The sequence below is a fragment of the Budorcas taxicolor genome, chromosome 14 (genome assembly GCF_023091745.1).
Source record: "Budorcas taxicolor isolate Tak-1 chromosome 14, Takin1.1, whole genome shotgun sequence".
NCBI lineage: Eukaryota > Metazoa > Chordata > Mammalia > Artiodactyla > Bovidae > Budorcas > Budorcas taxicolor.
The window spans coordinates 5,566,286-5,710,464 of NC_068923.1; positions in this window are offsets into that span (position 1 = coordinate 5,566,286).

Consider the following 144,179-nt stretch of genomic DNA (forward strand, 5'->3'; position numbering starts at 1 on the left):
CAAGGCCAAATTTGCCTGTTACTCCCGGTGTTTCTTGACTTCCTACTTTTGCATTCCAGTCCCCTATAATGAAAAGGACATCTTTGGGGGGTGTTAGTTCTATAAGTTCTTAAAGGTCTTCATAGACCCATTCAGCTTCCTCTTCTTCAGTGTTACTGGTCTGGGCATAGGTTTGGGTTACCGTGATATTGAATGATTTGCCTTGGAAAGGAACAGAGCTCATTCTGTCATTTTTGAGATTGCATCCAAACACTGCATTTCAGACTTTTGTAGATGATGATGGCTACTCCATTTCGTCGACAGGATTCCTGCCCACAGTAGTAGATATCATGGTCATCTGAGTTAAATTCACCCATTCCAGTCCATTTTAGTTCGCTGATCCTAGAATGTTGATGTTCACTCTTGCCATCTCTTGTTTGACCACTTCCAATTTGCCTTTATTCATGGACCTGACATTCCAGGTTTCTATGCAATATTGCTCTTTACAGCATCGGACCTTGCTTCTATCACCAGTCACATCCACAACTGTGTAGGTGCCCAATATGCTTCTGGAGATCAGTGGAGAAATAACTCCAGAAAGAACATTCAAGACTTACCCCCATTTGGCCAACATGAATCTTGACAAAACTAGAGGGGAGTATTTTCTGAATGTGCAAACTTATTCTGTTGCATAGTATTTATAAAATCACTTAACATATGAGTAACTATAAATTGCATACTGTTAACAGTTACTATTTGTGTGATTGTGCCTAATTAAGAAAGGTTGTGACTCATGTTCATTCTTCAGTGTTTTGATGTAACTCCATCCCTTTTTCTACCGAAGGAAGCCTAGCTGAATATGAGTGAAGTTTGGTATTATGTGGTATTCCATGTATCTACTGCTGAGAAAGAAACCAGTCCAAATTTTGTAGCTTCAAACAACAATATTGATTTTGCTCACAAATCTGCAATGTCAGCATAGCTGTTGGGATGGGTCCACTTTGTGTCACTAGGGGTGTTTCAGCGCAGGGCTGAAGGGTCTGCAACCAAGCTCATGGATGGAACACTGATGGCAAGTTGTTGCTCACAACTGGTCAGAAGAGTAGATTGAGCAAGGAGGGGAAAGCCTCACTTCCTTCCATGTGGGTTTCTTCACGTGTCGCTTGGGTTTCTCACAGGGGATAACTGATTTCCAAGAGTAAACATCGCAAGAAAAGAAGGTGAGGGCACAGGGCACTTTTATGACCTTACCTCAGAAGTGACATGAGTCCCTTCTCCATTGTTTGAGGCATTCTCAGAAGCCTACTAGGATCCAAGGGGAGGGAGCAGAAATGTGGCCTCTTGATAGGAAGTAGCAAGATTCTAGAAGAAGATGTGGTATAGGAGGTATTGATACAGTTTTCTTTGGCATGTATACCCTGTCACAATGTGTCTATTTTGAACGATTGGATTTCAACCCGCTAGTATTTTAACCACACTTTTGCTGGTTTATAATCCAGTGTTCTACATTTAATTTTATATTGGCCTTAAATTATTTTCTGCTGGTCTCAGCTGTATGTGGCTTATTCCCCAAAACCAGTTTAAAAAGCAAGGACCACATCTATAGTTTTTAACTGTTCACTAGGCTTACTGGGATGATGGACACCTAGGCAATTCAAAAATACTCATTGGAAGGTGAGCAGAGTTTTGTGCCATAAATTTTGTCTAAATTAAGAACTAGTGCTTTAAGCAAAACCTGAGGAAGTGGTTAAAAAAAAAAGACTCTCCTACAGCCTCTTCCTCACCTCACTCACATCACATACTTGTCTCTTATACTCAGGAGTATAAAATGTTGCAGAATTCAGGAAGCAATTATGATGGAGCAATGGTGGGGATCAAGCCCAGTGTGACTACAAACCCTGAACCATTTGATAAATCCAGAAAGTTAGGCAGAGGAAAGCAGTTATGAAAGTCAGATGGTTTCTATCTCTGTCCTAAGAATCACTTTTTAAAAAATTTAAAGAAATGCCATACATTATTCTGCTCCCATCTTGGAACTCCTATATTCTAAATCTCTCTGTCATCTGTGTGTATGTTTAATACCTTGGAATGATTGTATACCTTTGAGGAAAATTACTTTTTAAACTTTATTATTTATTTCATCTGAGCAGGGTCTTTGTTGCAGAGCTCGGGCTTTTTGTTGTATAGGCTTTGCTAGTTGCAGTGAGCTCAGTAGTTGCAGTGTGTGGGCTTAGATGTGGCATGCGGGATCTTAGTACCCTGACCAAGGAACAGATCTGGGCCCCCTGAATTGGGAGCAGAGTCTTACCCACTGGACCATGAGGGAAGCGCCCAAAATTACGTTTAAAATTGGGATTAAAAATTCATAAGCCTTTGGTTAAAAAAAAAAAAAAAATTGGTTCAAGATGATGGACTATAAGGACATGTGCTCATTTTTTCCTGTGAGAGCACCAAAATCACAACTAGCTGTTGAACAACCATTGACAGGAGGATGCTGGAACACATCAAAAATTATGACCAATCTAGACAGCATATTCAAAAGCAGAGACATTACGTTGCCGACTAAGGTCCGTCTAGTCAAGGCTATGGTTTTTCCTGTGGTCATGTATGGATGTGAGAGTTGGACTGTGAAGAAGGCTGAGCGCCAAAGAATTGATGCTTTTGAAGTGTGGTGTTGGAGAAGACTCTTGAGAGTCCCTTGGACTGCAAGGAGATCCAACCAGTCCATTCTGAAGGAGATCAACACTGGAATTTCTTTGGAAGGAATGATGCTAAAGCTGAAACTCCAGTACTTTGGCCACCTCATGCGAAGAGTTGACTCACTGGAAAAAACTTTGATGCTGGGAGGGATTGGGGGCAGGAGAAGAAGGGGACGACAGAGGATGAGATGGCTGGATGGCATCACTGACTCGATGGACGCGAGTCTGAGTGAACTCCGGGAGATGGTGATGGACAGGGAGGCCTGGCGTGCTGCGATTCATGGGGTCGCAAAGAGTCGGACACGACAGAGTGACTGAACTGAACTGATATCCAAAGACAAAGGAGGAGCCACAATGAGATGGCAAGAGGGGACAATCATGGTAAAATCAAATCCCATCCCCACCTGGTGGGTGACCCACAAACTGGAGAACAGTAATACCAAGAAATTCTCCCACTGTTGTGAAGGTGCCGATCCCCATGTCACACCTGACCCCCAGCCTGGGGAGCTCGCCAAGGGACTGGGAATCCTCAAGCAATATGACTTTGAAGGCCAGTGGGATTTGACTGCAGGACTTCCACGGGACTGGGGGAAACAGAGACGGCACCATTGTATCATTATTGGTCAACAGAAATAGTAGTTTTATATCACTAAACTACCATTTAATTTAAAAAAAGTGTAATCACCTTTAAAATCTAGACGTACATTAGAATTACCTTGGAGTTGTTTGAAAAATGCAGATGTCCAGGTATTATTTTTTTCTCCAAAGCTTCAGATGTGATTCTAATAAGCTGCCATGTTTTAAAAAAAACTAGACTGGATGATGATCTTTTACTTCTATCCAGTTTGTTTCACTATTTCTGTTATATTCAGTTCTCTCATTTCATTTAGCTTACATTTTCCAATTTTTCTGTCTCTTTTTGTTGTGGTTCTTCCTCAAGTCTTTATCAAATATAGTAAAAACTCTTTTGTATATAGTATATAAAAAATATATTTTAGAGGACTTGTGAATTTTTGCCTAGCTAAAAAATTATAATATCTTTATTCCATGTGTTGGACTAAGTATGAATAGAATGTTATATCTCTAATTTATATTCATTCAAAACTTTGATATATTTCCACTTATTCTGGCATCTACTATTACTGCCAAAATTCTAGAAAGCTGATTACTTTAGTCATTTTTTTAATTGAACAAGACTTGAAACTTCTAATCCAATTCTGAGAATATAAAGAATAGATGGACAGGGAGGCCTGGCATGCTGCAATTCATGGGGTCACAAAGAGTCGGACACCACTGAGCAACTGAACCGAACTGAACTGCTGTTTAAAAAAAAAAAAAAGGAAAGAAAAGAAAAAGAAAAAAAAAAAACAGGATATTAACATGTGAGACAGTGTTATTAACTAAACTAGAGATTTTTTCAAATTTCACAAAATTTGATGCTAGTGTCATTATTTTCATACCTTATTCAAGATTCCACATAGTATTTGGGTTTATTGAGCAGCTTCAGGTGCATGCAATAAATTCTGATAACTTTTCTTTTCATTTTTATTCTGTTACAAATATGTTCTAATTTTCCTTGTTAAGGTCTTCAATACATTTTTCATTTAAAATTGGACATTTACTTTCCAAGTACATGGGGTTTGTTAAGTATCTTTGATGTTAATTTCTCACTTTGATATTAATTTCTCATTTAAATGCTTTCTCCTTGGCAATCACACTCTATATATTTTCAGCCTTTTAATTTTGTTGAGATTTTCAATGGCTAAGTCAAAGATCTCTCTTGGTAAAGATCACTTGCACTTGAAAATAGGTGGGTTATTCTCAAAAATCTCTTCATACTGATTTCTGACATAATTGCACAGTGATAAGAGAACAGACTCTATGATTTCAATACGTTTAGATCATGACATTTTTGCACCTTGTTTTATGTCCGTGGATGTATTCCAGTGTCTTCTGGCTCATAGCCTGTGGAAACAAATAGAATTTGTATCCTGCAGTTGTGTAAAATTGTATAAATGTTAATTATTTTGAGGCTTCCCTGATAGCTCAGTTGGTAAAGAATCTGCCTGCAATGCAGGAGACCAGGGTTCGACCCCTGTGTTGGGAAGATCCTCTGGGGAAGGAAATGGCAACCCACTCCAGTATTCTTGCCTGGAAAATCTCATGGACAGAGGAGCCTGGTGGGCTACAGTCCATGAGGTCACAGCGACAGACAGGACTTACTGACTAAACCTCCAAAACTCAGCTGGTAAAGAATTTGCTTGCAATGCAGGATACCCCGGTTTGAGTCCCGGGTCAGGAAGATCCACTGGAGAAGCAATAGGCTACCTACTCCAGTATTCTTGGGCTTACCCAGTGGCTCTGCTGATAAAGAATCTGTCTGCAATGCTGGAGGCTTGGGTTTGATCCTTGGGTTGGGAAGATCCCCTGGAGAAGGGAAAGGCTACCCACTCCAGTATTCAGGTCTGGAGAACTCCATGGACTGTATAGTCCATGGGGTCGCAAACAGTCAGACACAACTAAGTGAGTTTCACTTTCACACTTAATTATTTTGAATCAAATCATAGTGTTTTTCAGATCTACTATATTCTTCTACATTTTTGCCTATTCATTCTATTAATGTTTGAGAATTTGATGTTGGAACTCCAACTAAAAATCTTAATTTATCTACTTAAAAAATAGTTGTAATACATAAGTGAAACTATATGTAAATTTGTTCCGTATTTTCCAAATCTCCTGTAAATATGTTATCATACTTTCACAATTTAAAAAATAAAAAGGAGGAAAAAAACAAAAAAGCCTAGCGATGAAAGTGAAAGAGGAGAGTGAAAAAGCTAGCTTAACACTCAACATTCTGAAAACTAAGATCATGGCATCCAGTCCCATCACTTCAAGGCAAATAGATGGGGAAACAGTAGAAAGAGTGGCTAAATTTATTTTGGGGGCCTCCAAAATCACTGCAGATGGTGAGTGCAGCCATGAAATTAAAAGACGCTTACTCCTTGGAAGAAAAGTTATGACCAACCTAGATAGCATATTCAAAAGCAGAGACATTACTTTGTCAGCAAAGGCCTATCTAGTCAAGGCTATGGTTTTTCCAGTGCTCATGGATGGATGTGAGATTTGGACTGTGAAGAAAGATGAGCGCCGAAGAACTGATGCTTTTGAAATGTGTTGGAGAAGACTCTTGAGAGTCCCTTGGACTGCAAGGAGATCCAACCAGCCCATTGTAAAGGAGATCAGTCCTGGATGTTCATTGGAAGGACTGATATTGAAGCTGAAACTCCAATAGTTTGGCCATCTGATGCAAAGAGCTGACTCATTTGAAAAGACCCTGATGCTGACAAAGATTGAAGGCAAGAGGAGAAGGGGACGACAGAGGATGAGATGGTTGGATGACATCACCAACTCAACGGACATGGGTTTGGGTAGACTCTGGGTGTCAGTGATGGACAGGGAGGCCTGGTGTGCTGTGGTTCATGGAGTTGCAAAGAGTGAGACATAACTGAGCGACTGAACTGAAACTACTTGTACAAAGTATGTACAAATATCTTTGAGTTATTGCAGGCTTAGTTCCAGACCACCAGAATAAAACAAAAATTGCAGTAAAATTATCCACATAAATTTTGGGGGTATATAAAAGTTATCTTTACACTCTACTGTAGTCTATTAAGTATTTATGTCTATTAGCTTTATGTTTAAAAAGCAATGTAAATATCTTAAAAATATATTATTTTGCAAAAATACTAACCATTTTCTAAGATTTTAACATTATGTCTAGGAAACAATTTACATACCTTAATTAAAAAATATTTTATTGTGAAAGAACAGCATCCATCAACTAAGATTTCAGAGAGTAAGAATCTTTTTGTTGATGCAGGGTCTTGCTTTGATGTTGATGGTTGCTGATTGATCAATGTGGTGGTTGCTGAAATGTAGGGTTCAGTTCAGCTCAGTTCAATCGCTCAGTCGTGTCTGACTCTTTGCGACCCCATGAATTGCAGCACGCCAGGCATCCCTGTCCATCACCAACTCCCGGAGTTCACTCAAACTCTTGTCCATTGAGACGGTGATGCCATCCAGCCATCTCATTCTCTGTTGTCCCCTTCTCATCCTGCCCCGAATCCCTCCCAGCATCAGAGTCTTTTCCAATGAGTCAACTCTTTGTATGAGGTGACCAAAGTATTAGAGATTCAACTTTAGCATCAGTCCTTCCAAAGAACACCCAGGACTGATCTCCTTTAGGATGGACTGGTTGGATCTCCTTGCAGTCCAAGGGACTCCCAAGAGTCTTCTCCAACACCACAGTTCAATAGCATCAATTCTTCAGCAATCAGCTTTCATCACAGTCCAACTTTCACATTCATAAATGAGCACTGGAAAAACCATAGCCTTGACTAGACGGACCTTTGTTGGCAAAGTAATGTCTCTGCTTTTGAATATGCTATCTAGGTTCGTCATAACTTTCCTTCCAAGGAGCAAGCGTCTTTTAATCTCATGGCTTCAATCACCATCTGCAGTGATTTTGGAGCCTTCCAAAATAAAGTCTGACACTTTCCACTGTTTCTCCATCTATTCCCATGAAGTGATGGGACCAGATGCCATGATCTTAGTTTTCTGAATGTTGAGCTCTAAGCCAGCTTTTCACTCTCCTCTTTCACTTTCACGAAGAGGCTCTTTAGCTCTTCTTCACTTTCTGCCATAAGGGTGGTGTCGTCTGCATATCTAAGGTTACTGATATTTCTCCCGGGAATCTTGATTCCAGCTTGTGCTTCCTCCAGCCCAGGGTTTCTCCTGATGTACTCTGCATATAAGTTAAATAAGCAGGGTGACAATATACAGGCTTGACGTACTCCTTTTCCTATTTGCAACCAGTCTGTTGTTCCATATCCAGTTTTGTTGCTTCCTGACCTGCATATAGGTTTCTCAAGAGGCAGGTCAGGTGGTTTGGTATTCCCATCTTTTTCAGAATCTTTCACAGTTTATTTGATCCACACAGTCAAAGGCTTTGGCATAGTCAATAGAGCAGAAATAGATGTTTTTCTGGAACTCTTTTGCTTCTTTGATGATCCAGTGGTTGTTGGCAATCTGATATCTGGTTGCTCTGCCTTTTCTAAACCTTTTCTTGAACATCTGGAAGTTCACGGTTCACTTTACTAGCGTGTGAGATGAGTGCAATTGTGTGGTAGTTTGAGCATTCTTTGGCAGTGCCTTTCTTTGAGATTGGAATGAAAACTAACCTTTTCCAGTCCTGTGGCCACTGCTGAGTTTTCCAAATGTGCTGGCATATTGAGTGCAGCACTTTCACAGCATCATCTTCCAGGATTTGAATAGCTCAGCTGGAATTTCATCACCTCCACTAGCTTTGTTTGTAGCGATGCTTTCCAAGGCCCACTTGACTTCACATTCCAGGATGTCTGGCTCTAGGTGAGTGATCACAGCATCATGATTAGCTTGGTCGTGAAGCTCTCTTTTGTACAGTTCTTCTGTGTATCCTTGCCACCTCTTCTTACTATCTTCTGCTTCTGTTAGGTCCATACCATTTCTGTCCTTTATCGAGCCCATCTTTGCATGAAATGTTCCTGTGGTAACTCTAATTTTCTTGAAGTGATCTCTAGTCTTTCCCATTCTGTTGTTTTCTTCTATTTCTTTGCAATGATCGCTGAGGAAGGCTTTCTTATCTCTCCTTGCTATTCTTTGGAACTCTGCATTCATATGCTTGTATCTTTCCTTTTCTCCTTTGCTTTTCGCTTCTCTTCTTTTCACAGCTATTTGTAAGGCCTCCCCAGACAGAAATTTTGCTTTTTTGCATTTCTTTTCCTTGAGGATGGTCTTGATCCCTGTCTTCTGTACAATGTCATGAACCTCCATCCGTAGTTCATCAGGCACTGCATCTATCATATCTAGTCCCTTAAATCTATTTCTCACTTCCACTGTGTAATCATAAGGAATTTGATTTAGGTAATACCTAAATGGTCTAGTGGTTTTCCCTACTTTCTTCAATTTAGCCTGAATTTGGCAATAAGGAGTTCATGATCTGAGCCACAGTCAGCTCCTGGTCTTGTTTTTGCTGACCGTATAGAGCTTCTCCATCTTTGGCTGCAAAGAATATAATCAATCTGATTTTGGTGTTGACCATCTGGTGATGTCCACGTGTAGAGTCTTCTCTTATGATGTTGGAAGAGGGTGTTTGCTATGAGCAGTGCATTCTCTTGGCAAAACTCTGTTAGCCTTTGCCCTGCTTCATTCCATATTCCAAGGCCAAATTTGCCTGTTACCCCAGGTGTTTCTTGATTTCCTACTTTTGCATTCCAGTCCCCTATAATGAAAAGGACATCTTTTTGTGGTGTTAGTTCTAAAAGGTCATGTAGGTCTTCATAGAACGGTTCAACTTCAGCTTCTTCAGTGTTACTGGTTGGGGCATAGACTTGGGTTACTGTGATATTGAATGGCTTGCCTTGGAAATGAATAGAGGTCATTCTGTTGTTTTTGAGATTGCATCCAAGTACTGCATTTCAGACTCTTTTGTTGACCATGATGGCTACTCTATTTCTTCTAAGGGATTCCTGCCCACAGTAGTGCATGACAGAAGCACGCTGGCTGAGACAACTGCACAGAAGCATGGCCGAGAGGAGCTACCCCACGTCGGATGTACGGGGTGGCAGCCAAGAGTGCCAGGCTGCGATGGTGCAGGAGCAGCCAAGAGGAGTTACCCTACGCCCGAAGTCAGGAGCAGCGGCTGGGAGGAGCAAACCCATGCCTGAGGTCAGGGGTGGCAGCCAAGAGGAGCAACCCCATGTCTAAGGAGCGGTGGCTGCATGGGTGCAGGAGGGCTGAGAGGGCTACTCCATGTTCAAGTTCAGGAGGGGCAGCTGTGAGGAGATACCCCTCATCCAAGGTAAGGAGTAGTGGCTGTGCTTTGCTGGAGCAGCTGTGAAGAGATACCCCACATCCAAGGTAAGAGAAATCCAAGTAAGATGGTAGGTGTTGCGAGAGGCATCAGAGGGCAGACACACAAACCATAATCACTGAAAACTAGTCAATATAATCACACGGACCACAACCTTGTCTAACTCAATGAAGCTAAGCCATGCCTTGTGGGGCTACCCAAGTTGGGCGGGTCATGGTGGAGAGGTCTGACAGAATGCAGACCACTGGAGAAGGGAATGACAAACCAATTCAGTATTCTTGCCTTGAGAACCCTATGAACAATATGAAAAGGCAAAATGATAGGATACTGAAAGAGGAACTCCCCAGGTTGGTAGGTGCCCAATATGCTACTGGAGATCAGTAGAAAAATAACTCCAGAATAATGAAGGGATGGAGCCAAAGCAAAAACAATACCCAGTTGTGGATGTGACTGGTGATAGAAGCAAGGTCTGATGTTGTAAAGAGCAATATTGCATAGGAACCTGGAATGTTAGGTTCAAGCAAATCAGAAGTGGTCAAACAGGAGATGGCAAGAATGCACGTCAATATTCCAGGACTCAGCAAACTAAAATGGACTGGAATAAGTGAATTTAACTCAGATGACCATTATATCTAATACTGTGGGCAGTAATCCCTTAGAAATTTAGGGCAGCTGCAGCAATTTCTTAAGATAGGACAACAGTGAGGTTTGTCACATTGGTTGATTCTGTCTTTCATGGGCAATTTCTCTGTAGTAGGCAATACTGTTAGATAATATTTTACCTACAGTAGAACATCTTTCAAAATGGAGTCAATCGTTTCAAACCCTGCTAGTGTCTTATCAACTAAGTTTATATGGTAATCTGAATCCTTTGTCATCATTTCAATAATCTTCACAGCATCTCCACCAGGAGTAGATTCCCTCTCAAGGAACCACTTTCTTTTCTCATCCATAAGAAGCAACTCTTTATCCATTAAAGTTTTGTAATGAGATTGCAGCAATTCAATAGCATCTTCAGACTCCAACTCTAAGTTCTCTTGCTCTTTCCACCACATCTGCAGCTACTTCCTCCACTGAGGTCTTATATTCCTTCAAAGGTTGGAATCAATTTTTTCAAACTTTTGTTAATGTTGATAGTTTGACCATGAATCATAAATGTTCTTAATGGCATCTAGAATGGTGAATCCTTTCCAGAAGATTTTAAATTTATTTTTCCCAGATCCATCAGAGTAATCATTATATGTGACAGTTATAGCTTCATGAAATGCATTTCTTAACTCATAAGACTTGAAGTTCAAAATGACTCCTTAATCTGCTGCCAAGTGGATGGTGTGCTAGCTGGCATAAAAACAACATTTTCATTGTCCATCTCCATCAGAGCTCTTGGGTGAACAGGTGCACTATCAATAAGCAGGAATATTTTAAAAGAAATCTTCTTTTCTGAGAAGTAGTAGACTTAAAATATTCAGTAAACCATATTGTAGATGGATGTGCCATCATCTGGGCTTTGTTGCTCCATTAATAGAGCATGGGCAGAGTGGACTTAGCATAATTCTTAAGGGCTGTAGAATTTTCATATGATAAATGAGCACTGGCTCCAAGTTAAAGTCACCAGTTACATTAGCACCTAACAGGACAGTCAGCCTGTCCTTTGAAGCTTTACAGCCAATCATCAACTCCTCCTTCATAGCTACAAAAGTCCTGGATGACACTTTCTTCTAGTGGAAAGCAGTTTCATCTACATTGAAAAGCTGTTGTCTGTGTAGTCAACTTTGTTAATTCTTTTAGCTACATGTTCTGGACGACTTGCTGAAGTCTCTACATTAGCACTTGCTAGTTAACCTTGCACTTTCTTTAAACTTCATTAGCCAATATCCTGTTGCCTTTTCATAATGTTCCTGGGGTTCTTAAGGCAAGAAAACTGAAGTGGTTTGTCATTCCCTTCGCCAGTGGACCACATTTTGTTAGAACTCTCTACCATGACCCATCCATCTTGGGTGGCCCTACACGGCATGGCTCATAGTTTCATTGAGTTAGACAGGCTGTGGTCCATGTGATCAATTTGATTAGTTCTCTGTGATTGTGGTTTTCATTCTGCCTGCCCTCTGATGGAGAAGGATAAGAGGCTTATGGAAGCTTCCTGATGGGAGAGACTGACTGAGGGGGAAACTGGGTCTTGTTCTAATGGGCGGGCCCATGCTCAGTAAAATTTAATCCAATTTTCTGTTGATGATTGGGGCTGTGTTCCCTCCCTGTTGTCTGACCTGCAACCAAACTATGGAGGAGGCAGTGAAGATAATGGGGACCTCCTTCAAAAGATCCCATGCATGCACTGCTGCACTTAGTGCCCCAACCCTGCAGCAGGCAACTGCCAATCTATGCCTCTGCTGGAGACTCCTGGACACTGACTGGCAAGTCTAAGTTAGCCTTTTGTGGGGTCACTGCTCCTTTCTCCTGGGTTCTGGTGCACACAAAATTTTGTTTGTGCTCTCCAAGAGCCTGTTTCCCCAGTCCTGTGAAAGTTCTATAATCAAATCCCACTGGCCTCCAAAGTCAAATTCTCTGGGGGTTCTCAGTCCCTTTACCAGATCTCCAAGTTGGGAAATTTGTTGTGGGTCCTAAAAGTTTCTTAACAGTGGGAGAATTTATTTGGTATAATTGTTCTGCAGTTTGTGGGTCATCTGCTCAGCGACTCTATGGTGGGGTAATGGCAACCTCCTCCAAGAGGGCTTACCCACACTCTGTGTGACCCAAGTACTACACCTAGAGCCTCTGTCCCTGTGGCAGGCCACTGCTGACGCATTTCTCTGCAAGAGACACTCAAACACTCAAAGGCAGGTCTGGCTTTGTCTCTGTAGGGTCTCTGGGTCCGGGTGAGCACAAAGTTTTGTTTGAGCTCTCCAAATATCTCTGGCAGGTATGGGATTTGATTATAAACAGGATTTTGCCCCTCCTACCATCTTTCTGGGGCTTCTCCTTTGCCATTGGACTTGGGGTATCTTTTTTTGTGTGTGGGATCCAACATTCTCCTGTCAGTGGTTGTTCAGCAGTGAGTTATAATTTTGGAGTTCTCACAGAGCAGATGAGTGCACATCCTTCTACTCCACTATCTTGATTCAAAAAATGAGTCCAAAATGTAGCACTAGCGTGCAATCTCAAAAATGACAGAATGATTTCTGTTCACTTCCAAGTCAAACATACAGTATCACAGTAATCCAAGTCTATACCCCAACCACTAATGCTGAAGAAGCTGAAGTTGAATGGTTCTGTGAAGACCTACAAGACTTTCTAGAACTAGTACCCCAAAAATATGCCCTTTTCATCATAGGGACCTTAAATGCAAAAGTAGGAAATCAAGAGTTACCTGGCGTAACAGGCAAATATGGGATTGGAATACAAAATGAAGCAGGGCAAAGATAACAGAGTTTTGCAAAGAGAACACACTGGTCATGGCAAACATCCTCTTCTAACAACACAAGAGATGACTCTACACATGGACATCACCAGATGATCAATACTGAAAGCAGATTGATTATATTTTTTGCAGCCAAAGATGGAGAAGCTCTATACAGTAAGCAAAAACAAGACTGGAAGCTGACTGTGGCTCAGATCATGAACTCCTTTATTGTAAAATTCAGACTTAACTGAAGAAAGTAGGGAAAACCACTAGACCACTCAGGAATGACCTAAATCAAATCCTCTATGAAAAAATAGTGAAATTGAAAAACAGATTCAAGGGATTAGATCTGATAGACAGAGTGCCTGAAGAACCATGAAGATTCATGACAGTGTACAGGGGGTAGTGATCATGGCCATCCCAAGGAAAAGAAATGCAAAAGGGCAAAATGGTTGTCTGAGGAGGTCTCACAAATAGCTGAGAAAAGAAGAGAAGGGAAAGGCAAAGGAGAAAAGGAAAGATCTATCCATTTGAATACAGAGCTCCAAACAATAGCAAGGAGAGATAAGAAAGCCTTCCTCAGTGATCAATGCAAAGAAATACAGGAAAACAACTAGATGGGAAAGAATAGAGATCTCTTCAAGAAAATCAGAGATACCAAGAGAACATTTCATGCAAAGATGGGCTCGATAAAGGACAGAAATGGCATGGACCTAACAGAAGCAGAAGATATTAAGAAGAGGTGGCAAGCATACACAGAAGAACTAATATATATATATATATATATATATATAAAAGATTTTCATGACCCAGATAACCACGATGGTGTGATCACTCACCTTGAGCCACACATCCTTGAATGTGGAGTCAAGTGGGCCTTACCAAACATCAGTAAGAACAAATCTAGTGGAGGTGATGGAATTCCAGTTGAGCTATTTTAAATCCTAAAAGATGATAATGTAAAAGTGCTGCACTCAATATGCCAGCAAATTTGGGAAACCCAGAAATGGCCACAAGCCTGGAAAAGATCAGTTTTCATTCCAATCCCAAATAATGGCAATGCCAAAAAATGTTCAAACTACCACACAGTTGCACTCATCTCACATGTGAGCAAAGTAATGCTCAAAATTCTCCAAGCCAGGCTTCAACAGTATGTGAACTGTGAACTTCCAGAAGTTCAAGATGGATTTAGAAAAGGCAGAGTAATCAGAGATCATATTGCCAACGTCTGTTGGATCATTGAAAAAGCAAGAGAGTTCCAGAAAAATATCTACTTTTGCTTTATTGACTATGCCAAAGCCTTTGACCTTGTGGGTCACAACAAACTGGAAAATTCTTCAAGAGATGGGAATACCAGACCACCTTATCTGCCTACTGAGAAATCCATATGCAGGTCAAAAAACAACAGGTAGAACCAGACATGGAATGACAGACTGGCTCCAAATAGGGAAAGGAGTACCTTAAGGCTGTATATTGTCATCTTATTTATATAAACTATATGCAGAATGCATCATATGAAATGCTGGGCTGGATGAAGCACAAGCTGGAATCAAGATTGCTGGGAGAAATATCAATAACCTCAGATATGCAGATGACATCACCCTTATGACAGAGAGTGAAGAAGTGAAGACCCTCTTGATGAAAGTGACAGAGGAGAATGAAAAAGTTGGCTTAAAGCTCAACATTCAGAAAACTAAGATCATGGCATCCAGTCCCATCACTTCATGGCAAATAGATGGGAAACAATGGAAATGGTGACAGACTTTATTTTCTTGGGCTCCAAAATCACTGTAGATGGTGATTGCAGCCATGAAATTAAAAGATGCTTACTCCTTGGAAGAAAAGTTATGACCAACCTAGATAGTATATTGAAAAGCAGAGACATTACTTTGCCGACAAAGGTCATCTAGTCCATCTAGACAAAGGTCTGTCATAGTCAAAGACTACTGGTTTTTCCAGTAGTCATGTATGGATGTGAGAGCTGGACTATAAAGAAAACTGAGCAGCTAAGGTTTGATGCTTTTGAAATGTGGTGTTGGAGAAGACTCTTGAGAGTCCCATGGACTGCGAAGAGATCAAATCAGTCAATCAGAAAGGAAATCAGTCTTGAATATTCATTGGAAGGACTGATGTTGAAGCTGAAACTCCAATACTTTGGCCACCTAATGAGAAGAACTGACTCCTTGGAAAAGAACCTGATGCTGGGAAAGATTGAATGCAGGAGGAGAAGCAGACTACAAAGGATAAGATGGTTGGTTGGCATCACCGACTCGATCAACATGAGTCTGAGCAAGCTCCGGGAGCTGGCGATGGACAGGGGAGCCTGGCGTGCTACAGTCCATGCGGTTGCAAAGAGTTGGACATTACTGAGCGACTGAACTGAACTGAACCAACATCTGCTAGCTCCATAATTTTCTTCCATCATTTCCTCACCTTTCTCAGCCTTTAGAGAAAGGGAGTCAGGGCCTGGCTCTGGATCAGGCTTTGGCTTATGGGACTACTTTAGCTGTTTTGGTCTTCTATCCAGACACTAAAATTTTCTCCATATCAGCAATATGGCTGTTTCCCTGTCTTATCATTCATGTGCTCATTGGGGTAGCACTTTTACCTTTTTTCCAGAACCTTTCCTCTACATTCATTCCTTGGTTATTTGGCACAAGAGGCCTAGCATTCTGTCTATCTTGGCTTTCGACCTGCCTTCTTCACTAAAATTAATCATTTCTGGCTTTGATTTAAAGTAAGAGATGTGTGCCTTTTACTTTCACTTGAAAACATGGAGGATAATATAGGGTTATTAATTGGCCTAATTTCAGTATTGCTGTCTCAATACTGAACAAGGGAACAGGGAGCCCCAAGGAGAAACAAGCTGCGTGGAAGGGTTAACTTGGGAGCAGGGCAGCCAGAACACAGGCAACATTTACTGATTAAATTTGCCATCTCACATGGGCACTGTTCATGGATCCACAAACAATTGCAGTAGTAACATCAAAGATCACTGATCACACATCACCATGATGAATATAATAAGAATAAGAAAGTTTGAGATATTGCCTACATTACCAGAAATGCAAAGTGAGCGAATGCTGCTGGAAAGATGGTGCCAATAGAATTGCTCCATGAAGATTTGCTGCAAACTTTCAATTTGTGAAAAGCACAATATCTGTAAAGCACCATAAAGTGAAGGGCAGTAAAATGAGATGTGTCTATAATTGTAGGTGAGGAAATTTTTTCCCTTCTTCCTTTTTAGATTATTTGGTTGGTCTAATGCTTTGGCCACTTCATGCGAAGAGTTGACTCATTGGAAAAGACCATGATGCTGGGAGGGATTGAGGGCAAGAGGAGAAGGGGACGACAGAGGATGAGATGGCTGGATGGCATCACGGACTCAGTGCACGTGAATTTGGGTGAACTCCGGGAGTTGGCGATGGACAAGGAGGCCTGGCATGCTGCAATTCATGGGGTCACAAAGAGTCAGACATGACTGAGTGACTGAACTGAACTGAACTGAATGATTGAATTGACATGAGACTCACTGGAAAAGACCCTGGAAAAGATTGAGAGCAGGAGGAGAAAGGGACAACAGAGGATGAGATGGTTGGATGGCATCATCGACTCAATGGACATGAATCTGAGCAAACTCCAGGAGATACTGGAGGACAGGAAAGCCTGGCATGCTGTGGTTCATGGGGTCACAAAGAGTCAGACATGCCTTAGTAATTAAATAAAAGTAACAAGACACATTAATGGGGGGGGGGGGGAGGGAGGAAATTTAGTTTTGTAAATGTGGGAACTCGAAAGATAGGAGACTCTCAGACAATTAACTGTGGTTTATATATCATCATGGGGCTTCCCCGGTGTCTCAGTGGTAAAGAATCCACCTGCCATGCAGGAATTACAGGAGACACAGGTTCAATCCCTGGATCAGGAAGATCCTCTGGAGGATGGCATGGCAACCCCCTCCAGTATTCTTACCTGGAAAATCCACTGACAGAGGATCTTGGAGGGCCACAATCTATAGGGTTGCAAAAACTCAGATACAACTAAAGCAACTTACCATACGCACACATACCATCATGAGCTACAGGCAAGGGGTAGGTGTCTGGGCCTTCAAAAGGGAGGAAGACAATTCACAGGAAGAGGAAGATAAAACGATCACTAAACAGATGTTTCCCATCAGGTGTTGTGGGAAGAGAGAAAATTAGCCAAGATGGCTTGATCAGGCTTTCATGCCTCACGTTTTGTAAATAAGGACTACGTAATAGCTGAGATCATTTATAGCACTGCGCCTGTGCATCACGAGGTATTCACGTGGACGCAGGCAAAATTACTTTTATAACAAAAGTAATTTTTATAGCAAAATTACTTTTGTTATATGTTGCTGCTGCTGCTGCTGCTAAGTCGCTTCAGTCGTGTCCGACTCTGTGCGACCCCCATTGACGGCAGCCCACCAGGTTCCACCGTCCCTGGGATTCTCCAGGCAAGAGTACTGGAGTGGGGTGCCATCGCCTTCTCCTTTGTTATATGAGCTCCACCCAAAAAAGCAGTGTCATTACTGCTGCCCCACGACTGTGTCCATTGGTCAGCCATGAGAGAAGATAGCGTGTCTGCTGCTATGACTGCTGCATCAGCCAGGAAAGAAGACTGTTAGGGCCACTGTGCCAGCCAGGAGAGAGGTTGTGCCATGTTAGTTTATGCCATGACTGTTGTCCTGAGAGAATAAACATGTCTGCAGTTCCTACGGCTCCTCGAGTCTTCTTCCAGCCTCTTAGCTCGCTCCTTGCCTTCCCTGGGTTCAGTGAACAGTGTGAACAGCAATGCAATCGGCATCATGAGCAGATCAGCAAGACAGATGTCTTCTTACGTAAAAAGTTATCTCTGCTAATAGCTCTGTTCCTGGTCTAGGCTCCCTGTGTAAACTTTTTTAGGCACTTAAAGAGGAGGCTAAAAAAAACCAGAAATCTTTTCCTGAGCAGCATATTTTAGGGTCACTTTTTCTGCTAATCTTCATAATACATCTCAATCTGAGCATTTTTTAATTCATAACTTCATGGTGGGCACATTTCTAAGATAGTGTTCACACCTTTGCTTAATCCCCTCTTTTGAGTATGGATGGAAACTAGTGACTTGGGCCCAGAAAAACAGAGCGTATTAAAGTGACGGGATGTCACTGCCATGATTTTATCACCAAAGACTCTGCTGGATATCATGGTGAGATGTTATCTCCTGCTAGAAAGTTCTCTCTTGCATTCTTGGATTTCTCACTTTGATGAAACAAGTTACTGCATTAAAGACTTCCGTATGCCAAGAAGCCAAATGTGGCCTCTTGCCAACAACCAGGAAGGAAGACTCTCAGTGCAAAACCCAGAAGGAATTAATTCCTTTTGTCAAACTCACAAATAAGCTTGGAAGTGGATTCTTCTCCAGGTGGGCAGCCTGGCCAACACCTTGATTAGAGCCTGTGAGAGACCCTAAAGTAGGGAAAGTAGCTAAGTTTCATCTAATTTTCTGAGCTGCAGGACCAGAGAGATAATGAATTTTGTCACTTGAAGCCACTAAATTTTGGAGTAATTAGTTACATAGCAATAGCTAACTAAAGTTAATGAATACACTGTGTTGACTACAGCAAATCTTAATCCTAACTTCTATAAGAAAATGAAATGCAACTTTCTTTTGGAAAATATAACTATCCCAAATCAAGTTACTGATATGCTACTATATATTTATTTTCTTTTTCATGACCGTTATTCTTTTCTTGAAATGGTTCCTTAATGAAAAGACTGGTATTGGAGTGAAAAGACAAAATTACTTAGTTTAAAAGCACTGGTTGCCAGTGTAAATTATTTCAAATTTCTTCAGGTGCGGAGTTTTTGGTAAACGTTTTCAGTAGCATTTTCTTTTCACTCTACACTTAATGATACAAATTTATGTTTGACCTCAATGATAATTCTGTCAGTGTCTGTATCATAAACAAGTGCTGGTTGACTAGAAAGCAATAAATGTAAGAACAAGAACAGAGGTGGTTTGGGGTTTAGTTCACTTGAACAAATGAGCCATCCTGTGGGCACCAATGCAATGTGTAGGATTGTAGAGTCCCCGTAGCAACAAGAATTTATATTTAGCATAAATTTCATTGCAAATCTCTTCGGAAATCCTCCTGCCAATCCCATGTTGGAGGAAAAGCAGTGAAATGAATTCATTTCCTTCATTAAGAAATAATTGTCCAGTGATGTTAAAATGATGATTGTATAAAATGCCAATTAGTCATTATTTCTCTCAAAACTTTGGTCTCACAAATCAAATTTGAGTTTGTCAGGCTTCCTTTGCTTCCTTTGGTGTGATGAAAGATAACTTGTAACATGACAAGTTGCTTATGGAGGAGTGGGAAGCCCTGAAAAGGAGTAAGTTACTTTTCCACCAACAGTAGACAGTAGTTTGCAGTGATCTTTGTTGTGTGTATATTTTTAATAAATATGGACCCTTTTATGGATTAGAAACATTCATCCTGTGCTATTTGTATCAGATTCATATTGTTTAACAGTTTTAGTCTATGAACTAGATGTTCCTGGGAGATACCTTTTATGAGTGTGTTATTAAGATAACCTCATGGGAAAAATTTAAAAAGAATATTGCTTTTCAATGATGACAGTTTGTTTAATGGGGCAATATTTTTCCTTACAGAATTTATTGCTTTCTGACTAAGGGTAAGGAGTGAACACAGGCAGAGCTGCAGCCTGACTGGTTATTTTCAGGTTGTAAGGGGTGGAAAATTGCTCCCCACATCACCTGTAACTGACAGTGGAAATAAAGCTGCTGCTTTGGAATGGCTTACGACTTTGTCTTTTGTTTTCACAGAAACAATTTGGACAGGAAAATATAAATCAATACAGAGAATCTGCGCTAAGTGTCTGGAATTTGATACAGAAAATTTATGTGAAGAGGGATATGCTTTTGCAATACCAATGAATAAGTAGGCTCTTTTCCTTCAACTCTTACGAGAAACATTAATATTCATCTTTATAGTTATACAATTTATGGGATTTACTAATAACTGCTCATTTCGGGATATTTGGAGAACATAAATATGAAACAAAAATGATGCACACACCCACTGCTTAGAGAGAACTACGTGTTATTTTCTGGCATAAATGTGTGTATGTGTGCCCAGTTTTGCCTCTTCCTGTCTAATTTTAAGTGAATAACCTAATCTCCCTGAGCTTTGGCTTCTCTACCTCTAAAATGATAACAACAGGATTTTCGTAAGATTGTCGTGAAGATTAAATTTATACACAAATAAAAGCTATTTTCTTATGTACATAGATTTTGATTCAAATTGATATTGTGTTCCACACATGATTTTTAAAGCATTAGAAATATGTTAGGAAAATCACTTCTAGTTCATGAAATAGCCTTTTATGATATGATTTAAAATGGCTAAATAGTATTTTGTCAAATGAATGGATCATAATTTATTTAACAAATACCTTTTTGTTAGAGATGTCATTTTGTCATTATAAATAATACCCACTCCTCTTTTTATTCCATATTTACCACAGATCTGACTCTTTCTTTAAAATAGAGGAAATGCTTTCTTAAAATTTATTTATTTTTAATTGAAGGATAACTGCTTTACAGTATTGTGTTGGTTTCTACCAAACATCAACATGAATCAGCCATAGAAGAGGGGAAATTATTTAATCCAATGGTATTTATGATTTTAAAGACTCTTTGTAAATATTGTCCAGTTACTCACCAACCTATACTCCCATTGGAGAAGGCAGTGGCAACCCACTTCAGTATTCTTGCCTAGAAAATCCCATGGGCGGAGGAGCCTGGTAGGCTGCAGTCCATGGGGTCGCAAAGAGTCAGACATGACTGAGCGACTTCACTTTCACTTTTCACTTTCATGCATTGGAGAAGGAAATGGCAACCTACTCCAGTGTTCTTGCCTGAAGAATCCTAGGGATGGCAGAGCCTGGTGGGCTGCCATCTATGGGGTCACACAGAGTCGGACACGACTGAAGCGACTTAGCAGCAGCAGCATACTCCCATAGGAAATCTTGGAGACTTCCTTTCCCCAAAACCCAAATGATACTTAAAAAAAAGAAAAAATCCCTCTTACTCTTCTAACTCCTTAAAAATCCAAACGAACACCAAAACCAAAATCTTGTAACAATTTTAAATGGATAAAAATGATATTTTAATTTCCATTTTTTTGTTACTAGGGAAGCTGATTTTTGTCTTTATTGCCTATTTCTATTTATTATTGTTGTTTTGGTCTGAATGGTTACCCTAGAAAGCTTTGTTTAGTTGCTTTAGATGTAAGTTTAGAGACACTGATAAGGAAAGAAAAAGTAATTCTTTTCTATATCTTTGATTAAGGGCACACAGCCAATGCCACAGCAACCTGCTACTCTGTTGAAACACAGGTAAATTAAGTTTATTTCAGTTTAACTGAAAATTTAGCTTAAAATTTAACTTAAAGTTAGCTTTAATTTAAACTTTCAGCTTAACTAACAACTGACAAAGTTTATTAAATTAGCTAATGTCTTTACTGATCTGTTTTAAAAACCAAACTATAAGTGAGATTTACTTGACTTGTGTCCACACGAGGGCTCTCAATGCTGTTAAACGTCACTTCTGGAGGAAACTTTTCTTTTTAGAGAAGATGCTCAATAGTAAATCTCATTTGATCATTAAATACCTTGGTCTTTAGGAATGTTCCAATATTCCCTGTGAAATAAAATATAAAGAAAAATGTTATAGATGATGTGATTAACTGCCTAGAAAATCCAAGAGAATATACAAATTATTACAACTGGGAAATGAGTGCAACAAGTTGGCTGAATACAGAAATCACTGTGCGTTCATGCTAAGTCGCTTCAGTTGTGTCCGACTCTTTGTGACCCCATGAACTGTAGCCCACCAGGCTCCTCTGTCCATGGGATTCTCCAGGCAAGAATACAGGAGTAGGCTGCCATTTACTTCTCCAGGGGACCTTCCCGATCCAGGGACTGAACCAGCATCTCTCACCTCTCCTGCATTGGCAGGCAGCCTCTTTATTACTAGGGACAGAAATCACCACAAGAAATCAAATGCATTTCCATATATCATCAAAACCAATTAGAATGTGCAATGTTAGAAGTTATTTTGATATACAAAAAAGCCCTAGGTAGTAACATTAAAATATAAACTGAGGCACATTAAGCTTTCAAGAGTTATTTCAGCATACATCAGTTTGAGCTAGGAAGCTTGGCTTTCCCTGGTGGCACAGTTGGTAAAGAATGTATCTGCCAATGAAAGAGACACAGGTTCCAACTCCTGGGTCAGGAATATCCCCCTTGAGAAGGAAATGGCTACCACTTTAGTATTCTTGCCTAGAAAATCCCATGGACAGAGGAGCCTGGTGGGCTATAGTCCAGAGTGTCGCAAGAGTCAGACCCGACTTGGTGACTAAACCAGCAACCACCACCAGCACCAAACCAGAAGTGATTAAGAATGTTCTAACACCAGGAGCTAGGGAAGAGATTTTTACAGAGAAAATATGGAAGTCAAGCCAGAAAATTGTTTGACTGCCTGTAGCTTAAGCAGTTACCTTATTTGGGAAAGTCTAGTTGACTGTGTTTGGTTTTCATTGTTTGATTTTCTCAGACTCCAGTGTGCTGAATCTGAGGTTTTGATTGCTTATGTAGCTATCAAGGTATTGGGGCTGCCTCAGTTTTTACAGCCTCCTTCTTTAATTACATTCACAGTATCTAGGGATAAATATAGCATGTCATTTGGATCTATTATAGAGAAAATCTTAAACCTTTACTGATGATAGACCTTAATAAATAGAAATACCATGTTCCCCCTGGTTTCACTCTTTGTTGTTGTTCAGTCACTAAGCCATTTCTGACTCTTGCGATCTCAGGGACTGTAGCATACCAGGCTCCTGTGTCCTCCACTATCTCCAAGAGATTGCTCAAATTCATGCCCACTGAGCCAGTGATGCTATCTAACTATCTCATCCTATGCCACCCCCTTTTCCTTTGGCTTTCAATCTTTCCCAACATCAGGGTCTTTCCAATGAGTCAGCTCTTCATATCAAGTGGCCAAAGTGAGTTTCAGCTTCAGCATCAGTCCTTCCATTGACACTCAGGGTTGATTTCCTTTAGGATTGACTGGTTTGAGTCCCTTGCAGTCCAAGGGACTCTCTTGAGTCTTCCCAGCACCACATTTCGAAAGCATCGATTCCTTGGTGCTCAGCCTTCTTTATTGTCCAGCTCTCATATCTGTACATGACTACTGGAAAAAACGATAGCTTCGACTATGTGTATCTTTGTTTGCCAAGTGATGTCTCTGCCTTTTTGATACACTATCTATGTTTGTCATAGCTTTCTTTCTTGCTTTCTTTCCAAGAAGCAAGCATCTTGTAATTTGATGGCTGTGGTCACTGTCCACAGTGATTTTGGAGCCCAAGAAAATAAAATCTGTCACTACTTCCACTTTTTCCCTTCTATTTGCCATGAAGTGATGGGACCAGATACCATGATCTTAGTATTTCGAATGTTGAGTTTCAAACCAGCTTTTTCACTCTCCTCTTTCACCTTCATCAAGAGGTTCTTTAGTTCCTCTTCACTTTCTGCCATTAGGATAGGGTCATCTGCATATCTAGGGTTATTGATATATATCCTGGCAATCTTGATTCCAGCTTGAGCTTCATCCAGCCTGGTATTTTGCATGATGTACTCTGTATATAAGTTAAATAACAGGGTGTCAGTATACAGCCAGCCTTGATGTACTCCTTTCCCAATTTTGAACCAATTTGTTGTTCCATGTCTGGCTCTAACTGTTGCTTCTTGATCTGGATACAGGTTTTGCAGGAGGCAGGTAAGGTGGTCTTGTATTCCCAACTCTTTAAGAATTTTCCACAGTTTGTTGTGACCCATACAATCAAAGGCTTTAGCAGAGTCAATAAAGAAATAGATGTTTTTCTGGAATTCTCTTGCTTTTTCTATGATCCAGCAGATGTGGCAATTTGATCTCTTGTTCCTCTGCCTTTTCTAAATTCAGCTTGTACATTTGGAGGCTCTTGGTTCATGAACTGCTGAAGTCTAACTTGAAGGATTTTGAACATTACCTTGCTAGCATGGGAAATGAGTGCAATTGTGAGGTAGTTTGAGTATTCTTTGGCATTGCCCTTATGTGGGACTGGAATGAAAACTGACCTTTTCCAGTCTTGTGGCCACTGAGGAGTTTTCCAAATTTGCTGACATACTGAGTACAGCATCTTAACAACATCATCTTTTAGGATTCCATATCTTTAGCCAAGACAATTTTAAAAGAGAAGAAGGATGAGGATTGTTTCTTTCTTTCAGATTAAAGAAAACATATATTTATCACAATTAAAACTGTTGCTATTGATACTAGATATATAGGTCAAAATGAACAGATTGTTAAAATCTAGGAATAGGCTCATGTTTATAATAACTTGTTAAATGCTGAGTTTTCACTATAAATTAACTGAGAAACTAACTAATATATGGTGCTGGAAAAAAATCACTATATATGAAAAATGATAGGATTTCATTTTCAACTTATACTCTCTTTATCTCAAAATTGCAGGTATAATAAAGATCAAATATAAAAAAATAAATTCTAAAACTTTTGTTTGACAATTTTTGTGACATAAAAATAACAGAGTTTCTTAAATAAAATACAATGTGCACAAACCATAAATGAAAATATTGATCAATTTCTCTATGTCAAAAAACATCACTGAATGTGAAAATAAGTTACAGCTTTGGTGAAGATATTTGTAAACTATAGATCTGACTAAAGATTAGTTTCCCAAATATGTAAGGAGCATCTACCTTCCCTTAAGAATAGGAACATGTATCTGTTATCTAGCTAGTTAGCTAGCTACATACCTATGATTCAGAGAAGACTACTGAAAAAACAGTAACTGAGGGTTGAAAGTAAGTTCAACATCAGTCATTGTACAGTCAGGAGACATTATTCATACCAAACATTTGAATAGGGAGATTTTAAAACAAAAATTTAATTCTTAAAGTGGTTAGCTGATAACAGAAGTTAGAAAGGACTCTAAGGGCATAGAAGTTACTAATGAAGAAAGCAGATACCACCTCCAGGCTGAGGGAAAATGAACAAGAAGGGAACTTAGGCTACTCTGTCTCCCTTCTCCGTAAAGTTGCTGATGGGAAGAAATTTTCTGGAAAATGTGGACTAGAACTGGCCTATAAGAGTGTCCAGCCAGGTGGCTGAGACGCCTGCCTAAGGGGAAGGGTAGGCTAGAGTCAGGCCACACAGGCCACTGAAGTGAGTACACACCATCAGGACTCTTGCATACCAGCGTGCTGGCTGCTGTGGTAGACAAGAAAAGCAGACTGTCCTGAGGGAGGGACATTCCTTCCTCTTGCTGTGGCTTTACACTCCTTCCAGGGACCTCTACAGACAGAGCCATAAGAGAATGAAAATTTAGAGGGTGCTGCTCCAGTACCATTGGAGAAGGAAATGGCAACCCACTCCAGTACTCTTGCCTGGAGAATCCCATGGAGGGAGGAGTCTGGTAGGCTATAGTCCATTGGGTCGCAAAGAGTCAGACACTACTGAGTGACATCACTTCATAGAGTAGGATAAAAAGGGTGGACTTGGAGCTGAGAATCAGTAAAACTGGTGCACTGGTAATCAGGAAAATGTACATAAAACAACTGGTTACCACTAACAAAACTTCAAGTGGTTACCAAAAGGGTATGGTAACAATAGCAATCATATATTGCTGATTAGAATGTAATCAATGAAGATTTTTTTAAACTTAAAAAACTGTTATTGATTTATTTTTGGCTGTGCTGGGCCTTTGTCTCTTTGTGGGCTTTCCCTAGTTGTGGTGAGTGGGTGTATTCTTTATTGTGGTGGGCTTTATTGTATGGGCTTCTCACTGCAGTGGCTTCTCTTGTTGCAGAGTACAGGCTCTAGGCGTATGTTCTTAAGTAGTTGCTGCACACAGACTCAGTAGTTGTGGCTCGCAGGCTTAGTAGTTATGGCACATGGACTTAGTTGCTCTGTGGCATATGGAATCTTCCCAGACCAGGGATCAAACCCATGTCCTTTGCATTGGCGGGTGAATTCTTATTCGCTGCACCACCAGGGAAATCCAAGATTTTTTTTTTTAATGTATTTCTTAATGGGAGAAAATAATAGCAAATGAAGCAACTGACAAACAACTAATTTCAAAAATATACAAGCAACTTATGCAACTCAATTCCAGAAAAATAAACAACCCAATCAAAAAATGGGCCAAAGAACTAAATAGACATTTCTCCAAAGAAGACATATGGATGGCTAACAAACACATGAAAAGATGCTCAACGTCACTCATTATTAGAGAAATGCAAATCAAAACCACAATGAGGTACCACTTCACACCAGTCAGAATGGCTGCGATCCAAAAATCTGCAAGCAATAAATGCTGGAGAGGGTGTGGAGAAAAGGGAACCCTCCTACACTGTTGGTGGGAATGCAAACTAGTACAGCCACTATGGAAAACAGTGTGGAGATTCCTTAAAAAATTGCAAATAGAACTGCCTTATGACCCAGCAATCCCACTGCTGGGCATACACACCGAGGAAACCAGAATTTAAAGAGACAGGTGTACCCCAATGTTCATCACAGCACTGTTTATAATAGCCAGGACATGGAAACAACCTAGATGTCCATCAGCAGATGAATGGATAAGAAAGCTTTGGTACATATACACAATGGAGTATTACTCAGCCGTTAAAAAAATACATTTGAATCAGTTCTGTTGAGATGGATGAAACTGGAGCCGATTATAGTAAGCCAGGAAGAAAAACACCAATACAGTATACTAACACATATATATGGAATTTAGAAAGATGGCAATGATGACCCTGTATGCAAGACAGCAAAAAAGACACAGATGTGTATAGCAGACTTTTGGACTCAGAGGGAGAGGGAGAGGGTGGGATGATTTGGGAGAATGGCATTAAAACATGTATACTATCATGTAAGAATCGAATCCCCAGTCTATGTCCGATGCAGGATACAGCATGCTTGGGGCTGGTGCATGGGGATGACCCAGAGGGATGTTGTGGGGAGGGAGGTGGGAGGGGGGTTCATGTTTGGGATCGCATGTACACCCATGGTGGACTCATGTCAATGTATGGCAAAACCAATACAGTATTGTAAAGTAAAATAAAGTAAAAATAAAAATAAAAAAAAAAGAAAAATTCCTTAAATTCTGTAGTGCTTTACAATTTTCAAAAGGGTCATATACATGATTTCATATAATCCCATGATAATCTTAAAAGAATCTCCTACTGCGCATTGCCCACTCCCCTTTCCTCTCCCCACCGGTAAGCACTAGTTTGTTCTCTATATCTATGGGTCTGTTTCATTTTTGTTTGATTCACTACTTTTGTTGTACTTTCTAGATTCCACTTACAATATTTGTCTTTCTCTTCATAATACCCTGCAACTCGATCCATATGGCTGCAAACAACAAAATCTCATTCTTTTTTATGGCTAAGCAATATTCCGTGATAGTCCATACACACACACACACAAACCCACACACACACATACAATGGAATGAAGAAGATGTAGTGTGTATATACATAAATATATATACACACAATGGCATATTAATACACATAATGGAATATATAATATTATATTCTATTGTGCATGCATATATATATAATCACATATTTTTATCCATTCATCTGTTGATGAAGCAATCTAGGTTGGTTCCATATGTTTTCGATTATAAATATTGCTGCTACAAACACTGGGGTACATGTATCTTTTTGGTGTTCTTGGTTTTTTCAGATAAATACCCAAGAGTGGGATTACTGGGTCATATGGCAGTTCTATTTTTAGTTTTTTGAGAAGCGTCCACACTGTTTTCCACAATGGCTGAACCAATTTGCATTCCTACCAACAGTGTTGGAGGGTTCCTTGTTCTCCACATCCTTGTCAGTATTTGCTGTTTGTCTTCGTTTTGATGATAGTCATTCTGACAGATGTGAGGTATTTCACTGTGGTTTTGATTTTCATTTCTCTGATGATTAGTGATGCTGAGCATTTCTTAATGTGCCTGTTGGCCATCTGCATATGCTTGTTGGAAAAATATCTCCTCAGTTTTTCTGCCCATTTTCAAATACCCAGGTTGTTTGTTTGCTTGTTGCTGAGTTGTTTATGTATGTTTAATGTTAACCATTTATTAATCTTATCATTTGCAAATATCTTCTCCCTTTCAACAGATTGTATTTTCATTTGTCAATGGTTTCTTTTGCTGTGAAAAAGCTTTTACATTTAATTAGGTGCCCCTTTGTTTACTTTTGCTTTTGTTTCCTTTGTTTTAGGAGATGGATCCAAAAAAAATATTGGTGCAGTGTCAAAGAGTGTTCTGGCATGTTTTTCTCTAGGAATTTTATAGTATTCAGGTCTTTAAGGCATATTGAGTTTATTTTTATATATGGTGTTAGAGAATGTTCTAATTTCATTCTTAACTCTCATTCTTTAACATGTATTGCCATGATTTCCCAGCACCACTTATTGGAGATACTGTCTATTCTCTCCTCCTTTGTTTTAGACTAGTTGGTCAAGATGTGGGTTTATTTCTGAACTTTCTATCCTGTTCAACTGATCTATATGTCTGTTTTTGTGCCAGTACCATACGTTTTGATCACTGTAGCTTTGTAGTATAGTCTAAAGTCGGACAGCATGATTCCTCCAGCTTGATTCTTCTTTCTCAAGATTGTTTTGGTGGTTCAGGTTCTTTTGTGTTTCCATAAACATTAAAAAAAATTTTGTTCTACTTCTGTGAAAAGTGCCATTGGTGATTTGCATTGAACTTGTAGATCCCTTGTACAGTATGGTCATTTTAACAATATTGACTCTTTGAACCCCAAACAGTGCATCTTACCATCTGTTTGTGTCATCTTCAGTTTTTTTGGTTTTTTGTGTTTTTTTTTTTTTTTTTTTTTTTTTTGCCCAGTATATGGCTGGCAGGATCTTAGTTCCTCACCCAGACACTGAACCTATGCCACTGCTAGTGGAATTGTGGAATCTTAACTGCTAGACTGTCAGGAAATTCTCTTCAATTTCTTTCATCAGCATCTGATAGTTTTCTGACCACGGGTCTAATACTTCCCTAGGTAGGTTTCTGCCTAGGTATTTTATTCTTTTTGATGCAATGGGAAATGGAATTTGTCCTTTAAATGAAGTAACTTTGAATAGCAGTTGTCAGTTGAGCAAAGCTGAAGATGTGCAGATCTCATCACCTGTAATTCCACTTTCAGGAACACACAATGCAGAAGACCTCCCACATATATACAAGAAGATGTGTATGATGGCATATATTTCCAGATGTATCTTTGATGATGAAAAATTGGGCAGAAAAAAATATATACAGGGGCATTACACAATAAATTGTGGCTTTTTTCAGTATTTATGCAATAACTTGAAAGTATAAAATGTCTACAGATATCCATATTGATGATTTTCAAAAACTATATGAATTTAAAAAACAGAAGTCACAGAAGCCATCTTTAACATGATATCATGTATATATATATTTTAAAGATGCAAACTAGTACTCTATATCAGAGACCAGTAAACTTTTCTGTAAAGGGCCAAACAGTAAATATTTTAGTGAATATATATAGTCTTTGTTGCATGTATGCTAATTTTTTTCAACCCTTTAAAAATATAAAACTATTCTAACTCATGGGCGTACATAACAGGCCATGGCTGGATTTGATACACAGAGTATATATTTTGTATATCTTTTCTCTGTTTTGTTTATGGAAATGCATGCATGTGTGTATTACTAACCATCCTGTTTGTGACACCAATTGTCCCACAGCTGTTCACACTGTCTGTACTGTTCACTGAACCCAGGGTAGGCAAGACACGAGCTAAGAGGCTGGAAGGAGATTTGAGGAGCCATGGGAACTTCAGGCATGTTTATTCTCTTCTGGCTGGCATGGCAGCCAAAACATAGCCTCTCTCCTGGCTGACACAGCAGCCATAGCAGTAGCCACAACATAACCATAATGTAGCAATAAAACAGCCATAACATAGCCTCATATAACATAACCATGATACCACTCTCAGTTCAGTTCAGTTCAGTTCAGTCACTCAGTCGTGTCCAACTCATTGCAACCCCATGAATTGCAGCACACCAGGCCTCCCTGTCCATCACCAACTCCCAGAATTCACCCAAACTCTTGTCCATCGAGTCGGTGATGCCATCCAGCCATCTCATCCTCTGTCATCCTCTTCTCCTCCTGCCCCCAATCCCTCCCAGCATCAGAGTCTTTTCCAATGAGTCAACTCTTCGCATGAGGTGGCCAAAGTGCTGGAGTTTCAGCTTTACCATCATTCCTTCCAAAGAACACCCAGGACTGATCTCCTTTAGAATGGATTGGTTGGATCTCTTCACAGTCCAAGGGACTCTCAAGAGTCTTCTCCAACACCACAGTTCAAAAGCACCAATTCTTCAGTGCTCAACTTTCTTCACAGTCCAACTTTCACATCCATATATGATTACTAGAAAAACCATAGCCTTGACTAGACAGACCTTTGTTGGCAAAGTAATGTCTCTGATTTTCAAGATGTTATATAGGTTGGTCATAACTTTTCTTCCAAGGAATAAGTGTCTTTTAATTTCATGGCTGCAGTCACCATCTTCAGTGATTTTGGAGCCCAAAAAAATAAAGTCTGACACTGTTTCCGCTGTTTTCCCATCTATTTGCCATGAAGTGATGGGACCAGATGCCATGATCTTTGTTTTCTGAATGTTGAGCTTTAAGCCAACTTTTTCACTCTCCTCTTTCACTTTCATCAAGAGGGTTTTTAGCTCCTCTTCACTTTCTGCCATAAGGGTGGTGTCATCTGCATATCTGAGGTTATTGATATTTATTTCTCCCAGCAGTCTTGATTCCAGCTTGTGATTCCTCCAGCCCAGTGTTTCTCATGATGTACTCTGCATATAAGTTAAATAAGCAGGGTGACAGTATACAGCCTTGACATACTCCTTTTCCTATTTGGAACCAGTCAGATGTTCTATGTCCAGTTCTAACTGTTGCTTCCTGACCTGCATACAGATTTCTCAAGAGACAGGTCAGGTGGTCTAGTATTCTCATCTCTTTCACAATTTTCCACAGTTTATTGTGATCCACACAGTCAAAGGCTTTGGCATAGTCAATAAAGCAGAAATAGATGTTTTTCTGAAACTCTCTTGCCTTTTCCATGATCCATGTTGCCCTAATGCCATAGCAACCAGAGCTCTTTGATGAAGCTCTTATAGGCATACCACACAAAGCAGCTCGTGACCAAGCGAGTACTTTGTGACCTAGCAAGTACCTTCTGATGTGCATGCACAGTGCTATAAGTGATTTCAGCTGTTACATAGTCATTATTTGCAAAACGTGGGGTGAGAGGGCCTGAACACGCCATTTTGACTAATTTGCTCTCCCACCACAATGGAAAAGCTACATACACAGGTATGTGAGAAGTCTCCATAACAACTTTACAATTGTGGCTACTTCTCAGAAAGGAGCAATAATATTGGATTAGTAGGTTACGGTAGAATGTTAATATTTTCTAGTCTGGGGAAGTGAGTGCATGATATTTCTCCCTTATTTTGTACCTGTATTTTCCACATATTTAGTATGTATTTCATAATTAAACATAACCTGAAGAAACTATAAAGAAAACCATTCGCGTACTTAACTAACAGAGTGGGACTAGTATATTCCAGGTATAATCTAGTTGAAATAGGCAATTGAGAATTATTTTTCTATTAATTTTTTTATTATTTACATAACTATTAGAATTAAAACTGAAAGTACGTCTCATTTTTAATATGTTTGTAGTTGTTTCCCATAATATTTAAGAAGTGATAAGGGAAAAACTACTTAAGTAAACAAAATTTGAAGAAGATAAACGTGAGTTTCAGAGATAAAAGAGAAAATTATTTGAGACAGATATGGCCCTTGTGATGAAAAAGATAGAGAAGGCATAATAACAGAGAAAGCAACCATTTAAAAGGATGGGTTTAAACGGAGACATTATTTTCATAAACAATGCCCATATCATGCATTGGGGGATTAAAAAAAAGTTATTTCTGTTCTTAAATCCTTATAGAGAAGCACTAATACTTGAATTATAGAGTAAAACTCATGAGAGATTTTATTTAACAGTAGTAGCTATTTGCATTTAAAAATATTTTGGAATCCAGTTGTTTGTTATTGGTTTGGTAATGATAAAATTCAGGTCACAGAGAGCCATGCTTTGCAGAAATGCCAAGGAGATAGTCACAGTTCCTTGTCAAATGGTTGGCATTCTTAGGTTTCTATTTCATTTTTGCTGAAGGTCACAGCACATCCTTAACTTATGTGCAGCATAATGTAGTTTAATATTAAAAATGAGTGTCTTCTTTTAATTGTAACTTACCTAATATCATTGTATTATCTGCCAGGAAAGCAATTTTAAAAGCAATTTTAAAAATATGACCAAGCCAAAAATAGAGATCATTATGCAGAAGCTAGCACATGTTCAAGGAGGTCAAATGCTCTTTAGAAGCATTAATTAAAAGCTGTGGCCCTCTAGAGAAGTAAATAAAAATAATTTTTCCCGTAGAGCAGTAATCTTGACAGAGTAGAAGATTCTATTAATGTGAACCTTAGTTCAAAGTCAAATGATGAGTCATTACCAGGGATGCATAGAAAACTCAAGGTTCTCCTTCCTCTTCCTTTGAGAAGCTCCTGTACAACTAAGTCTCTGCGTGCTAATAACCAAGGAGACAGACAAACAAATAAAAAGACAATGAAGTCTAGATCTAACTATATCACTTACATAATGATACACGTCCCACTCTGGTTTAATCACCACTGTCCTAACCCTCCAGGTTTGATTTCCCTGCGTATAGTTACTGCTACTAGATCTGATATGTAGAGTGCTTGATGATCTATGGAATGAGGTTCATGACATTGTACAGGAGACAGGGATCAAGACCATCCCCATGGAAAAGAAATGGAAAAAAGCAAAATGGCTGTCTGGGGAGGCCTTACAAATAGCTGTGAAAAGAAAAGAGGTGAAAAACGAAGGAGAAAATGAAAGATATAAGCATCTGAATGCAGAGTTCCAAAGAATAGCAACAAGAGATAAGAAAGCCTTCTTCAGCAATCAATGCAAAAAAATAGAGGAAAACAACAGAATGGGAAAGACTAGAGATCTCTTCAAGAAAATTAGAGATACCACGGGAACATTTCAGGCAAAGATGGGCTCGATAAAGGACAGGAATGGTATGGAGCTAACAGAAGCAGAAGATTGTAAGAAGAGGTGGCAAGAATACACGGAAGAACTGTACAAAAAAGATCGTCACGACCCGGATAATCACGATGCTGTGATCACTCATCTAGAGCCAGACATCCTGGAATGTGAAGTCAAGTGGGCCTTAGAAAGCATCACTATGAACAAAGCTAGTGGAGGTGATGGAATTCCAGTTGAGCTATTTCAAATCCTGAAAGATGATGCTGTGAAAGTGCTGCACTCAATATGCCAGCACATTTGGAAAACTCAGCAGTGGCCACAGGACTGGAAAAGGTCAGTTTTCATTCCAATCCCAAAGAAAGGCAATGCCAAAGAATGCTCAAACTACCGCACAATTGCACTCATCTCACATACTAGTAAAGTAATGCTCAAAATTCTCCAAGCCAGGCTTCAGCAATACGTGAACCGTGAACTCCCTGATGTTCCAGCTGGTTTTAGAAAAGGCAGAGGAACCAGAGATCAAATTGCCAACATCCGCTGGATCATGGAAAAAGCAAGAGAGTTCCAGAAAAACATCTATTTCTGCTTTATTGACTATGCCAAAGCCTTTGACTGTGTGGATCACAATAAACTGTGGAAAATTCTGAAAGAGATGGGAATACCAGACCACCTGACCTGCCTCTTGAGAAATCTGTATGCAGGTCAGGAAGCAACAGTTAGAACTGGACATGAAACAACAGACTGGTTTCAAACAGGAAAAGGAGTATGTCAAGGCTGTATATTGTCACCCTGCTTATTTAACTTTTATGCAAAGTACATCATGAGGAACACTGGGCTGTAAGAAGCACAAGCCGGAATCAAGATTGCTGGGAGAAATATCAATAACCTCAGATATGGAGATGACACCACCTTTATGGCAGAAAGTGAGGAGGAGCTAAAAGCCTCTTGATGAAAGTGAAAGAGGAGAGCGAAAAAGTTGACTTAAAGTTCAACATTCAGAAAACAAAGATCATGGCATCTGGTCCCATCACTTTATGGGAAATAGATGGGGAAACAGTGTCAGACTATTTCTGGGTGCTCCAAAATCACTGCAGATGGTAACTGCAGCCATGGAATTAAAAGACGCTTACTCTTTGGTAGAAAAGTTATGACCAACCTAGATAGCATATTCAAAAGCAGAGACTTTACTTTGCCGACTAAGGTCCATCTAGTCAAGGCTCTGGTTTTTCTAGTGGTCATGTATGGATGTGAGTGTTGGACTGTGAAGAAGGCTGAGCACCGAAGAATTGATGCTTTTGAACTGTGGTGTTGGAGAAGACTCTTGAGAGTCCCTTGAACTGCAAGGAGATCCAACCAGTCCATTCTGAAGGTGATTAGTCCTGGGATTTCTTTGGAAGGAATGATGCTAAAGCTGAAGCTCTAGTACTTTGGCCACCTCATGCAGAGTTGACTCATTGGAAAAGACTCTGGTGCTGGGAGGGATTGGGGGCAGGAGGAGAAGGGGACGACAGAGAATGAGATGGCTGGATGGCATCACGGACTCGATGGACGTGAGTCTGAGTGAAATCCAGTAGTTGGTGATGGACAGGGAGGCCTGGTGTGCTGCAGTTCATGGGGTCGCAAAGAGTCGGACACGACTGAGTGAATGAACTGAACTGAAGTACTCACAGGCATTCTCAGTTTATTACATGATATATGAGAAACATCTTTAGCTTTGGGGGAGAAACCTGCTCCAGAAATTTGACATTTGTTTTAGGTAATGAAACAGGTAATTACATCTACCGATGTAAATGAATTGCTCATTAAGACTACATGTATGGTTATGTTCACAGTAAAGTGAAAATCATTGTGCATGAGGAAGTTTAACCATTTACACAAACACTTGAAAGATAAGGTCTTCTAGAGCATTTAAAGATTCATATCATTATACTTCAGGATGAAGGGGTAATTGTTTTCAGGTTCTATGATATATGGGCAATAATTCCTCAGCAGGATTATTAGCCAGATATGTAATTGATGTGTTGAAAAATTCCAGAATTAGTAATATGTAACAAAGGAAATATTAACCATACATTTTTGGTTGTAAATGGGACATCCCATTGTCAAGACTGACAAAGTGATCACTTGCTAGTGGTCATGAACAAGATCAATTGTTCATTAATATATTTATATTAAATCAGTAGATTCTGTTTAGAGGCTTCATTCAGGAATTTGTTTTCTTAAAAAGGTATTACAATTGCTCCAACCAGCTTAAAAACTAACCATAAAATCCAACCAGCAAGTATAGGAAAATCATTCACATTAGAGCACAATTTAGCAAATTTCCCCTTGTAATTAATTTCATGGAATATTGTTGTGCTGGCTTGTTTCCTTTTCTACTACTACTGGAAATACTGGACAGACAGGGCAGCAACACTTCATGCAGGATTATAATAATAAGTCAAATTAAGTTAAAACAACATTTAATTAAGATAAAGCAACATTAATCCAATGGTTTAGCTATGAGTTTGGCAGCACCTCTTCCTCCATGTTGCCAAAGTAGTAATCTCATGAGTGTGTCTCTCAGCTTGTATACAAGAGCTGAATATGGGCAGTATCCTTTCAGGCTTCCTTGAGGATCACATGCTTTCCTCTGTTCAGCCTATTTTCATGTTTACTCAATGCAATTGTTTCTGAGCCTCTTGGGACCAGTAAAGTCCCATAGTCATTATGTCGACCTCATAACTATGATACTTATCTAAAATCTAGACTCACGTGACAATGAACATTTCATGATTTGCCACAGGGTGAGGAACTTCTCTTTCTGGGAAAGATTGAGGGCTAGAAAAAAGAGGGTGACAGAGGATGAGATGGTTGGATGGCATCACTGACTCAATGGACATGAGTTTGAGCAAACTCCAAGAGACAGTGAAGGGCAAGCCTGGTATGCTGCAGTCCATGGGGTTGCAAAGAGTCAGACATGACTTAGCAACTGCACAACAACAGTAGTTGATTTACATTATTGTATTAGTTTTAGGTGTACAGAATTGTAATTTAGTTATATATATTATATAATGGATATATATAATTTTTGGATGCTTTTTCATTATAGCTTATTATAAGATATTGAATATAGTTCTCTGTGCTATACGGTAAGTCTTCTTTACTTATCTATTTTATATGTAGTAGTGTATATCAATCTTCTAACTTATTTCCTATCCTGCCTTTCTCCCTTGGTAGCCATAAGTTTGTTTTCTATGTCTGTGAGTCTGTTTCTTTTTTGTACGTAAGTTAATTTGTATCATTTTTTAGAGTCCACATATAAGTCATATCATATGATATCTGTCTTTCTCTGACTTACTTAACTTAGTATGATGATCTCTAAGTCCATCCACATTGCTGCAAATGGTGTTATTTCATTATTTTTTATGGCTGAGTAGTATTCCATCGTTTCTGTGTATCTTCTTTTAGTGTATATGTATCTTCTTTGTCCATTCATTTGTTGATAGACCCCTAGGTTTCTTTCATGTCTTGGATATTGTAAACAGTGCTGCTATGAACATTGGAGTACATATATCTTTCTGAATTAGAGTTTTCATATTTTACGGATATATGCCCAGGAGTGGAATTGCTGGATCATATGGCAGCCCTATTTTTAGTTTTTTAAGGAATCTTGATATTGTTCTCCACAGTAGCTGTACGAATTTACATTTCCACCAACAGTGTAGGTGGCGAAATTCTTATTTTTCACCTGAGGGCTTAGAGGCCTTCAAATATCAGATTCATCACCTGCATATGGGAGCAAGGAGAGAAGTAGAAATACCAATTAACTCCAGCATTTTACTAAATTTTACTGATTTGAACATGTTCAAACTGTAATCTGTGGATGATTAGAATACAGAGTTGTAAAGACACTTGGAATTAAGTCCAGAGTCACTCTCTTTTCACAATGCCTTCTATGAGATCCCTCATGGATGAATCTTGCATTAGTCAATGTTTCTGTAGTGACTAAAAAATCCTCAAAGATAGGTGGCTGTGACTCTGGTTCTTATGTCTTCTCATTGCAGGACTGAGGCTGAGGAAGTACCCAAATTTAGGACATGCTAGCTTTGTGGCCAAGAGGGAAAAACAAGAAAGACTGCAGGAGACTCATAATGCCTCTTCAAGCTTAGATGCTGCATAAAACCTTGCTACTCAAAGTTTGGTCTGATGACCAGCAGTTGCAATATCACTTGGGAGTTTGTTAGGAATACAGGCCCCCTCTAGACCTATGAATATGAACCTTCTTTTTAACAGGATTTCAATCTACCTGTAGACACATTAAAGTTTCAGAAATACTGAGGTACATCACACCCCCTCACAATCATTGACCAAACTCAACATGGATCAGGGAAGTATACACCCACATGGAGACACTGCAGGTCACATGGCAGTGGGCAGGGATAAAGAATCTTTCAGGAAGCAAAAACTTGAACAAATAAGACAGTCTACGGTTCTTAAAGCTACCATGTAAAACCATTGAGACTATTTCTTGAGGCAGCCCATTTCAACTGTTGAATGTGTCTACTCATCTGATTTTCATCCGTTGATCTGACTCATGTCTGTGGCAATGAAGAAAGCACCTACTCCCTACTCCGTGTAACTCTGATTCAATAAGTTAAATGCAACACATGTGTCCAGTCCACTCTCCTGGGACCCCTACTTGGTAGCCAAGCTATTCAGGTTGGGGAAACTAGAATTGAACCTGACCCTTTAATGTTTGCCAAGCACGGAGAAGAGTGAGGCTATTTAATCCTTCTTTATCAGGATATAATACTTCTATAATGTGAGTTTACACTAGGTTTATAGTGATTGTGTTTTTCTTGTGGGCTCTTAGTATATTTGTTCCACCTTTACAAAAATTTTCATATTGCATTCCTTCAATATATCTATGGGTTTATTAAACAAGCATGCATGTGGGGCAGAAGCACATCCAGGTTTGAGAAAACTGAAGCTTAATATTCTGGAGGAGGGCATGGCAACCCACCCCAGTATTCTTAGCCTGGAGAATCCCACAGGGTCAAAGAGAGTCAGACATGACTGAGCGACTAAGCACACAGCACACAAGCTTAATATAATTCTAGGGATTCTTTTTAAGGGAAAAGAATGCTATGAAATAATAGTTTCCCAAATGTCACAAAATTGTTGCTAAGGCTCCTCCAAAGGCTTTGAAAGTGACTTATGAGAGTGAGGGCCTCTAGAAGTTAAGAATCATTAGTTTCACAGTAGTTCTTCCACTGAACTTGGGACACGATGTATGAAAAATTGAGACGTTGAAGTGTCACACAGTGTCAATACACTTATTTAAAAAGGTAGCTGTGAAATGATAATACAAAAAAAAGAAAGAGAATATGGGTAAAGAGAAGGATTGAAAAACAGTTACCTATAAGCTAAAATTAGGAGCTTGAGTGAAATGGGCAGTTAAAGTTGGATTAATACCAATATTCTTGCCTTCTATATGTTCCAGATAATGAATAAAAATTAAAACCAGACAGGACCATTAGAAAATTCAATAAAATGTTAATTAAGAAAACAATAAAAATGCATTTGTGTGAATGTGTGTATACATATTTCCTTTTATCTTTCAGCCATTCAATGTTCTCCTATTTGAGGCCAATGAATTTCCTGTGGTCATGTATTACCTGTACTTTATGCAAAGCAATCCATTCCTTAGAAAAAGTCCATCATTCTGATGTCATAGCTTTTATCAAAGACACACATAGAGTTGATCCTTGAACAACAGGAGTTTGAAGTGTGTAGGGGCACATAATCATGATTTTTTTTGATAATTATATACTACAGTAATACACAATCTGCAAAAGGTTGAATCCATAGATGTAGAACCACAGATACAGAGTTACATGCAAAGAGCTGGGGCCCCTAATCACTTTGTTGTTTGAAAGTGAAAGTGAAAGTTGCTCAGTCGTGTCTGACTTTGCGACCCCAAGGACTACACAGTCCATGGAATTCTCCAGGCCAGAATATTGGAGTGGGTAGCATTTCCCTTCTCCAGAGGATCTTCCCAATTCAAGGATCGAACCCAGGTCTCCTGCATTGCAGGTGGATTCTTTACCAGTTATATAATAGCAAAAGAGGTTTCAGAGGGTTGGCCAGTGAGGAAAAAGTGACTTTTGTCCTCAAGCTAGTAGCATCAATCCTTCCAGTTCATTTCCACAGATTCCACAAGGGAATATCTAAGGAGTTGAGACCGAAGGCACTGAAGAGCTTTATTTGGTCTGCTAAGAGCTAGCGCTACCAAAGGAAGAAGCCCGTTATATTTCCAATCTGACCAGATTCTGCAATTCCCAATCTGTGTCCTGAAAAAGTTCATGGTCACCAGCAGTTCTTCCATCCATATAGTTTGGAAGCACAGCTATGACAAGGACGTGCTTTTAGGACTCTGGTCCCGTATGGAAACAGCCGAGAGAGACGCTGCTGAAGCTCAAGTTCCAACTTGTTCCTGAATGTGCTCCTAGCAAGTCTGGGTTCCCCATGACTACCAAGCTTGGGGTCTAAGTAAAAGTACACAGTAATGGCATGGATCACAAGTCCCTTGAAAGTCTGTTCCGACAGATTAGGTTAGTAGTTCTAATTCCCCAAACAATTACGAAACGTTCACAGAGACCAGAGAAATTTGGCTAAGAAAGGAAAGTTCTGTCCACACAGTTTACCCATAGGTTTTTAATCACTCACACACAGGCACACTGTAGAGTTAGTAAAGCAGAAAATGTGTTTACTGAGAAAGCAGAGAGGCTAGAGCTCTGAATGTTCTTAGCTTGTCCTGAAGATCCTGGACGAGCCCCCTAGATAATAGCTTACAGTGAACGGTGTCAGATTCATAATCTCCGAAGAGGAAGATTTAGTTTCAGGACTAGGGACCAGGCTTGATCACTCAAGAGTTTTCTGTAGTGGAGTTTTATTAAAGTATAAATAGGGACAGAGAAATCTTCCGGCATAGACATCAGAAGGGGGATGAAGTGTTTGAGGGTCAGATGTATTATGTTTTTACTTCATTATAATATAATTTTTAAAACTCTATTGGGGCCTTCTCCAGAGGAACAGAATAAATAGGATGCAAATATATCAATACAAAGAGCTTTTTTTTTTTTAGAAATCCTGACAAGTCCAAAACCTCCAAGGTAGGCTGGCAGGTTAAAGATTTAAGGAAGCGTCATTGTTGCAGTCCAAGTCCAGAGGCCATTTGCTTGCAGAATTCTTTGCTCAGAGGAGGTCAGTTTTTGTTGTATTCAAGCCATAACTGATTGGATAAGTTTCACTCACATTACGGAAAGCAATCTCTTTTAGTCAAAATTAATCCACCAACTTAAATGTTAATCTTACCTAAAATACACCCTCACAGAAACATCCAGTATAATGTTTGATCAAATATTAGAACACCGTGGTCCAGACAAGCTGACATAAAATTAACCATCTCATTTACCACCATGACCATCAGCTGGAAGAACACATGAAAAACCTTATTTGTGACTCCAATCGCTGTTCGCTACTCAGGTCTTTGAAGTTTTAAGAGTTCTGTCTAAGTCTGGGACAGTTTGAGTTCATTCTCATAATAGGGGGAAAATGTGTCTGGGAGACTCTTTTCTAGGAGCTTCCCTGATTGCTCAGTGGTTAAAGAATCTGCCTTCCAAACAAGAGATGCAGGTTCAGTCCTTCAGTCTGGAAGATTCCCTGGAAGAGGAAATTTTCCACTCCAGTCTGGAAAATCCAATGGACAGAGGAGATGGTGGGCTACAGTCCAGGTTGTCACAAAGAGTCGGACACAACTGAGCGACTAAGCCTGCACACACACAGACCACCCTACATAGAAAACCATGTAAGTAGTAGGAGAGACCCTGAGAGCTGAGACTATTGTGGTATAACTTAAAATCCTCTGTTCATATTGTTTTGAGAAGGTGAAGCCTCATTGTGTAGAGTCACCACGGTGGGTGGGAAGAACAGTCTTCAAAAGAACCTTGCAAAGTCTGAAAGGCATAAGGTTCTATAGAAACACATGGATTAAGATCAAAAATTGTTTTTTGACTCTACAGTGGGTAGGGGGGCTTCCCAGGTGATGCCAGTGGTAAATAACCCACCTGCCAATTCAAGAGACTAAGAAATACAGGTTCTATCCCTGGGTCAGGAAGATCACCTGGAGAAGAGTATGGCAACACACTCCAGTATTCTTGCCTAGAGAATCCCATGGATGGAGGAGCCTGGCAGGCTACAGTTGGTCCATAGAGTTGCAAAGAGTCAGATATGACTGAAGGGATTTAGCATAAACGCACATGGTGGGTAGGAGGTGGCACTAGTGGTTAAAAAAAAAGAACTTGCCTACCAATGCAGAGATGTAAGACACACAGGTTTGATCCCTGGGTTGGGAAGATCCCCTGGAGGAATGCATGACAACCCACTCCAGTATTCTTGCCTGGAGAATCTCATGGACAGAAGAGCCTGGTGGGCTACAGTCTATAACATCCCAAAGAGTTGGACACAACTGAAGTGACTTAGCACACACACGTAGTGGGTAGGAAGAGGCACAAGATGAAGATTTTAACTCATGTTTTGTTCTCCGCCTCAAATTTTATGGAAACTTCTGACCATTTGATTTTTAAAAAAATCTTTGTGTATCCTCCAATAAATTTTGTATAACATCTGAATACCTTTGCTATAATTTCCACATACCCTTTAAAAAGTAGACTCTATTTTTTAGAGTAGTCTTTAATTCACAGAAAAATTTAGTACACAGTACATTTATCTACTGACTCCACACATGCAAAGCCTCCCCCATCAACAGTCCCCATAAAATCATGGTACTTTTCAAGGACAGTAAGACAGCCAACCTTGTGGGCAGTAAGGCTCCTCAGGGATGGTCACTGGGCGCCTCCTCACTGCCGTCTTCTGCTCTCTGCCAGGTAAGCTTTCCCCTGAACTTTGAGTCTGCAATTATCCAGATGAATCTTCCCAATACTGTGAAGGAGACTACCATCTATAACGGTTGTTGGGCATCAAGGGGATAGTTTAAAACCACTGCAATTAGCTCCTCCTTCCATCAGTATTCACATCCATCACAACCGGGGAGGTGTCAAGACATCAGTCCATACATAGCCCTTTGAGGTGAACAGGGATCACTTTGCTTCCTCCAAGACAATACTCCAGGAAGATGGCACACTTCCCAGTCAGCCCTCAAAAGAGTTTTAACCACCTTGATTTAGCTTTTCCTCCCAGGGGTGGTAATGAGACGCTACAGCTAGTGCCGAAGTGTTTCATTAAATACTGTTTCCTCATAATTTTTCAGAAGGTGCAGAAGGTGTACCCTCTGTGGACCAAAACTCACACTTGCTTTTAACTTGAGATTGTTTCTTTCCTTCTGAAACCCATTTTTTCCTCTCTAACTTAATTACACTGCCTGTGGTTCTCTGTCCTCCACTGAATCATTTTCTTCCTGCTTTTCTTTCCTCAAAGGGCAGGACCTCATGGTTTTGTGGTGCATATGATAATCAGTGATATAATTATTGTTATAATTATTGGGCTGGATTATGGTAAGTGTCCATATTTGTAAAAACGATTTACTAGGTGTTTACTCTGTGTCTGATCCTGTAAAAGCACGTTAAAAATGCTCTCTCGTTGCGTGCCTCCGTGTGTGTGTTTTTCGTTGTTCATCTGTGTCTGACTCTTGGCAACCCCATGGACTGTAGCCAACCAGGCTCTTCTATTCATGGGATTTTTCCAGGCAAGAATACTGGAGTGGGTTGCCATGCCCTCCTCCAGGGATCTTCCAGACCCAGGGATTGAACCCATGTCTCCTGCATTGCAGGTGGACCTTTTCCACCATGACATCTGGGAAGCCCACTATCTCATTATCTAATTTAATTCCTTACATCAACCCTGAGGGGTAGTTACTATTATCTCACTGACAGATGAGGAAACCAAGGCACAGAGAAGCTTTATAAAATGTAGTTATTTAAAAACAATAATAGACACAGAACACAGCATAAGAAAAACATCTTTTCATGCTGCGTGGATGGTGTCATTTGGTCTCCTCACTTCAATATCTTTTGATATGACTGCATAGATACATACTGTGAGATGAACACCCATGTCTTCTGTTGACAGATACCTGTTCAAGGCCATCTATACTGCTCCATGAAGGGAATTGTGGTTACTGTTCTAACCTGGATTTCAGACCTCAGCAACAACAGTCTCTGTGCAACAGTGAATTCCATATCAGATAGAACTCTATTTAACAGCCTCAAATCACTTTCTTTCAATTGCAGGGGAAAGTCTCCATTCAAATGGAAGTTTTAGAGAGTTCACATTGCTTTAGAAGGGTTGGAAAACACAGTTGGGTTTAAATGCTCACATGGTGCCTTTCTTTCTATCACTATGTAGTTTGATCTGTAAAGCCACTTACTGGGAGGGATTGGTCTCTGTCGTAGTGATTAGCTGAGCAGGCTCTTGAGTTAGCCTGGCTCATCCTGTGCCTACTTCATCACTGTCTGGGAAATGTGTGTGGATTGCAGAACCTAAGTCTCAGTGTGTTCCTCTGTGAAGTGAGAAACATCACTGAACCAAACTCATATTAAATAAAATATGTAAAGCATTTAGTGCAGTGCCTAATACATAGGAAGCACTCAAAATATACAAGAAGCTATAATCATTAATGGGCTTCCCAGGAGGCACTAGTGGTAAAAGAACCCTCCTGCCAATGCAAAAGACTTAAGAAACGTGGGTTTGATCCCTGTGTTGGGAAGATCCCCTGGAGGAGGGCATGACAACCCACTCCAGTATTCTTGCATGAAGAAGTCCATGGACAGAGGAGCCTGTCAGGCAACAGTCCATAGGGTCACACAGAGTTGGACACAACTGAAACTACTTAGCATGCATCATCATTAATAATAATAATTATTCTATTAATGAATAACATTATTAACAATAAATATGTGGCTTCATTCTTTTATATGCAACACAGTAGTTAAAAGTCTGGGCTCCAGAGCTGGGCCCACAGTTTCTGTGACCCAGGCAACCTCCTTCACTACCTGACACTTGGCGTCCTCACCTGTATAATGGTGCCAATCAGAACACAGACTTTATGTGGTAGTGAGAAATTATTTGAATTAGATAATATACACAAAACACTTGCTTAAAAACTCAATAACAATTGCTATTGTTATTCTTATCTTTCCTTGATGGTTTCCTCCTATAAATAAAGAAAAAATATACATATATATCATTAATTTCAGAAAATAGCAAATGCAAAGCTTATCTTGTTATAGAAGTGCCCTTTCCCTAACAAGGGTCTAAGTCTTTGCACAGAAGAATTCATGCTAATGTTGCCATGTGCATAGACTGCCCCACATATAGCTCTATGTAATATTTGCATCTGATTGACAGCAGTGTGCATATCTTGTATGAACACTCAGGAGATAAGTCATTTTGAGTGACTTGTATATTATTCATTCTTTTAACATACATATTGAGAATTAGCCTATTAGGACAGTTGTAGGTTCTGGTGCCACCATAGCACAGAAAGGGGATCTATTTCAAAGAAGGAAGTTTGGTGTAGCATCAGTTCAGTTCAGTCACTCAGTCGTGTCCAACACTTTGCAACCCCATGGACTGAAGCATGTCAGGCTTCCCTGTCCATCACCAACTCCTGGAGTTTGCTCAAACTCATGTTCATTGAGCTGGTGATCCCATCCAACCAGCTCATCCTCTGTCATTCCCTGCTCCTCCTACTTTCAATCTTTCCCAACATCAGGGTCTTTTCAAATGAGTCAGTTCTTCCTATCAGGTGGCCAAACTATTGGAGTTTCAGCTTCAACAACAGTCTTTCCAATGAATATTCAGGACTGATTTCCTTTAGGATAGATTCGTTGGATCACTTTGCAGTCCAAGGAATGCTCAAGAGTATTCTCCAACACAAAAAGCAATTATGAAAAGCATCAATTCTTCAGTGCTCAGCTTTCTATATAGTTCAACTCTCACATCCATGCATGACTACTGGAAAAACCCTAGCTGTGACTAGATAGACCTTTGTCGGCAAAGTAATGTCTCTGCTTTTTAATATGCTGTATATGTTGGTCATAACTTTTCTTCCAAGAAGCAAATGTCTTTTAATTTCATGGCTGCAGTCACCATCTGCAGTGATTTTCAGTTCAGTTCATTTCAGTTGCTCAGTCGTGTCTGACTCTTTGTGACCCGTGAAGCACAGCACACCAGGCCTCCCTGTCCATCACCAACTCCCAGAGCCTACCCAAGCCCATGTCCATTGAGTTGGTGATGCCATCCAACCACCCCATCATCTGTTGTCCCTTTCTTCTCCTGCCCTCAATCTTTCCCAACATCAGGGTTTTTTCAAATAAGTCAGCTCTTTGCATCAGGTGGCCAAAGTATTGGAGTTTCAGCTTCAACATCAGTCCTTTCAATGAACACCCAGGACTGATCTCCTTTAGGATGGAGTGGTTGGACCTCCTTGCAGTCCAAGGGACTCTCAAGAGTCTTCTCCAACACCACACTTCAAAAGAATTAATTCTTCTGTTCTCAGCTTTCTTTATAGCCCAACTCTCATATCCATACATGACCACTGGAAAAACCATAGCCTTGACTAGACGGACCTTTGTTAACTAAGTAATATCTCTGCTTTTGAGTATACTATCTAGGTTGGTCACAACTTTCCTTCCAAGGAGTGAGCGTCTTTTAACTTCATGGCTGCAATCACCATCTGCAGTGATTTTGGAGCCCACCAAAATAAAGTCTGACACTGTTTCCACTGTTTCTCCATCTATTTGCCATGAACTGAAATGGCTATCTAAGAAGGCCTTACAAATTGCTGTGAAAGAAGAGAAATGAAAAGCAAAGGAGAAACAGGAATATATATCCATTTGAATGCAGAGTTCCTAAGAATAACAAGAAGCGATAAGAAAGCCTTCCTCAGCGATCAATGCAAAGAAATAGAGGAAAACAATAGAATGGGAAAAACTAGAGATCTTGTCAAGAAAATTAGAGATACCAAGGGAACACTTTATGCAAAGATGGGCTCAATAAAGGACAGAAATGGTATGGACCTAAGAAAAGCAGAAGATATTAAGAAGATGTGGCAAGAATACACGTAAAAACTGTACAAAAAAGATCTTCATGACCCAGATAATAACAATGGTGTGATCACTCACCTAGAGCCAGACATCCTGGAATGTGAAGGCCAGTGGGCATTAAGAAGCATTACTACAAACAAAGCTAGTGGAGGTGGTAGAATTCCAGCAGTGATTTTGAAGCCCCCCAAAATAAAATCTTCACTTTTTTCCATTGTTTCCCGACCTATTTGCCATGAAGTGATGGAACCGAATGCCATGATCTTCGTTTTCTGAATGTGGAGTTTTAAACCAACTTTTTCACTCTCCTCTTTCACTTTCATCAAGAGGCTCTTTAATTCTTCTTCGCTTTCTGTCATAAATGTGGTGTCATCTGCATTTGAGGTTATTAATATTTCTCCTGGCAAACTTGATTCCAGCTTGTGCTTCATCCAGGCCAGTGTTTCTCATGATGTACTCTGCATATAAGTTAAATAAGCAGAGTGACAATATACAGCCTTGACATACTCCTTTCCCGATCTGGAAACAGTCTATCATTCCATGTCCAGTTCTAACTGTTGCTTCTTGACCTGCATACAGATTTCTCAGGACGCAGGTCAGGTGGTCTGGTATTCCCATCTCTTTAAGAATTTTCCACAGTTTGTTGTGATCCAACAGTCAAAGGCTTTGGCATAGTCAATAAAGCAGAAGTAGATGTTTTTCTGTAACTGTCTTGCTTTTTTGATGATCCGATGGATGTTGGCAATTTGATCTCTGATTTCTCTGGCTTTTCTAAATCCATCTTGCACATCTGGAAGTTCACAGTTCACATACTAGTGAAGCCTGGCTTGGAGAATTTTGAGTATTACTTTGCTAGTGTGTGAGATGAGTGCAATTGTGCGGTAGTTTGAGCATTCTTTGGCATTGCCTTTCTTTGGGATTGGAATGAAAACTGACTTTTTCCAGTCCTGTGGCCACTGCTGAGTTTTCCAAATGTGCTGGCATATTGAGTTCAGCACTTTCACAGCATCTTCTTTTAGAATTTGAAAGCGCTAAACTGAAATTCCTTCACTTCCACTAGCTTGTTCGTAGTGATGCTTCCTAAAGCCCAATTGACTTTGCATTTCAGGATGTCTGGCTCTAGGTGAGTGATCACACCATCGTGGTTATCTGGGTCATGAAGATCTTCTGTGTATAGTTCTTCTATGTATTCTTGCTACCTCTTCTTAATACCTTCTGTTTCTGTTAGGTCCATACTATTTCTGTACTTTATTGTGCCCATTTTTGCATGAAATGCCTTTATCTTACTCAGTGGTAATTTGGGGTTGAGAACAAACTGGTGAAGTATGAATGTGGAAAAAGGAGTCTAGAAAATGTCTGCTGATGATACACTGAGATTGAGAAGTGCAGATATTGATGATGTGAGGATGCCTGAGGTGTTTTATCCTGAGTCATGAATGGCTGTTCCTGCTCCCTTTAACAGTGAGGTTTCCATTTCCCTGTCTTATTACTGCAGTCCTGCTCCAGCCCTGCCTGTCTCCCTGTCCATCACCCATGACTACGTAATTTAGTAGACTTCTCAGTGACTAAGATGTTTGCTAAATTGTGTCTCTCCTTTGATATTTGTCTGATATTTTCATACGGGTCAGAGAGAGGACCTGGTTTATCCCTGTTTCCATTTTTAAATTTCATAATTATTGATTAGAGGTAATCTATAAAAGAAAGGAGAAGTTCAGATAATCAGGGCCACCTTCTATGGTGTTTTTGTTTCCGTAATAGCCATCTGACTAGTTTATAAAGATCAATCTATGCTTAAAGTGCCCGATGATGAAGTGCTCAGGATTACATGTAGGTCATATGTACTCTCTCATTTTATAAGGAATGAGGGTGGAGAGGACAGATTATTAGGTAATGAGAGCTTATTCTTGAGCAGATATCTCTTCAAGCTTCTGACAAGTCAAGAATTAAAGCAGGCTTTTGTTTTTGTTACAGTTGTAAGAAATCTAGGGTCAACAAAAAACCTGCACAGAGATGCTCTATTTTTTAACTTTTTATTTTATATTAGAATATAGCTGATTAACAATGTTTGATAGCTTCAGGTGGAGAGCAAAAGGACTCAGGTATGTATATACACACATATACACATACATGTATCTATTCTCCCCCAAACTCCCCTTCTATTCCAGGCTGGCACATGACATTGAGCAGAGCTCCCTGTGTTATAGAGGAAGACCTCATTGGCTATCAATTTTAAATATAGCAGTGTGTACATGTCAACACCAAATTTCCTTACTATCCCTTCTCCACACCCTTCCTCCCTGGCGACCATAAGTTCGTTCTCCAAGTCTGTGAGTCTGTTCTGTTTATAGATAAGTCCATTCATATCATTTCTTTTTAGATTCTGCATATAAGGGATGCCATATGATATTTCTTCTCTGACTTACTTCACTCAGCATGACAATTTCTAGGTCCATCAATATCTCTGCAGATGTGATTATTTCATTCTTTCTAATAGGTGAGTAATATTCCATTGTGTATATGTACCATATCTTCTTTATCCATTCCCCGGCCAATGGATATTTATGTTGCTTCCATGTCTTGGCTGTTGTAAATAGCACTGCAATGAACATTGTGTTGCATGTATAATTTGTTTATTTATTTTAATTGGAGGATAATTACTTTATAATATTGTGGTGGTTTTGACGTGAATCAGCCATGGGTGCACATGTGCACATCTCCCCATGCTGAACCCCCTTCCCACCTCTCCCCCTACCCGATCCCTCTGGGTTGTCCCAGAGCACCAGTGTTGCGTGCCTTGCTTCATGCACCGAACTTTCGCTGTTCATCTATTTTACGTATGGTGTTATACATCTTTCAATGCTATTCTCTCAAATCGTTCCACCCTTGTCTTGTTCCACATAGTCCAAAACTCTGTTCTTTACACCTGTGTGTCTTTTGCTGCCTTTCATATAGGATCATTGTTACCATCTTTCTAAATTCAATTCAGTTCAGTTCAGTTCAGTCACTCAGTTGTGTCTGACTCTTTGTGACCCCATGTACCACAGCACGCCAGGCCTCCCTGTCCATCACCAACTCCTGGAGTCTACCCAAACCCATGTCCATTGAGTCAGTGATGCCATCCAACCATGTCATCCTCTGTCGTCCCCTTCTCCTCCTGCCCTCAATCTTTCCCAGGATCAGGGTCTTTTCAAATGAGTCAGCTCTTTGCATCAGGTGGCCAAAGTATTGGAGTTTCAGCTTCAACATCAGCCCTTCCAATGAACAACCAGGACATATTGTATTGGTCTTTCTCTTACTGACTTACTTCACTCTGAATAATAGGCTCCAGTTTCATCCACCTCTTTAGAACTGACTCAAATGTGCTTTTTTAAATAGCTGAATAATATTCCGCTGTGTATATATACCACAGTTTTCTTTATCCATTCATCTGCCAATGGACATTTAGGTTGCTTCCATGTCCTAGCTATTGTAAACAGTGCTGCAATGAACATTGGGGTACACACATCACTTTCAATTCTGGTTTCCTTAGTGTGTATGCCCAATAGTTGGATTGCTGGGTCATATGGCAGTTCTATTTCCAGTTTTTTAAGGAATCTCCACACTGTTCTCTGTAGTGGCTGTACCAGTTTGCAGTCCCACCAACAGTGTAAGTGGGTTCCTTTTTTTCCACACCCTCTCCAGCATTTATTGTTTGTAGACTTTTTGATGGCAACCATTGTGACTAGTGTGAGATGATACCTCAGTTTGGTTTTTATTTGCATTTCTCTAATAATGAGTGATGTTGAGCATCTTTTCATGTGTTTATTAGCCATTTGTATGTCTTCTTTGAAGAAATGTCTGTTTAGTTCTTTGGCTCACTTTTTGATTGGGTTGTTTGTTTTTCTGGTATTGAGCTGCATGATCTGCTTGTATATTTTGGAGACTAATTCTTTGTCAATTGCTTCATTTGCTGTTATTTTCTCCCATTCTGAAGGCTGTCTTTTCACCTTGCTTATAGTTTCCTTCATTGTGCAAAAACTTTTAAGTTTAATTAGGTCCCATTTGTTTACTTTGGTTTTTATTTCCATCACTCTAGGAGGTGGGTATAGAGGATTTTCCTGTGATTTATAACAGAGAGTGTCCTGCCTATGTTTCCCTCTAAGAGTTTTATAGTTTCTGGTGTTACATTTAGATCTTTAATCCATTTTGAGTTTATTTTTGTGTGCGGTGTTAGAAAGTGATCTACTTTCATTCTTTTACAAGTGGTTGACCAGTTTTCCCAGCACCACTTGTTAAACAGATTGTCTTTACTCCATTGTATATTCTTGCCTCCTTTGTCAAAGATAAGGTGTCCATAGGTGTGTGGCTTTATCTCTGGGCTTTCTATTTTGTTCCATTGATCTATATTTCTGTCTTTGTGCCAGTACCATACTGTCTTGACGACTGTAGCTTTGTAGTAGAGCCTGAAGTCAGGCAGGTTGATTCCTCCAGTTCCAATTTTTTTCTCAAGATTGCTTTGGCTATTCAAGCTTTTTTGTGTTGCCATACAAATTGTGAAATTATTTGTTCTAGTTTTGTGAAAAATACTGTTGGTAGCCTGATAGAGGTTGCATTGAATCTATAGATTGCTTTGGGTAATATACTCATTTTCACTATATTGATTCTTCTAGCCATAGACATGATATATTTCTCCATCTATTTGTGTCGTCTTTGATTTTTTTTCATCAGTGTTTTATAGTTTTCTATATATAGGTCTTTTGTTTCTTTAGGTAAATTTATTCTTAAGAATTTTATTCTTTTCATTGCAGTGGTGAATGGGATTGCTTCCTTAATTTCTTTTCCTGTTTTTTTTTTTTTTTTCCATTGTTAGTGTATAGAAATGCAAGGGATTTCTGTGTATTAATTTTATATCCTGCAATTTTCCTATATTTTATCTTTTTAAAACATGTTTTTCTCCAGACATATGCCCAGAAGTAGGTTTGCAGGGTTATATGGTAGCTCTCTTTTTAGCTCTTTAAGGAAACTCTATACTGTTCTTCATAGTTGCTGTACCAATTTACATTCCCATCAACAGTGTAGGAGGGTTCCCTTCTCTCCACACCTTCTCCAGCATTTATTTGTGGAATTGTATGTGATAGCCATTCTGACTTGTGTGAGGTGACATAGAAACGCTCTGCTTCACTCACAAGACTTGGGTAAACTATGGCCTCACTTCCTCTAATCTTATATTTATTCTGTAATCCAGCAGTGTCTATTTCCCAAGTTATTTTTCATTCATTTTTTTATATCCTGGGGTATTGGGATATGATGTTCAAAGAGCAGCTTAATACTTACTGAGAGAGTTAATAGTGCTGAATGGCATCCCTGTTTGTCAGTTGGATATGTTTAATGGCAAAAACAGTAATGTTGGATTGGTGGTGGTTTTTTTTTTTTTTTTTAATTACTCAAGTTTGACCTAGTCAGCCCCTGTATTTCTACCCATCACACAAGGGATAAATCTCTTTTTATCTTTACCTCTTTCTACTCCTTCTGAACTGGAATAATATCTTAAAAGGAAAAATTCAGTGCTTTTAACAGATATGCATTTTTCTTTCCTCATTGCAAGCCCTCATAATTGAACATGGTGCATACATGCCTGCTTAGTCCTGTCCAACTCTGTGATGACATGGACTGTAGCCCACCAGGCTCCTCTCTCCATGTAATTCTCCAGGCAAGAATACTGGAGTGGGTTGATATTTCCTACTCCAGGGGATCTTCCCAACCCAGGTTGATCTTTTCAACCCAGGGGTTGAACCCACATCAGATGGAATTCCTGCACTGGAGGGCAGATTCTTTACCACCTGGAACATCCAATTGAATATGGTACCATTTCCAAATGTACAATAGGTCTTCATGAAGTTAATCTGCCTTATGTATAATCTTGAAATCATTCCAGAGAACTCACAGAAATCTCACAGGAAGTAATCAAGCCAAGAAGCTTAATTTAACATCAAAAATAAAATAAAAATGAGATTGAATGCCTGTATGTTAAATATATATATTTATATATATAACACATATACATATAGGTGTTAAATAAATATATATACATATATTTATGTATATAACACATATGTATATGTGTTAAATATATATAAGTATATGTATTAAATATATATATTTATGTCTATAACACATATAAGTATATATGTGTTAAATACATAAATATATATATATTTATATATATAAACACAACCAACACTAGCCTGTTGTCAATCATCAGATATTTTCAGCATGGATAGGTTTGCCAATTCATTGAAAGTTTTATTAGTAGTAAACTTAGGGTCTTGGGTTAGGGGCTGGATGGGGTGGATGCAACCTTGGGAAGTACAGGGTTCTTCTCTTGTTCTATCACTGGCTTTGAGAGATCAAGACTGGAGATGTTCCATCAGAAATGTAAAAACCCAGTTGGTTCTCAGATTAGGATTTTGAAGGATCAAATTACTCAGTAAAATGATTTATTTGGGGCCTTGGATGAGTGAATTGGCTGATAACAAAGATATCTGTTTGGTATGTGATTTTTAAAAACCTTCACTTGTGACTAATATTTGTGTATTTTATGTTATTTTTAGGGCAATGATTTAATACTTTTTTTTTAAATAGAGAGCATAAGTTTCAAAAGCAAACATTTAAATGAAACGTCAAGATATCAGCAAAGCATTGTTCTGCCTGATATTTTGTCTCTACTTCTTTGCCCCAGGGGTTTGTAGACCCAACAGTTTGAAAGTCACTGTTCAGTTCAGTTCAGTCGCTCAGTCGTGTCCGACCCTTTGCAAGCCCATGAATCGCAGCACGCCAGGCCTCCCTGTCCATCACCAACTCCCAGAGTTCACTCAGACTCATGTCCATCATCAGTGATGCCATCCAGCCATCTCATCCTCTGTCGTCCCCTTCCCGTCCTGCCCCCAATCCCTCCAGCATCAGAGTCTTTTCCAATGAGTCAACTCTTCGCATGAGGTGGACAAAGTACTGAAGCTTCAGCTTTAGCATCATTCCTTCCAAAGAAATCCCAGGGTTGATCTCCTTTAGAATGGACTGGTTGGATCTCCTTGCAGTCCAAGGGACTCTCAAGAGTCTTCTACAACATCACAGTTCAAAAGCATCAATTGTTCGGCGCTCAGCCTTCTTCACAGTCCAACTCTCACATCCATACATGACCACAGGAAAAAGCATAGCCTTGACTAGACGGACTTTAATCGGCAAAGTAATGTCTCTGCTTTGGAATATGCTATCTAGGTTGGTCATAACTTTTCTTCCAAAGAGTAAGCGTCTTTTAATTTCATGGCTCCAGTCACCATCTGCAGTGATTTTGGAGCCCAAAAGAATAAAGTCTGACACTGTTTCCACTGTTTCCCCATCTATTTCCCATGAAATGATGGGACCAGATGCCATGATCTTCGTTTTCTGAATGTTGAGCTTTAAGCCAACTTTTTCACTCTCCTCTTTCACTTTCATCAAGAGGCTTTTTAGTTCCTCTTGACTTTCTTCCATAAGGGTGGTGTCATCTGCATATCTGAGGTTATTGATATTTCTCCCAGCAATCTTGATTCCAGCTTGTGTTTCTTCCAGCCCAGCATTTCTCATGATGTACCCTGCATATAAGTTAAATAAGCAGGGTGTCAATAGACAGCCTTGACATACTCCTTTTCCTATTTGGAACCAGTCTGTTGTTCCATGTCCAGTTCTAACTGTTGCTTCCTGACCTGCATACAGATTTCTCAAGAGGCAGGTCAGCTGGTCTGGTATTCCCATCTCTTTCAGAATTTTCCACAGTTTATTGTGATCCACACAGTCAAGGCTTTGGCATAGTCAATAAAGCAGAAATAGATGTTTTTCTGGAACTCTCTTGCTTTTTCCATGATCCAGCAAATGTTGGCAATTTGATCTCTGGTACTAAGATTTAAATTCCTAACATGCTACATAGACCAGTGGTCAAGAGGACAGGTCCTGAAGATAAATGAATTTAGGCTCTAATTTTATCTCCTAAGATTTATTAATCTTGTGAACTTGGGAAAGTTATTGAACTTTCCATGCATCATTTTTCTTACTTCAGAAATGGAGATGATAATATTATCAATGTGATAAGGCAGTAAAAATTAAATGAGACATTTTAAGTGTTCTTAACCTTTCTAGGTGCCATGGAACCCTTTGGTGCAATTGAAGATAGAATTTTTCAATTCATAAAATAATACATATAGAATTAAAAGAAAACAAATCATTTTGAAATAGTTAGCAAATATGAAAGCTTGTGTGACATAGTAATATTCATGGTTCTTTATACATTAAATAGAGGCCTGATGACAAGTCTGATAACTCATAATTTCAATGTAGTAATGAGTGTAAATATTTCAAAGTATCTGTTGTAAGTGTGATGAAAATATTTGTGATTTCTATTGAAATAACTGCTAAACTTCTGTCGAAAGAAATTCCAAGTTTATGTTAAAGGCTAGTGAAAATAAAAATGTATTTTTCCATTCAAATTTATAGATCCCTGAATTATATTAGATTACTACTTAAGAACCTTTGTATTAGAAGGTTTTAGCACAGTATCTTATAGGTTAGTGGCTTAAGATACATCTGTTGTTGTCACAATTATTACCATCATCATTGCCACCATTGTCATCATTTCAAAGAGCAGGGATATATATTTGGAATTATTAATTTAGCAATAATGTTTGAAGGTTCTTAGAAGATACTGAAAATAGTTTAAAAGTTGAATATTCATTAATAATATGGAATAAAAAATGACAGTATCAATTTGGATATTTTCTTAAAATCAAAACACAAAGGATTTTAGAAAGAACAATTACATGACTTGCAATCTCAAAAGCTTTTTCAATTATATCTTGGGAAAAGTTTTCTTTCTTTTCCATTATAAACTAGTACATTATTCCCATCTCATTACTTATTTCCACATTTTGCCACTTTAAAATAACAAATGGGACCTAATTAAAATTAAGAACTTCTGCACAACAAAGGAAACTATAAGCAAGGAGAAAAGACAGCCTTCAGAATGGGAGAAAATAATAGCAAATGAAGCAACTGACAAAGAATTAATCTCAAAAATATACAAGCAACTCCTGCAGCTCAATTCCAGAAAAATAAACGACCCAATCAAAAAATGGGCCAAAGAACTAAACAGACAGTTCTCCAAAGAAGACATACAGATGGCTAGCAAACACATTAAAAGGTGCTCAACATCACTCATTATCAGAGAAATGCAAATTAAAACACAATGAGGTACCATTTCACGCCAGTCAGAATGGTTGTGATCCGAAAGTCAACAAGCAATAAATGCTGGAGAGGGTGTGAAGAAAAGGGAACCCTCTTACACTTAGTGGGAATGCAAACTAGTACAGCCACTATGGAGAACAGTATAGAGATTCCTTAAAAAAAACTGGAAATAGAACAGCCATACAACCCAGCAATCCCACTGCTGGACATAGATACCGAGGAAACCAGAAAGGAAAGAGACATGTGTACCCCAGTGTTCATGGCAGCACTGTTTATAATAGCCAGGACATGGAAGCAACCCAGATGTCCATCAGCAGATGAATGGATAAGAAAGCTGTGGTACATATACACAATGGAGTATTACTCAGTCATTGAAAAGAATACACTTGAATCAGTTCTAATGAGGTGGATGAAACTGGAGCCGATTATACAGAGTGAAGTAAGCCAGAAAGAAAAACACCAATACAGTATACTAACATATACATATGGAATTTAGAAAGATGGTAATGATAACCCTGTATGCGAGACAGCAAAAGAGACACAGATGTCTAGAACAGTCTTTTGGACTCTGTGGGAGAGGGTGAGGGTGTGATGATTTGGGAGAGCGGCACTGAAACATATATATTAGTATATGTGAAACTAATCACTGGTCCAGGTTTGATGCATGATACAGGATGCTCGGGGCTGGTGCACTGGGATGACCCAGAAGGATGGGATGAGGAGGTGGGTGGGAGGGGGTTCAGAATGGGGAACACATGTACACCCATGGGGGATTCATGTCAATGTATGGCCAAAACCAATACAATATTGTAAAGCAATTAGCCTCCAATTAAAATGAATAAATTTATATTAAAAATAATAATAATAAATAAAATAGAGCCACTAAGAAAAAACTAATAAAATAAAATTGAGTCACTTAGAAAAAAATAAAATTAATAGGTAAATGATTTGACTTTGTAAACAATTGAAAGTTATATAAATCTCTTCAGAAGCTTCTTAAAGAGGCAGCAGTGGGAGAATTCTATGGCAATATCCAGTAAAACTTCCTAAATTTTTCCTAACCATCTCTTAACCTTTAACCCATTTATGGATGTTACTCCCACCAGTAAATCCTTTCTTCCTGTGGTTCACAAGTCATAAGCATACAGCTCAATAAATTCTTAACAAATTGAAATTACAAGCACCTTGATCAAGAAATAAAACATTACCTGAAGTCCCCTCATGCTCTTCGGTTCTGCTGGCCACCAAGACGGTAACCAGAGCTGACTTTTAAAATCTTAGATTAATTTTGTTTGTTGTGCTTTTAGAAACACACAGAACTCTAGAGTCTAGTTTAATTCAGTCAACATCATGTTTCTGAGATTCACTCACACAAATTTATGTAAAGTTATTAGTTGCTGAATAGCATTTCATTCTGTCAACATATCATATTTTGTCCATCCTTCTTTATAAGCATTTGGATATTTTATAGGCATTTTGGATTAAGAATAGTGATGCTAGGAATGTAAACTCCTGGGCCTTAGCTGAATGTCTGAGTGATTTCTGTTTGGCATTTACCTGTGAGTAGAATTATTGTGTCTGATTGTATAAGCTAGCACATAGGAAGGAATTATCAATTGAAAGTCACATAAATGACAGAGATCTTATCCCTAAGCAAACTTTACTAAATAATTTTAATTGGAAGGTGACTGACAATTTCCAAAAGAGGAGAGAGAGGTCAGGGCATCAAGGATTGCTTCTTAGGACCTGTCTTCCCTTGCCCAACACATCCCACTGGCCCAGCATAATAGATGAGAACTCCATTACATTTGCAGGGTCACCTCAAATGTTGGGAGCATTTAAATTGTGAAGCCACAGAGCTATGTTGCTTAGGTGAGATTCTCCAGAGGGCCATGGCTCATGTATCTTGGTTTCTTTTTCTAGTAGGGTATCCTACCAAGGGCATATCAGGTTTAAGATCTCTTCTCCCAAATATCATTAGCCTATTTATCTGGAGGTCTTATAATAAAGGAGATTAAACTGGATGACCTCACGAGCCTTTCTCCCAAGAGTTCTCCTTGGTAAGGGCAGTGAATGGATTGAAACCCAGTTGCTTTAACTCCCTCCTCTCAGCATGGGCAGCTTTAATAGTCAATGAAATTTAAAAGTGGTTGTACTAATTTACTCCACAACAGTATTGTGTGAACATTCTGATGCTCTACATTCCCACCAACAATTACATTGCATTATCCTTTGCTAGTTTATTTTCCTTTTCACCATCACGGTAGGTATGTGGTGAAATCTCCACACACCTGAAGTTTTCATTTCTGTGATGGCTGGTAAAATTGAACATCTTTTCATATATTCACTGGCCTTTGGATATTCACTTTTGTAAAAAGTTCAGGTATCTCTTCCCATTTTCTTTTTTGAATAGTTTACTTATTTTTAATTGGAGGATTGCTTTCCAATCTTGTGTTGGCTTCTGCCATACATCAACATGAATCTGCCAGAGGTATATATATATTCTCTCCCTCTTTGACTGTGTGGATCACAACAAATTGTGGACATTTCTTAAAGAGATGGGATACCAGACAATCTTACCTGTCTCCCAAGAAACTTGTATGCAGGTCAAGAAGGAACAGTTAGAACCAGACATGAAACAACAGACTGGTTCCAAAATGGGAAAAGAGTACATCAAGGTTGTATATTTCTCACCCTGCTTATTTAACTTATATGCAGAGTACATTACGCAAAATGCTGGGCTGGATGAATCACAAGCTGGAATCACAAGCTGGGAGAAATATCAACAACCTCAGATACACAAATAATACCACTTTAATGGCAGGAAGTGAAGAGGAACTTCACTAATGGCAGGTTAGTGAAGAGGTTCACTAACGAGCCTCTTGATAAGGATCAAAGAGGAGAGTGACAAAACTGGCTTAAAACTCAAAAACCTAAGATCATGGCATCTGGTCCCATCACTTCATAGCAAAGGGAAGGGTAAAAAGTGGAAACAGTGACAGATTTTATTTTCTTAGGCTCCAAAATCACTATAGATGGTGACTGTGGTCATGAAATTAAAAGACACTTGTTCCTTGGAAGAAAATCTATGACAAACCTAGAGAATTTGTTAAAAAGCAGAGACATCATTTTGTCAACAAAGATCCATATAGTCAAAGCTGTATTTTTTTCAGTAGTCACATAAGGGTGTGAAAGTTGGACCATAAAGAAGCCTAAGCACCAAAGGGAAATCGACACTGAATATTCATTGATAGGACTGATGCTGAAGCTGAAGCTTCAGTATTTTGGCCACCTGATGAGATAAGACAACTCATTAGGAAAGACCCTGATACTAGGGAAGATTAAGGGCAGGAGAATAATCAGGCTACAGAGGATGAGATGGTTGGATAGCATCACTGACTCACTAAACATGGGTTTGAGCAAACTCCTGGAGATAGTGAGGGACAGAAAAGCCTGGCACACTGCTGTCCATGGGGTTGCCAAGAGTCAGGCAGGACTTAGGGACAGAACATCAACAATAATTCTTGAACCTCCCTCCCATCTCCCACCAAATCCCACCCATGTAGGTTGTCACAGATCACTGGGTTGATCTCCCTATGTCATATAGCAAATTCCCAGTGGCTATCCATTTTACATAATGTAATGTATGTTTCCATGCTATGTTCTCAGTTCATCCCACCCTCTCCTTTCCCCACTGTGTCCAGAATTCTGTTCTGAAAATAAACCTATTTGCAGTACCATCTTTATAGATTCCATATATGTGTTCATATATGATATTTGTTTTCCCCTTTTGGAGTTACTTCACTCTTTGTAATAGGCTCTAGGTTCAGCCACCTCATTAGGACTGACTCAAATGCCTTCTTTTTTATGGCTGAGTAATATTCCATTGTATATATACCACAGCTTCTTTATCCATTCAACTGTTCATTGACATCTATGGTGCTTCCATGCCCTAGCTATTATAAATAATGCTGTAACGAAAATTCAGGTATATGTGTCTTTTTCAATTATGGTTTTCTCAGAGTATATGCCCAGTAGTTAGATTGTTGGGTCATATGGTAGTTCTATTCCTAGTTTTGTGAGGAATCTCCATACTGTTCTCCACAGTTGCTGTATCAATTTACATTCCCACCAACAATGCAAGAGAGTCCCCTTTTCTCCACACTCTCTTCAGCATGTATTGCTTGTAGATTCTATAATGATGGCCATTCTGACCAGTGTGAAATGATACTTCATTGTAGTTTTGATTTGTATTTCTCTAGTAATGAGCAATGTTGAGCATATTTTCAAGTGTTTATTAACCATCTGTATGTCTTCTTCAGATAAATGTCTATTTTTTTTTTTTGGCTTTTTATTTTTTATTTTTATTTTTTTTACTTTATAATACTGTATTGGTTTTGCCATACATTCACATGAATCTGCCGTGGGTGTACATGAGTTCCCAATCCTGAACCCCCGTCCCACCACCCTCCTGATATCATCTCTCTGGGTCATCCCAGTGCACCAGCCCCAAGCATCCTGTAACCTGTATCAAACCTAGACTGGTGATTCGTTTCTTACATGATAGTATACATGTTTCAATGCCATTCTCCCAAATCATCCCACCCTCTCCCTCTCCCACAGAGTCCAAAAGTCTGTTCTATACATCTGTGTCTCTTTTGCTGTCAAGAAAAACACCAATATTGTATACTAACACATACATATGGAATTTAGAAAGATGGTAATGATAACCCTGTATGCGAGACAGATAAATGTCTATTTAGATCTCCTGCCCATTTTTAGATTTTCTTTTCTTTCTCTCATCAACGTTTTGCAGCTTTATACAAATATACAAATCTTGTAAGTTTTGTTACATTTAGTCTTATGTACTTCATTTTGGGGTTATTAATGTGAATGGTAGTATTACTTTAAATTCCAATTTTTCATTTCTAATATACAGGAAAGCAACCAACTTTTGTAGATAATCCAACAACATTTTTATAATTCAGTTCAGTTCAGTCGCTCAGTCGTGTCTGACTCTTTGCGACCCCATGAATCGCAGCACGCCAGGCCTCCCTGTCCATCACCAACTCCAGGAGTTCACCATGTCCATCAAACTCATGTCCATGAGTTTGGATCATGTCACCAAACTCATGTCCATCAAGTCGGTGATGCCATCCAGCCATCTCATCCTCTGTTGTCCCCTTCTCCTCCTGCCCCCAATCCCTCCCAGCATCAGAGTATTTTCCAATGAGTCAACTCTTTGCATGAGGTGGCCAAAGTGCTGGAGTTTTAGCTTCAGCATCAGTCCTTCCAAAGAACACCCAGGGCTGATCTCCTTCAGAATGGACTGGTTGGATCTCTTTGCAGTCCAAGGGACTCTCAAGAGTCTTCTCCAACACCACAGTTCAAAAGCATCAATTATTTGGCGCTCAGCTTTCTTCACAGTCCAGCTCTCACATCCATACATGACCACTGGAAAAACCATAGTTGGCAAAGTAATGTCTCTGCTTTTGAATACGCTATCTAGGTTGGTCATAACTTTCCTTCCAAGGAATAAGCATCTTTTAATTTCATGACTGCAGTCACCGTCTGCAGTGATTTTGGAGCCCCAAAAATAAAGTCTGACACTGTTTCCACTGTTTGCCCATCTATTTCCCATTAAGTGATGGGACCAGATGCCATGATCTTCGTTTTCTGAATGTTGAGCTTTAAGCCAACTTTTTCACTCTCCTCTTTCACTTTCATCAAGAGGCTCTTTAGTTCCTCTTCACTTTCTGCCATAAGGATGGTGTCATCTGCATTACAAGAGTTTTGTTGTCAATTCTTGGGATTTTCTACATAGACAATCATGTCATTTAAAAAAAGGGGGGGGGGGGAGCAGTGTTTTTCTGTGTTCCTGATCAGTATATATTGTACTTCCTTTTCTTATCTTATTGCAATGGCTAAGACTTTCAGCACAGTTTGAATAGAAATGATGAGAGACAGAAACCATTCCTTCTCCCCATTTTAAGGAGATACCATCCAATTTCTCAGTGTAAGTATGATGTTACCTGTAGGGCTTTTTTGTAGGTGTCTTTAGTTTGGGTTGAATAAATTCCCTTCTATTCTTAGCTTGCTGAGAGTTTTTATTGTGACCAGAAGTGATATTTTGTCAAGTACATTTTTACATCAGTTGATATTATCTTATGTTTTTTCTACTTTATCCTGATAATATGTTAAGTTACATTGATTGATGTTTGAATGTTGAAACACTCATTTCTGGCTGGACTAAATCTCACTTGGTCTTTGTTGTATAATTTTTATATACATTGTTGGATATTATTTACTAATATTTTTTTGAGGATTTTTGCATATGGTGGCTCAATGGGTAAAGCATCTGCCTGCCATGTGGGAGACCCGGGTTTGATCCCTGGGTCAGGAAGTTCCCCTGGAGAAGGAAATGGCAAGCCACACCAGTACTCTTGCCTGGAAAATTCCATGGATGGAGGAGCCTGGTAAGCTGCAGTCCATGGGTTGCAAAGAGTCATACACTACTGAGTAACTTCACTTCTTCATACAAGTTATGGGTTTCAGTTTTCTTCTTTCTTTTTTTTCTTTTTTTTTTTTTTTTTTTTTTTTTGTATTAGAGTAATGCTACTCTTACAGAATAGTTAGGAAGCATTTCTTCTGCTTCTATTTTCTAGAAGAGCCTGAAAGATTTCTTCCTTAAATGTTTATAAAATTTATCAGTGAAACCATCTGGTCCTGGCATTTGATTCAACTTATTAAATAGATATGAAACAATTGAAGTTTTTCTCTTTTTCCTTATGTGTTTTCTGGTAATTTTTATCTTTAATATAATTGGTCTATTTAATCTGAGTTATCAAATTCAGGGGCATGATGCTGTTTATAATATTTTACTTCCCTTTAATGTCCATGGGCTCAGAAGTGATGAAGATTTTATATTTATATTATTAGTAATTTACATCTTTACTCTTTTATTTTCTTGGCTAGTCTGCCTAGAGATTTATGGATTTTACTGAGCACTTCAAAGAACCAGCTTTTGATTTCATCAATTTTTAAAATAATTTTCAGCTTTCAGTTTTACAAATTTCTCTCCTAATTATTTCTTCTCTTCTGTTTGTTTTTAGTTTAAATTATTCTTCCCTCTCATCCAAGTTTCCAAAGATTATAAATGTTTAGATCATTCTTCTTTTCTAATACTTACATTTAATGCTCTACATTTTCTTCTAAGCACTGATTTTCTGTATTTCACAAATTTTGATGTTCTATTTTGTCACTTAAGTTCAAAATGTCGTTAAAATTTCTTTTGAGACATTTCTTTGACCTACATGTTACTTATTAGTGTGTTATTTAGCTTAGTTTACAAACATTTTTGGATTTTCAAGCTTTATGTTCAGTTCAGTCGTTCAGTCGTGTCCTATTCTTTGCGACGCCGTAGACTACAGCATACCAGACTTCCCTGTACATCACCAACTCCCGGAGCTTCTTCAAACTCATATCCATTGAGTCAGTGATGCCAACCAAACAGCTCATCCATTGCATCCCCTTCTCCTCCTGCCTTCAATCTTTCCCAGCATCAATGTCTTTTCCAATGAGTCAGTTCTTCACATCAGCTGGCTTAAGTATTGGAGATTCAACATCAGTCCTTCCAATGAATATTCAGGACTGATTTCCTTTAGGACTCATTGGTTTGATCTCCTTGCAGTCCAAGAGACTCTCAAGAGTCCTCTCCAACACCACAGTTCAAGAGCATCAATTCTTTGGCACTCAGCTTTCGTTATAGTCCAACTCTCACATCCATACATGACTATTGGAAAAACGATAGCTTTGACTAGATAGACTTGTTGCCAAAGTAATATCTCTGCTTTTTAATATGCTGTCTAGATTGGTCATAACTTTTCTTCCAAAGCACAAGCTTTTAATTTCAAAGCCCCAGTCACCATTTGCAGTGAATTTGAAGCCTAAGAAAATAAAGTCTGTCAGTTTCCATTGTTTCTCTGCCTATTAGCCATGGAGTGATGGGACTGATGCCATGATCTTAGTTTTCTGAATGTTGAGTTTTAAGCCAGCTTTTTCACTCTCCTCTTTCACTTTCATCAAGATACTGTTTATTTCCTCTTCACTTTCTGCCATATGGGTGGTATCATCTGCATATCTGAGGTTATTGATTTTTCTCCCTGCAATCTTGATCCAGCTTGTGCTTCATCCAGCCTGGCATTTCTCATTATATACTCTGCATATAAGTTAAATAAGCAGGGTGACAATATACAGCCTTGATATACCCCTTTCCCATTTTGGAACCAGTCTGTTGTTCCATATCCAGTTCTAATTGTTGCTTTCTGACCTGCATACCGATTTCTCATGAGGCAAGAAAGGTGATCTGGTATTCCCATCTTGAAGAATTTTCCACACAGTAACCCAAGCCTATGCCCCAACAACTAATGCTGAAGAAGCTGAAATTGAACGGTTCTATGAATAATTACAAGACCTTCTAACACCCACAAAAGATGTCCTTTTCATTATAGGGGACTGGAATGCAGAAGTAGGAAGTCAAGAGATATTTGGAGTAGCAGGCAAATGTGGCTTTGGATTACAAAATGAAACAGGGCAAAGGATAACAAAGTTTTTCCAAGAGATCTCTGGCAAGTTTGCACTGGTCACAGCAAACACCCTCTTTCCAACAACATAAGAGAAGGCTCTACATGGACATCGCCAGATGGTCAATACCGAAATCAGATTGATTATATTCTTTGCACCCAAAGATGGAGAAGCTCTATACAGTCAATAAAAACAAGACCAGAAGATGACTGTGGCTCAGATCATGAACTCCTTATTGCCAAATTCAGACTTAAATTGAAGAAAGTAGGGAAAACCACTAGACCATTCAGATATGACCTAAATCAAATCTCTTACAATTAAACAGTGGAAGTAACAGATTCAAGGGGTTATATCTGATAGACAGAGTGCCTGTAGAACTATGGACAGAGGTTCAGGACATTGTACAGGAGGCAGTGATCAAGACCATCCCCAAGAAAAGGAAATGCAAAAAGGCAAAATGGTTGTCTGAAGAGGCCTTACAAATAGCAGAGAAAAGAAGAGAAGGGAAAGACAAAGGAGAAGAGGAAAGATTATACCCATTTGCATACAGAGCTTCAAAGAATAGCAAGGAGAGATAAGAAAGCCTTCCTCAGTGATCAATGCAAAGAAATAGAGGAAAAGAATAGAATGGGAGAGACCAGACATCGCTTCAAGAAAATTAGAGATACCAGGGGATTATTTCATGTGAAGATGGGCACAATAAAGAACAGAAATTGCATGGACCCAACAGAAACAGAAGATATAAAGAAGAGGTGGCAAGAATATACAAAAGAACTGTACAAAAAATTCTTCATGACCCAGATAACCACAATGGTGTGATCATTACCTAGAGCCAGACATCCTAGAATGCAAAGTCAAGTGGGCCTTAGGAAGCATCACCACGAACAAAGCTAGTGGAGGTGATGGAATTCCAGATGAGCTATTTCAAATCCTAAAAGATGAAAAAAAAAAAAAAAATCCTAAAAGATGGTGCTGTGAACGTGCTGCACTCAAATGCCAGCAAATCGAGAAAACTCAGCAGTGAACACAGGACTAGAAAAGATTGGTTTTCATTCCAATCCCAAAGAAGGATTATGCCAAAGAATGTTCAAACTACCACACAATTGCACTCATCTCACACACTAGCAAAGTAATGCTCAAAATTCTCCAAGCCAGGCTTCAGCAGTACATGAACCGTGAAATTCCAGATGTTCAAGCTGGATTTAGAAAATACAGAGGAACCAGAGATCAATTGCCAACATCCGTTGGATCATAGAAAAAGCTTTATGTTATTGATTTCTAATTCAATTGCATTGAGGTTCTAGAACATATTTGCATGATTTCTACTGTCTTAAATTTCTTATGTTATAGTTATGGCCCAGAACATTTCCTGTCTTTAGCCATATTTCATATCAGTTTGAGGGAATATTCTATAAATGTCAATTATGAACACATCTAGAGATAGAAAGTGCTATCAAGTTCAACTATATCCATACTGATTTTTTGCCTGCTGATCTGTTGATTACTGAAAGAAGGATGTTGAAACCTCCAATTGTAATAGTAGATTTGTCTATTTTTCCTTGAAGTTCTATCAGACATTTTCTCATGTATTTTGGTGCTCTGTTGTTAGGTTTATCTGCATTTAGGACCGTTAGGTTTTCTTACAAATTAACCCCCTTATCTTTATGTTAATGTCTCTTTATATTCCTGATTATTTTCTTTGTTCTGAGGTTGGCTTGGTCTGAAATTAATATAGCTACTCAAGCTTTCTTTTGATTACTGTTAGCATAGTTTATTTTTACTTTCAACATATTGCTTAACATAAGTGGATTTCTTGTAGACAACAGATAGTTGGATCATTTTTTTAAAAGTCTACTCTGCCATTCTCTGTCTTTAAATTGGTGTATTTAGACTACTCACATTTGATATTTAGACAAAGTATAATTTGATTATGGATATAGTAGAATTATTATTTACCACATTTGTAACTGTTTTCTCTTTGTTGTATTAGTTTTCTTTCTTTCCTTGTGGTGGTTTAGTCACTAAGTCATGTCCGACTCTTGCAACCCCATGGACTATAGCCTGCCATGCTCCTCTGTCCATGGGATTCTCCGGGCAAGAATACTGGAGTGGATTCCATTTCCTTCTCCTTATTTTCTGCCATATCTAGTTTGGATTGAGCATTTTATATATGAGTCCATTTTTCTCCTGTCTTACTACATCAATTACATTAAAAAAAGTTCAGTGGCTGCCTTACAATTTTCAATATACATATACAACTCATCTAAGTAAACTTTCAAATATAGTTGTAGCACTTCAGGTTAGCACAGGTAACTTATAGTAGAATATTTCCAACTTCTCCCTCCCATCCCATACTACATTGCTGCCCATTTCACTTAACCATATACTATCATCACCCTATACTATTATTTTGAACAGTTATTGATTAGATCAGTTAATAAGAAAAATTAAAAATCTAAAAGGTTTTTACCTTCTTTTATGCTCCTCCTTTCTTTATGTAGATCCATATTTCCTGACCTATATTATTTTCTTCCTTCAGGAAGAACTTCCTTTAACATTTTTCATAGGCAATTTTTATTTGTTTCAGAAAGGCTTTATTTTTTCCTTTCAACACTGTAGATATTGCATTCTACTCTCCCCTTGATACATATTTTCTGACAAGAGGTTCAAGATAGTTCATATCATTGCTTCACTATAATTAAGTATTTCTCCCAACATTTTGACTTTTGACTTGTTTTAAGATTTTCTCTTTGTCTTTGGTTTCCTGCAATTTGAATATGAAAAATCTAGGTTTGTTTATTTTACCTTGCTTTGTGTTCTCTAAGCTTCCTGCATCAGTGGTTTGGTATTACTAATGCTGGAAAATTTTCACTGCTTAGACAGTAAAGAATCTGATTGCAATGCAGGATACCCAGGTTCAATCCCTGATTGGGAAGGATTCCCTGGAAAAGGGAATGGCTAGCCACTCCAGTATGCTTGTCTGGAGAATTCCATGGGTAGGGGAGCTTGGTAGGCTAAAGTCCATGGAGTCGCAAAGAATCGGACAAAACTGAGGTGACAACATAAGTCGTTTCTTTCTTTCTTTTCCTCTGCATCTTTCTTTCTTTTCCTTCTGATAGTCTGATATTTCCTTATGATAACAGTGTGTGCTATACTTTTTTAAAGTGACCAACTGTTCTTGAATATTCTGGGTTTTTTTCATTCTTTTTTATCTTTGCATTTCTGTTTTGGAAGTTTCTATTGACATATTTTTAAGCTCACAGATTCTTTCCCCTGCCACGTTCAATCTAGTGATGAGCCCATCAAAAGCATTCTGCATTTTTGTTACAGTGCTTCTGATTTTTGGTATTTCCTTTTGATAAGTTCTTAGAGTTTCTATCTCTCTGCTTACCTTGCGCATGTGTTCATGCATATTTTCTAGTTTTTTCCTAGTAAGTCCTTAGCATAGTAATTATCCTGACATTAAATAAGTTATCTGATAATTACAAAATCTGTCATATTTGAGTTTGGTTCTAATCTTTGTCTCTTTATTCTGTTTCTTGTTTTTTAGTATGGCTTATAATTTTTTGTTGACAGTCAAACATAATGTATCAGGTAATTTACTACGGTTTTATGTTAAGCAGGTTAGGTGTTGGGCTTTAACTTTTGCTGTAGCTGGAGGCTCCAAAGTCTTCCGTTTTCTCTAATAGCCTTGGTTTTGTCCCATCCCCTCCCTCTTTTGTTTGTTTCCTTAAGAACGTCTCCTAAATAGAGTCTGTTGCTTGTAGCTTTTTGCCTGTGGTCCACTGTTTTATGCACTGGAGCTTTGCTGAGGTGGTAGGTTTGAGGGAGGGAAAAGGTCTATAATTTTGTGATTAAACCTCAGCCTTTCAGTGGGCATGTGTCCCTGAGCTGTGACCTTCACAAGTGTCCCTGACTCTTTTTTCTCCCCTCAGGTAAGACAGGAAGGGTAGAGGAGACTGGAGGTGGGTCTACGCCCTTCTTCCAATAGGATAAGGAGCTTATAAAGTCTTTTTCCTTGAGGAGCAGCCCTTTGTTATGGGGAAAAACTCAGAATATATTTCAGAATGGTTACTTTCCTCCTCCTTTCTCAGAAACGTAAAGGTGTTTTCTTTGAATCTTCCCTGTGAGAACCTGCTGAGGTTCCTGGAAGTAAAATTTGTGACCTTGTGTCAGGTATTCTCTTCAAGTTAATCCACACTCAGCCTCCAGCAACTCACCAGAATTACCATTTAACTGCTTCTACCAATTTATGGTTTCAGCTGCTTCTGCTCCAAGTGAATTGGTCTCATCTGTGATTTTCTATATTCACCTTATTTCTCCAGATCTTGAGGTTGTGGTTTGCCCTGTGACCTCAAACCTGTAATGGGTCCAGGAAAAGTTACTAATTTTCAGGTTGTTTGGCTTTTTTCTTGTTGTAAGAATCAGAGCAATTACTTCCAAGCCCTTCACATGTCAGAGCTGACACTGGAAGTTCAATATCTTTTTTATAACTAGAAATTATATCAAATTTTGTATTTTTTCAGACTTAGGACCAAGTGGACTATCTTTTTGATAATTAAAAATATATAAAACTCTGTTTTTCAAACTTAGGCCCAATATAAAATTTTCAGAGTTGCTTAGTTAAGATGATTTTAAGATGCATACAATTGAACCTACTTTTCAGTTCAGTTCAGTCCCTCAGTCATGTCCAACTCCTGTGACCCCATGGACTGCAGCACTCCAGGCTTTCCTGTCCATCACCAACTCCTGGAGCTTGCTCAGACTTATGTCCATGGAGTCAGTGGTGCCATCCAACCATTTCATCCTCTGCCATCCCCTGCTCTTCCTGCCTTCAACCTTTCCCAGCATCAGGGTCTTTTCAAATGAGTCAGCTCTTTGCATTAGGTGGCCAAAGTATTGGAGCTTCAGCTTCAGCATCAGTCCTTCCAATGACTAGTCAGGACTGATTTTCTTTAGGATTGACTGGTTTGATGTCCTTGCTGTCCAAAGGACTCTCAGGAGTCTTCTCCAAAACCACAGTTCAGAAGCATCAGTTCTTCTGCACTCAGCTTTCTTTATAGTCCAACTCTCGCATCCATACCTACTAGAAAAACCATAGTTTTGACTAGACAGAACTTTGTCGGCAAAGTAATGTCTCTGTTTTTTAATAATGCTGTCTAGATTGGTCATAGCTTTTCTTCCAAGGCACAAGCATATTTTAATTTCACCATCTGCAGGGATTTTGGAGCCCAAGAAAATAAACTTTGTCACTTTTTCAATTGTTTTCCCATCTATTTGCCATGAGGTGATGGGACTGGATGCTATGATCTTAGTTTTTTGAATGTTGAGTGTTAAGCCAGCTTTTTCACTCTCCTCTTTCACTTTCAAGAGGTTCTTTAATTCCTCTTCATTTTCTGCCATAAGGCAGGTGTCATCTGTACATCTGAGTTTATTGATACTTCTCCCAGCAATCATGATTCCAGCTTGTGCTTCATCCAGCCTGACATTTCACATGATGTCTGCATATAAGTTAAATAAGCAGGGTGACAATATACAGCCTTGATATATCCCTTTTCCAATTTTGAACCAGTCCGTTGTTCCATGTCCAGTTCTAATTGTTGGTTCTTGATCTGCATAGGAGGTCATTCCTAGGAGGCAGGTAAGGTGGTGGTATTTCCATCTCTTTAAGAATTTTCCACAGTTTGTTGTGATCCACACAGTCAAAAGCTTTAGCATAATCAATGAAGCAGGTGCTTTTCTGGAATTTTCTTGCTTTTTCTATGACCCAATGGATGTTGGCAATTTGATCTCTGGTTCCTCTGGCTTTTCTAAATTCAGCTTGAACATCTGGAAGTCTTCGTTCAGGTACTGTTGAAGCCTGGCTTGGAGATCATAATGTAACTACCAACAAAATGTTAGGGTTTAGAAGTAATTATACTTATGTTTAAAATAGACCATGCTTTCTACCTTTGGGGATTGTTTTTTAAGGGAGTGGGGTGGGGAGACAGTATATCATTACCAATTTTTTTTTCACATTCACCAGGTAACTGTAAAATGTACATAATTTATTAAACCATATACTTTAGTCAAATCTCAATTATTCAAAGGCTGGTTTTACTTATAGATTGTCAGCAGCTATGCTTTCTCATATTTTGCTGGAGTGTCTGATTTGGGTCAGTGTTCTTACTCAAATAAGGCTTCCTAAAGTGGTTGGGAGTGGGGAAAAAAGAGGAAGGAAAGAATAACCCAAGCCCTTTTTTCTCTGTTAGAAACATCAGGCAAGAAGTGAGGAAGAAAATAGAAGCTAATAGAGTGAAGTGTCGAGATTGTGGAAATGAGTTAGACTCTACCCTAGACTTGTTATTATCCCTAATTGAGTAGGGGATATAGAATTTAGGACTGGAAACAGTTTGGCGAATGTTATTAAGGGAAAGACCTTGCAAAGTATGAGATTCATTCTTTTCACCTTGTGAAAATTTTCACTCCATTCACAATGGCTAGCAGAGTTTTCAAAGACTTTAAATCATTTTCATCATCAGAAAAGGTTATCCTATTCGAGATTTGACAGTCTTCTAAAAACCCACTTCTGTGACAATATGCCTCCACTAAAGAGGAAGAGTTATACATTAGCATTTTGGGTGTTATCTCTCAGTCCCTATGAGCTATATAATGAGGTCTTAAATTACTTTCCTCCAGATGATCAGGTGAATCTATGGAGTTTCGTTTCTGAAGAGCATAGTATAAGCTAAGTTGGAAGGCAAATAAAATGTTTCTATAAGAATTAACACTTAATTGGCGAAGTATAGCTCTGTGCTTTGCATTTACAAGAAAGTATCATTTAAAGGAATTCAGATATTAGATTATTGTTACTGCTTTCAAAACACCCCAAAGTTTAGTGGTATAAAATGATAGTACATTTTACTCAGTTCAAGCTTGTACTACTCCCCACACAACAGGCCAATAAAACAACAGATGAGTTACTGGGTCAAGGAATAGAGACTTTATTTGGAAAGTGAGCAGACCAAGAAGATGGTGGACTCATGTCCCAAAGAACCATCTTGCCTGAATTAGAATGCAGGCTCCTTTTTTACTAAAAGAAGAGGGAATAAAGTCAAACATTTCCTGATTCCAGTCAACCTCTGGAAGAAATGTGTTCATTGCATCCTTCCAGCAGCCATTGATAGATAGGCCTGGTCAGGATGTTTCCTGTGAGCTTAACAAGGTACTCTAGCTCATGCTTATTACCAAGGAGGAAGGGTTCACAGAGATAGGCCATTTTAAGGCTATAGGCGATCTCCCTTTAGTGATAAACTCATACTAGAACACAAAGCTTCTTCTCTATTACATAATCTTTTATCTTTCATGGTTTTTGTAGGTCAAGGATTTGAAAAGGGCTTTATAGGGTAAGTTCTTTTTTGAGGATTGCAGGAAGTGGCAATCAGATGCCAGCAGGAGCTGCAGTATTATCAAAGCATGCCTGGGGTCGGGGCTCACTCAGCTGGCACTTTAATGCTGGCTCCTTCCATGCAGGTCTCTGCAGCAGGCAGCTTGAGTGTCCTCATGGCACAGTCACTGGCTTCCCCCTAGAGTAAGCAACCATCTTAGAACCCAAACGCCTAAGACGGAAGTTGCAGTGCCTGTTATAACTTCACCTTGAAATTTACAGCAGCTCCCACTGTGCGCTGTTGGTCACCAGTAGTGTGATTCAGCACAGGAGGTTGCTGAGCAGGGCATAAATTGAAGGAGGCATGGCTTGATGCTGCCTGAACTTCTGTTGCTTGTTTTTATGATCATACAATAATTGAGTTTTAAATTTTTATTTATTTTTTAATAATTTATTTTTAAATGTGTTATTTAAAATTACTTCCCCCCCCACAATAATTCCTTAGAAGTAAACACATCACTATTATTAATTTTCTTATACTTCTGCAATTATTTCATTTTTATATAGGGCAGTAGCATAGTGGAGGGAGTTTCCTTAGTAAGTTAACTGGTAAAGAATTTGCCTGCAAAGCAGGAGATTCCAGTTAGATTCCTGGGTGAGGGAGTTCCCCTGAAGAAGGGATAGATTACTCACTCCAGTATTCTTGGTCTTCCCTGGTGGCTCAGAAGGTAAAGAATCCACCTGCAACGCAGGAGACCTGGATTAGATCCCTGGGTTGGGAAGATCCCCTGGAGGAGGGCATGGCAACCCACCCCAGTGTTCTTGCCTGGAGAATCTAGCCTGATGAGCTAGAGTCCATGGGGTCTCAAAGAGTTGGACAGACTGAGTGACTGAGCACAGCTCAGCAGCCTAATGGACTAAATTTTATTCTGTTTTCTCTCATCAATAATATTCTTAAAAATAGAAGTAGAAAAATATTTCTTTATAATATCAATGTGAAAAATTTGTCCGATCCATTGACTAAAATCCAGTTCTGTGTCTATAGGAAAAATTTATCAGATTCATTGACTAAAATCCAGTTCTGTGTCCACATCTATATTTCCTAAGAGGTTATTCTGTGTGCAAGAAATTTCAAAGGTAGATACAATTATGATATTTTGGGTCTTGCAAACGTAAACAGACTTTGTTTTATTTTCTAGCTGGATTCTTTCATAGCACTAAGGTTTAATACGCTACATTCACTGCAGTTTTCTAAGAAAGGTATATAATATGGATCATTTTTCAAAGTTACAGGACCATGGGACAGTTTCCCCTTAGGACATTTTGCATTGGTGTTTTGTGAAATATATTCTAGGAAATGCTTAAATATCTTATTTCACCCATGTGTTCTCTCTCTGTTTAAAGCAGTATTTGGGCTTAAATCCTTTTGCATGCCTTCCTGTAATTCATTTTCCCTTGTCACAGCCAGCATATTCTTTTAAAATGCAACTGCATTTTATCCCCCAACTGCATCCAAAAATTCAAATCAAATTCCAGTTTTGCTTATGGTTAAGTCCAGTATCCTTCACGAGCACTTGCATGGTCTGGCCCCTCCATGAGTGGGTGTGCCCCCTGTCTTCACTGGGTCACACTGACCTTCCCTCAGTGTTTACAGCTTGCTATGCTTTTCTCACCATGGGATATTTCATTGGCTCTATCTCCTACCCTTTTAACAGTCTGTGTATCTGATTCCAGCTGATCCTTCAGATCTAAATTCAGGTGTTAATTGAAATTTGCCTCACTAATCTTACTTGGTTAAATCTCCCAACTATAAGCATGTTCTACACTTTGATGTACTTATAATATTGACAATTTTGTAATTATTTGTGTTATTATTTGATTACAGTCTGTCTCCCACAGTAAATTATATGCTCTCTTAGGGCAGAGACTTTTGACCACAGTATTAAATGTTCTATCACTATTTGTAAGAGACTAAAGGGACTGCTATCAGGAATTCCCCTGTTCCTTCTGTCAACATTCTCTTGCGGGCTCAGGCTTTTATCATTTCTTCCTTAAATTGCCATTGACACCTACTAGTAAATTTCCTTCATTCCAATTTATCTACTTGCTAGTTCTTATTGAACACCACAATCAGACTCCTCTTCTGAAACTACAATAATCCATATGTTACTCTTTTATGAAAATGCTTTAAATGGCTCTCCAGGATTCAGAGAATTATTTACAAACTCAGAAACCATCAGGTGAGGTCAAGTGGAAAACGTTTGCTGCTGTTAAAACCTTCAGACCAATGAACTCGATTTATAAATGTCTAAATATGATGTCTAAATTCCTTAGCTTTATACTCAGGACTCAGATCAGAAATTAAATTGAATTTCCAGTTCTAATCTGCTAAACTGATACATCAATCACAGTTTCAGTCAAAAATCGCCCCTCTGACTATCACTTCCTGAACAACCTTCACCCCACCTTCCAGACAACTCTCCAGTCACCACATTCCTTGGACTTAGAATCCTTTTCTTCCTGATATGTACCTTTCAGAGCCGTCAAAAGCAAGAATGTTTCTTATCTCCTAAGTCACTGCCTTCACCAGGGTTTATTTCTCTCCCTTCATTGCTAATTAGCAACAAATATATCCCTACTATCTGCATTTCCTTGTCCAAAATGTCCTTATTTAGAGAATGCATAATAAATGTTTATCAATTATTTTCTTTAACATTTATCAGCAGCTGTAGTTAACAGGTGAAAAGGTAGCAAAAGCTCCTGGGAGCATTATTTGTTAAGCTGAGAATTTGTCATTTTTATTTATTTTTTTCAGTGAAGCTACCAAAGCAAGTTTCTTCAATTTCCCCATTATTAACATCAACATGTATTCATTCAACTATGTTTAAGACACTATAAATATTAGAAAAATAAAATAGCTTTTAGGATGAAAGTACAGCCAAAGGGGCTGCCATCCTATCCTTTAGAAAACAATGGAGAAATTTTACTTAAATTATTTCTTCTGGTTCCAGGGAAAAGAATGCATGAAATAAATTTGAGATAGAGCATTGTGAATGATGCTTGTCTGGAATGTATAGAAAATATTGAACAGAGCAGCAAACCGATTTCCAAGGAAAGTGCCATGAAAATCCTGGGAATAATCCAGTAGTAAAGCATTTCTGAGCTGGGCTGGCAGTTCCATCAGTGATGGACTGGAATCTGAAAGGACCTGTGTGATGGTGGGGAAGAAATGCAGCCATAGCAGAGAATAAGGACTTCATAGCAGAGTCAGGACTTCGATGTTACTGCTGGATCCTAGAATTATTGAACTATTAAGCTTGCAGTGAAGAAAAGGCTAATATATATTGCCCACTTTCATTTAATATACTCTTATTGTGCTTTATTTTGAACAACCAAAATCTCTTCATTTAAAGCAGAATCAAGAATGTTGATGTATGGCAAAACCAACACAATATTGTAAAGTAATTAACCTCCAATTAAAATAAATAAATGTATATTTTTTTTAAAAAAAAAAGAATAGTCTTATGAATAGAGACACCAAGTTCTTGGACTTTCTTTCTCGCTGGGCTTGTAGCATGGAGTCAGTCATTAGGAATCTGTTTTTTCACATCCAGAAGTAACCACATTAAAAGATCTCACCAGAAAAAGTTCTTAAAATTGTGTGAGATTTTGAAATGGAAATTTTATATTTCACTTTGGTAAACGGTGAGGCAGCATATATATCGTATAAGGGATCTACTACATCTAGTATTCTGTTCATATGGTTCATGTAAGATTTATGTACAATACTATTCAAATTATCATGTGTAATTAATGTTATTGATTTTAATGTAAATATGCTACTTTATTGACTTTTGTGCCCAAAGGGAGCCTCTATATTTTCTCGCATTGATGTAGACTACATTACGACTAATTTCCACATTTTCTCTCCATTAACCTCTAGTTGATTTTCCATTCCTATGGCATATTAACCAGATTGGCCCACTGAGCACCATTCCATCCCCTGCTACACCAAAGAAACCAGTGGCTTGAATCACACCTAGAGACTCACTTGAAGCTGGGGTTCTGCATGTTTGTGGGTTTCTCCAAGCAGATACACCCACAGAAAACTGGAGGCGGAAGTGAGCTATCATAAGAAAGGGGCACCATAAAGGGAGAGGATTTCTGCTGGGCAATATGTTTGAGAAAAGCTATGCAGTTCATATGCTGGAGCAGAACAGGTGTCGGGGGTGTCTTAGGTGGTAGAATTGGCAATCACATCCTGTAGGCATTTGCAAATGACTTTAAAGCCTCTGGTTTTACATTGACTAAGACTGGAAACCACAGAAGATTTTGAATACAGACATCATCTGACTTCATTTTAGAGGAAATGCTTAAGCTGATGTTGAAAACAGATTGTAATGTGGCAGGGTGGTATGACCCTTTTAGAAGGTCATCACAAAAATCCAAGAGGGAGGTGATGATGCCTCGAGTTGGATGTCAGCAGTGGAATGGGGTGGAGAAGGAAATGGCAACCCACTCCAGTATTCTTGCCTGGAGAATCCTGCCTGTCTGACTTGCAGAGTCAGACACGACTGAAGCAACTTAACATGCATGCATGCATTAGAGAAGGAAACGGCAACCCACTCCAGTATTCTTGCCTGGAGAATCCCAGGGACAGAGGAGCCTGGTGGGCTGCCATCTATGGGGTCACACAGAGTCAGGCATGACTCAAGTGACTTAGCAGCAGCAACAGCAGGAGCAGTGGAATGGAGAGAACAGTCAAAGCCTCAATATATCTTGAAAGAATGCAGAAGGGTTCCTGAGTTTTCTCATTCCAGATGACAGATGACTCTTCCACTGGAGAGTTGCCGAGTGTATCCAGGAGGGGGTACACACCCATGTCAAAGGCCCACCAGCTGAGGAGGGGGTGGATTGAGAAACTGGCTATGTGGATGTTACAAGTGAGCAAGATAAGGGTGGTTTGGGCATAAAAGACACATTGGAATACATTGAGAGATAATCGGAGGGCAGTTGGAGGCAGTGTAGATAGTGCTCTCAAGGAATTTTGCTCTAGGAGAGCAGAGTAGTATGGTGCTATCCAGCAACAGGTAGACAAAGAAAATCCTTAATTTTTCAGTATGGGAGAAATAATAGTGCATTTTAGTGCTACTAGACAAGCAGAGAAAATGTACTGATGCAGGAGACACAGAAGAGAATTTCTAAAACCATGCCCTCAATGAGGAAAGAGGAGATGGGGATCAGATGGATGTCCTGTCTTTGGATGGAAGCAGGGATAGCTCATTCCTAGATGAGAAGGTAGACCCCATGGTTGCAGATGCAGGAAGGGGCTGGAAGCTCTCTTCTGGTTGCTTCAATTTCGTCAATGGAAGGACTCAAGGTCCTTTGAGTTTGAGTGAGTTTGAGGTGATTATTGGGTCAATTAATGAGTAGTTAGACAGTGAGGTATAGCTCTCAGGTTAGTTTAGGCAGAGTCACATCTTTGCCCACTGTCTGGGCATGGATGGATGGAGAGCGGGGAGGGTGAGTAAGAGAACAGAGTCTGAGCTTTGCTAGGAGGACATTTGGCAGGAAGTAGGGCTGGGCACCAGGGCCCGATTCAGGAAAACTGGGGCTCAGAAGAGGTGTGGATGGCAGCCATGGGTAGGATCTGGGAAACTATGAAAATCAAAGCAAAGTGTGGGGTGGTGTTGGATAAAGAGAAGGGGCTCAGCTTTGTTTGTGTGGGTAGGATCCAGAGACCCCATCCCAGGGACAGCTAGATCCCAGCAAAGACCCTCGCTCCCATCCTGCTTCTGTCTGCTTAGGTGCTAGCAGTGCTAAACTGACTCCTGGAAGCCCTTTGTTACCTGCAGCTTGAGAATCCTGTTGAAACAAAGAGAAAACTGCAGAATTCAATTTATTTTTTGTCTATCTACATAATGGTGGAATCCTATCAATTATTTTAATGTTTTTCCACACGAGCATGTAAATTTAAGCAAATAACTGAACATTGGGCTTGTTGCAATATGGCCTCTGATATCTCAAAATAAGACAGTAATTTCTAAGTAAAGCAGATAGTAAACTGTTGTGATAATATGTTGCCTCTAAACAACTGAAATGTTTGTATACACTATGACATGTTGTTCTGGGAGGCATGCACCATGGTAGCTGAGAATGCTGTGTGTTAGAGAGTTTAACATCCAAGATCACAAGGAGATGATTGACAGATCGAGACCCTGATTCTGATTCTGATTCAATGAACGTGTGCTACGTTGCTATGGGCCAGACACCCTAATGGGTGTCTTGTTTCAGCCTATCTCCAGCCTGCTACTCATTCCAAAAAAGATCATCTCAAGAAAGCTCCATCACCAGAAGGACTATTTTTGTTTTATGCTAAATAATGTGAAACATTGCTCATGCCTTCTATTGACCAATATACTCCCATTATTTTCACCCTAAGTTATTTCAAATTAAATCTGCAAATATTTTCACAATGAGAAGCTATAACTATTTCTTCTGCAGAATTGTAATTGCCTACATTCCGATTTTTTTTTAATATCATCTTCTGAAGAAGTCTTTTATAAAATGGAGACTATTTTTGATTTGTCTTTCAAAGCAGAAAAGTGTTGGTGTTTTTAGTGGTAAGGCAATTAATAGCAGTGAATTCATGTCCTGCCATTCCTCCAATGAATACTCTGTTTTTGACTTCAGACTAGCATGCATAACAGAAAAATCAGAGGCAATAAGAGAACTGTGCCACTTTTGCACCTGCATTCATCTTGGAGGCAGGTGTTTATAGCTACTATATATGGGTGTTCAGATAATATGGTGCACTTTGTCATAACTATGTCAGAGCAAGTAATCAGACTGAATAAAGAGATCTGTGCTTAAAGAAAACTAAGTTGAGAAAGTTGATCTCTATACAGAGCTAATGGGTTTGACTCTTTAACTGCATATGTGGAGAGCGTTATGAAGACAAAACCTCGAACAATACCGGAGGCAGTACAGGCTAAAGCTTCCATTATTTCCTGTACAGTGTTTTAAGATCAATATTGCTTTAATTTATACAGTTTGGAGCCAGGATAAGACTTGGTGTCTCAGTATTTCACTCTACCATCCATGGAGGTTTTTCTTTAAGAATATATGTGGCTATTTGAAAATTCCATCATGTGTGAGGCTTGGCATGTGTGCTAATAAAACATATATATTAGAAGTCTTTCTTTAGGAAACATGGTGCCAGAAATTGGTACACTTGTTATGCTCTAAGTTTATTGATCACATTTTCTGATTTTCCTCTGCCTAGCCATGTCACTTATCTGAAACTGGGCTTCTTAATAGAGTAGTGCAAATACCAATGGGCATAATTACTTTAATAAAGAGCTAACACATTAGAAAAATCCCATAGGAATTTTCAGAAACCCATATTTAAAAATTGGGTTTCCTTTAAAAAATATAAACAAACTAGAATTGAGTGATTGCTTATCACTTTCCTTTAAATTTTTGTACCATTTTTATATAGGTTTTGAATGAATAAAGCTTTCATATATTTCAGAAATTAAAATAATATAGATATATACTTAGAAACACAGGAAACTCTGCTCAATGTTATTTGGCGACCTGGATGGGAGGGGAGTGTGGGGGAGAGTGCTGTTGTTGTGTCCATCTCTTTGCACCTCCATAAACAGCAACACACCAGGCTTCTCTGTCCTTCACTATCTCCCAGAGTTTGCTCTAACTCATGTCTACTAAGTCAGTAATGCCATCCAACCATTTCGTCCTCTGTCATCTCCTTCTCCTCCTGCCCTCAAACTTTCCCAGCATCAGGGTCTTTTCCAATGAGTCAGCTCTTTGCATCAGGTAGCCAAAGTATTGGAGCTTCAGCTTCCACAACAGTCCTTCCAATGAATATTCAGGACTGATTTCCATTAGGATTGACTGGTTTGATCTCCTTGCAGAACAAGGGAAGAATGGATACTTGTATATGGTATGGCTGAGTCCCTCCGCAGTCCACCTGAAACCATCACAACATTGTTAATCAGCTATACTCCAATATAAAATAAAAAGTTTTTTAAAAAGATATACACAGAGAAGTTTTGCTCTTATCTCTGTTTTCCTCCGTCTCCAATAAGGAATATTTGCAAAAAAAGAGAACGCATTTCTTTATTTCCTTGATACTATTTGCTAAGAATCTCTCTGCTCTCTGGGAAGGTAGCCATCCTTTTCAAAGGAAGATCCATTCCAAGTGCAGCCAAGTGAGGTGTGTTCTTGTTTGTTGTTTCACTGAGTAATTACAACAAATACTATGCAAACATAAGCTATAGAAAGCATCTGTATTTCTCTTTCCCTCTTGGTCTGCATAAACACATAGGCATATCATCTCTATCAGTGGATGAGTCCATCACTCCATGGATTTTAAGCGCAATAAAATCACAGTATATACTGGTACATAGGAAATGATTCAGTTGTTCAAAGGGAGAAATCAAGTCAGACAAAACAGCCCCTGCAGAAATGACTTCTTCAATAAAAATGACCAAGTTTTAAATAAATCTAATGTGTCTCTCATGAGGTGGCCAAAGTACTGAACTGAACTGAATATGTCTCTTCAACAGGACTCAAGGTGGCCTTGCGTTCATCTAAACAGAAGAATTAGAAAGTGGGACAGCTTTATTTCAGATGACTTTTGATTATTGCATTTGAAAAAGCAGTCACTGAACAGCAGGTTGGAGACCATCAAAACCTGGATCAGTGAACTAGAAAAGCAGCTCAGGAAAGTCTCAGAGAAGATAAAGAAAGTAAATAAATAAATAAAGGACTAGGGTACAAAGAATGTGGAGGATAGATACAGAAAATCAAATACAGGCATAATGAAAAATACCAAAACATTTCCCTAATGTAAATGAGTGTAATGGTCACCTGGACACATTTAAAATGTTGTGTCCTGAGCCCTGTCTTCAGAGATGCTAGTTGAGTATGTTGGGGATTGGACTGAGGTATATCTGTTTTTAAAAATAAGAACATGGAATGATTTTAATGATAGAAAAATTCAGGAATATACTGCCACAAATAATGTATATATATATATTAATCTATGTATATCATTTATATATGTAAATATATATGATATTATTTCCAGAGGTCTTAAAAAGACGGTCTTCACATTAAAGGAGTCATAAAATACCAAGCAAAATTAATGATGAGATATAGTCTAGTAAGTTGAATTTCAAACATAAAAGGGAAAGTCTTCAAATATCCAGTCAAAAAATCTTACGCAAGGCAAAAATATCTGTTTTGTCATATTTCTCTTCTATGACACTAAACACTAGAAGATGAAGAAGAAATGTCAGCAATTGTGGCAAAAAAAGGCTATACTCCCTGAAAAGCCACTCTTCACTTTAGTAGCAGACAAACAATGGCTCAAAAAGTATTTTAACTGCTCATCTCTTCTAAAGTTATTGTACATAAAGGAACATTAATTGAAATGGAAAAAATGTAAGCCTAAAATTGTTAACATAGCTTAAAAAGCCAAACATATAATGTACTAAATTAGAATACATGTAATATCCAAAAAGAAAATAATAATTATAATCTAGAATTTTTCATTTAATTTATTTTTTAAAGCATTTTAAATAATTTCCAACTCTCAGAAGAGTTGTCTGAATAGCCTCATGAATTCTGGAATACCCTTCTCCCAAATTCAAGTTTTGGAATTGTTCTAACAATGTTCTTATAGCAGAAGGCTCCATTCAAGACCACAGATTATATTCAGTTGTGACCTCTCTCTAGCTGCCTTCAGTCTAGAAGAAATCCTAGTCTACCTTACTTTCATGACTTTGATATTTTTGAAGGTAAACTATTTTGTATAAGCTTTCTAAATTTCTGTTTGATATTTCCTCTTGATTATAATCATGTTATGATTTTATTTGCTGCAATAATAGAGAAATGATGCTGTATTCTTCACATTATTGTTTTGGTTTTATTTTTCTTTTAAGGACAGATTATTTCAACAAAATCTTGGAGATGGGAAGAAAGGAGGTAAAAATATACTAAAAAATACTAACCTTTCACTTTACATGTAGTTGTCAATAAACATGGTTTACTTTTTACCTTGATAGACAATACAGGTTAAAATGTAATTAAAATTTTAAGGTGATATGGGTTAGCTGGATGCACAGCACCTGAAATGCAGACTACATTTCCCATGCTTCTGGGCAAGTAGGTATGGCCACGGCACCAGGAATGAAAGGGAGGAAATCCCAGAAGAGAAAGAGACACAAGGATGAGCCTCCAAATCTGTGGACTAATTTCTCAAATTCTTGCTTAGCTCCAGAACTGCAGATGTTAGGAAGATGCCAGCATGCCCCAGGGGAAAAACATCAGTTGGAAGGCTGAAAAAACAAAAACAAGCAGTTCAGAAATTTTAGCAGCTACCCTGATGCTGGAGAGATAGAGTTTGAAGTTTGATTCTCATCAGTTTAATGGTGTTTGGGAAACACCCCAGGTTTTCCATGGAATCCAGAAACCAATGTTTAGGAATGAGACCCATGTCTCAGGAGTAAGGGCAGAACTGGAATGGACCTGCTTTATTTAGCAAACCCTGATCATTTAATTGTTCTCAGAGGGGGAAAAAAAGCCTCAATACTTTTCAGAGGAAGATAACAGTTTTTTACTGGAAGCCAAGTGCACAAATAAATCAGTAGGAGGGAAGAGCTCAGAAATAAACCCAAATAAGCATAAAGTATTAGGTAATACTAGGTTTGATTGCATTTAACTGGAGATAGAAACAAAACAAATTAAAACTCTTCAAGATAACTGCTGTTTAAAAGTTCCACAATTTACCGTCTACCAGTCTTTGTTGTTGTTGTTCAGTCACCCAGTCATGTCCAACTCTTTGCGACCCTGTGGACTGTAGCACGCCAGGCCTCTCTGTCCCTCACCATCTCAAGTTCATGTCCATTGCATAGGTGATGTCATCCACCATCTCATCCACTAACACCCTCATCTCCTTCTGTCCTCAGTGTTTCCCAGCTTCAAGGACTTTCCTGATGAGTCAGCTGTTCTCTTCAGATGAACAAAATATTGAAGTTTCAACTTCAGCATCGGTCCTTCCAATGAGTGTTCAGGGTTGATTTCCCTTAAGATTGAATGATTTGATCTCCTTGCTGTCCAAGGGACTTTCAAAGGTATTCTCTAGCACCATAGTTCAAAGGCATCAATTCTTCAGCGCTCTGCCTTCTTTATGGTCCAGCTCTCACAACTGTACACGACCACTGGGAAGACCATAGCCTTGACTAGATGGACCTTTGTCGGCAGAGTAATGCCTGTTTTTCAGCACACTGCCTAGGTTTGTCAGCATTCCTGCCAAGAAGCAAACATCTTCTGATTTCATACAATAAAAAAATCTCTAGGCATATGATAAAACAGAAATTGTAATTTATAGTCAAGAGGAAAATATGGTTAAAAGAAACAGAACAACAGATCATCCAGATGATAAAATTAGCATGATTAAAATGTTAGAAAACCTACATGGAAAATATGGAAGTAATGAGGAGGAATTAAGAAATTTCAGGAAAAAGAACCAAATGGAAATCCTAGAAATAAAAAATTACAATCTCTGAATAAAAATATAACTGTATGATATTAATAGGTTGTATACAAACCACTGTTTAGCAAAAAAAAAGAAAAAAATTAGATTTCTACCCGACACCTTATAGCAGGTAAAAATATGTAAAGGAAAAAGTATGTAACTTTGGTATAAAATTATAAAATATTATTATAAAATATTTAAATTAAATCATGGAAGATAACATAAAATGTAGGTAATATTTATATTATCTCAAGGTGGGGAAGGCTATTCTCAACATGACACCAAACGTACAAGCAAGTCTTTAAAAAGTGAAAGATTTCATGGATAAAAATATTTTTATTATAAATTTAATATGCCTTCAAATGAAAATACAAAGTATAAAAAAAGGAAAAGTATTGGTAGCATATATATGTTACTGGTTTTATTGGACTGGCCAAAAATTTCATTCAGACTTTTGAAAACACTCGAACAGACTTTTTGGCCAACCCAATATTACAAAAGTATCAACTAAAAAGTCACATTTCAAACAGTAAAGGAGGCAAAGAACAGGGAAAAACTTGGTAAATGAAGACGTATAAATGGATATGAAAGTATAAATGGATTAGAAGCATGTGAGAAATGTCCCATCTCAACAACAGTGAAAGATGCCACTGAAAACACAGGAGTTACCATTACATAACTGTCAGGTTAGCAAGTTTACAATGTTTACAAGCTTGGTTGACAGCAGTGTGGAGACTGGGCAAACACACAATGTGCTGAAATGCAGGATGGCACAACCTTTCCAGAAGTCGTTTATGAAGCTGCTCATGAATATCACTATAAATACAGCATTCTTAGACTTAACATTTTATTAATAATACTAACAATTTATGCAAAGGAAAGAAATGTGTGAAGATAGATATTCAATGATATACAAATGTGCATATTTATAGTACAAAAAGAAAAACTGTAGTCCATTGACATTTAAAGTGGTTATTGTTATGTGGTTATATATTTATTGCCATGTTGCTACTTGTTTCTGTAGTTCTTTTCTGTTCTTTTCTTCTTTTTGTTTCTTTCCTGTGGTTTGATGGTTTTTCTCTACTTTGCTTGCATTTTTTTCTCTCTAGTTTTTATGTATCTATTTGTATTTGCAGGTTTTTGATTCGTGGCTAGCATAGGCTTCATATGTGTTATCTAAATGTATCTACTCCTTTTAAACAGTCATTTAACTTCAAGAATATTATAAAAATCATTTTTTACTCTCCTTTCACATAGTTTTGTGTCTTAATGTTATATTTTCTATATTCATGCTTATCCCTTCACTGTATTGTAGTTACAATTGTAGTTGATTTTACAGTTTTTGTCTTTAAACCTTGTCGTGGCTTATTTAAATGAATGATCCACAGCCTTTACTATACATTTGCCTTTCCTAACGGATTTTTCCTCTCCTATAACTTCTTCCCTTTTCTTTTCTATCTCAAGAAGACCCTTTAATGTTTCTTTCAGGATAGGTTTAGTATTGATTAATTCTTTTGGCTTCCGCTTGTCTGAGAATTTCCTTCTCTCTCCTCCTATTTTAAATGATAATTATGCTGGGTAGGGTATCCTAGTTTGCAGGCTTTCTCTTTCAGGAGTGAAGGTATCATGCTGCTGCCTTCTGACCTGCAACATTTCTGCAGAAAAGTCTTAGTATTATGGTCATGGGTTCCCTTCTAACTGACTCTTGTTTTTAATTTCTTTTTCTCTTTCTGCCTTTAACATTCTCTCTTTATTTTTCAGTTTTTCCACTTTAATTATGAAAAGGCTTGGTGTGGATCTGTTTGGGTTCATCCTGTTTGGAACCATCTGTGCTTCCTGTACCTGGATATCAGTTTCCTTCTTCAGGTTCAGAGGGTTTCAACCATAATTTCATCAAATGCTCTTTGGTCCCTTTTATATTCTTTGGGGATCCTATAAGGCAAATGTTGGTATGATTTTTTTTCTTTTTTTAAATTTAAATGTATTTGTTTTAATTGGAGGCTAATTACTTTACAATATTGTATTGGTTTTGCCATACATCAACATGAATTTGCCACAGGTGTACACATGTTCCCCATCCTGAACCCTTCTCCTACCTCCCTCCCCATACCATCCCTCTGGGTCATCCCAGTGCACCAGCCCCAAGCATCTTGTATCCTGCATAGAAGAAAAACACCAATACAGTATACTAACACATATATATGGAATTTAGAAAGATGGTAACGATAACCCTGTATGCGAGACAGCAAAAGAGACACAGATGTCTAGAACCGTCTTTTGTTGGTATGATTAATGCTGTCTCAGAGGTCCCTGAAACTGCTTTCATTTTTGAAAAATTTTTTTTCTTCTGTTCTGATTGGGTGATTTCCATTATTCTGTCTTCCAGGTCATGCATGTGTTCTTCTGTGCCACCTAGGCTACAGTTAATGAGACCTTTGCCAAGTCGTGCTTCATTGATGCAATGAGTAAAACCATTAGTAATTATAACATAAATACATGCTTTTGCTATGATATCTCTAATATATTAAGTGAGGAAAATCAGGTTTCAAAGCAAAATGCATAGTATGATCATATTGTGTTAATAATTAACATTACACACATTCATATAGATGAGTATAGAAATAAATCTCAGGTTTGCTAGATATACAATAAAAAAAATCTTTTGTGATTTGAACACCCACAGATTACCATGTTTAATATTTTGAGCCTTATTATATGACTAAGTGACTTCACTTTCACTTTCACTTTTCAGGTTTACTAAGCAAAATAGAATTTAAAGATGGTTTCTGTAGACTTTTTAGGCACTTCTTAGGTTCTGGCTATATACCGTGTTGTGAACATATTAAGTAAAATAACCTTTAGAAAAATGAAGGTTACTGCCACATAGCAATTAGCATCACACTGAGGGGCACTTTGGGTTGAATAGGTTTCAGTGGGTTGGTATGCTTATTGCATATAATGCTGTCGGTAGGGGAAAATGTGTCAGGGTTCCAATAACATTCTCAGGGATAAAAATTATTGCAGGACAAGAACTTCTCATTCTGTTCTAGTCACTCTGTCCCTTTGGCAACCATTTGCTCTTTGGGCCATTACGAGTCCCTGAATAAACAAGAGACAATCTGTCTTCATACTTTGAATGGCAAGTTTAATTCAGACAATCTGAAAATGTAAGAAAAAGATTCCATCCACTCTCTCTGAGCTTTTTTTGCTGTTCAAGTCAGCTAAAATTCTTCCAACTTTCCACAGCCACAGTGGGGCTCAAACTTGTGTACACAGAGCTCTTTTGGCGCGATTCAGTGCCAGCACCCCGTGGAACTCAGTCCTAAGCTGTCAAGAGCTTCTTTTAGAATCACATCTTTGGTTTCCTGGGTGATGTAGGCAACTGCACTCATGTGAGAACAATACACAACTTTGTTACCAGGAGTGCGAGCTGCTTGAGTTCTGTACAGGAAGGAAGAAAATCAGAACCTGCACTGCATTTAGATTAAGCTTTGTGGAAAAAATGTGGGGAATTAAACTTGGAATATGGCATTTTGCACTGAAATATTAAAATAAATGTCTATGGGAACAATATAGTTAAAGCACAAAGAGTGAATAAACCTCTTTCTTCTCTCCTGTTTGGAAAACTACAGGCCCCTTTTAGCTATTGGTGTTGATTTTTTTTTTAATTGTTATTACAAGTCATCCTTACTTTGCACTGCTGTGCAGGAATATTAAATGGCTGTGCAAGCTGACACCATGCATGGAAATCTTAATCACAGCTGAGAAAACTTATGATTGCTCTGTGACTATTAGAATTGTCATTAAAATTTGTTACCTTTGGTCTTAAGTGCAGAGGGAGCTGTTTTTAAAGATTAAAACTAATATTTGCTTAATATACTGCTATTTAAAATGTTAGAAAGTGTTTCTTTATTTATTAAAAAAAAAAAAACTTATCAAGGGTAGCTTAAACAGTGATGCCCTTACTGTTGCTGTACAACTGCCCTGGCCAATTATCACATTCCTTTTTAGGTCTGGATCAGCTTCCCATTTGTGTCCTTTCAATGTTGTAAAATATCTTCAAGAATTCTTTTGGTAAGACATTTTGCCAGCATCACTTCCTCTGAGACATCATCCTTCTTTTCCTCACCACTGTTTCCTCCTGTCAATAGCCTCACCTCCACCAGGATTTCTGGCTGCAGGTCTGGAGCCTCCTCAGTGGTAGCTGTGCCAACATCCCCACAGTCAGTGAGACTCCATGTGAATTCCAGTCAAATATCTCTCCCCATGTAGTCGCTTCTGGTTTCTTTGCTATTCCTCCATTTGTGTTGATCAGTTCCCTCTTTGATGATCCATTTTTGGAACAAGTCACATGAAAGGAGCTGGATGTCTTATGCAATCACCTGGAGACACCACTGCAGAAACAAAAGGGATGGCATGACGTTATTGCAACTACCTTGATGCACGTATGTCCAACTCTGTATGATTCTATGGATTGTAGCCCACCACACTCCTCTATCCATGGGATTTCCAAGGCAAGAATGCCAGAGCAGGTTGCCATTTCCTTCTCCAACCATGATGCAAATATAGCCTGAAATATCATGTCATCTATAGGCTCATTCACCTCATTAACAGCAGCAAAGTCAATAATTTTCATAATTTGAGAACCACTTGCATGCAAACTCCTTTACTAATGAGAAGTTTCAGTAGTAGAATCTATTACTAATAACCTAGAATGGGAGACAAGGAGGCAACACAAGCATGTGCTTTCCTACCTTTGAACTGAATGGGCTCTGCAAGGACAGGCTTTGAAAGAAGCGAAACGACTGGTCATGATCATGAAGCACTCCTGTGGTCTCTTATTTACTAGGTGATTTGTGGATGGCAGCTGACAGCCAAGTGAGTGCTTTCTGCATTTTCTCACAGTGATGACAAGGTAACTGGAACTTGAACTGTGTGGTTGGGGTCTGCTGCTTTTTAAACGAAACTGTGGTGTTGAATCTGAAGCTGTGGATTGACTAACAAATCACTTTGGTGAACCTAAAGACTCAGATGCATGAATGAGCTGTCACATATGTGAAACTTTTGAAATGTGATGATGGAGAAGACTCTTGAGTGTCCCCTGGACTGCAAGGAGAACCAACCAACCTATCCTAAAGGAAATCAGTCCTGAATATTCACTGGAAAGGCTGTTGCTGAAGCTGAAGCTCCAGTACTTTGGCCACCTGATGAAGAGCTGACTCACTGGAAAAGATCCTGATGCTGGGAAAGACTGAAGGCAGTAGGAGAAGGAGATAACAGAGGACGAGATAGTTGGATGGCATCATCAACTCGATGAACATGAGTTTATGCAACCTCTGGAAGATGGTGATGGACAGGGAAGCCTGGTGTGCTGCAGCCCATGGGGTTGCAAAGAGTCAGATACAACTGAGTGACTAAGCAATAAAAATCATGGAGTACAGCTGATATGAACCAAAACTGACACTTAGAGTGAGCCTATTGGCAGAACTGTGGGCTTCCAATGTGGTGCTAGTGGTAAAGAACCCACATGCCAATGAAGGAGACATAAGAGAAGTGGGTTTGGCCCCTGAGTCAGGAAGATCCCCTGGAGGAGGGCATGGTGATGCACTCCAGGGGAGCCTGGCAGGCTACAGTCCGTAGGGTCACAGAGTCAGACACAACTGAAGTGACTTAGTATTGGCAGAATTGAAGAAAGGGAAAGGAGCTGCTCATCTCTGTGTAATCAGAAGGAAATGAGGAAAATTGGAAAAAATGTGGAGTGGTTCTGAACATCATAAGTAAACTGGCTGTTGTTCAGTCGCTCGGTTGTGTCTGATTCTTCGCAGTCCCGTGGGCTGCAGCACAACAAGCTTCCCTGTCCTTCACCATCTCCTGGAACTTGCTCAAACTCATGTCCATTGAGTCAGTAATGCCCATTCAACCTCCTTATTCTCTTTTGTCCATTTCTCCTGCCTTCAATCTTTCCCAGCATAAGGGCCTTTTCTAATGAGACAGTTGATTGTATCAGCTGGCCAAAGTATTGAAGCTTCAGCTTCAGCATCAGATCTAATAAATATTCAGGATTGATTTTTTTTATGATTAACTGGTTTGATCTCCTTGCAGTCCAATGGACTCTCAGGAGTCTTCATCAACACCACAGTTCAAAAGCATGTTTGTCTGCACTCAGCCTCCTTTATGGTCCAAATCTCACATCCATACATGACTACTGGAAAAACCATAATTTTGACTAGATGGCTCTTCACTGGCAAAGTAATGTCTCAGCTTTTTAATATGCTGTCTAGGTTAGTCATACCTTCCTTCCAAGGCACAAGTGTCTTTTAATTTCATGGCTGCAGTCACCATCTGCAGTGATTTTGGAGCCCAAGAAAATTAAGTCTGTCACTGTCTCCATTGTTTTCCCATCTATTTGCCAGGAAGTGATGGGACCGGCTACAATGATCTTCATTTTTTGAATGTGGAGATTAAAGCCTGCTTTTTCACTCTCCTCTTTCACTTTCATCAAGCGGCTCTTTATTTCTTCTTTGCTTTCTGCCATTAAGGTAGTGTCATCTGTATATCTGAGGTTATTGGTATTTCTCCTGGAATCACGATGTGACAGCTTCTGCTTCATCCAGCCTGGCATTTTGCATAATGTACTCTGAATATCAGTTAAATAAACAGATGACAATATACAGCCTGATGTACTCCTTTCCCAATATAGAACCAGTCCATTGTTCCAAGTCCAGTTCTAACTGTATCTTCTTGAAATTCATACAGGTTTCTCAGGAGACAGATAAGGTGGTCTGGTATTCTCATCTCTTTAAGAATGTTCCACAGTTTGTTGTGATCCACACAGTCAAAAGTTTTGGATGTAGTCAATAAAGCAGAAGTAGCTGTTTTTTCTGGAATTGTCTTGCTTATTCTATGATCCAATGGATGTTTGCAATTTAATCTCTGGTTCCTCTGCATTTTCTAAATCCAGCTTGAACATCTGGAAGTTCACAGTTGACTGTTGAAGCTTGGCTTCGAGAATTTTGAACATTACTTTGCTAGTGTGTGAAATGAGTGGAATTGTGCAGTAGTTTGAACATTCCTTGGTATTGCCCTTCTTTGAAATTGCCACTGATGAGTTTTCCATATTTGCTGGCATATTGAATACAGTGCTATAACAGCATCAACTTTTAGTATTTTAAATAGCTCAGCTGGAATTCTATCACCTCCACTACCTCTGTTTGTAGTGATGCTTCCTAAGGCCCACTTGACTTCACATTCCAGAATATCTGGCTCTAGGTGAGTGATCACACCATCATGATTATCTGGGTCATGAAGATCTTTTATGTACAATTCTTCTGTGTATTCTTACCACCTCTTCTTAGTATCTTCTGCTTCTGTTAGGTCCATTCCATTTCTGTCTTTTATTGTGCCCATCTTTACTCTTATTTCAACAAGACAAGAGTTTCTCACAGGGCCCCCTGGTATTGAAGAAAGTAGATTACATTAACATTTTCTTCTTGTCTTTTCCTTTGTAGTACAGTGAATGCTTTTTCTGAGGTCTTTATATTATACCAAAATAGAACATTTTTTAAAAAATTAAATGGCTAACATACTATCTGAATAATTAAAGTAAAATTTGAAAGATGAATAATTTCTAATAAATAGGACAAACATTGTGTAGTGAACAAGAAGACTTTTAAAAAATGATTTGTGGCCATTAAATCAATTAGCAAAAAACATTTAAAGCTTATTTTAGAATAGGAAAGAATTTGTCAAAATAGCTTTCAGGAAAGTAATGAGTATACTCAAGAATATTAAACACTCAAGATACCAGATCTTGATTTTGATGCATTTTGTGAATCAATTTGGGAGATGATAAAATACAAGAATTCCATGAAGCATACAATTATTTGCAGCTTCATGAAAGGCAGGCAAAATAAAGGAAAGAAATTGTATAGACCTAACAGAAGTAGAGGTATTAAGAAGAGGTGGCAGGAATACACAGAAGAACTATACAAAGAAGATCTTAATGACCCAGATAACCATGATGGTGTGATCATTCAATCACAGCTAGATGTCATGGAATGTGGAGTCAAGTGGGCCTTAGGAAGCATCACTATGAACAAAGCTAGTGAGGGTGATGGAAGTTCAGCTGAGCTATTTTAAATCCTAAAAGGTGATGCTACTAAAGTGCTGTGCTCAATATGCCAGCAAATATGGAAAACTCAACAGTGGCCACAGGACTGGGAAAGGTCAGTTTTTATTCTAATTCCAAAGGAAGGCAATGCCAAAGAATGTTCAGACTACCACACAAATGCACTCATCTCACATGGCAGCAAAGTAACGTTCAAAATTCTCCAGGCTAGGCTTCAACAGCACATGAACTGAGAACTTCCAGATGTTCAAGCTGGATTTAGAAAAGGCAGAGGAAAGTTTATTTTCTTGGGCTTCAAAATCACTGCAGTTGGTGACTGCAGCCATGAAATTAAAAGGCACTGTAGTTCAGACAGTAAAGAATCTGCCTGCAATGAAGAAGACACGAGTTCAATCCCTGGGTCAGAAAGAGCCTCTGGAGAAGGAAATGGCAATCCACTCCAATATTCTTGCCTAGAGAATCCCAGGGACAGAGGAGCCTGGTGGGCCACAGTCCATGGGGTCACAAAGAGTCGGACACGACTGAGTGACTAACACTACTACTGTGCCTTGGAAGAAAAGCTTTGACAAAATTAGACAGCATAATAAAAAGCAGAGACAGTACTTTGCCAACAAAGGTCCATCTAGTGAAAGCTGTGGTTTTTCCAGTAGTCATGTATGGATGTGAGAGTTGGACTGTAAAGAAAGTTGAGCCCTGAAAAACTGATGCTTCTGTGTTGAAGAAGATTCTTGAGAGTCCCTTGGGCTGCAAGGAGATCAATCCAGTCAAATCTAAAGGACATCAGTCCTGAATATTCATTGGAAGGACTGATGCTGAAGCTGCAGATCCAATACTTTGGCCGCCTGATGTGAAGAACTGACTCATTGGAAAAGACTCTTATGATGGGAAAGGTTGAAGGCAGGAGGAGAGGAGATGGCAGAGGATGAGATTGTTGGATAGCATCACTGACTGGTTGGACATGAGTTTGAGTAAGCTCCTGAAGTTGGTGATGGACAGGAAAGCCTGGCGTGCTGCAGTCTATGGGGTTGCAAAGAGTCAGACACAACTGAGTGACTGCACTGAACTGAAAGAAAGGTAAACACATGAAGTTAACATTAGGTGAGATGATTATAGAAAAATGATGCTAGTGGTAAAGAACCTGCCTGCCAATGCATGAGACATAAGTGACGTGGGTTCGATCCCTGGGTTGGGAAGATCCCCTGGAGGAGGGCATGGCAACCCATTCCTGTATTCTTGCCTGGAGGGCTACAGTCCATAACATCACAAAGAGTCAGATATGGCTGAGTAACCGAAGAAGCTCGAATTGTACATGTAGGAGCAATAAGTAAAATACTGTGAGAACAGGTAAGAATAAATTCGATTTCATCTTCAGCTTTGGTTCTTTCCCAAAGATATTGCATTAGAAAATACACAGAATGTGCCTCTGCATCTGAGGTTTGCTGGAATAATTGATAGAGTGTCTTGTGAATTGGATTTATTTCCCAAAATGGGTTTAGTGGGCTTGGAGAAAGGGCAGCTGGGAATACTGCAAACTGGCTGACAAACCAAACCCTTATGATGGATGTGAGTGGGTCCAGCTGGAGGGAGGAAGGAGGTGGTGGAGTGCCTTCCCAGTCACTATTAGATATGATCATAATTAGCATTTTTATTAGGGAATCTGAATAAGGAGTCAAATTAATGGAAAGGCTGAAAGATGAACTAGGAGCATAGTTTATAGCAGCAGGGAATGTCATAAAATACAGGTAGGGGAAACTGAAGTATCATGAGAAAAATAAAAGAAAAAAAAACAAATAGAAATCTAGTTCCGTAAGATGAATCATTTCCATAGAGAGTTTCATCTGAAGCTTAATTATAAAGTGCTCTGAAAATGCATAATAATAACTAAAGTTACCTGCATAGACAATAAACTTGGGCATACGTTGCGGTCAGGGCTTTGTCATCTGCAGTGAATTACTTATTCTGCCCTCCTACACCCATATCTCATCTGTGCTGAGAAAAGCCCGGATGAAATGCTTGGATTGGAGCCTCTGTAGCCAGAACTTCATATGTATTGTCACACACACACATCCAAATGGGATTTGATGATAAATCTCAAAAATATTCCCATTGATTATGAGCTAACACTGGACTCCTTTTATTAATGTAATCACAGATGTAGCAAATAATCATAGCATCATCCTAAGGCAAATAGAGGGTCTGTCCTGAGCATCCCCCCCCCCCCCCCCACCATGTTAGGTCCTGAAGGAGGGGTCTTTTATAAGAGGAGTGACAGCAGACAGGCTCCTGAGGAATAGCCCCATGCCTTCCTCCTCTGTGTACCTTCTCCCTCATACATCTGGATATCCAAAGAAAACATGATGCTGGCTGTTCTTAATATCCAAACTCCCTTTTGCAGTACAGTTTCAATTCTCTGATTAATTGAGAACCTTCAATGATAAAGGGATTTCTGTGCCTATACTTTAAGACCGTAGATCTATCTTTCTAAAAGAGTGTTTTCTGAAGCTCTTGGTTGTCCAGGCACTAAACAGCTTGTAGTAGCTCTTATTTAATACCAAATACAAATTCCAAACATTTTTCTAACAGTTAACATTTATACAGTTGCTCTTGTGTTCATTTTGATAGTGGAGTGGGCAGACAACATTTTTAATTGAGCAGCAAATCTAATGTAGACAGTGAAAACCAAATTGGAACTCATAAATTCACTTGAGAAGGCTTCCTAGGTTACAGCTCCCCTAGGAAAAAAGCGAAACATTATTAGCAAACTGAATTAAGGGTGAATGTTTTTCTGGTCTTTAAGGAAAAAATTTTCTTCAAATTTTATTTCATTTTTTGCCTTTCTGCTCTTAAGTCAGTCAAAATCACAGTTATAAGAATAATTTTGACAACTTTGCCCTAACAGCCAAGGCATTCAAGCCCACTCAAATCCATTCTGTCCTAGCGTAACACTTGTTCTATTTTTTAACCTCAGACTATGAGTCCACTCAACAGCCTGACAGATTCTTTTGTTGTTTCATTGTTGCCTCTAAACACATCATGCCCTTCTTTCTCTTGAATAAAAGCATTTTGTAAGTGAAAATGGTATGAAAGTAAACATCGAATTCTCTAAAATCTTTACCTTTACATCTCTACGGGAAATGAAAAACAGAATGAAAGCAAAAGAGTAAAACAAAATAAAATCCCAAGGTAACCAATACAAACAACCAATGGCAACAATAGAGAAAACAATAGCAAAACATCAGGAATTTTAAACTAATGGTGCATTCAAATCAAGGAGGAAAATTAACACAAACCACAAAACTAAAATCTTTTATTGCTTATTTATAAATGCTTATTTGTGTGTGTAATTACAACAAGCAGTTATCCTGCTAGTTAAGCCATATAGATATTATACAAAGAAACAGATTATTTTATCAATCCTTATAACCTCACAAAAGTACAGTATCATTGTTCCTACTTTGCAGACAAGAAAGGAGACACAGAGAAGTTTAGAACTTGCCCAGAAACACAGAGCCTGAAAAGAAGGTGTTGAAGGACCCACAATCAACCAGCTGTTCCCACTCAGCAAGCGCCTTTTATTTCCCACTTTTGGTAACTCCATACTTAAGAAACATATCTCACTCATTTTCAAAGTGAGATTCAGTGATGCAAAAGACTCAGTGGCAGTGCAGAGTGGGATTTCTCACTGCTGGGTAAAGCAAAGTGTTTGTTCTGTTTTCAACCTTCTAGTTCCAATTTAATCTCCTACAGCACAAGATGAGTGTTTGTGTTGAGCTGCCCAGACTCCGCAGGGCAAGCAAATGATAGGGAACTTTAGTGGGGAGATATGCGAAGACCTGACTTTTTGGAAAAGACCCGGATGCTGAGAAAGATTGAAGACAGGAGGAGAAGCGGACAACAGAGGATGAGATGATTGGATGGCATCACTGACTCAATGGACATGAGTTTGAGCAAGCTCAGGGAGTTGGTGATGGACAGGGAGGCCTGGTGTGCTACAGTTGATGGAGTTGCAAAGAGTCAGATATGACTGAGTGACTGAACTGACTGATATGCCAAAATGTGATTGACAGGAAGATTTCTTGCATTCTTTCTGATGGAGGGAAGACAAATTGATTATGGACCTTCACGACCACTGTAAAAATCTTTTTTGCCAAATAAAGTAACATAACTCTGGGAATGAGATCTCCCACATTCAGTCTCGTCCATTCACAAGGGGAGGGGATACACAGAGTGCTTGTGCAGACAAGCAGGGATCTTGGGCAGCCGGGTTAGGATTCTGGTTACCACAGAGTAAGAGAAGCTGCTGTGAAGTTTGTTCCGGCTACAACCAATAGAGGGGAAAAACCCCACTGATTATTACATGTATCTGTTGACAATGTTGAACTTTCCCCCAAAGATCCTGGGAAACAGCTATGGTCATGATAGCTTAACCCCCAGCTTTTTGTGTTTGGGAACCTGCTAGTGAAAGGCTCATTCTTCCCTGTATGACTTCAGTATACAGTTCAGGGATACTGCCTTTGTTTACCTATGATTAGACAGACAAAGACCTTCCTAATTCTCACTTGGCCTCGTAAATGACTGGCTAGCCTGCTTTGTCTCTTCTAACTGAAGAAAAATGCCCATGGAATCTGATTTGATCAAATTTGGTTAGGTTTCTCTCCTTCCCCCAGGCCCTTAAACTTTGGTCCACCATCAGCTGACAGTGACTGCAGCCATGAAATTAAAAGACCCTTGTTCCTTGTAAGGAAAGCTATGACAAACCTAGACAGCATATTAAAAAGCAGAGAAATTACTTTGCCAACAAAAGTCCATACAGTCACAGCTATGGTTTTTCCAGTAGTCACATATGGAGGAAAAAGGCTGAGCACTGAAGAACTGATGCTTTTGCATTGTGGTGCTGGAGAAGACTCTTGAGAGTCTCTTGGACTGCAAGGAGATCAAACCAGTCAATCCCAAAAGGAAATCAACCCTGAATATTCATTGAAAGGACTGTTGCTGAAGCTGAAGCCCCAGTACTTTGGCCACCTGATGTGAAGAGCCAACTTATTAGAAAAGACTCTGATGCTGGGAAAGATTGTGGGCAGGAGGAGAAGGAAGCAATAGAGGATGAGATGGTTGGATGGCATCACCAACTCACTGGACATGAGTTTGACAAAACTCTGGAAGATAGTGAAGGACAAGGAAGCCTGGCATGCTGCAGTGCATGGGGTCGCAAGGAGTCGCAAGGAGTCGGACATGACTTAGAGACTAAACAGTAACAACAGCCTGCATCAGGTCCCCTGCAAGAGTAGGCCCACCCCCAGTAACACCTCCTCTGACCTACTGTCCTCTCGCTGCCATGTCCAGCCGATCTTGACATCCGTCCACTTTTCTGGAACAGGCCCCCTCTGGTTAGCAGATCTGACAGTGGGGACATCCTCCCTACCACAGTAGCTCTTAGTCTTCTCTCTTGCAATAATCCTTCGGAATAAAGCCTCTCCTTAAATGAAGTGCCGGTGTGTAGGGTTATTTTTATTTTAACATACATCTGTGCCTTCCAAAGGAATATTCTATTCAACTAATGCAATTTTGTAAGCCATTGCTCTGAGAGCAGGACAATTAATCCTCCATCTCAGCTGCTGTGCACTGAGACAATGGTCCAAATGGGTCCCACGGAAATCTCCACGGAGTCATATTCCCTTTCCTTGGAGCAGTTAATTAAAAATCACCCCTCTCAGACTCCAGTGAATTTAATCTTGCCAGCTAAAATTAACACAACTGAAAAGTAAGTAAGAATTTCAAGGAAGAAAACTTCAAGGAAAGGTCAGAACAGTTTTAAATGTATGAGATTGCCATAGATGTTGGCAGTGTAAGAAGACTATTTTTACTTAGAGGCTGAGACAAGATAGAAGTTATCCTACCCCTCTTACCCAGTTGTGCCCTGGCATCCATAAAATAACAAGACCTTATAGCCTATCCAGAAACTATTAAAACCAGTACATCTTCACTTGGAGCTTTTTAGATTTCTGATGAGGACAATTTCAAGTTAAAACTGGTTTTTAATTTTTTTCATAAAGCATAGTAGTTAACCATTATTACTTTAATATTCAACTCTACTATGAGACACAAATAAAACATGTCAGTTACATTTACAAGGACCAACTTATTCTTTGATGTTAGGTAGGTCCTGGTTTTCAAAACTTGGATTAAGAAAGCTCTTTGGATTATTGAAGAAATTTAGACCTTCTCTGTCAAAGTCTAAGTATTCGTTTCAAATTTTGAAAGCCCCATTTCTACCCAGGAGAGTTCACTTATCAGATTAAGAGATTTAAAAAGCAAAATAGAACTCAAAGCTTAAAATGTATGGAGACAGGCAAGTTTTAAAATCTCTCCTTGGCTGAATTCTCAGTAATAAACATTAGATTTTTAGACTTGAATGTAATGTCATTTGCCATTCAACATCTATCATACAACATAGTTTACAAGTGGAAAAAAAAGGAAAACAAATCAATTTAATGCATGTGTGATCTAAGACCTGATATACTTCTCTAACCACTAGCAAAACAGAAAATCTGCTTTATTTAACATCTCTTTTTCTTTGTTGGCTTCCCTCAGAGCTCAGACTATAAAGAGTCTACCTGCAATGCAGGCACAGATTTGATCCCTGGGTTGGGAAGGTCCGTTCTTGCCTGGAAAATCCCATGGGTGGAGAAGCCTGGCAGGTTTCAGTCCATGGGGTCAAACAGAGTCGGACAGGACTGAGCCACTAACACTAACAGTTTTGTATGTTAGCATAAGCATAGTGGTAATTTGATAAAGGATATAGAAGACTGACTTAATGGGAATTAAGTGAGCCCATGTCAAGTCCTGTCATCATAATCTCCACCTATTTCTTGTTCACATAGGAAGGCTTTCTTATCTCTCCTTGCTATTCTTTGTAACACTGCATTCAGATGGGTATATCTTTCCTTTTCTCCTTTGCCTTTCTCTTCTCTTCTTTCCTCAGCTATTTGTAAGGCCTCCTTAGACAAGCATTTTGCCTTTTTGTATCTTTTTTATTGGGGATAGTTTTGATCACTGCCTCCTGAACAATGTTACATACATCTGTCTATAGTCATTCAGGCACTCTGTCTATCAGACCTAACCCTTTGAATCTATTTGTCACTTCCACTGTACAATTGTTAAGGGATCTGATTTAGGTCATACCTGAATGGTATGAAGCACAAGCTGGGATCAAGATTGTCAGGAGAAATATCAATAACCTCAGATAGGCAGATGACACCACCCTTTTGGCAGAAAGTGTAGAGGAACTAAAAAGCCTCTTGATGAAAGTGAAATAGGAGAGTGAAAAAGCCAGCTTAGAACTCAACATTCAGAACACTAAGATCATGGTATCTGGTCTCATCAATTCATGGCAAATAGATGGGGAAGCAATAGAAACAGTGACAGACTTTATTTTTTGGACTCCAAATCACTTCAGAGGGAGACTGCAGTCATGAAATTAAAAGACACTTGCTCCTTGGAAGAAAAGTTATGAAAAACCTAGGCAACATATTAAAAAGCAGAGACATTACTTTCCCAATAAATGTCCATCTAGTCAAAGCTATGGTTTTTCCAGTAGTCATGGATGGATGTGAGAGTTGGATTCTAAAGAAAGCTGAGCGCTGAAGAGCTAATGCTTTTGATCAGTTGATTTTGGTGTTGGAGAAGACTGTTGAGAGTCCCTTGGACTGCAAGGTGATCAAACCAGTCCATCCTAAAGCAAATCAGTCCTGAATATTCACTGGAAGGACTGATGCTAAAGCTGAAGCTCCAATACTTTGGCCACCTGATGTGAGGGACTGACTCATTGGAGAAGACCCTGATGCTGAGAAACATTGAAGGCAGGAAGAGAAGGAGATGACAGAGGATGTAATGGTTGGATGGCATCATCAACTCAATGGAAATGAGTTGGAGCAAGCTCTGGGAGTTGGTGATGGACAGGGAGGGCTGGTGTGCTGCAGTCCATGGGGTCACAAAGAGTCAGACATGACTGAGCAGCTGAACTGAGCTGATACATAATGGCTTATAGGTTTTCCCTACTTTCTTCAATTTGAGTCTGAATTTGGTAATAAGGAGTTCATGATCTGAGCCACAGTCAGCTCCCAGTCTTGTTTTTGCTGACAGTATAGAGCTTCTCCATCTTTGGCTGCAATGAATATAGTCAGTCTGATTTCTGTATTGACCATCTGGTGATGTGCATGTGTAGTCTTCTCTTGTGTTGTTGTAAGAGGTGTTTGTTATGGCCAGTGCGTTCTTTTCACCAAACTCTGTTAGCCTTTGCCCTGCTTCATTTTGTACTCCAAGGCTAAATTTGCCTGTTGCTCCAGATATCTCTCGAGTTCCTACTTTTGCATTCCAGTCCCCTGTGATGAAAAGGACACCCTTTTTCAGTGTTAGTTCTCGAAGATCTTGTGGGTCTCCACAGAACTGTTCAACTTCTGCTTCTTCAGCATTAGTGGTTGGGGCATAGACTTGGATTACTGTAACACTGAATGGTTTGTCTTGGAAAGGAACTGAAGTAAAATACTTCATTTTGGACTCTTTTGTTGACTCTGAGGGTCACTGCATTTCTTCTAATGGATTCTTGTCCACAGTAGTAGATATAATGGTCATCTGAATTAAATTCACTCATTCCTGTCCATTTTGGTTCACTGATTCCTAAAATGTTGATGTTCACACCTGCTATCTCCTGTTTGACCACTTCCAATTTACCTTTATTCAAGGACCTAACATTCCAGGTTCGTAAGCAATATTGTTCTTTACGTGGAAAAGCAGAGGAACCAGAGATCAAATTAACAACATCCTTTGGATCATAAAAAAGCAAGAGAATTTCAGGAAAACATCTACTTCTGCTTCATTGACTATTATAAAGCCTTTGAATGTGTGGATCACAACAAACTGTGGAAAATTCTTAAAGAAATGAGACTATCAGACAAGCTTATCTGCCCCCTGAGAAACCTATATGCAGGTCAAGAAGCAACAGGTAGAACTGGACACAGAACAACAGACTGGTTCCAAATCGTGAAAGGAGTACATCAAGCCTGTATATTGTCACCCTGATTATTTAACTTATATGCAGATTACATCATACAGAATGCTGGACTGGATGAATCACAAGATGGAATCACAATTGTTGGGAGAAATATAAGTAATCTCAGATATGCAGATGGCACCACCCTTATGGCAGGAAGTGAAGAGGAACTAAAAAAGCATCTCAGTGAAGGTGAAAGAGGAGAGTAAAAAAGCTGGTATAAAACTCAGCATTCAAGATGGCAGAGGAATAGGACGGGGAGACCAGTTTCTCCCCCACAAATTCATCAAAAGATCATTCAAATGCTAACCAACTTTCACAAAACAAATTCTGAACCATGGCAGAGGACACCAGGAGCCCAGAAAGGCAGCCCAATCTCTTCAAAAGGAGGTAGGACAAAATATAAATGACAAAAACAATGACAAAAGATTTGGGGATGGAGACTCATCCTAGGGAGGGAGTCCTGAAGAAATTTCCTCACAGTATGAAACCCTCTCACAGGCTTGTCTGTGGGGAGTTTTGGAGACTCAGAGGGTGACATAACCAGGAGGGGGAAGAAAAAAAAAAAGAAAACCCACAGAATACACACCTAACTGCAAATACAAGCAGAGAAGGAGAAGTGGCCCAGATGCTCAAGTCAAATAGTAGTGAGTTGGGGCTGGGCAGGGAGGCGCGAGCTGCATCATCAGTCCTTAGGGCAAGGATCAGGCCTGATCACCCTGAGGACAATCTGAAGGAACTAATGTGAGATAGCAACCAAAATGAGGAGATTGCCAGAGAGACAAAAAAAGAAAAAAACTTTCCTGTGAAAGGCTCTAATGATGCACAGTGACCCCTGGCACACACTCAGAACAAAGGGTAGAGCAAATACCAAAGGAGAGCAAGCCAGTTGCCATACAGGGCCCTCCCTCCCCAGAGGCAGAAAGGCAGGTGAGCGACAGCCAGAGCCAGAAGGCAAGGGGCTGCTGCAATCTCAGCCTCAGAGACCTCATCTTCCACAAACTGTGAGCAGGCTCCCAGTTGCTAATCATGTCTTCCCGGGATGCTGGACGGTTGACACTTGCCAGGAGTGTCGCAGGCTGAGACAAGCTCTCCAGAGGAGACATATTTAGAACTGTGCTCTCAGGACACACCCTGGGAATCTGAGTGACCCGGACCGGGGAGGTGATTATGACACACAGCTCACCTGGGACAGTGCACTCTCCAAGCGCCTGGTCGCCTGAGCTGTTCGGACCTGGGAAGGGCACAAAACACACAGCCCATCCGGGTCTATGCCCTTGCAGAGCACCTGAGACCCTGAGCAGCTTAGACCTGGAAAGTGCACGAAATTCAGGGACCTCTTGGAACAGTGCACTTGCAGTGCACCCTGGAGCCTAAGCAGTGTAGACCTAGGAAGCACACGTTGCCTTGGGATGTGGCATGGTCCTTCCTCTGTGAGCACTCCCCACACACGCCAGCATTATTTGTTTGCAGTGTCCCTCCCTCCCCACAACCCAACTGAACAAGTGAGACTAAATGAGTCTTTGCCCCCTTGAATCAGGGCAGAAATTAGACACTGAAGAGAGTTGCAAACAGAGGAAGCCAAAATAAAAAAAAGGGGGAACCGCTCTAGAAGTTACAGGTGCAACAGATTAAAACCCTGCATTTAATACTGGAGACTGTATTTGATGGGCACCTATAGACCTCGAGTACAAGTACAAGCCAGAACAAGGGACTATCTGACACCGACCTGACCCCACACTGTCCACAACAGCTCCAGAGAAATCCCTAGATATATTTATTATTATCACTTTTTAATTTTTTAAAAACATTTTAGTTCTTTATAACTCCTTTAACTTTCGTTTTTAAGCCTTTCAAAAAAACCTATTTTTTAAAAAAAACAAATTCCAAATATATTTTTAAAAAATTTTGTGATTATCTTTTATATTTTTATATTGTATTTTTGAGAGTCTAAACTCTATTCTAGGTTTTTAATCTTTGCTTTTCAATATTTGCTATCAATTTTGTACCTCTAAGAACCTAATCTTCAGTATCCATTTTAACTTAAGGATTTGATTACTGGCTAGATTGTTCTGTCCCCTTTGGACTCTCCCTTTTCTTCTCCAGACTTCCCTGGTGGCACAGACGGTAACACATCTGCCTACAGCGTGGGAGACCTGGGTTCAGTCCCTGGATCAGGAAGATCCCCTGGAGAAGGAAATGGCAACTCAATCCAGTATTCTTGTCTGGAAAATCCCATGGATGGAGGAACCTGGTAGTCTACAGTACACGGGGTCGCAAAGAGTTGGACACAATTGAGTGACTTCAGTTCACTTCACTTTCTCCTCCAGGTCACATCTATCTCCCTCTTCCCTCTTCTCTTCTCTGTGTAACTGTGAATGTCTCTGAGTGTTCCTGGCTGTGGAGAATTGTTTCACCAATAACTTAGGGGTTTTATCTTCTATGCTGTATGGATGGAGCAGTGTTGAAGCTACTGTAAGAGAAGGACAGGAGAGTTAACTCCAAAACATCAGAGAACTCCTGACTCCAGGGAACATAATCGACACAAGTTCACCCAAAAGTCTCCATACCTACACTGAAACCAAGCTCCACCCAAGAGCCAACAAGATCCAGTACAAGACACACCACAGTAATTCTCCAGCAAAACAGGAGCACAACCCTGAACATTAAAAGACAGACTGCCCAAAGCCATACCAAACCCATAGATTGCCCAAATTCACCACTGGACTCTTCTTTGCACTCCAGAGAGAAGAGATCCAGCTCTAACCAACAGAATACAAACCGGGGAACCTTGACAAGCCATTAGTCCAACCCCACCCACAAGTAGCAGACTCCACAATTAAGAGGAACCACAAACTTCCATCCTGCAGAAAGAACATCCCAAAAACAGCAACCTAAATAAAATGAAAAGGCAGAGAAATAGTCAGTAGGTAAAGGAACATGATTTAAAAAACAAACAACAACAAAAAAAACACCAAACCAAACAAAAGAAGAGATGGAAAGTCTACCTGAAAAGGAATTCAGAATAATGATAGTGAAGATGATCCAAAATCTTCAAAACAAAAGGGAGTTACAGATAAATAGACTAGAGACAAGGATTGAGAAGATGCAAGAAATGTTTAACAAGGACCTATAAGAAATAAAGAAGAATCAATGAATAATAAATGATGCAATAACTGAGATCAAAAGCACTCTGGAGGGAACCAACAGTAGAATAACTGAGGCAAAAGAGAGGATAAGTGGAGTGGAAGAGAGAATAGTGGAAATAAATGAGGCAGAGAGGGGAAAAAAGAGAATTTAAATAAATGAGGACAACCTCAGAGACTTCTGGGACAATATTAAACACCCCAACATTCAAATCATAGGAGTCCCAAAAGACAAAGACAAAAAGAAAGGGCTTGGGAAAATATTTGAGAAAATAATAGTCAAAAATTTCCCTAATATGGGTAAGGAGATAGCTACCCAAGCCCAAGAAACCCAGAAAGTCCCAAAGAGGATAAACCCAAGGTAAAACACCCCAAGACACATATTAATCAAACTAACAAAGATCTAACACAAAGAGCAAATATTGAAAGCAGCAAGGGAAAAGCAACAAATAACACACAAGGGGATCCCCATAAGGATAACAGCTGATCTTTCAATAGAAACTTTTCAGGCTAGAAGGGAATAACAAGACATACTTAAAGTGATGAGAGAGAAAAACCTACAACCAAGATTACTCTAACCAGCAAGGATCTCATTCAGATATGAAGGAGAAATCAAAAGCTTTACAGACAAGCAAAAGCTGAGAGAATTCAGCACCACTAAACCAATTCTTCAACAAATGCTAAAGGATCTTCTCTAGACAGGAAACAAAGTAAAGGTTTATAAAAATGAACCAAAAAAAAGCAAAGTAAATGGTAATGGGATCATATTTATCAATAATTACCTTAGATGTAAATGGGTTAAATGCTCCAGCCAAAAGCTAAAGACTGGCTAAATGGATGCAAAAACAAGACCCCTATATATTCTGTCTACAAGAGACTCACCTCAAACCAAGAGACACATACAGACTGAAAGTGAAGGGCTGGAAAAAGATATTTCATGTAAAGTGGACCAAAAGAAAGCAAGAGTAGCAACTCTCATATCAGATAAAATAGACTTTGAAATAAAGACTGTGATGGGGACAAAAAAGGACACTACATAATGATCAAATGATCTATCCAAAAGATATAAAAATTATAAAGATATATGCACCCAGCATAGGCTAGATGCAAATATGTAAGGCAAATGCAAACAAGTATGAAAGGGGAAATTAATAGTAACACAATAATAGTGGGGGACTTTAATACCCAACTGAAACCTATAGATAGATCAACCAAACAGAAAATTAGCAAGGAAACACTAGCTCTAAATGATACAATAGACCATTTAGAACTAATTGATATAGGACATTTTACCAAAAAACAATGTAATTCACCTTTTTCTCAAGTGCACACAGAACATTCTCCAGGATAGATCACATCCTGGGCCATAAATCTAGCCTTGGTAAATTTTTAAAAATTGAAATCATTTCAAGCATCTTTTCTGATCACACTATGGTAAGACTAGATGTCAACTACAGAAGAAAATAAAAACTGTTAAAAATACAAACATATGGAAGCTAAACAACACCCTTGTGAATAACCAACAGGTCACAGAAGAAAGCAAAAAGGAAATCAATATATGCATAGAAACAAATGAAAATGAAAACACAACCCAAACCTACGGTATTCTGTAAAAACAGCACTAAGAGGAAGGTTCATAGTAATACAGGCCTACCTCAAGAAACAAGAGAAATGTCAAAGAACCTAACCTTACACCTAAAGCAACTAGAAAAAGAAGTAGTGAAGAACCCCAAAGTTAGTAGAAGGAAAGAAATCATAAAAATCAGAGCAGAAATAAAAAAGAAACAAAGGAGACTAAACTAAAAGCTGGTTCTTTGAGAAGATAGATAAAATAGACAAACCATTAGCCAGATTCATGAAGAAACAAAGAGAGAAAAATCAAATCAATAAAATTAGAAATTAAAATGGAGAAATCACAACAGACAACAGAGAAATACAAAAGATCATAAGAGACTACTATGAGCAATTATATGCCAATAAAATGGATAACTTGTAAGAAATGGTGTGGAGAAAAGCAAACCCTCTTAAACTGTTGGTGGGAATGCAAACTAGTACAGCCACTATGGAGAACATTGTGGAGATTCCTTAAAAAACTGGAACTAGAACTGCCATATGACCCATCAATCCCACTGCTGAGCATACAAACTGAGGAAACCAGAATTGAAAGAGACACATGTACCCAATGTCCATTGCAGCACTCTTTACAACAGCTAGGACATGAAAGCACCCTAAATATCCATTGACAGATGAATGGATAAGGAAGTTGTGGTTCATATAAATAATGGAATATTACTCAGCTATAAAAACAAAGAACCCATTTGAGTCAGTCCTAATGAGGTGGATGAAACTGGAACCTATTATACAGAGTGAAGTGTTTCAGAAAGAGAAACACCAGTACAGTATACTAATGCATATATATGGAATTTAGAAAGATGGTAACAATGATCCTTTATGCAAGGCAGCAAAAGAGACAAGGATATAAAGAACAGATTTTTGGACTCTGGGAGAAGGCGAGGGTGGGATGATATGAGAGAATTGCATTGAAATATGTTTATTACCATATTGAAAACAGATGACCAGAGAAAAATCGATGCATGAAACAGGGTACTCAGTGCAGGTGCTCTGGGACAACAAAAAGGGATGGGATGGGGATGGAGGTGGGTGGGGGTTTCAGGATGGTGGGACACATGTACACTTGTGGCTGATTCCTGTCAATGTATGGCAAAAGCCACCACAATACTGTAAAGTAATTAGCCTCCTATCAAAATAAGTAAATAAATTTTAAAAATAAAAAAATAAATTTAAATGCAGGAAATTAAAAGAAAAGAAACCCAGCATTCAAAAAACTAAGATCATGGCATCCAGTCCCATCACTTCATGGCAAATAGATGGGGAAACAATGGAAACAGTGACAGACTTTATTTGGGTTCCACTGTTGATGGTAACTGCAGCCATGATTTTAAAGACACCTGCTCCTTGGAAGAAAAGCTGTGACAAACCTAGACAACATATTAAAAAGAAGAGATATTACTTTTCCAGCAAAGGTCTGTATGATCAAAGCTATAGTTTTTGTAGTATTCATGTATGGATGTGAGAGTTGGTCCATAGAGAAGGCTGAGTGCCAAAGAAATAATGTTTCCAAACTGTGGTGTTGGAGAAGACTTTTGAGAGTCCCTTGGACTACAAGGAAATCAAACCAGTCAATCCTAAAGGAAACCAACCCTGAATATTCCATCGAAGCACTAATGCTGATGCTCCAATACTTTAGTCATGTGATGGGAAGAGTTAACTCACTGAAAAAGACCCCCTGATTCTGGGAAAGATTGAAAGCAGGTGGAGAAGGGAATGACAGAGGATGAGGTGGTTGGAAGGCATCACCAACTCAACAGACCTGAGTCTGAGCAAACTCCAGGAGATGGTGAAGGACAGGGAAGGCTGACATGCTGCAGTTCTTGGGGACGCAAAGAGTCAGACATGACTGAATGACAGAACAACAGCCTATTTCTTCTTTCCTAGCCTATGTTTGAGGACACTGAATAATAACACTTAATCACAAAAGCTGATATGATAGCTTAATATGAAATTCTTGTTATTAAGGTACTTATATATTTAAACATTTCTACAGTTTGCTGAATCTCATTAAACTTGTAGTATCAGATAAATATCTTGTAGATCAAAACATGGAAATTTTAGCATCGTAGGATTTTGAGCACACTAGGACCAAGAAGGAACATAATTTGCTCCTCAAATGTAATTCAGGTACCATTTCAGAAAAATAATAGGAGGAATCAACTTTGTCAAGATATTTCAATTATTAGGATATCAATACTATGTCTTTTAAAAAATATTTTTTAATTGTGGTAAAAGTCAAATAATATAGAATGTATAATCTTAACCATGTTTAACTGTACAGTTCAGTGGCACTAAGTACACACACATTGCTGTGCGACTCTCACCACTATCCATATCCCAAATCTTTCACCTTCCTGAGCTGAAACTCTGTCCCCATTAAACACTAGGTCCCCATCCGCACACCCCACTTCCCAGTCCCTGGCATCTACCAATGTACTTTCTGACTCTATGAATTAGACTGTTTTATGTACCTTGTATAAGTGGAATCAAGCAGTATTTGTATGCAGCTACACTGGCCTAAAGTTCAACATTCAGAAAACTAAGATCATGGCATCTGGTCTCATCACTTCACGGGAAATAGATGGGAAAACAGTGAAAACAGTGTCAGACTTTACTTTTGGGGGCTCCAAAATCACTGCAAATGGTGATTGCAGCCATAAAATTAAAAGACGCTTACTCCTTGGAAGGATAGTTATGACCAACCTAGACAGCATATTAAAAAGCAGAGACATAACTTTGCCAACAAAGGTCCGTCTAGTCAAGGCTATGGTTTTTCTAGTGGTCATGTATGAATGTAAGAGTTGGACTGTGAAGAAAGCTGAGCACCAAAGAATTGATGCTTTTGAACTGTGGGGTTGGAGAAGACTCTTCAGAGTCCCTTGGACTGCAAGGAGATCCAATCAGTCCATTCTAAAGGTGATCAGTCCTGGGTGTTCATTGGAAGGACTGATGATAAAGTGGAAACTCCAATACTTTGGTCACCTCATGCAAAGAGTTGACTCATTGGAAAAGACCCTGATGCTGGAAGGGATTGGGGGCAAGAGGAGAAGGGGACAACAGAGGATGAGATGGCTGGATGGCATCACCAACTCAGTGGACATGAATTTGAGTAAGCTCCAAGAGTTGGTGATGGACAGGGAGGCCTGGCGTGCTGTGATTCATGATGCCACAAAGAGTCGGACACAACTGAGCGACTGAACTGAACTGAACTGAACACTCTATATTGGAATGCATTTTAAAGGTTAACTTAATATACGTCCTACAAACAGATTGTACCTTCTGCCACCCTCCCCTCCCCGCACCTCATGCTAGATAAATTATTGTTACCCAGTGTGGAACCACGATGTCAACATCATCACCACTTAAGAGTCAAGACATAGCCAGTCCCACCTTCAAGTCCTATGACCCGATCTCAGTGGGACCCACACTTGTGTTCAGTACCCCCTTTAAATGACCACTGGATGCATCTCTCATGGCATCCTGAGCATGGTGTTTTTCTGGTCTCTTCCAACTTCAACTTCACTCTTATTCTCTTTGCTCTTTGTAGCTGATTGCATATCAAGACTGAGATTCATGACATGATTTATTTACAGATTTTCTTTATCTCAAGCTTTCTGCTTCTGTTCGTTATATTCTTCTCCTTCACCCCCAAACAAGTGAATTCTTTATTCCATTCCCTTACTCCCTCAGGCACCTTGTACATATTAAATCCTATTTCACTAGCTCCTGTCCATCTGCCTATGGATATTGTCAAGCCATTATTTTTTTTCACCTTTTACTTCAAGGTCATTTTTTTTTCCTTCAAGGCCTTTTTTCTAAATTCGCATATGTCTGTTTATTCATTGGTTATGCAAAAACTCTGTCCTCTGCAGTTTGGCTATTTCCCAACCATCAGTGATTCTCTACATCTCCACTGATATTTAGTTTACAAGTCTTGAGAAAGAAAAAAAAAGAGTAGCCCCTAAGATCCAAAAACACTCCACAAACAGGGCTTTGCTTATAAGCTAGTCTGACTGTCACAGCAAGGCAATGCTGCTCTCTTATTGGACATAAACCATCTCAAAGAACATCAATATCAGAAACAGTCACTCTAAGACCATCATAAATGGGATTAAAAAAAAAAGCATACAAAATACCAAACATCCCTCCTTAACTGATATGAATGGCTACAACTTTTTAACCAATTACATCTTTGTTTATATAAAGTTATCTATATGGAGAACTACATTCTAGTTTGCCATCCTTATGGATAACATTCATTGAGATACTCAATGAGGATGTGTGTGTATGTGTGTGAATTTCCTGGATCAAGTCACTGCAACCCATTTCCTGACAAAGATGTCACATTTCCTCTCCACATGGAGAAAAACCTTTGATAGAAAGACAAATAAAGCTGATAAGCAGAAAACTGGGGTTAGAAATGGAGTGTGTCCTGAGGCCTCCATCGGGATTTCTGGCTCCAAAAGTTCCTGAGGCTTCATACATCTCTGCCTTTGCAGGAGTTTGTGTGTTCAGCTGTTCCTCAGATTCTGAGGATTCATTCGTTTATCTTATTTCCTAAGCTCCAGCTGGGTTTCTGTCCCATGGAATAGAAAAATTCCAGACTGAAATAATTATTCACATTATTCTCCTGGGCTGCCTCTCAGTCTTTGTGACCAGACCTTTATAAAGATGACCCATGTTTCTGGCTGAGAATTATAGAGGAGGATGTACTTCAAAGACAGACCCTACTGACTTTGACCCTGATGTGTAGTTTGGGTGATTATCATCATCATGCTTAGATAAGACCTATACTAGAGCTTTCTATGATCCTCCAGACATTTTTAATTCTGGAAAGATATTCTAAATGAAAAATTACTTTTTTTGATATGTACTATCCTTAGAAGCTTTACATGAGATGAACATGATGGGAAAGTAAATGGTACATAAACTTCTGGAAAGGAAAACAAGATATCAACATCTAGCTAGATAAATTACATTCTGATTTGAATTTCTTCTTTTTTCTAAAGAAACACATTTACATTTAGGTTACCGCACTGCACTTTGAAGAGATAGTAAACTGAAATCTTAGTAAATAAAAATGAATGAGATCACTAACAGGTTTCTTATTTTGTTACCAGAGTTCTCCCTCATCTTCTGGAAAAAGATCACTGGTGTTAGTTCTAACAAGTGAGTCAATGCAGGGAAAGGGACAAGTCTTCATATTTGCAGTCTGTTTGTGATGAAAAATGGTGTTGCTGCAATCAATTGATTCTTTCAAAATCTCATTATTTTATAAACGAAGACTTACCAAAAAGAGCGAAAAAGAAGACAGGAAGAAAAGATACTTGATTTCTTGAAACAGTCGATGTGGCATTTCAATTAAGGAATAATAATTAGGTGAAAGAAATGTGGTTTCTTCTGATATTATATTCATATGTAACATGGTCCACTAGAGAGTCCTGAAGGGTAGCACTGATTTCAGGAATCATTTATTCAGGAAGTTTTTACTGAGCACTTGCCCTATTCCATGGGCTATTCTAGGTATCCACAATATAGTTCCCTGTCCTCAAGGAGATTACATCCTCAGGTGAACAGCAATCTATCAAGAACCCACAATATGATTGGTCCTCATGTTTCTAGACAGTGCTTGTGAAAATGATCACCATCTTTCTACACACATGAGAAAGTTACACCATCCAGATGTAAGTGTAAAAGCAGGTGTCACTCAGCAAATTTTACAGAGGAAGCAGGACCCTTTGGATATGCTCTTGCACCTGAATACCTGTTTTGCCAACATACTGAGGCTTGGCCACATGGGGTGAGGTCAACAGCTTTCTTTCTTCTATTTATAAGGGAACAATATAATTCATTTTCCAAACTAGGAAACATTAGAAAGTAATAGGAGGCACTGATAATAATTATGTCCTGGCATCCTTCTGCAGATCCCTTATGTCCATGCAAGGAGCCCTCGATATTTTGACAGCCTTGTCCCCAGTTCTACAAGGGGGATGACGTTCTCTCCAAAAAAAGACCAATCTTTCTTGCTTTATCAGCTTCAAAAAAGGCTAAAGTAGAAGTTTGAATTTTGAGTCCCTGGGAGCCTGAAAATGATGAGTGAATTGTGTGAGAGCTCCCTACAGCGCCCCTGCTGGGTAATTGAGCACGTAACAACCTTCTTTAAGCTACCACACCAGAGGAGTGGGACAAGATGGTATGACTTACAACAGCCATTCAGTTACTAATATTTATGATATAATATGTAATGCTCCATAAAGGTTACACTTTTACTACTCCAGGTAATAAAACAAGTAATCATTTTGTTTGACATGTTAGTGCAGGAGTTTAATGGCTCTGAATAGATTCATATTATTTATTATGATTTAACCTTGATTGCATTCCACTAGGGGCTTCCCAAGAAAAAGAGATGAAAAAAGGCAAAATGGTTGTCTGACGAGACCTTAGAAATAGCTGAGAAAAGAAGAGGAGCAAAAGTCAAAGGAGAAAAGGAAAGATATACACATTTGAATGCAGAGTGCCACAGAATAGCAAGGAGATATAAGAAAGGCTTCCTCAGTGATCAATGCAAAGAAATAGAGGAAAACAATGGAATGGGAAAGACTAGAGATCTCTTCAAGAAAATTAGAGCTACCAAGGGAACATTTCATGCAAAGATAAGCACAAAATAAAGAACAGAAATGGTATGGACAAACAGAAGCAGAAGATATTAAAAAGAGGTGATACGAATACACAGAAAAACTATACAAAAAAGATCTTCATGACCCAGATAACCAAGATGGTGTGATCACTCACCTAGAGCCAGACATCCTGGAATGTGAAGTCAAGTGGGCCTTAGGAAGTATCACTATGAATAAAGCTAGTGGAGGTGTTGGAATTCCACTTGAGCTATTTCAAATCCTTAAAAATGATGCTGTTAAAGTGCTGCTCTCAATGTACCAGCAAATATGAAAATCTCGGCTGTAGCCATAGGGCTGGAAAAGGTTCATTTTCATTCCAATCCCAACGAAAGGCAACGCCAAAGAATGTTCCAACTACCACACAATTGCACTCATCTCACACACTAGCAAAGTAATGCTCAAAATTCTCCAAGCCAGACTTCAACAGTACGTGAACGGTGAACTTTCAGATGTTCAAACTGGATTTAGAAAAGGCAGAGGAACCAGAGATCAAATTGCCAACATCTGTTGGATTATCGAAAAAGCAAGACAATTCCAGAAAACATCTACTATTTGCTTTGTTGACTACGCCAAAGCCTTTGACAGTGTGGATCACAACAAACTGTGGAAATACCAGATGGGAATACCAGGTAAGCCTGCCTCCTGAGAAATCTGTATGCAGGTCAAGAAGCAAGACTTAGAACTGGACATGGAACAACAGACTGGTTCCAAATCAGGAAAGGAGTATGTCATGATTGTATATTGTCACTCTGCTTATTTAAATTATATGCAGAGCACATTATGTGAAATGCTGGTGGATGAAGCACAAGCTGGAATCAAGATTGCTGAGAGAAATATCAACAACTTCAGATATGCAGATGACACAATTATGGCAAAAAGCAAAGAAGAATTAAAGAGCTTCTTGATGAAAGTGCAAGAGGAGAGTGAAAACGTTGGCATAAAACTCAGCAGTCAGAAAACTAAGATCATGGCGTCCAGTCCCATCACTTCATGGCAAATACATGGAGAAACAATGGAAGCAGTGACTGACTTTATTTTGGGGAGCTCCAAATCACTGCAGATGGTGATTGCAGCCATGAAATTAAAAGACCCTTGCTCTCTGGAAGAAAAGCTATGACCAACCTAGACAGCATATTAAAAAGAAGAGGCATTACTTTACCAACAAAGTCTGTGTAGTCAAAGCTTTTGTTTTTCCAGTAGTCATGTATGGATGTGAGAGTTGGACTATAAAGAAAGCTGAGTACTGAAGAATTGATGCTTTTGATCAATTGCCTTTGGTATTAGAGAAGAATCTTCAGAGTCTCAAGAGTCCCTGGGACTGCAAGGAGATCCAACCAATCCATCCTAAAGGAATTCAGTCCTGAATATTCATTGGAAGGACTGATGCTGAAGCTGAAACTCCAATACTTTGGCCACCTGATGTGAAGAACTGACTCACTGGAAAAGACCCTGATGCTGGGAAAGATTAAATGCAGGAGGAGAAGGGGATGACAGAGGATGAGATGGTTGGATGGCATCATCAACTCAATGGACATGAGTTTTAGTAGGCTCCGTGAGTTGGTGATGGACAGGGAGGCCTGGCGTGTTGCAGTCCCTGGGGCTGCAAAGAGTCGGACATGACTGAGTGACTGAACTGAACTGAGGGACTTCGCAGGTAGTATTAGTGGCAAAGAAAGAATCTGCCTGGCAATGCAGGAAACATCAGCGACTTGAATTCGATCCCTGGGTCCGGAAGTTCCCCTGGAAGAGGGCATGGAGACCCACTCCAGTATTCTTGCCTGTCTATCCCATGGACAGAGGAGCCTGGAGGGCTACAGTCCATGGGGTCACAAACAGTCAGACATGACTGAGGTGACTTAGCATGCATGTACGTGCTCCACTAGTATTATTATTCAGTAAGACATTCTTTGTACTTTAAGAAAGATCTATTATGTTATTTAAACTCATTAACATGTATGTGAAAATCTGGGGGTGGGGAAAGGGTGGGAGAGATTTAGGGAGAAGCTTGCCTTATCTGGAGGTGGGGGGCTTCCCTGATAGTTCAGAGGATAAAGAATCTCTCTGCAATGTGAGAGACCCAGGTTTGATCCCTGGGTGGGGAAGATACCCTGGAGAAGGAAATAGCAATCCACTCCAGTATTCTTGCCTAGAGAATTCCATGGACAGACCATGGGGTTGCAAAGAGTTGGACATGACTGAGTGACTAATACTTTCACTTTCACACCTGCCTTATCTGGGGTTTGGGTGGGGGGAGTGGTAACCTTTCAGTAATTACCAACAACAAATTGCCTTCCTCAATCAGAAAAGTGTGATGTGTTGAAGAACCTCCTCCAGCCTATGTTGAATGTTCTGCAAAGACAAATTATTTAAAATATACACTGATGAGGGAACTGTAAAGATGGCAGATGAATAGGACGGGAAGACCACTTTCTCCCTCACAAATTCCTCAAAAGAACATTTCAACGCTGAGCAAACTCCACAAAACAACTTCTGTAGGCTGGCAGAGGACATCAGGCAACCAGAAAAGCAGACCATTGTCTTCAAAAACAGGTAGGAAAAAATATAAAAGATGAAAAAGGAGACAAAGGAGGTGGGGACGGAGCTCTGTCCCGGGAAGGGAAGCCCCTCCCGGGAAAGGAATTTTAAGAAGAGAGGTTTCCAAACACCAGGAAACACTCTCCCTGCCGAGTCTGTGGCGAGCCTTGGAAACACAGAGGGCAACATAACAGGAAGGGGAAAATAAATAAATAATTAAAACCAACAGATTACAAGCCCAACAGTAACTCCCCCAGTGGAAAAGCAGCACAGACGCCTGCATCCGCCACAAGCTAGTGGGGGCAGGGCAGGGGAGCGCAGGAGGCACGGGCTGCAGTGCTTTGTAAGAATCGGGCAGGAACGCCCCACGCGCAACCAGAACGATCTAACTTGGGCCAGCAAACCAGACTGTGGGATAGCTGCCGCCCGAAAAGCTCGAACATAAGACACCGCCAGGACCGAGCACAGAACAAAGGACGGAACAGAAAAAGCCAGCTGCAGACCATCCCCCGCCGGGGAAAGGCAGCCAGAGCCGTAAGGACTGGAAAGGGGCAATTGCAGACCCGGAGAGACTTTACTTACCTAACTGCAAGCAGGCCTCTTTGCTAAGACTTCTGGGGGTGCTGGACAGTCACCATCTGCCTCACAAGGGGCACCAGCAGTCCACCCAGAAAGCTGAGCAGCAGCGGCAGAAAAGGCGACTAGTCGCAGCGACCGCGCTCGCCAAACTGAGCTACTCGGACCTGGGAAGAGCACAAAACGCAGTCCCAACCGAATCTGTGCCTCTGAGGGCTACCTGAGCTCCGAACCTGAGCGACTTAGACGGGGGAGGTGCACGCAGCCTAGGGCCGGCTTCAGACGGTTCCCAGCTGAGCATCATAGAACCGGAGCGCTTTGTGTGCCACGAGAAGGGACAGGTCCAGCTGGGCTGAGACACTGTGTGCACACGACAGTGCTATTTGTTTGCAGTATCCCCCCTCCCCACAGCGCGACTGAACTAGTGAGCCTAAAAAACCAACAAACAGAAGAAGTTAAACAGAGGGAACCACCTTGGAAGTGATCCCACACGGCCCACAACATCAGATAAGGGCCAGATATATTTTTACTATTTTTAAAATCATTCCTTTTTTTTTCCTAACTTTTTAAATTGTTAAGTCTTCTATTTCTCCTCTAATTTTTATTTCTATAACCTACTATTACTATTTTAAAAAAAGACTTTTTTTTTTTAAAGGCAAACACCATATATAATCTTTGGATGGTTGACGGTGGTTTTTTGTTTTTTTTTTTTTTTAATAATTCTTGTTTGTTTTTTCTCTCTCTCTTTTTTTTTTCTTTCTTCCTTTTTCCTTCTGCTTCTTTTCTCTAATATTGTATTTTTGAAAATCCAACCTCTACTCTAGATTTTTAATCTTTGCTCTTAGGTTTTTGTTGTCAATTTTGTACATTTAAAAACCCAAACTTCACTACCCAAGTTTACCTGAGAGCGAGATTACTGGCTTGACCACTCTCTCCTCCTTTGGACTCTCCTTTTTCTCCACCAGGTGGCCTCTGTCCCTTTTCTCCCCCATCTCTTCTCTATCCAACTCTGTGAATCTCTGTGTGTTCCAGATGGTGAAGAACACTTAAGGAACTGGTTACTGGCAGGATTTGTCTCTCTCCTTCTCATTCCTCTCTCTTATCCTCCTGGCCACCTCTGTCTACTTCCTCCCTCTCCTCTTCCCCGTATAACTCCGTAAATACCTCTGAGCGGTCCAGACTATAGAGCGCACATAAGGAAGTGACTACTGGCTAGCTTGCTCTCTCCTCTTTTGATCTCACCGCATCTCATTCCAGTTACCTCTAACTACCCCCTCCATCTTCTCTTCTCCTTGTAACTCAGTGAACCTCTCTGAGTGTCCCTCAATGTGGAGAAACTTTTCATCTTTAACCTAGATGTTTTATCATCAGTGCTATATAGATGGAGAAGTCTAGAGGCTACTGTAAAAATAAAACTGAAAACCAGAAGCAGGAGGCTTAAATCCAAAGCCTGAAAACATTAGAGAACTCTTGAATTCAGGGAACATTAAGCAATAGGAGCTCATCAAATGCCTTCATACCTACACTGAAACCAAGCTCCACCCAAGGGCCAACAAGTTCCAAAACAAGACATACCACTCAAATTCTCCAGCAACACAGGAACACTCCCCTGAGCTTCAATATACAGGCAGCTCAAAATTATTCCAAAACCTTTGATGTCTCATAACCCATTACTGGTCACTCCACTGCACTCCAGAAAGAAGAAACCCAGCTCCACCCACCAGAACTCCAACACAAGCCTCCCTAACCAGGAAACCTTGACAAGCCACTGATAGAACCCCGCCCACAGCGAGGAAGCTCCATAATAAAGAGAACTCCACAAATTACCAGAATATTAAAAGGCCACCCAAACGCAGCAATATAACCAAGATGAAGAGACAGAGGAATACTCAGCAGGTAAAGCAACAGGAGAGTTGCCCACCAAACCAAACAAAAGAGGAAGAAGTAGGGAATCTACCTGAGAAGGAATTCCAAATATTGATAGTGAAAATGATCCAAAATCTTGAAATCAAAATGGAATCACAGATAAATAGCCTAGAGACAAGGATTGAGAAGATGCAAGAAAGGTTTAACAAGGACCTAGAAGAAATAAAAAAGAGTCAAAATATAATGAATAACGCAATAAATGAGATCAGAAACACTCTGGAGGCAACAAATAGTAGAATAACGGAGGCAGAAGATAGGATTAGTGAAATAGAAGATAGAATGATAGAAATAAATGAATCAGAGAGGAAACAAGAAAAACGAAATTAAAAGAAATGAGGACAATCTCAGAGACCTCCAGGACAATATGAAACGCTCCAACATTTGAATTATAGGAGTCCCAGAAGAAGAAGACAGAAAGAAAGATAATGAGAAAATCCTTGAGGAGATAATAGTTGAAAACTTCCCTAAAATGGGGAAGGAAATAATCACCCAAGTCCAAGAAACACAGAGAGTTCCAAATAGGATAAGCCCAAGGCGAAACACCCCAAGACACATATTAATCAAATTAACAAATATCAAACACAAAGAACAAATATTAAAAGCAGCAAGGGAAAAACAACAAATAACACACAAGGGGATTCCCATAAGGATAACAGCTGATCTTTCAATAGAAACTCTTCAGGCCAGGAGGGAATGGCAAGACATACTTAAAGTGATGAAAGACAATAACCTACAGCCCAGATTACTGTACCCAGCAAGGATCTCGTTCAAATACGAAGGAGAAATCAAAAGCTTTACAGACAAGCAAAAGCTGAGAGAATTCAGCACCACCAAACCAGCTCTCCAACAAATTCTAAAGGATATTCTCTAGACAGGAAACACGAAAAGGGTGTATAAACCCGAACCCAAAACAATAAAGTAAATGGTAACTGGATCATACTTATCAATAATTACCTTAAACGTAAATGGATTGAATGCCCCAACCAAAAGGCAAAGACTGGCCGAATGGATACAAAAACAAGACCCCTCTATATGCTGCTTACAAGAGACCCACCTCAAAACAAGGGACACATACAGACTGAAAGTGAAGGGCTGGAAAAAGATATACCACGCAAATAGAGACCAAAAGAAAGCAGGAGTGGCAATACTCATATCCAATAAAATAGACTTTAAAACAAAGGCTGTGCAAAGAGACAAAGAAGGCCACTACATAATGATCAAAGGATCAATCCAAGAAGAAGATATAACAATTATAAATATATATGCACCCAATATAGGAGCACCGCAATATGTAAGACAAATGCTAACAAGTATGAAAGGGGAAATCAACAATAACACAATAATAGTGGGAGACTTTAATACCCCACTCACACCTATGGATAGATCAACTAAACAGAAAGTTAACAAAGAAACTCAAACTTTAAATGATACGTTAGATCAGTAAGACCTAATTGATATCTATAGGACATTTTACCCCAAAACAATGAATTTCACCTTTTTTTGAAGTGCTCATGGAACCTTTTCCAGGATAGATCACATCCTGGGCCATAAATCTAAACTTGATAAATTCAAAAAAATCGAAATCATTCCAAGCATCTTTTCTGACCATAACGCATTAAGATTAGATCTCAATTACAGGAGAAAAACTATTAAAAATTCCAACATATGGAGGTTGAACAACACACTTCTGAATAACCAACAAATCACAGAAGAAATCAAAATATGCATAGAAACTAATGAAAATGAGAACACAACAACAACCCAAAACCTGTGGGACACTATAAAAGCAGTGCTAAGAGGAAAGTTCATAGCACTACAGGCATACCTCAAGAAACAAGAAAAAAGTCAAATAAATAACCTAACTCTACACCTAAAGCAACTAGAAAAGGAAGAATTGGAGAACCCCAGAGTTAGTAGAAGGAAAGAAATCTTAAAAATTAGGGCACAAGTAAATGCAAAAGAAACAAAAGAGACCATAGCAAAAATCAACAAAGCCAAAAGCTGGTTCTTTGAAAGGATAAATAAAATTGACAAACCATTAGCCAGACTCATCAAGAAGCAAAGAGAGAAAAATCAAATCAATAAAATTAGAAATGAAAATGGAGAGATCACAACAGACAACACAGAAATACAAAGGATCATAAGAGACTACTATCAGCAGTTGTATGCCAATAAAATGGACAACGTGGAAGAAATGGACAAATTCTTAGAAAAGTACAATTTTCCAAAACTGAACCAGGAAGAAATAGAAAATCTTAACAGACCCATCACAAGCATGGAAATTGAAACTGTAATCAGAAATCTTCCAGCAAACAAAAGCCCAGGTCCAGATGGCTTCACAGCTGAATTCTACCAAAAATTTCGAGAAGAGCTAACACCTATCCTCCTCAAACTCTTCCAGAAAATTGCAGAGGAAGGTAAACTTCCAAACTCATTCTATGAGGCCACCATCACCCTAATACCAAAACCTGACAAAGATGTCACAAAAAAAGAAAACTACAGGCCAATATCACTGATGAACATAGATGCAAAAATCCTCAACAAAATTCTAGCAATCAGAATCCAACAACACATTAAAAAGATCATACACCATGACCAAGTGGGCTTTATCCCAGGGATGCAAGGATTCTTCAATATCCACAAATCAATCAATGTAATTCACCACATTAACAAATTGAAAAATAAAAGCCATATGATTATCTCAATAGATGCAGAGAAGGCCTTTGACAAAATTCAACATCCATTTATGATAAAAACTCTCCAGAAAGCAGGAATAGAAGGAACATACCTCAACATAATAAAAGCTATATATGACAAACCCACAGCAAACATTATCCACAATGGTGAAAAATTGAAAGCATTTCCCCTAAAGTCAGGAACAAGACAAGGGTGCCCACTTTCACCACTACTATTGAACATAGTTCTGGAAATTTTGGCCACAGCAATCAGAGCAGAAAAAGAAATAAAAGGAATCCAAATTGGAAAAGAAGAAGTAAAACTTTCACTGTTTGCAGATGACATGATCCTCTACATAGAAAACCCTAAAGACTCCACCAGAAAATTACTAGAGCTGATCAATGAATATAGTAAAGTTGCAGGATATAAAATCAACACACAGAAATCCCTTGAATTCCTACACACTAATAATGAGAAAGTAGAAAACAAAATTAAGGAAACAATTCCATTCACCATTGCAACGAAAAGAATAAAATACTTAAGAATATATCTACCTAAAGAAACTAAAGACCTATATATAGAAAACTATAAAACACTGATGAAAGAAATCAAAGAGGACACTAATAGATGGAGAAATATACCGTGTTCATGGATCAGAAGAATCAATATAGTGAAAATGAGTATACTACCCAAAGCAATTTACAAATTCAATGCAATCCCTATCAAGCTACCAGCCGTATTTTTCACAGAACTAGAACAAATAATTTCAAGATTTGTATGGAAATACAAAAAACCTCGAATTGCAAAAGCAATCTTGAGAAAAAAGAATGGAACTGGAGGAATCAACTTGCCTGACTTCAGGCTCTACTACAAAGCCACAGTCATCAAGACAGTATGGTACTGGCACAAAGATAGACATATAGATCAATGGAACAAAATAGAAAGCCCAGAGATAAATCCACACACATATGGACACCTTATCTTTGACAAAGGAGGCAAGAATATACAATGGAGTAAAGACAATCTCTTTAACAAGTGGTGCTGGGAAAACTGGTTAACCACTTGTAAAACAATGAAAATAGATCACTTTCTAACACTGCACACAAAAATAAACTCAAAATGGATTAAAGATCTAAATGTAAGACCAGAAACTATAAAAATCCTAGAGGAGAACATAGGCAAAACACTCTCTGACATAAATCACAGCAGGATCCTCTATGATCCACCACCCAGAATTCTGGAAATAAAAGCAAAAATAAACAAATGGGATCTAATTAAAATTAAAAGCTTCTGCACAACAAAGGAAAATATAAGCAAGGTGAAAAGACAGCCTTCTGAATGGGAGAAAATAATAGCACATGAAGCAACTGACAAACAACTAATCTCAAAAATACACAAGCAACTTATGCAGCTCAATTCCAGAAAAATAAACAACCCAATCAAAAAATGGGCCAAAGAACTAAATAGACATTTCTCCAAAGAAGACATACGGATGGCTAACAAACACATGAAAAGATGCTCAACATCACTCATTATCAGAGAAATGCAAATCAAAACCACAATGAGGTACCACTTCACACCAGTCAGAATGGCTGCGATCCAAAAATCTGCAAGCAATAAATGCTGGAGAGGGTGTGGAGAAAAGGGAACCCTCCTACACTGTTGGTGGGAATGCAAACTAGTACAGCCACTATGGAGAACAGTGTGGAGATTCCTTAAAAAATTGCAAATAGAACTACCTTATGACCCAGCAATCCCACTGCTGGGCATACACACCGAGGAAACCAGAATTGAAAGAGACACATGTACCCCAATGTTCATCACAGCACTGTTTATAATAGCCAGGACATGGAAACAACCTAGATGTCCATCAGCAGATGAATGGATAAGAAAGCTTTGGTACATATACGCAATGGAGTATTACTCAGCCGTTAAAAAGAATTCATTTGAATCAGTTCTGATGAGATGGATGAAACTGGAGCCGATTATACAGAGTGAAGTAAGCCAGAAAGAAAAACACCAATACAGTATACTAACCCATATATATGGAATTTAGAAAGATGGCAATGACGACCCTGTAGGCAAGACAGCAAAAAAGACACAAATGTGTATAGCGGACTTTTGGACTCAGAGGGAGAGGGAGAGGGTGGGATGATTTGGGAGAATGGCATTCTAACAGGTATACTATCATGTAAGAATCGAATCGCCAGTCTATGTCTGACGCAGGATACAGCATGCTTGGGGCTGGTGCATGGGGATGACCCAGAGAGATGTTATGGGGAGGGAGGTGGGAGGGGGGTTCATGTTTGGGAACGCATGTAAGAATTAAAGATTTTAAAATTAAAAAAAGAAAAAAAAAATAAAATAAAATAAAATATACACTGATGAGTCAAGGAAGTTTTAAAATGAAAATGAAATGTTCACCCAACAGGTTATAAAGGCATTGCAAAGCACCAACTGGATGATGGTTTACAAAAAGTTTAGAAAAATGTCAATGACATGGAGCAAAAGGGTAAGGAGATATACAAAATTAAAATTATGAATCACCCTTTCTATATAAGTCACTTTAGCTAATTAACATTATGTAATCTTCGGCGGGCTATACATTGGCTGCAATAACAAGACCATCTTCACCCAGAGTGTTGTTACCATTGTGATTTAGACATTCTCCTTAAGATCAGCTGGCCTCCACCACACTTCGCAAACCCACACGTTCATCTCTCATCCAAATGTAACAGATCCAAGGCATGTCCCCTGACGAAGACACAAAGAATGTCCACCCTGAGCTCATCCCCTTCTGAGGACAGATTTCTTAGCCCCTCTGAAAAAAAGATAGGTTTATAATTGAAAAGATGTGATAGTATTATGGACAGGTCATTTCCTACAGTAAATCTGATTTCAGATCTCTTTATTAACATAAGATGAAGGATAAAGCAACACAGAAAACAATAATGTGAAGTGTAAAATAAAACACTTGTCTTGCTAAGGATCATCCATTAAGATAAAATTTCAGTATTCTCCTGACTCTAATATAAAATTTCTAGTTTTTATTTTCTTTTACTTTTGAAATGTATGCATGACTCAATGCCCTTCAATCTGTCTTCTTCCATTTGTATTATCATATTATGGAAAGAAAAGATGCCAAACATATGCAGAGGCCAAGTCCACCCAATTTGATATTCTAAAATACAGAGGAAAAATAGCTCCTGATGATGTGCAGAAAAGAGGATTCCTGGTTCTGGGGCAGAAAGTCTTCAGCAGCTTCTCTACCACTTATTTCTCTGGGCCTGCTTAAAATATATAGTAAATACATATTTTTACAAAGGCACCACAAAGATTCAGAAATACATGGATAAGCTGAGCTGGAGAGATTTTATGCCTACCTCTCTCTTTTCCTATGTTGTGAGCTTCCTCAGTGTTGCATTTATTTATTTAATTTTATCCCCAGCACTTAACAAAATGTTTGTCACGTGAAAAGTTGGTGCTCAAAAATGTTTGAATGGATGAATATAAAATATGTAGAGATGAGAATTAATAAGAAAAAATGAGACAGGCAAAGGGACCAGTCAGTTTGCCATCTTTTACAGATACACGTTTTTGCTGGAAGTACGGTGAACAGGAAGGTCTGGGTTCCCTCTCTTTCTCCTTCTCCTATTTATCATCATAGAAAAATAAATCACATTTGCTATTCACTCTTGTTTTTGCCAATTGTCTGCTGCCTGAAGGTTCTGACTCCTGTTCCAGAAGAAAGTGCATTCTCCTGGTTTTGCTCTTTTTGGTAGAAGGTCTGTGCTTCCTTCTCATGCTCAGTCGCTTCAGTCATATCTGACTCTTTGCAACCTTGTGGACTGTAGCCTGCCAAGCTCCTGTGTCCATGGAATTATCCAGGCAAGAATACTGGGGTGGGTCTCCATGCCCTCCTCCAGGGGATCTTCCCCACCCAGAGATCGAACCCGGGTCTCGTGTGTCTTCTGCATCACAGGCGGATTCTTTACCGCTGAGCAACCAGGGAATCACAATTACCTTGATCCCCATCTGAATGTGGCAGGTACTCATGTTGGAGACTCAGGAGAGATCATGAATACACACACACACACACACACACACACACACACACACACACACACACATTGAATTACTGAATAAACCTAGTTTTGCTCAGGGTTCTCAGTGATCCATTTCCAGCTAAAATCTTCTTCCTATTTTTTTCCATATATTTGTTTAACAATGGGTCACGTATCTGGTTTTTATTCATCACTGGGGAACTTTATTGATGAGAATATCACCCTGAATTCTTTGAGTTAACCATCTTTGCAATTATTTCACTAAGAAAAGCCATGACATTTATTTAACTATATTTTTGCTCATATTTTATGATTTCTTTAAAAAAACTTCACTGTAGGATAACTGGCATACAACAAACTGCACATATTTAAGGTGTATAGTTGGTTAAGGTTTGATGTATATATTCACAGGTGAGGCAACCATACTCAAGAGAATTAGCATACCTAATTGCCACCCCAAATTGTCACCCCAAATTGCTATTTGATCTCCAAGCCCAGTATCTTCAGGGTCTTGGATCATTTTTGAAAGAAGTGAGGTAAAAGAGTGGATCCATTTTTTAAAGTTATTCTCTCTGTCCTATTCCATTCCTGGGGTATAAGTAAAACTCATGAGAGACACGTTGTTTTTACAGGTTGTTGTTGTTGTTGTCCAGTTACTAAGCAGTGTCCAACTCTTTAAGACCCAATGGACTGCAGCACACCAGGCTTCCCTGCCTTTCACAGTCTCCCAAAGTTGGTTCAAACCCATGTCCATTGAGTCGGTGATGCCATCCAACCATCTCATCCTCTGTCATCCCCTTCTCCTCCCGCCTTCAATCTTTCCCAGCATCAGAGTCTTTTCCAATGTGCTGGCTGTTCGCATCAAGCAACCAAATTATTGTAACTTCTGCATCAGTCTTTCCAATGAATATTCAGAGCTGATTTCCTTTAGGACAGACTGGTTTAATTCTCCTTGAAGTCCAAGGGATTCTCTAAAAGTTTTTTCCAGCACCACAATTCAAAAGCATCAATTCTTCAGCATTCAGCCTTCTTTATGGTCCAATTCTCACATCCATACATGACAACTAGAAAATAGCTTTGACTATATAGATCTTTTAATATGTTTAATAGGATTGAATTCTTTCAATTTCGTGGCTGCAGTCACCATCAGCAGTGACTTTGGAGCCCAAGAAAATAAAATCTGTTACTGCTTCCACTTTTTCCCCTTCTCTTTGCCATGAAGTGATGGGATCAGATGCCATGATCTTAGTTTAAGACTTCATTAGTTCTTTTTTACGGCACTGCTGAGGGTTGCATTTGTTTCTTCATGTGGCAGAGAGAGCTGGTTGTCTCCTAATATCCATGTTTCTGCTTTTGCTTAATAAAAGCTGCCCTGCATTGTAGCTGGGCGGGCACATATCTTCTCAACTGACAACCAGGTTTGCCAGTTTTCCTTGCAGTTGGGTGTGACCAGGTTCAGTCCCATGGGGTGTAGACAGGAGGAGTGCCCAACAGTGTCTTGAAGGAAGGCATGTGTGGCTCCTTTAGCCTCCTTATTGGCCAGATGCATTTCAGTCCAGGAGACGGAAGTTGGAAGCTGAAGCTGGGAAGACAAAAAAACAGAAGACACTATCTCAGTCTGGGACTTTTTTAGCAAATTGTAATGTGGGAGAAAAATAACTTTCTGTCTTCTTTAAGATACCATTACTTGGGGATTTCATTGTTGTTCTTGTTACCATATCCAAACATATTCTAATTAGTACCCTTCTATTTTATAAATAAGGAAAACTTGGACACAGAGTGGCTAAGTTAACAAAACTGCTTTGAACTATCTTATTATAATAATTATTTGCTTCCTGTAAAATTCAAGGATAAAGTCTACAATTTGAAATCATTCCAGTGAGGGTCACAGAATCTCAGACATCTATTTAGGAAAATGTTTCAGCAAGATTGGGAACTTGAAATGCTTGCATTGCTGTTTCTTTGCAGGCTTCAATATAAATCCATAAAGTCTCTTTCTAAGAATTGTCCTTTGGACAAATACTTGGCTAGATATACTAGCATCATTTATTATATACAGAACATTAATATTCTTCTTATTTCTCTAGGCCTGTGCTGTTTTGCCTTCATGAGAGTGAAGTTAGAAACTTTTGTAGATTGACAACGAGTTGATTTGATATCATCAAGGAAATGGCCCCGGAACGATGGTTCCTTAATGCTCTGCCAGGAAAGACTGAGTGTTAAATATGTCATCATTTTATACTTTTTATACCCAGAAAGTCTCATCTGACATTATCTCAGTGCCACAGCTGCACTGATTTTCCTTGCTACCCTCACACCCCTCAGCATTTGGAGCTCCTTTATTAGAACGGTAGATATTATGTAATGAAGGTGGTTTTGAAAGACCGTAACATAACAGATGTTTACTGCTGCTGAATTGAAATATCAGGTTCAGCAGATGAACATGTTGCCTAGCAACTGATACCGCAGGCTCCAGCGACTGCTCATGCCCACTGAGATTGACAAGAGAGTCATCGCAGGCTGTCTGTACCTTCCTGTTTAGCAATCTGACAGTGAGACCAAAGCCCCTGAAGTAAAAGGGAGTGATTAAATATTCATATTTAAAGAAAGAAATATTTATGTATATATCACGTATATACAAAATGAACTGTCTATAATATAGTTAGAAACTTTTCTTAAGGAAACCCTATATTAATTGAGAGAGAGCGGGAATGAGAGAGAGAGAAAGCCTGGAGATGAAGGAAGTAGATTAGGATTTGAAAAAGACCAAGATGGAACAGAGACCTACCACGGCCTTTGGCTGTCCATCTTACACTGAAGTGCAGTTTATTTTGGCTGTGAGCCTTATCTGATGCATGCATGACTAGGCATGTCCAGGAAAATTTATCTTTGACTAAAGCAACCATGAAATGACTTTTGAATATCTGAGCAGGTGGAGCTCTGTGTTCTTTGTGCTGCTTTATATGCAATCATAGCTATGATGTGTCTACCCCAATTGTCCAGCAGTATCAGCCATCTGACTTAGCAGTGCACATTTTCATCCAACGGGAATGAGATTTTATGTTTTCTTATCGTTCAAATAATTACTATGAAGGATTTCTTTTCTACACTGTTTCACAAAAGATATTTATTCTCTGAAGTTTGTAAAACATGTAAACATGAAGTACCATTTAAAATGTATTTCTTTGAAATAAATATAGGGTTTATTGTGCATCACAATCCTTTTGTAAAACGTTCAAACAGAGAATTAAAACCTCTTTTGTTTTAGGGGAAAAGAAAAATTGACTTTAAGATGCCCCATATTTTGGAAGTAAATCATTGATTATAAAGTCTGTCTTATATCAAATAAAATTAAATCCATGTTTTGCTCTCTTGAAGTTAATATTCTTAACCTCATGGATATAAGGCACATAACACAACTAGAGTATTTTAAAAATACATATACCTTCTGGCCTAACTGGAATTTATCTTAGAATGTGTTTCTGACTCTTGAAAACATATCAATAAAGTACTGATAATAAGAACAAAAATTTGATAACTTGTCTATTAATAGAGTACTAGTGACATAAATTATTGTATAACCATAAAATGGAGTACAAAGAATCTATTTGACATATATATGTATAAGTGTATACATGTGTATTACATGTATGTATGTGTATATATGGGCTTCCCTTGTGGCTCATCGGGTAAAGAATCCACCTGCAATGCAGGAGACCTGGCTTCAATCCCTGGTTGGGAAGATCCCCTGGAGAAGGAAAAGGCTACCCACTCCAGTATTCTGGCTTGGAGAATTCCATGGACTATATAGTCCATGGGGTCACAAAAAGTCAGACACAACTGAGCAACTTTCACTATTATTCACTATGTATATATATATATATATATATATATATATATATATATATATATATATTAATATACATACACATACCTACAATCTAAAAATGTACATTTTTGCAGGAAATATATTCAAAATGCATTGTTAAGACAAAATTTGAAGAAGACAATATACAGAGAAACAAAATACATAAAATGTTTATATGCCTTTACAACAGTTATTTTTGGAGAAATTTTTAGGGTACACTGAAAGGTGAATATGGGGCTATATTTTGCTGTTTACCATAAGCATTTATGCCTTTTAAAAAAGAATCACAAACATGTATTCCTTTTCTAATAAAATATGTTAAAACATGCATTGCTTAGTACCAATACATTGTTTCACTTCTGCTTTGAGCAGACATATGCAAACTGAAAACAATTTTTTCATATCATTTCAGCACAGCATCTTTACAATCATCTTGTCTTCAATAATCCTATTAGGGAAAAGATCACAGAGAGTGTCTCAAGGTCTTCCTTGGGTCTTAGGTGTGTTTCTGGGGTCTTAAGTAAATTAACTCATGAACTTTCTGAATTACAGGCAATTATCTTTTTAAAAGTCTTGAGAAGAGTTAGGGGATTAGGAAGGAACACATGTAATACTGATCTCTTTCTTTGGAGCACCAAAGCCAGTAATATAATTACCTTCTATTGAGTCTATTTCATTCCCCAGTAAAATAAGGAAGCAAGCAGCAATGAAGTGGCCCTGGAGCCTTGATGATCTCTTGTGCAAAGAGCGATTATTCAGGGATCTGCAGAGTCAATATTCTAATTGGGAGGAAACCCTGTGTCCGCCCTGGATGGTGTCTCCCCACTGACTGCTCCTATGGAAACAGAGCTCATGCATCTATTAGAGAAAAGCCATGGACGACTTCGGTGCTGGAATTTTGACTGCTTACAAGAATAGTCTGAGTTTTTGGTGGTTTCCTAACCCTGATCTAAAATGAGATGGTTCAAATACCATCAGTTTTTTTGTTTTGTTTTTTTTTTTTTTTTATTACAGCCAGAGCATCTAGCGTCTGGTTACCAAAGGTTTTCCAGAGGGAATGTTAAGGTACAGAAGCTCCTAAAGGTATGTGGTAGCCAGTCTGTGACAGGCTAAAGGAGAAAAGCGTGAGCTATTTAAGAATTTGCACAAACTAACTCCAGTTCCTTTGTAATATTCAGGTTACCCCGTGGCAAATCTGAGTCACCCAGTGTGGAATGAATGAATGAAGAATATAGCTTATCTATCCCATACTGTCCTCCAAATGGGGATTACTTCAAAGCAGGTTTTCTTGCATCTGGAGAGGTCTGTGTTAAGCCAGACGTTAAGGGGACAGTGGACTGTCCCCTCCCATACGCCATCAGCACTTCCTGACTACCTGTATTCATGGCATGCTTACTGTAGTAATTGACTTTTCCTCCCACACAGGTCCAGAAATGTTGCTTATAAACATCAAGTGTTGCTCTGTCCTGGTCATCATTGCAATGTAACAAACAACTCAAAACGTAGTGGTTTGAATCCATTACCATTGATGGTGGTCAGAGATTCTGTGGGTCAGGAACTTGAAAAAGGCACAGCAAGGGTGGCTTGTCCCTGCTCCTTGTCTGGGGCAGCAACTGGGGGAACTCAAGGGTTGGGGGGCACTGGCTTGTTTCGAGGCTCTTTCACTCACATGTCTGTGCTGGGGGTCAAAGACCCACACCAGGCCCGGTGTGCCCACTATGTGACCTCTCCAAGTGGCTTGTTTCCTCAAGGCATGGGGGCCGCAGGGCAGTCCAGCTCATGTGGCCATTCGAGATTCTAAACACGGGCCTCCAAGCACATACCTGAAGCTCACAGTCCCTTTACGGCCCCGCCCTAAGTGTCACGTGGTGTCACCCCTATGAGCACTGTTGGCCGAGGCAGCCACCAGCCTGCACAGATTCCCAGGCTAGGGATACAGACTCTGCCTCTGGGTGGGAGGAATAGCATGGGGTTTTGAGATTGTGTTTTAAGTTGCCACATTCTCATTTACAGAAGCATAGCGACATGTTTTGTGGGCCATGGAAAGTTTCTGAACACAAACAAAAATCATCCACAACCAGACCTCTGAAGGCATAATTATGGAGCATCTGCTCTGTGGCAGCCCTCTGTGAAAAGCCTGCTATGTAACACCTCTACTTAACTGTAGCATTTTCAAATTGGACTCTGGAAAACAAACCTTAGAATGGGTAGGCTAGATTGGAATTTAGGGAGCCATTTTGTGTAACCTTCCATGTAATACAGAAACCCTGCCTGCACAGCCCTCCCTGTCCTCAGTTAAATTTCCCTTGAATCTCCCTGCCACGGGGAGCGCGTGCGTTTACGAGGAGGACTGCTCCACCACTATAAATACTGTGACTGTTTTCATTACAATGAAATGCATCTTCATTTTCATCTTTGGTCCCGATTTCGCCTGTTACAGCAATACCAATAAATATACTCCTCTCCTGTGTGATTGGTTCTTCTTAAACAGCTGAGAAAACTGATATATTTGCTGTGAGTTTTCTTTTCTCGAAGCTAACTATCTTCAGAGCTTCAAGCTTCAGTCAAATATCTGAATTTCAGGACATGTATGTTCCGAATCAACTTCCTCTGAGTGCTTTCTGCTTGGTCCATGTTCTTTCTAAAATGCAGTTCCAATACTAAACAGCATCCACATTTGAGTTGATCAGTGAAAATCAGCTACAGCTGAAAATCACCTCCTGTGATCTGGACAGGATATTTCTATGAATACAACCCAATATTGCATTTGCTATTTAAATTAGCCACATCCTACAACTGGCTTAGCATTACTCATGCCAGACAGCTCTGCCCAGTAATTGTGCAGCCCCCGAGTCAGAAGCTTGATTTGATATCTTAGGTTCATTGTTTTCTACCTATATGACCTTAGACTAAACACTCTGCACCTCAGCCTCCTCATCTGTAAAATTAAGATGGTAGTAGTACGGCTGTGACACTGCATATAAAGTATTTAGTACTGTACTTGAAACAAAATCTATAATCTGTAGATACTAGAAATTCAACCAAATCCAATTTACATAAATTGCTATTAAGCCAGCCCCCAGTCCTCCCAGAACACCTGCCTTGTGCAGGGTTTTGAATATGAAGTGACCAGGTGGGTCAGTGGTAAAGAATCTGCCTGCCAATGCAGGAGACACGAGAGGCGTGGGTTCAATCCCTGGGTTGAGAAGATCCTCTGGAGTAGGAAATGGCAACCTGCTCCAGTATTCTTGCCTGGAAAAGTCCATGGACAGAGGAGCCTGACACGCTTAGTCCATGGGGTTGCAAAGAGTCAGATAGAGCTGAGCATGCACGGACATACCTTCAAATTATCCCTGTATATTCCATTATGTTAGCTTGGAAATCAAACCAATTGGCATATATTTTATTCTTGTTCTGTGTTCTGTTGTCTTAGGCATTTTCCCTCTTTTGTATCATCCGCTGACTTCTTTGCTATGTCTTCTCTGTCTTTGTCAAAGCCACTGATAAAATATTAAATGCGCCAGGACATTAGGTCAAAGAACCAAGCCACTGCAAACCCTTCTCTCTTTCTCCCGCCCCCTCATCCCCAAAACCCTCCTCATGCTGTGAATGACCCTCCTGGAATGTCCTGTCCAACCACCAATACCGGCACCCAACAACCTCAACTGTATTATTCCTTCCAAGTCTGCATCCCTGAGGCTCTGAACAGTCCTGGTCCATTGCAGGCACTCAGAAAAGAACCAAGCCATCACTGCAATGAAAGTAGAGTTCCCTACTCAAGTCAATACTCTGTAATGACCTATATGGGAATAAAATCTAAAAAAGAATGCATGTGTGTATATGTATAATGGATTCACTGTGCTGTACACCTAAAATTAACACAATATTATAAATCAACTAGACTCCAGTAGAAATTAGATTTTTAAAAGTGCTGTGGACACGTGAACAAGACATCTATGAATACAGCCTTCAGGAGTCAGGGAGGACTTCTTGGTGGTGGTGATGTTAGAGCTGGGCCAGGGAATCAGGAGAGTCGTTCCTGATGCTGGTGCTGTTTATAGACAAGAGTACAGTAACTCCAAACCCACAGGGACAGTCCTGTGCTGCGGCTCTGAGGATAAACGTTTGCTGCTTATATTCAGAAAACAGCCCTAGGTGATTAGAGTCGATGGAGGGAGTGTGTGTGTGTGTGTGTGTGTGTGTGTGTGTGTGTGTGTGAAAGGAGGGAGGGAGAGAAGCAGGGAGGGAAGGAGAGGGTAGGAGATGAAGCTGGAAAAGCAGAACTCGATTCTTCAGGGCTTTACGTCAGTTCAGTTCAGTCGCTCAGTCAAGTCTGACTCTTTGCGACCCCATGGACTGCAGCACGCCAGGCCTCCCTGTGCATCACCAATTCCCAGAGTCTACTCAAACTCATGAGTCGGTAATGCCATCCGGCCATCTCTTCTCTGCTGTCCCCTTCTCCTCCGGCCTTAGAGCTTTGCTGAAGAGCTGGGCTCCCTCCAGTGGGCAGAGTGGCACCGCCGAAGGTTTTCTAAAGCATGGCTGCGGAATAATCAGGCATTTGGTTTAGAAAAGCGACTGGAATGTTTCGATAGAGGACCGAACCAGGGCGGTGCCAAAGGGAGAGATGATGGAGCTCACCGATGCAAGAGGGTTTTGCAGGTGGAATCCACAGGACCTGGTGGCCCACGGAAGCGGGGTGGGGAGCGCAGGCAGAAAGTGGTGCGTACCCCGCGGGCCTCAGCGAGGGTAGGTGGGACGGGTGAAGGTGAGCAGCCCCTGACCAAGGCAGCCGCCGGGGCTGGGAAAGACAGGGGCTTCAGTCCTGTTGCCTTGCGAGTCTGCGTCAGCAAAGGCAGACAGACAGCAGTCAGGCGTTCAGGACAGGGAGGAGGTGACTACCCATGGGCTCAGAGGGCCCAGCGTGGACCCGAGGAGCCTAGAAAATCAGTGCCTGGACGTCTCCCCCCATTACCTGCCCTGCTCAGTCCGGGCAGCAGATTCTTACGTGCTTATACAGATGTGGGCGCCTATAACATCACCTGCAGGGTGTCTTTCTTTAGGATGTTAAGACGAGACTATAAGGAGGAGTTGAAAATAGCAGCCCCCACACTAGGAAAGGGGAACTAAACGCGAAGAAGTTCAACCCAGTGGTGGGAAATCGCTAAATAGCAAGCTTGGCACTCAGTACATCCAAGACTAGATGGGTTTTTTTTGTTATGAAACTGGTGAAAGTCTTCAGTCAAATGGGGCAAAGGTAATTATTTCTTTTCCTCCAGGTTCTACTGATCCTATTCTATATTCCCTGCGGTTTTTGTCCCACACCAGAAAGTGCTCGCCGCCAGCAGTGAGCAATTGATGTGTAATTGCTCAGATTCCAATCAGAACAGAGCCAGTATTGCATTCAGAGGTTCTTCATGTCAAATGCCTTACGCTAGAGACATGCTTTCAGCTGTTACTCACTCCTGGGTTTGCTTTCCCGCATGACTGGTCTCTCCTCACCTCTCTGTCTTGACTACTTCCTCTTTATTTTGCCCTCGGGAGCTTGGTATTCATTCCCTAGGGGAGTAACAAGGAGTTGAGGAATACTGAATAGAGAATAAAGTATTCCTCCTCCCTTTTCCCAGAAACAGATGAATTCCCAATTGTAATCAAATTGCATTACCCCCACTGGCCTGACATTTGCAGGTTATAATGCTCCCTGCATGATTTATTAAAATGTTTTACTCTCTCCTGTCCTTGTGGGGTTTCACCATCTTCTTTGCTACCCTCGAGTTATAGCTAAAGGCAGAAGTGTGCATGGACATCCTGCTGAGCAGACTGTAGAGGAGTGAGGGGCCCTGGTAAACAACCACACGCACCTAATGAGGAGTGTGCAGCTTTCTACTCTGGTTCTTGAGAATCGTCAGTTCCACTTCTTTTTCTCTGAAATTATCATAAGCCATTCACTTAAGAACCTGTTCCAGAATTCTGTGGAGACAGATACTAAGCACGCTGATGTATGGTTTTTGGAACTCCTGGGATTCCTGCCCATCTTGCCAGACACAACCCTCAATGAATACACTCAGAAGCACTGAGTTCAGCGTTTCTCTGCACCATCCATCTGTTCCCCGAGGCTTGTGTCCATGCAGAGGGTTGGTGCTCTATCACCATATTCTTGCCTCTCCTGAAAATGAAAAGTAAAAGTGAAACTCACTCAGTCCTCTTTGTGACCCCATGGACTATACAGTCCATGGAATTCTCCAGGCCAGAATACTGGAGTGAGTAGCCTTTCCCTTCTCCAGGGGATCTTCCCAACCCAGGTCTCCCACATTGCAGGTGGATTCTTTACCAGCTGAACCACAAGGGAAGCCAGAGAATACTGGAGTGGACAGCCTATCCCTTCTCCAGCAGATCTTCCCAACTCAGGAACCAAAGTGGGGTCTCCCGCATTGCAGGCAGATTCTTTACCAACTGAGCTATCAGGGAAGCCCTCTTGGCTCTCTTATGAAATCTATATCCTGAAACTTCATATTAATCTTAGAAGTTATCTTTTAACTCTATGCTATGAAACAGAAAATGTTGGGGAGAAATGAGATGATCTTAAACTCTATAAAAAAATATATAATGCAAAAGTTACATGTAATGGTCTGTATAGTCAAGGTTATGGTCTTCCCAGTGGTCACATGCTGTTGTGAAAGCTTAAACAAAGAAGACTGCAGAATGCCAGAGAACTGATGCCTTCAAAATGTGGTGCTGGAAAAGACTTCTGAAAGTCCCCTGGACAGCAAGGAGATCAAACCAGTCAATCTTAAGGGAAATCAACCCTGAATACATGTTGGAAGGACTGGTGATGAAGCTCCAGTATTTTGGCCATCTGATGTGAACAGATGACTCATTGGAAAAGTCCCTGATGCTGGGAAAAACTGAGGGCAGAACGAGAAGAGGGCATCAGAGGATGAGATGGCTGGATGACATCACTGATGCAATGGACATGAACTTGTACAAACTTCAGGAGGTGGTGAGGGACAGAGAAGCCTGGCGTGCTGCAGTCCATGGGGTCGTGAAGAGTTGGGCACGACTGAGCAACTGAACAACAACCACAACAGTGGGAAAGTTATTTGATCTACTTATGTTAAATTTAATACTCTAACATTGTTATATTTTAGAGCATAGAGTCCTTCTCTAAATCTGTTTTACTTAATGTTCTTTTAGAACATTATTATGTCAAACTATCAAGTTCTATCACCTCTCCTCACCCTTAAAGTCTCACCTGGATTTTACCTCAGCTGTAATTTTTTCTTGGGATCTTCTTAAGACAATTACTAGCAGGTATAAATGCATACACTCAAAAGCCCATCAAAACAATGCTTAAACTACCTGGACCATTCTCTTCCTTACAAGTCAGAGAAGTCCAGTAGCAGCAACAATTCTTATGGGTGTTCAAGTTGTCAGGGACCCAGGTGCCTCCTCTCCAGCTGCTCCTTTCACTCTTAGGATTTGGTTTCACAGCCCCTGATGCAGCTTCACACTTGTATTACAATCAGCAGAAAGGAGCCATGGGCAACCTATCCTTTTCATGGGGCTTTCTAGGAGCCCCAGGTAATACAGTAACTTCTCCTCACATCACACGGCCACACAGCTGTGAAGAGGTTTGGGACACATAACCCTTTGACCAGATAATACTGTAACCAATTAAAAATCTAGATTTTATTTAAGAAAGAAAAGGAAAGGGAGTTCCCGGCAGGCAACCCACTGTCTTTGCCATATTGTTGTTCCTAAAGTCGCCTTATACTTGTCAAGTGAAGTAAAGTGAAAGTCACTCAGTCGTGTCCAACTCTTTGCGACCCGGTGGACTATAGAGTATGTGGAATTCTCCAGGCCAGAATACTGGAGTGGGTAGCCATTCCCTTCTCCAGGGGATCTTCCCAACCCAGGAATTGCACCCAGGTCTCCTGCATTGCAGGCGGATTCTTTATCAGCTGAGCTATGGAGGAAATCCTAAATAAACAAAACTTCTGTGAAGTGAAAGTCATTCAGTTGTGTCTGGACACTTTGGGACCCCACGGACCATAGAGTCCATGGAACACTCCAGGCCTGCATTGCAGGCAGATTCTTTACCATGTGAGCCACCAGGCAAGTCCCTCTTGAGTGTATTTTTTTTTTTTTGGTAGTCTTATTCTCCTTTCGATAAGACATGCAGCTTCATGGGTACATCTTAGCTCATCATTGGATGTGTCATTCTCAGCTCTTCTTACAGCCCCTCACAGGAGTCAAGGATGTTGGGGGTGAGTGAGAGTCCCTTGATCTTTATATTAAGATTCTCACGATGGACTGTATGTGATGGGTAAGCTCCTGTTTGGATTTGGTAAACACTGGAGAGCAACTCATTAGAGAAGAGCAACTTTAACTGTCACCTAGGGGTTCTCCTGTGTTTCTCCAGGAGAAACTCCAGACCTTCCATATGTAGAAACACAGAAACGTGGAAACCTATGCTGGTGTCTCTTCCATCATAGGAAGTTGCCATGTGGGATGCACACACCACATCTGACTGTTTCCTCGCCCCGCTTTAGCTGTTCTGTCTCTGACACTCAGTGTTTCTCCCTCTCCTTCCTCACTGTGTTAGAGGTCGCAGTTCCTGAGTTCTCAAACTCTGGGGCTGAGGGACACAGGTTCAGGACCTCCATGGCTGAATGTTCACACAGTGTCCCTGCAGTGCAAGCCTTTCCTCTGCATTGCAGACTGAGGACCCCTCTTCTGTTGACTGTCCCCAAAGACATCTAAAATTAACTAAGCTGCCAATTAAACTCTCCAGACCCTCACTCATCACTCTACATTACGACCTTCTTCAGGTGTCATCTATCCGGTGACTGCCACCACCGTCCATGTGGCTACAGAACCTAGAGGTAAGGAAGCATCTCTGCACCTTCCTCTTCCTCCCAACCCTAAGTCCTGTTGATCTTACTCCCTTAAGTTCAATCACTCTTCTCTGTCTTTTCAGCCATGTGACAGTCACCTTTCACATACTCTGCCACTTCCTGATGTGTTTTTCACGTCTACCCCTACCTAGCTTGTCTCTATGTCATACCCAGAGTAATGCCTTCAAAAGACAAATCAGAAGACAATCACTCTCATGTTTAAAATACTCCAAAGCTTTCCCCATTTTCTCTTGGGTTTAAAGACACAGTTCCACAGCATCACTTACCACACTCCATTTAGTGGAGGCTCAAATGCATCCTGAATGCTCACATATTCTTCAGCACACATCCCCCCTCTGGATATTTCATTCTGGTTTACCCTTGACCACAGAAACTTTGCACACACTGCTCTGTCTGTCCTCAGCCTCCACCCAAGTCACAGGAACCAGCTCTTCAGTGTCACATCACTGCTTCATCATCACTATGGACATGCTCTTGGAGTCTGCAACAAATCCTGCTTTTCTTTGCTCTCAGGGCACTGATACTAGCCTTTCCCTTTTTCATGAAGCTTGTTTTAGGAATTCCTTTTTAACAGCAGTCTCCAACATGAGACTGCAAGCTCCCCAAGGTCTGGGACCATATTTGTTTTCTCCATTGTGTCATCAGTCCTTAGAACAACTCCCAGCTCATAGGGGACATTCGATACCTGCTTGTTGGTTGCGTGGACTGCTCTAGGAATAACGAGAGTACATAATGATGAGAACACACTCTGTAAGACCTATGCTGCTTTTTGATGACATGCAGGAGTTTAAGGCAATCTCCAAGCCAGTGGGCAGCATCGGGAGTGGAGGTTTAGGAGGCTGGGTGTCTACCTGTGGTTCATACTAATCCACAGGAGTCTGATGGTACACACAGCTGACTCTAAGCCAAATTGAGATGATTTTGGTCTCTTTCTGTGCCCCTTTTCTGCCTCTCTTTCTGTCCCTTTTGCTTCCTGTTTTCCAATTTCTTGCTTTCTGTTAAAACTGGAATGTACCTGACACCAGACACTTCACTTATCTTCATCACCAGTCTCTGCTTTCTGTGCCATTTTTGCCCATTGGTATTGATCCTGTACCTTCTCAATTTCAGGCCCTGTTTTCAGGATCTGTCTTCTATTAAAAGAAGTATGGTTCTGAGTGGGGTCATGCAATCCTTCCTTGCCCTCCCCTTTCCTAAGTTTTGTTCTAGATGGGAGCCAGGCCCTTCACGGGCCAGAGCTACTGGACACTCATCACAGGGGTGTGTGAATGATGAGAAGTGAAAGTGATAGTTGCTGCATCGTGTCCAGCTTTTTGTGACCCCATGGACTGTAGCCCACCAGGCTATTCTCTGTCCATGGGATTCTCCAGGCGAGAACACTGGGTGATGAAAAGGATGGGTCCCCTATTACAGACTCCCCCAGGACTCTGCCTATCGAAGCAGCTGAGTATGCTTGGGGCAGGATTTTCCCTACAAGAACATTTGGCCAAGTGGGAGCATGAAATCCAGTGCATGCCCTGTATGTGTGGGAGCCCTCACCCAGGAAGGGGGTGTCACTGTGAGAGCCACAGGCCCTGCTGTGGCCTCGGCTCTGATCCCAGGGGGAGCTCCCAGCCAGGCTCCCTCCAGCCGCAGCCTTTGGGCTGCTCCAGCCCAGTCCTCTCTGCCTTTCTCCACCCTCCCAGGTTCCTCTCTTCAGCTCCTCTCCTGTCCTTTCTCATTCTTGCACCCACAGCTCCCACATCCATATTCTATATTTTTTCCCACTTCTGGTGCAATTTTATTTTCTATTTCTTCCTATAAATTTGCCTCTTAGCTTTTATTAAACTCATATGTACACATTTCTCCAAAGAAGACATACAGATAGCCAACAGGCACATGAAAAATGCTTCTTATTGCTAATTATTAGAGAAGTGCAAATCAAAACAGCAATGAGATATTATCTCACACTGGTCAATATGGCCAACATCAAAACAGCTACAAACAATAAATTTTGGAGAAGGTGTGGAGAGAAGGAAACCTTCCTACACTGTTGGTGGGAATGTAAATTGGGGTATCCACTATGGAGAACAGCACAGACGTTCCTTGAAGAACTACAAACAGAATTACCATATGATTCAGCAATCCCCCTCCCAGACATATGTTCAGAAAAAACTATAATGCAAAAAAATACATGTACTCCATGCTCATGGCAGAATTATTTACAGTAGGCAAGACATGGAAACAACCTAAGTGTCCATTGGTTGATGGATAAAGAAGATGTGGTGTATATATATGTGTGTGTGTGTGTGTGTATACAATGAATGCTGTATACCGTGGAATACAATGGACTACAAATGAAGCTTTGGCTTTATATATTTTATAGATGTATAATATATACATATATATGCACAGCAGAATACTACTAAGCCATAAAAGGAATGGAATAACATCATCTGCAGCAGCATGGATAGATCTAGAGATTATTATACTAAGTGAAGTAAACCAGACAGAGAAAGACATATATGATATCACTTATATGTGGAATCTAAAACATGATACATGGATGGATGTATCAGATGTAACAGAAGAATGGATAAAGATGATGTGGTTGCTTGTTGTTAAGTCGCTTCAGTCGTGTCTGACTCTGTGTGACCCCATAGACAGCAGCCCACCAGGCTCCCCCATCCCTGGGATTCTCCAAGCAAGAACACTGGAGTGGGTTACCATTTCTTTCTCCAATGCATGAAAATAAAAAGTGAAAGTGAAGTCACTTAGCCGTGTCCGACTCTTAGCGACCCCATGGACTACAGCCTACCAGGCTCCTCTGTGGTGCATACATACAATTATTCAGCCATAAAAAGGAATGAAATTGGGTCATATGTAGTAATGCGGGTCTGTCATACAGAGTGAAGTCAGTCAAAAAGAGAACAACAAATATCATATATTAACATGTATGTATAGAATCTAGAAAATTGGTGCTGTTTACAGGGCAGGAATAGAGACACAGATGTGGAGAATGGACTTGGGGACACAGTGGAGGAAGGAGAGGGGCTGAATCGAGGGAGTAGCATTGACGTGTATACACTGCCACACGCAAGATAGCTAGTAAGAGGCTGCTCTGTAGCACAGGGAGCTTAGCTCAGTGCTCTGTGATGACCTAGAGCGAGACCCGAGAGGGAGGGGATGTACGTGTACTTACAGCTGATTCACACTGTGGTACAGCAGAAACTAGCACAACACTGTAAAACAATGATTCTGCAATTAAAAAACTTTAAAAAATTAAAAATGATACAAACAACTTATTTATAAACAGAAATAGATTCACAGACATAGAAAATAAACTGATGGCTACCAAAAGGAAAGGAAGTTACCAAGAGGAAAGAAAATAAACTGATGGTTACCAAGAGGAAAGGCTAAATTAGGAGTTTAGGATTAACAGAAACACACTACTGTATATTAGATAAACAACAAGGACCTACTGTGACACATAGACTCAGTATCTTGTAATCGATAATGGAAAGCAATCTAATATATATACAAATCATTTTGATGCATATCTGAAACTAGCGCATTAGAAATCAGCTATGTTTCAATAAGTAGTTTTTTAAAAGTCATACCTACACACACTGAAATGCCAAACGGTTTTGTAATCTTCTTGTGAGAAACTGTAGACGCTTCTCTGTATACCTCACTCTTCTGCTCATTCAAGCACGTATGTGTGAGCACTTTCTACAAGCCACATAGCACCCCAGGTGCTCTGGATACATTGGTCATAGAGGTCAGTCATTCAGCTGTGTCTGACTCTTTGCAACCCTATGGGCTATAGCCCACGAGGCTCCTCTGTCCATCAAATTTCCCAGGAGAGAGGAGGTTGTCATTTCCTTCTCCAGGGGATCTTCCCGATGCAGAGGTTGAACTTTCTCCAGATACATTAGTATGTAAGAGTTGAAACCCCCTGCCAGTATGGGACTTCTATTCTTTCAGATTGGGAAGGCACAGATGAAAAACAATACCAGTGACAAGCAAGTATATTATATAGGATGTGCCGTGGTGGGCAGAGCTGTGGGGGAGAAAACAGAGCAGGCGGAGGGGACTCTGAATGTGGGAGCGAGGTGAGGCTAGAACTCCTAGATGAGCCTCACTGAGGAAGAGTTGAGGGGGTGAGAGGATCAGTTCAGCTCAGTTGCTCAGTCGTGTCCAACTCTGCGACACCATGGACCAAAGCACACCAAGTCTCCCTGTCCATCACCAATTCCCGGAGTTTACTCAAACTCATGCCCATCGAGTTGGTGATGCCATCCAACCATCTCATCCTCTGCCATCCCCTTCTCCTCCTGCCTGCAATCTTTCCCAGCATCAGGGGCTTTTTCAATGAGTGAGTTCTTCACATCAGGTGGCCAAAGTGAGAGGTTAGCCTGCAGGTAGATATACGGGCGAAGTACGGCCCATGCAGACCAGACGAGCCAGCAAAACAAATCAGGCAGCAGAGATGGTGAAACAAGGGAAACTAGGAAGCCAGCGCAGCTGGAACCGAACCAGCAGAAGGCAGAGGAAGGGATGAGAACAGACATGCGACGGAGGCGAAACCTCGGAGAGTAGTCCAAGTCGGAACAGCAACTTACAACTCTTGGAGCGGTTTCCTTTGTTACTGAGGAGGTACTGTAAAATAATAATCTGGTTAATTTTGATTTTTAGGTTTTAAATGATTATTTCTTTACCCTCCATTTTAGATGCCAGAGTTTAACTCTTTCAGGGGCTTCCCCGGTGACTCAGATGGTAAAGAATCTGCCTGCAATGTAGGAAACCTGGGTTCAATCCTTGGGTCAGGAAGATCCCCTAGAGAAGGGAATGGCAACCCACTCCAGTACTCTTGCCTGGAAAATCCCATGGATGGAGGAGCCTGGCAGGCTACAGTCCATGGGGTCACAGAGTCAGACAGGACTAATACTTTCACTTTTTTAAACTCACCTACCCATACCCACCACCAACATACATTTCACCCCTTCCCCTTTCCCAATATAGTTATGTTGTAATTTATTTAAAATCCATATCAATGACTTCATTATGAAAACCGTGTAAGTGCTCTTCACAGTTGAGCTATGTGGTACATTTTATCATTTGATTTCTGTGGAGGGTTTGCTACCTCCGTGGTTTCTCTTTGCATGGTTCCTGTACCCTGAGGGTCCCCAAGATCTTTTCAGGATGTCCAAGAGACAAAACTGCTCTAACACCAAGATGTTATTTGCCTTTCCCACTGGGTTGATATTTGTATATTGATGCTGTAAATGCAACAGCGATGAAACTTCTAGTGATTTTTAGCTTAATTCTGTTTTTCTAACCTGCAAGGCATTCTCAATAGAAAAACAAAAGAAAAATGAGTGCACAAAAAAGCAAAAAGTGCACAAAGCCAGTTTCACGTGAGAATGGCATTCATGAATCTGTAAAAATTAACTGTGTTAAATCTTGACCCTGAGCACATGTTCTTTTAGTGTTGTGTAAGATAGAATCCCGAAGTACTAACCTGTAACTCACTTGCAACTGAGATATAAACTGAATGATCTACTTGATTTGGAAAGTAACATGTTTACTTGAAAGAATGAATTACAAATAGCTACCCTTGGGCATATGGGAGACATTTTCTTGAAACTGAACAAAATGAGCCTGCCACTTCAAGGAAACCGACTGACAGGATTTGTTGCCAATGGTAAAATTTTAGTGTTCAAGTGAAAACTAGAATTTTGAAAAACTCAAGTCTGCCACCACAAACTTTATAGCTTCCCCAAACTTAAAGACTGGCAGTGATATGAATAAATGTGATTTTTTGACAGTATATAAATGAAGTATTTTAACATTAGGAAGAACTTCATAACTTGTCCAATATTTTCTAAATGATCAGAGTACGATATTACAAAACCATTCAGTGTGCAAGATACATTCAAAGTACAAGACAGACCAATGCATTTAATGTAAGAGAATATGAAAGATTTACAGCTATGATTTCAGATTCCACATTAAACTAACTTTTAAGATACTCTTGCTGCTGAATTTGGTATAGTATCAAAGGAGAATATCCAGAATAATCAGAAAAGACTCCTTCCTTTTCCAATCACATACCTTTGTGGCCTTGATGTTTTTCATCTACTTCAACCAAAGCCATGTGTCAGAACACACTGAATGGGTGCACTGAAGGAATACAGAACAGATCTTAGAATCCAGCAGTCTTCTCTTCATCCAGGCATTCAAGATATCTGCAAAATATCTAAAATACTGCTATTCTTCTCATTAAGTTTTATTCAGTTTTGGAAAATAGATTATTTCTAAAATATGTGACTTATGCTAACAGGTTATGGATTTATTATTATTTTTTTAATTTTACTTTTTGCCACACAATATGCAGGGATCAAACCTGTACCCTCTACATTAGAAGCACAGAGTTTTAACCATTGGGCCAATAATAAAATATTATTGTTACTTTTAAATAAATACAATTTGAAGTGATCACATTAGATTTCTAATCTGCATAGTTCAGATATTTTAATAAAGAAACTATTTGGGGGATGGTCAAGAATTTTTAAGAGGCCCTGAGAACAAGAAGAATTGGGGAGCCAATGTGTGTGAAGGACCCAGGACTGGGTGTCCACTGTTCACAGCCCTGCAACCTGTCCTAGTATCCTGAGAATTTGACATGTCAGCTCTCCTCTGATGACGCACTAAGGAACAGGTACTTTGAGATCGTTTAAGTATAAGAGGAATTGTTTTAATTCTAAGAAACCTGAAAATGATTTCTGTACGTGGCAGAATCATGATACAAGCCTCATCACTCTGGCAGCCACAGCTCCGGGGTTTGTATGGTTCCAGGTGGGTGAAACTCCCAGAACACAGGTGAGGGTCAGCTCCACGGCTAAAGCAAAGCAGAGGTCTGAACCACTTTTTCAGAACCTTTTTTTAACCTTTAAATTTTCTTAAACATCTCTCTTTCTGTAGTAGGTGATACTTCAGAAACAGTTTGCTGGTCAGTGTCTTTTCCTTCTTATTTTACTTGAAATACTTGGGCAATGATCAGGGGGAGAGTGAGGCCCTTGTTATGGCAAATTTTTGTCCTACAGTAAATTGTGCAATCAGTGTTTGGGGATTTTAATGAAAACTTTTTTTTTTCCTTTTGGAAAGTGAAGAATTCAGTTGGAGGTTACGCTGATCATCAAATGGTGATGAAACCACCTCTGTGAAACTAATTTTAATCATTTGATTGGAAGCAATTTGCCAATAGAAAGATCTGTGAAAAGTTTTTTCAAACCTGTTTTAAAAAGTCTTTTAGAAAAATCTGTAGTTTGATAACATTTTTAAGGGCAGCACTAGCTCTCATTGTTGGACAGTAAGTGGCTGAAGGGAATTCTCTGCATTCCTTGAGCAGATCAAGGTCCAAGAAGCCTGCTCGTGGATGGAATTTCAAATCAACACTGACAGATTTTTTTTTCTTTCTGTACAATGTTCTTTTTCTAAGAAATAAGAAATCCTTGTGTTTGTTTTTAGAAATAATAGATCAAGCTCAGAGGTCAACAAAACATGATTGCTGTGCTATCTGCAAATATTCCATTATGTCCGGAGAGTCTGGAGTTCTAGAATGTTCCTGGACATGATGTGGTGGACAAGGTGAGACTCCGGTTTAGGGAGAAGTTGATGATGGCTGCCTTTGAGCCTCAGAGCTTGGCAAGACAGGTTATGCAGGGCTCAACTCATCAGGAACAGACTAGGTAGAAAGCAATTACTGAAGTGAACACCATCGCTTTGTGTTAGAAGAATTGATTTGAGAAGCCAGATTCAACTTGTAATCAAATGGAGA